This window comes from Saccostrea echinata, unplaced genomic scaffold (genome assembly GCF_033153115.1).
Source record: "Saccostrea echinata isolate AGI-Se365-2 ecotype Australia unplaced genomic scaffold, CSIRO_AGI_Sech_v1 ptg000054l, whole genome shotgun sequence".
NCBI lineage: Eukaryota > Metazoa > Mollusca > Bivalvia > Ostreida > Ostreidae > Saccostrea > Saccostrea echinata.
In genome coordinates, this window is record NW_026889803.1 from 8,971,605 (window position 1) to 9,095,145 (window position 123,541).

The 123,541-nt window shown below is 33.0% G+C and overlaps 2 protein-coding genes, 1 long non-coding RNA gene and 1 pseudogene across 8 annotated transcripts; 3 read left to right on the plus strand and 1 right to left on the minus strand.

Annotated features, from left to right (window-relative positions):
• Window positions 1–10,249: 10,249 nt before the first annotated feature.
• LOC133171754 (b(0,+)-type amino acid transporter 1-like) lies at window positions 10,250–23,733 on the plus strand. 3 transcript variants are annotated; one of them, XM_061306548.1, is made up of 13 exons: window positions 10,250–10,310; window positions 11,836–12,057; window positions 13,233–13,334; window positions 17,830–18,090; window positions 18,206–18,331; window positions 19,040–19,139; window positions 19,241–19,285; window positions 19,837–19,960; window positions 20,280–20,383; window positions 20,618–20,714; window positions 20,976–21,125; window positions 21,616–21,784; window positions 22,152–23,733. In XM_061306548.1, exons 1-13 carry the CDS (start codon window positions 10,280–10,282, stop codon window positions 22,226–22,228), a joined length of 1,608 nt encoding a protein of 535 aa, XP_061162532.1. In that variant the 5' UTR covers window positions 10,250–10,279; the 3' UTR covers window positions 22,229–23,733. The 3 variants fall into 3 exon arrangements, with proteins under 3 accessions (XP_061162532.1, XP_061162531.1, XP_061162533.1); XM_061306547.1 differs by lacking the exon at window positions 10,250–10,310 and adding an exon at window positions 10,684–10,823; XM_061306549.1 differs by lacking the exon at window positions 10,250–10,310 and adding an exon at window positions 11,428–11,615.
• A 9,536-nt stretch (window positions 23,734–33,269) lies between these two features.
• LOC133171476 (thyrotropin-releasing hormone receptor-like) lies at window positions 33,270–71,375 on the plus strand. 4 transcript variants are annotated; one of them, XM_061306228.1, is made up of 4 exons: window positions 33,270–34,288; window positions 67,163–67,388; window positions 68,934–69,120; window positions 70,787–71,375. In XM_061306228.1, exons 1-3 carry the CDS (start codon window positions 33,563–33,565, stop codon window positions 69,095–69,097), a joined length of 1,116 nt encoding a protein of 371 aa, XP_061162212.1. In that variant the 5' UTR covers window positions 33,270–33,562; the 3' UTR covers window positions 69,098–69,120; window positions 70,787–71,375. The 4 variants fall into 4 exon arrangements, with proteins under 4 accessions (XP_061162212.1, XP_061162214.1, XP_061162213.1 ...); XM_061306230.1 differs by lacking the exon at window positions 70,787–71,375 and adding an exon at window positions 67,570–67,618 and having other exon boundaries at window positions 68,934–69,051; XM_061306229.1 differs by lacking the exon at window positions 70,787–71,375 and adding an exon at window positions 67,567–67,618 and having other exon boundaries at window positions 33,271–34,288; window positions 68,934–69,051.
• Window positions 71,376–85,665: 14,290 nt separating this feature from the next.
• LOC133204587 (uncharacterized) lies at window positions 85,666–86,308 on the minus strand (annotated as a pseudogene).
• A 24,925-nt stretch (window positions 86,309–111,233) lies between these two features.
• On the plus strand, window positions 111,234–112,624 carry LOC133171873 (uncharacterized). The gene is made up of 2 exons (XR_009718885.1): window positions 111,234–111,435; window positions 112,206–112,624. It is a non-coding gene; the product is annotated as an uncharacterized LOC133171873 (long non-coding RNA).
• Window positions 112,625–123,541: the final 10,917 nt, after the last annotated feature.

Sequence of the window (123,541 nt, forward strand, 5' to 3'; positions counted from 1 at the left end):
TCATATTACTTGTATGTAAAGGAAATTTTTCACCTGAAGCAGCTGCAGGCAGATACATCTTAATTAATTAATTCAAGCCAGATATCCGGTTAGACTTGCCAAACCTATCGTAATGTTTTCCAAAGAACCAGGAGGAAATTAAATCCATCCCGAGTCCTAGATTGTGTTTACCAGCTCTTCAATAATTATTTTCTTTGTTCCAATTTCTATTTTGTATAATGTAAATCGGACCAAATTCTATTAACCAGGATTTTTTCAGGATAATCTGGAGATATCTTGTAAAATCTTGAAACACCTGGATAACACTCTGCTTAAGCTAAAAAAAAAGTAAACTTGATGATTGCAAGATGATGCCAGGGGCCCGTTTTACAAAAGAACTTACAACTAAGACCAAAATTTAATTCTGCTGATAACTTTTTGATTGACATTAAATAGAAAATGGTTTCAATATTTTAAAAAGATATGTAGAAAGATACTTTTATGCTAGCAATTTTAAACAGAATAATTAATTTTGCAAAATTTTACAACCAACTGAAGTTTCTGGTCTTAGTTGTAAGTTCTTTTGTAAAAGGGCCCCAGGGTTACTAGAGTTTATGTGCTCTGACAAAGATGAAAATTGTTCAAAACACCTGATTCAAACCAAGTTTTAAAGCAATATGAGCTGCATTTTTGAGAATTTATTTTGCTGTTAAAATGTGCTGTTATGCTAAATCTGTATGTAACATAAACCTCTATGATCAATTAGACTAAAATAAAGCAGAAGAAAGATTTCTGTACAGTGGAATGTATAGTATTATATAAGAAATCAATGTACAGGACAACAATAATGTAATATTGCTTCAATCAAAGCTTAAAATTAGTTCTTCTATCGCAAATACAAACAATAAAAGTTTTTAAACGTTCTTTTTTTTTCAGTCGTTGAAATAGTTAATTACAATATTGCAACAAAAATTTCCATCAAAGTTGCAGCTCATATTGCTAATAAAAATCTCATTTATTTTGCAAATTTTCTAAATATTTCATGTTTGTTGAACATATGCTTTAAAGACAAATGATTAAATTCCATAATAAATTCTTCACATTTTTGCAAGTATTTATACAGAACCTACTCTCAGAAACTTCTGTAAAAGTGAATATTTTCTGAATATATGGTTAGTCAGAATGTGGACTGAAGCATTTTTGAGAGCTAATATGGCGAGAAAGCTGTTGAAACTTGCTGTTTCTTTGCATTTGTTATGCAGGAAAAATGAATTTTTATCCCATCATTAATTTTACTAGCCTTTGCAAGAATTGATGCTGTAGATTCCTAAATTTATTTGAGGAATTTATGTCACATTACCTTGAGAGGAGCACCACTTGCGAATTAAAATTACCAGTATTAAATCACTTGTTTTATTTTTATGCCCTGCCATAAATATGGCATATAGTGTTTGTCATGTCCGTCTTCTGTCCTTCCATCCGTCTGTCCTTCCGTCCTTCTGTCTGTCCTTCCGTCACACTTTGCGTTTAGCTCTGTTCAAAGCTCAGTTTCAAAGAAACTGACCTTGACCTCACTTCTTAAATTAGTGTTTAGCTCAGTTTTAATGAAACCATTCAAGATATTTTAAACAAACTTCTTATGCTGATAGATATTGATGAGAGCTATTCAACTGCATCAATATTTATGACCTTGACCTTTCCTTTGATCTTGACCTCACTTTTCTTAAATTAGTGTTTAGCTCAGTTTTAAAGATGCCATTCAAGATAGTGTTATCAAACTTCATATGCTGATACATACTGACGAGAGCTATTCAACTGCATCAACACTTTTTGAGCTTGACCTTTCCTTTGACCTTGACCTCACTTTTCTTAAATTAGTGTCAAACTTCATATGCTTAAACATACTGATGAGAGCTATTCAACTGCATCAATATTTTTGACCTTGACCTTTCCTTTGACCTTTTTTTTGACCTCATTTTCTTAAATTAGTGTCAAACTTCATATGCTGATACATACTGATGAGAGCTATTCAACTGCATCAATATTTTTTGACCCTAACCTTTCCTTTGACCTTGACCTCACTTTTCTTAAATTAGTGTTTAGCCCAGTTTTAAAGAAACCATTCATAATATTTTTATCAAACTTCATATGCTAATACATGCTGATGTAACCTTTTCAACTGCATCAACATTTTTTGACCTTGACTTTTCCTTTGACCTTAACTTCATTTATTTTAAATTAGTGTTTAGCTCAGTTTTAAATAAACCATTCAAAATATTTTTATCAAACTTAATATGCTGATGCGTATTTATGAGAACTATTCAACTGCCTCAAAAAGGTTTGACCTTGAACTTTTCTGGGACCTTGACGTCACTTTTCTTAAATTTGCATTTTGCTTAATTTTAAAGAAACCATTCAAGATATATTTATGTAAGCTTATGCACTTAATATACATAATTTGGTGAGAATTGATCATCTATATCAAACTTTTTAGATTTCAATTTTAAAGAAACTATTCAAGATATTTTCATCAAATTTCATACACTAATACAAATTTTCATGTTGCATTACTAATATACCCTTGGGGGGGGGATGAAATACATTTAATAAATCTTGATTACAGCCCAATTGTGAGTGATTATATCTTCTTGCAGTTTGATGTCTATAAATCACTTCTCAGTATTATTGTTCTAGAATTGGTTGTGAGCAAATTACATTATAAAAAAAAGATTATCAAAACAATATGTTGAGAGTATAAACAAATTATTTTGTGATATTGGCTTGGTAAGGCTGGTATATTAATGAAATGTTAGGGACAGAACCATGCAGGTTGCATATTTTCTTGTGCTCTTTTATTATAAGCTAGTGAAAGATAACAGTATAAAATGCTTAGATAGTTTCTGAAAAGGATCTTGACTAAAAAGTGAGCTATTTTTAATGAGTGATTCATTTAATTTGGTAAACTATTTAATACATAGGATATTTGAAAAAGATTTCCAAAATATCTGGATACCAAAGTCTGAGACTTGGTCATTACTTGCTTGCTTTCTGTAAACTTTTCCAGATTACTGAGGGTATACTTAAGTAGGGCTGTCATGGTTCCAAAATTTGTTGAGTTGGGTCGGTTCAGTAAAGTTTTAGTTCAGTTTCGTTTTTTTTTTTTTTTTGGCTAATGGGTCTTAACATCCATTTTAAACTTTCTTTATAGCTATGGTAACCTCTTGACATCTATGTTTAAGACTGCTAGTCTGACTATTAGCTACATCATGTCAGACCTTTGATTACTATCCCATCCTTTCGAGACAAGTGTTTTTCATGGGTGAAGTAGATTTTAGTGGCGATGTGAATTTATCATTGCTATTATCCTCATCATTTTGATTTTGTATACAATAGATTCTAATGTATAAACCAGACCCAAACCAAAATCCATGAAAAATGGAATTAAAACCAAAACTGAATAACTTGGGCATCCATTTTCAGTTATTTTGGGGAGCCATATGACAGCTCTATACTTCAGCCTTGTTTATAAAAATACCATTGTGTGTAATGTTAAAAAGGTTTAATGAATCTCCCTTGTTTGTGATAATTAGAAGATACCTGAAGTTACAGCTTGCTGATTGGCGGGAATTCAAAGTAGAGGGTATAATGCATATTCTTGTACTCATGTAATTGCATTGACTACGTGGTGTACCACATGAAATATGGGACAAAGTCAAATATCTTTGGGTAGGGAAAAATTGACATTAGGTTGAGTATTCCAGACATTATGTAACGAGAATTGTCATCTGACAAGTTAAATCACTGATAGCAGAAGAGAAAGACAAGATTATGCTGATATTTTTAGGAGCTTAGGTTTTTTTTTTGTAATTAGCTACAAGTGCACTATACCATTATATTGTATACTTTTAAGTAGATCAAGAACTCTGACTGATGTAACAGATCTATGAAAGTCATCTCCAAGCTGAGGGGGGCTAATCATTGCAGTGCGTATTAATACAGAGATGTCATATTATCAAGATAAAGTCGTATACTCTCTGTTGTTCATGCAAATAACCTGTTGCTGCATAGTATGAATTTAGTTATGAAGCCATACCAACACTAATTTAATTGGCACAAAGCACTATATCCTTGACTCTGGAACATTTGATATATTGTTCAAATGAAAAACTGACCTTTCTATCAAGGGGACATAATTTTATTAAATAAAAAACAACACTAGGCCACATGGCAGATGGTAAATTCTATTTCTCTGTTTACTAAACTTAGAACCTAAGATTGAAGTCCATGTGTTAACATTGGAGTCATTATATATACAGAAAAAATAATTGTGAAAAACACTTTCGTCAAGAACAATGCCTATGATTTTTATCTTATTGATCATGATTAAAGTGAGCAATTCACATTTCTAAAGTCTTAGCTCCATTAATTCATTCTGTGATTTTTTATCTGTCTCATTTAGACTTTTATAAACATGGGTGATTTTTTTATTTTGCTAATACGAACTTATGCTACTGGAACAACTGTAAGCAAACTAAATTTCAATTGATATAGAAAAGCCTTTAATGAGTGGCTATGGGACCAGACTGTGTAAAATATGTAGGGAGAGTATTTTTGAGAAACTCATGACATTCATTTTTGATATTACAATCTTGTTAAGTATGTTTACATGTGAATTTCTAAATTATTTAAGTAACATGATTACCATTTAATCATATGGAATGAAAAGTATGCAAAAATTTCAGAATAAATGCCTATATTACTTTTAATATTGTAGAAGTTAAATTTGTATAATAAGTGCGGAAAAAAAATTGTACACTAGCTTGCATATATATTAGAAATTTTAAAAGGTGTTTTAGTTTTATTTAATTTTTTCTTTTAGATTAAAAATATAGATAAGTTAATCAAGGAAAAAAATCGACCAAATTATAAAATGTGAATCTATCATTAAAGTTGTTTGCAAAATTTTAGAAAACTGCCTTTTCTGTATGCAGGTGTCTATTTATAGAATACACATGCATGTGGTAGAAAGCATGCAGACAGGCAGGTAGACAACATAGTTGAGAACTCCTTGTATTTCCTTCTATGAAGATAAAGATTTTATCAGAGACTACTTAATATTTACAGGTATTTGAAAAAAAACAACATTTTTTCAATGTTTATAATTTTTAATTCCTCACATAGCTATCAGTTAAAAAAATTGAAAATATTCTGGAATAACATGATGTAATACAAGTTTAGTAATGTATATGTTTATAGTGATTGAGAGCTGTCAAAGATTACTGTATTACACCTTTCATGTCACCGTGACTGAGTTGTCATGCTACAGAAATATGGTATGTGGTGTTAAAAGAAAGTGTAAGATAAATTTGTAAGCCAAAATACAAACATAAAAAAAGAGAGAAAGGGAATCCGTCTAAATTAAGGAATATATTTAATTTTCATTTAGAAATCTCGTCTACTGCCTTGAGGTAAAAAAAAAAAAATATAAAATGTATGTATGCTTGTAAAGACTGCACTAACAATTGACACAACTGCTCCCAGCGTCTTCCGATCTTTCAGAGCCAATCAACACATATTTTCAAATAAAAGCAAATAGAAAAATAAACATGATTTTATCCTATGAATTAGAGATTGTAACCCAGGTCAGTGTGAGGTTGTGGCCGGGAATGATTTGTACTTTATGGCAGTATTCCTTGGCAGATTGAATGGGCTCCTCTTTATTTAGCATGATAATGCACATTAAGTTAATTATACTGACAGAGAGGAAGCAATCAAGAGGTCAAGTCATACCTCATCCCAGATGGGGATAGCTTCTTTTTTTTGTGTGAGCTAATCGTCAATACATTCTAATATTTATATGGAGTGAAACTAATTAAGTGTGAGGGAAATTAATAAAATACTTGGTGCACTAAGGTAAACATAATTACACTGAAAGGGAAAATAAATGGTAATGTATAATTGAGTGTTACAATGCTTAACAAACTGTCGCAGAGAATTACATTGAATAACATTACGTATAAATGACAGGTCTAAATCCAGTCTTCACAGTGCAAACATGGGGGTATTGATTAGTTCGGATCTGTCATCAAGGTGATCTCCCATGCAAAGCTGCACGTTCTCTGTGCTGACTCAAATAAGGTGTAACGGTGCAATGTGCATGCACTTATTAACCCAGTATTCTGTCCATTTCATTTTTTTGATTTGCAGATATTTTTTTTATGTAAAATTAAAGGTCTTTCTTTGGTTGTCACTTTCTAGTCATATTAATGATGAACATTCCTATTTTCCCTGATGAGGTGACAGTTCTCCTGTATAGAAAGAAATGTTCCAGAGGTGTATTTTATCTTCAATATTTTTAACAGAATTGATACACAAATTCAAAATTGATAGATTTCTATTTGTGGAAACTGTTTATCCTTCATTAATCAAATACAGTTACTGGTATCTATTTTGGCCATTATAAATGTCATTGATCTCTAATCCATTTCACCTGTGCTGCCTGCGAGTTAGCATGTATGCACAAGAATAAAGAACTTGGATCCTTCCCCAATCTTAAAGGCTATTGACCATTTCTACAATTATTTGTAACAGCAATTTATTTGTTTGCTAGCTAGCCTAGAAGTATTTAATTCGGAATTGGGAGTTCGATCTATATTATATTTAATCTGCTCTAAGCTGTTGGTCCAGTCAAGCTGCATTAGGACTTTGTAGAATCTGTCTTATTGATTGGAGGATTTCTTAGATTTAACACAGAACGTCACCGTGAATTAAGATTCAGTCCTTTTTAAGGTGGTGAACACTATTGTTGTACAGAGGGTTACGCTTTACACATTTGGTAAGTTCAGTTATGTTTGTCATGCTTCCCAAAGTTAATTTAACATGCACCTAACAGGATGAAATCTTTTGCTTTGTGTTAATAGAGATACTAACTATAATATATTGCTTTGCAAAGAAAATAAATAAATCAATGAAAATATTAAGTAATGATAATAATAATGAATATGAGGAACATAGGCTTAATTTTGCTTGTTGTGTCCTAGCTCATTTAAAAAAATTATATAATTTGTAAGTTCATTTTAGATTTTGAGATTTAATTCTTAAAAATTGTACGCATTAGTGTGGGTTTAAATTTGTTTTATTTTGTGATTTTTTTTAATTATATGTTCAAGACACTGTAAATGTACTTTTATATTCATGAATTGTAAAAAGTTGATGGCTATATAGACATATTAGCTGAAAGTGTAAGAAACATAGAAACTATACCCAAACATTATGTTACATGAAGTTTGTTTTGGTCCGATTCTATGTGACCTTGAGTTTTATTTGTTGTCCAGTGTATTTAGCCTAATTCTGGTGCTTATTTTCACATAAAAAGAGACGTATATCAATATTGGCATAACTGGCTTTGTTAATGAAAAAAATGAAATGAATTTAAAGGTTTCAATGGAAGTTAAAAGTCTGTGGTTAATACAGAGATTAAGTGAATAGTGTGTAAGTTATAGTTGGTTCTTTTATTTTGTACACTTTAAGTAATGTGGAAAATGTAAGCAGAAAAATGCTTGCTTAAATTAAAATCCCCCCCCCCCCCCCCCCCAAAAAAAAGAAGAAAAGTTGTAATGGAATTTTTAGATAGTTTTGAGTTTTACAACACACAACAAAATTTTACAGAAAGACTTTATTTGATTTCCATTAATATGTGAATAGCAAGTCTTTTCTTAATAGGTTGATGAGAGTGAAATGTGTGTTAAAAAATGAAATGTGTTATTGGTAAAAATTGAAGTCAGATTTTATCTTGTGGCAATTAAAGTAATGCTTTTAAGAAAATTTGCTGCATGAATTACAAAAGGCCTTTCAAAATCTGCCGGTACCCTGTACTTTTAACCGGCTGAAATCAAGATTGTATTGGCCAAAATACATGTATTCGATTGAGGAAAATTGAATAACATATTTAATTAAAATTGCTTCCACAAGGTACCTCCTACTTTTGTAAAAGTACCACCTGTTTCTAATCTTTTTGAAAGCCTTAGTTACGAAGTATAGTGTTAAACATCAAGAACTTTACATTACAGATTCTGAGTAGCACAGCATACCAATAAATTTAGTTTGGTTTTGAGGAAGTAAATCCCTCTAATAAGGAATGATAACTCCTGAAATAAGCATTCATACTATCTCTGGATCAAGTTGGTAGAGATTTTATATTTTGCTACTCAAAAATTACTTGCAAGAGTACTTCCTGTCATAAAAGGTATTGAATCCTTCCAATATACATGTACCATAAAAATGGGGGGGGGGGGGGGGGGGGCAATGTTTATTAAATAACATAAAATCTCTGAGATTGGATATATTGCAAAGAGTACATGTGTAGATACAAGTTATTTGCACCACTTAGATGTATTAAAAAAAACCCCAGAAGATTTTTAAAGGATCAAGTTAAAAATCCAAACATATGCAAAAGATATGCGGCCATTTTTCAAATGTATGGATCCCTTTCATTTTTATTTTCCATGAAATGATATTAATTGCTAAATTTTTAATTTCAGTAGCTTCAACTAGAAAATGCAACATTATACATTTATTGCCTGATCGTGAGGGAAACATGAAGATTTATTCAGCCAAGAAAAATATTGTTTCCCGAGTGCTTCGCCTGAGGGGAATATGATTTTTCTTGGCTAAATAAATCTTTATGTTTCCTGAACATTTATGCTATAAATTGTTTATTATACCGAAACATGCAAAGCCTTTAAAATATAAACACAAACTTTTAAATTCGGCACTGCTCTTAAATTCACTTTCAGTTTTAAAGTAAGTTATCGAAACATTTTACAGAAGTTCCTTGGACACTTCACATTCTGATTTTTTAAAAATCCATATTGAAAAGAAGACCGCCAATTTTGTAATTACATTCAGCACTACTATTGTAATATTGTAAAAGTAAGGTCTGCTGCTCTCGGGAGTTTATAATGTTCAACGAACAATAAGTATTATGGGAATATGCACGAGGTATCTGAAGAGGTTGAATATGATGAAAACCATGACAGCGACAAGGAAATATGAAGTTTTATTGCCCTTATCATGCGACAAACTAGAACCAATCAGATAGCGTTTTGTGTAGAATAATTATAATAAGGTATAATAATGATTTTTATATATAATAGTAAGAAAAGAATTTTTTGACTCTCCTATAAAATCTGACCATTTATTTATGATCCATTGTGACATATAAAACAGCATGGCTGCTGTAATTTCTAAAACACACTTTATTTAGTAGACTTTTTTATGAGTCAGTTGACTTCATTACTGAAGAATTAACTACAAAGTTGAATTAACCTTGTTTTTGTTCAACATTCTTTCAGTATTTGGATAAGTACATTTTTTGTGTGTACACTGAAGCTATGATAATGCATTGCATTTTTCTGTAAATTTGTGTAAGGCTTACACATATTAGGCAGGATTCTTTCTCAATATCTCTGTATGATCAGAGATGAACTTGCAGTTATCAAAGGCCAAAGTAATTGCTTGTGTTGATAAATTGTAAAAAAAAAAATAGTTGTTTTCATCAACTTGTTTTGCATGAAAGTGGCTTTCTCCAGAAATATCACACATCCCACTGACATTCCTCTGTAATACCCTGCAGAACTTTTTACCAACTTATCACATGAGAATCTTTATCTCCCCCGATGATAGTACTTTTTCCTTCCCCTTAATGCCTGATCATTTGCAGATTCCGTTGTGCATTTGGTAGCATTTTTTCCTGATTTATTATTTGTCTTATCACTACCTACAGGTCCATTACTCTCTTTCAAATAATAAAAATCTTGACAGAAAGCATGCATTACAAAAAACAATGGCTCTTATCAATTTTTCTTGGCAAGGTGGATTAGAGGACACATCTGTTGAGTGGTGTACCTGGGTGAAAATTAAGCAGATTTCTAATCACCTTATTGAACTGGTATTAGTGGTATATATAAAGCTGTACCAGTAAATTGGTAAATTAATAATCAAGGGGTGAGGTTTTAGCCTGGGTTTCACCTTGCAGTTGCTAAGCATAATTTTGAGGAGAGGACTTGCATAGAAATTTTCATTAACACCTGGAGGTTTGAATTGCAATATTTTGAATTTGCAATATTTTTTAACTTGAAATTATTTTCAGTGTTGAATTACTTTTGTATTAAATGCAGAATTAAAGTTAAGATTTGTAGTATATATATATAGTTTACATTTCTTTTTGTAAAAAAGAAATCATGTTAATAATAAAAAAAAATTCTTACAGAAGCTGTGAAAGAAAGTTGCATCTTTGATCATGAAGAAGAACTCGGAAGTGTATAGAAAAGGTACGGTATTTAAATTGTAATAATTTTGTATCGTTTTTCAGTTTGAAAATCACCGTTAATATTTACATTTTCTGCTCAAGTATTCATATAAGACATTTAAATTTGCAAAGACATTTAAAAAATCAGATTATAAAGATAGATAATTGGATAAAAAAAAATTAATGACACATACGCAATGTACAGGTGGAACAGAATTTCTTTTATCACATTGTTTCTGACGTCAAATTGAACTACCATGAGTTTAAAAGACGTGATATATTGGCTCCGTTTGAAAAAGTGTATTGAGTGATTTTTATGCTTTAGCACCAGACCATACATATTAGACTGATCAATAGACAGGTTCATTGTGTATTGCTATGGGGAGAGCTCTGAAGGCAATATACACCAGGTAGAATTTGGCTCTCTCAGCATTTGCATGCCCTTGGTGGTAGTGGCAGCTATAGGTTAAAATCTGAAATTTCATAATGCTTTTGGAGTTTATGAATTTCAAAGGTTTCTCTGGGCTTCAGAAAGGTGAGTTTTTGATGGATTTTAATGTATTTTATGATAAATAATCAATAAATGTTCACAGCCACTATAGATTTCTTGCATTGTTCAGGATGACCTTGGAATGTAAGATTCAAGAACATTTTGAAAATATAAAGCTTTCAAGAAAATTTTGGGGGATGATAACTGTGGATAAAGAAACCATTGTAAAGTGGTTGCTTGGCTCTCATTGTTTGATCAGGTGGTTGACTTTTCTGTCAGAAACAAACAATAGCATCTGTTATAGTTGCTCTGCATCCCCGTGATCAGGAAGGAAGACGTTATTATACGCAATTACTCTCAATACTTCTACTATTCTCCATTCCATCCAAGAGATTCATATCTGTCAATTTTTGCACTCAGGACATTTTATAAATTGTGTAATTTGTAGCTGGGACAAAGATAAAAGTTGTCCATTTGAAAAGAATTGATACATTGACATGTATTTGCAGAAATATTAAGTTTTTTTTATAATTTGGATATTTGGCTGCTGAGAATTGTTTCTCCTTTATGGACAGGTTAATGCACGTTTTACATAGAACTGATTGAATTTTCAAGAGAAGAATTCTATATGTGCTGGGAACACCTATAAATAGCTGCAGCTATTGATATATCCCAGGCACTGTGCTTCAGTGTAGTCGTCAGTCGTGTTCTCCTTTTGTGGTGAAGCTGGCAACAGTGTGTATCGCTTATTTCAAATCAATGAGCTTGGCTTCCCTTCAGTATTAGTTTTACATTGAATTAAGGTACAACCAGGACTGTTTTTCATTCATTAATAATGTGAGTATAAACTTGTGTATCTGTTTAGTTTTCAAGAATTAACTGATTTTTCTTAGCCATAACTTGTCTATTGATTATGGTGTTGTATTCAGGTTCTTTCACAGGGAGTATTCAAAAGATGCCTGTTTTCCAAGAAGAATTGATACATATCCAAAGATATTCTCTTTCCTTTCATGCTGAATGACAAAAGCACTTGGCTGTCTGATTTGATTTATTTCAGTACCATCTTCTGAAGAAATTATGCCTCCGAATCAGAATTTGGAAACCCAAATCAATGGCAATGCTGTGAACGGCAAACTGTATCTCCGTAATGGATCCCTTAACAATAATCCAGAGGGAAAACTGGCTGTTCTAGACAAAAATGGGGAAAAAGATCACTGTAATTTACAGAAGAGGGTGGGGCTGCTATCTGGTGTATGCCTTATAGTGGGAACTATGATAGGTAAGTACTGATATTGTTACTATAGTGATATGGAATGGGTATTAAAGTGTACGTCATGAGATAAACACAGGATTCTATTAAAATGTTTTCCTCTCTGACTCGAGTTTCTATTACTGTTATAATATCCTTTTACTTATTGATATTTATAAAAAATATTTATTCTGAAATAAGTACTGATATTGCTTTACAAATGCTGAATTCCATGATAAATTTGATATCAAAATATTGACAGTATGAAAAATGGAAATTAATGTATGGAAGTTCTGACTTTTTTCACTCTGCAATTAATATTGCAGTAAAATATTTACATATTTAGCAGAGCACATATTTGAAAAGAATGTACAAACAAATTCCTCTTGAATTGCACATATTATAATGCAAACATTGTTTTCATGTAATAATGTTAAAGCCTTTGTCAAAATGTCATTTTTATATTTTTTATACTTGGTCTGTATCAGGCTAGTGATGCAGTGCAATGATTAGTATATGACTTCGTATTTAGCCACAGGTCAAAGCTTCAAGCCAGGCAACAAAGTAGAAATTTTCAGTATTTTTTGGCAATTGTGTGTCATGTTGAACTTAATTCACAAACATATCTTGTTTGTAAGCCATGTTTTGAAAGTCACTTTGACCTTATTTATCTAATCAGTGTGATAAGAAGTAATTTTTACCTGAGTAACAGTTTAAAGCCTTAAAAGCTTAGAATTAGACAATTCCCCCAGTTTAATTACTGTGGGATCACTTATTTTCATGGGGGTTTAATTTTCATTGTTTTCATGATATGAAGAGACCAAAGAATTCTGGTCCCACTGAATGTGAAAAGTGTAATCAAGACATCTCTACACCCCATGAAAATAAGTAATTTTACAGTACTGTAGTCTAGATGAGTTTATTTTCTTGACACCTTATTTTTGTAAGGAAGCTATTTGATATTATATACAAAACAAAATTTTCACAAATTTCAGTCATTTATACATAGATTCTTACATTACAAAAATAAATGAGAATGAAATTAGTCATTCTCATGTAATTACACAAAAATGAAGTTCTCGCAAATAAAAAGTGATTTGACCTTATATGAACTTGCTGCACTAGCTGTCGTGTGCTGACGACCTTACAGTAAATTTCACCTTTGTAATCACTCTTTTCAGTGTAAACTGAACTTTGTATTACAGGATCAGGAATCTTCATATCTCCGAAGGGTGTGTTAGCAGGAACGGGGTCTGTGGGTCTGAGTCTGATTGTGTGGGTTGGATGTGGAATTATCAGTCTTTTTGGTAAGGTCATCTGAAAGGTTAAAGGTCAGAGAAGTTAGGTTACTTTAAACCTTTTTTATATGAATAGGACATTGTAAATTAAAATTATTATATTTGCATAGACACATATATGTATAGCTTATGTATTTCTTGTATATGTATATTTATATGCTATATACTATCAGTTACCCATGTACTTTGCATGCTTTATAGGTAAGTTTATATATACTGGTGTTTGGAAATGATTGGTTTTAACATTGCTCTCAATAAAAATAATCAGGATTTAGAGTGAATCAAAATTCTGGAAAAAATTACATAATCAAGAAATTATATCCAAAATTAAAAAAAAAAAACTTGTTTGTTTGCATGGGGATGTTTTCTTGACTCCCCACCATAAAATGTTTTAAAACATGTTTTCTTGCACACAGGTCAACTAGAACCCCCAGAGGATTGAGCAAGATGAAGGAGCCTCCTTAGAGGAAAGATGTAATACCCCAAGACCTGGTGTACTATAGACGCAATCAGTCTGTTTTTGCTTAAAGTGAAATGAAAACTGATTCAGGGCTGGTATATGTGTATTTCAATATAGGGTATTTATTTGGCCAATGAATTGAAAGTCTAGCACTTTTTTTCTGTATCTAGGATTATCAAATAAAAGGGATGGGTCACTAAAATTGTTTTGTTTAGTTGCATGCATGCTTATGTATTTTAACTCTGCAAACAAAGGGAATGCTTGAAGAAACCATAGTAACAATCCACCTGAATCAGTTATTGGCCCTCGTCATTATTTCTCTTTCCCTTTTTTTCAGGGAAAGGGGCTGTTCCAAAAATTTTAATCAGAAGGAGGGATAAACATGGCTTTTCGAAATATATTTAGAGAAAGGGGAGATCAAATTTCGGAAATTTTGCCCTGGCAACATATTCCTGTCTGTTCCACACGAGGGTGCAACTTTGTGAGCCTTTCCGAGTATAATGAAAATTATTCTCGTTAAGGGGCAATGAACAAGCTTGCATCCTCCTCCAAGATTGCCCCTTGGTCTGTATAACAAGGCTGGTCTCGGGTCCTGACTTAGTTTATCCACTGAGTGGTAGAATGATCAGTTACTGAATGCATGAGACAGAGAAATACCTGGGACATGAGTAACCAGCCTTCAGGTTACTCCAGTCCCAGAAGTCAACACTGTAGTCATTTGCCAGTTTCAGTTTTTATTCATTTTATTTTAGTTTTTTTTTTCAATCAATGCTTAATTTAGTTCCATTTAATATTTTGACCTTTTTCTGAACAGTACTAGTGCTTTATTCTTACAGAAGGTTTTTTTCTGTGAAAGAATCTATAAATTAATCCTAGCTGATAATTGAAATTGTCTTTCCTGATAATATGAAGGGCTTCACTCTGTGCTCTTATTTGTAAAACTTAAGATACTAGGCCTATAGCTCAGGGTAAGAATTATGTAGAATAAAAAGTCCAAGGTTCTTGCTTTGAAAGATTTTTGTTTGCAAGATGAATGCATGCTTTGTAAATGTCAAAATACCCACGCTAATTGTGATGTACCGAATGTTTAATCAAACACTGCCATTCTTTTGTAATCTTGGCCTTTCTTAAAAGATTGAAATCATTGCCATGTCAAGTTAAAAGAGAGTTTTTTTAATTGCAAAGGAAAGATATTAGAATTGTTTATTCTACATTGATTAACCTGGGTTATAGGTCTTGGTGTGAGTATACCTTTAATCATCACCAAAACAATTGTAGAATGTTTTATTTTCTAGCCTCTTATACTCTGCTTTGAGTGTTAATTGTTTTATACTGGTAGAAATTAGTAAGTTTTGTAGCCAAAATATGTAGATATTTCTAAATTTAATTTTTTTTGTACTTATAAAAAATTATTATTCACTATGTACTGTAGGGAAACCTAGTAATTTTATGAAACTGGTACATGACCTTAATTAGCAAGATTGCAGTATATAATCTCTCATCTTCATATCATTGCTTGATGCACCTTATCATTCTTAAGCCAACCATTACTATACATTTTATCTGTTGTGATGCAATTTCTTTCAATGACTTAATCATTTGTGGTTTTTAAAATCTTTGATTATCTAACAATAAAAGGTATTAGTAGCAAGAATTAGGCCATTAAATAACTAGTTTTTATAATAGATTTTGGCTATACGTAATCACATTATGTAATAATATAGACTTTTTAAAAAGTTATTTCAATGCATTCAAAATTTGGATGACTTTGATTGTGTAGATATTGATTTTTCTTGATTGTGTGCATGGTAGTTGGAAAACCCACTGATTTCTTTTGCTTCTAAATCTATTATTTTTAATACCGATGTTGACAGAAATGTTTGCTTATTACATGTACTGAATTATTAACAGCATTTTTGTATTTTATCGATAAATTGCCTGACCAATTGGATTCACCAAATTTACCGCATGCAACATAAATTTGATACTCGAACGAGTACTGAAATGCTATCCTTTAAAGACGCATCAAACACTGGAACGCTATCATTCGTGTCATGCAACTATATTCAACTATTTGTACAAAAGCGATGAATTTCGAAACATGGAAACTGATCATTCTGTCACCTTAGTGCATCATCGGATAATCACTTTCATAGCATGTAAATATTTGATGATGATTCAAATTTGATTTACTCTGGTAATGTAATCCATGAAAGGGAAGGTGGATGCGATAATCACAAATACCTCATTAGTTTGAAAAAAGGGGGATGGGTGGGTTGGTGTTAAAATGGGAGATTGACTTGAAAACTGTGTGTATGAGTGTGATTTTCTGATGGTACACATCCCCAAGTGCTAGCAGGTGCTGACTTGCCCTCCTGTGTGCATGGAGAGACATTGCAGCATTGTGCTGATGTAGGCGATACAGTTTAGTGCCAGTTAGCCCTCCATTGGTCTGATTTGGAGAGACCATCTGGCACATTTCCAAAAGTTTTGCCCAAACTGAGGCTGATGATGTCACAAACACCAAAATGTTCTTTGTTATTTGCAGACATAAAGTACATGTTTGAATTAAGATTATTTTTTTGAACATCTAAAGTGTTTCCTCCTGCATCATGCTCATTTTCATTGTTCATTCATCAGCTTCAGTCTTGATACCATCCACATAGGTTAGGAGTATAGGTGCCATTTTGCCCTCCCGGACATCTTGGAGAGACAAAAATGTCACCTCAAACTATTCACCCTTTGGTCTTTTTCCTTTTATCCTTTAAAACATCTTTGGGTGTAAGGATAAGTAGGCCAGTTAATCCTCCACAAAAAACTTTCTGGAACAGTTCCTTTTAAAGCTGCAGATGATGAGGAAAGCAGACGCTAAGCCATGAAGCAATACCAACGTCAAATGTTTTATTGAGAAATATGAAATGTCTTCAATTATGTTCCAGGGAGGGCTGTTTCCAGAAAGGCCTTTACGGAGAGACGTCCATGGCACATTAGTTTAAAATTCTATAGAGAGACCATATAGATCCTCCCGGACATCTTGGAGTGACGCATATGGTTTCATATGTTAACTCTCCTGTAAAACATCCACAGATTTGATAATTTTTTTGTACTTACTAAACTTGAAAATCAGAGGAATTTATATTTAAAAAAAAAAAATTTGGCATTCAAAAGAATTTCTTGTAATATTTGGAAAAGCAAATATTTTATTATTTAGACTAAAATCTTGTCCGAGACAAAACAAAAATGCCTCTTGAATCTTGTATATGTCATAAAAGTTAAACATATATATTTAAAAAGAAAAAAAAAAATTGAACAAAATGCAAGGATTTTGCAGGAAGTGAGTTAACTTGTTAGGGCTTGCTTGTCATTTAGTCCTCCACACAACAATATGCTAGCATATTGGAGAGACTCAGATGACAAGCTTTGTTTCGGCAGTAGGTGAGCTTTGATCATGTGCCAGGATGCCCTCCGCATGGACTTTGGTTATGGAACAGCCCTAATACTCCCACTGTGCTAATATCACTCAGTCTCAAGCATTCTGTTTCCAATATGTCACATTTTGTTCTGTTTCACAGCTTATTTTGTTTAGTCTAATTCACAAAAGATAATTGAAGCACTTTCATCATTCCCATTTTTAACACAGTCAGATAATGACTTACTGGGTATTACACATGTACTTTGATATACACATGATACATAGTAGTTTTGTTTAGAAAATATTCTGTTTAGCCTTTCATTCTAATGAGCTAATCAAAGACTATCAAATACATTGCATTTACTTGTCATAAAACTACACATATATCTATAAGAAACATGTAGATATATTAAATCTACATTTATTTATCTCAGATATTCAAAATTTCATTCTTGCACTCAGTCTAACTGGAGGCCTTGGTTTGATTTTCTAAAACAACTGGTGTAAGGGGAAAAAAACACACACACCTTCGCATACTCACAGGTGAAAACAGATTTATACATATACAAAAATATATGAACCAAAAAACAATTGTTCCAAGTAATCATCTGGCCACATATTTTATCTTTCAGGTGCTCTCTCCTATGCTGAACTTGGAACGTTAATAACCAAATCAGGAGCAGAATATGCTTATCTACACGAGGCATTTGGACCCTTCCATAAGACCCTGGGACCCGTTCCAGCTTTCCTCTTTGCCTGGACATCAGTCCTGATTCTGAAGCCTGCACTGTTTGGGGTGGTGTCTATGAGTTTTGCTCTGTACACCACAGAACCATTCTTTGAGTGCGGGCCACCAGATGTCCTTGTCAAAATAGTCGCCATTGTGTGTCTCTGTACGTCATCAAAACAATACATAGAAAAATCATTTCCTCATAGATTAAGATGAAATTATTGGTTGTGCATTGATGCCAGAAAATTTTATGTAAATCTAAATTATTTTTTATACAGTTTTTGTATCAGCTGTCAATTGCTATAGTGTAAAGCTGGCAACGAAAGTTCAGAATGTTTTCACAGTGGCCAAGTTGGTTGCTATAGCTGTCATCACCATAGGAGGATTTGTTTACATGGGGAAAGGTAAAATTAAATTTTGGTACGCTACTGAAAAAAAAAATGCAACTAACTTTATCACATTTTCAACAGTGAATTCATGAAAAAGTGAAATTTTTTCACAGTGTATACTGGAGCAGATCAAAGATCTAATTTTGACTAGATTGCAGTGTGTAAAAATATCAAAATAATACTTTCTACTGTATGAAACAATATAAAGGTAATATTTTCTCACAGTGTCAAAAAAAAATCAAAATTGTTGCAAAACTTTTTCTTTTCCTTCATGAAGAGTATTGTGGAAAAATACTCCCTAGCTTATCTTAAGGTAGCTAGAGCAAATAAACCATCCTGACTGAGACTAAAACTGCTGTTTTCAATAAACTGCTGTTAGAATCCATGTTTAGCAATTGCTTAGCTATGATGTCTAACAACCACTCAACTATGAGCCTACAACACTTTCAAAAAGACAGAGGCAAAGAGAAAATCAAAGAAAATGTAATATACAGAAAATTCAAGTTTTGTACTTCAATATGGGATTTATTTCACTCATGAGAAAGGATTTTTTTTTTCATGTTTTCACTCATGCTCAGCACTCCTGAAAAAAAAAAATTCCCTCCCACTCATGAAATAAATTCCATTTCCAACTACAAAATGTTGAATATCCTTTATTTACCAATAATAGGTTTTGTTTTTTTTTTATCGTATTTACTCAGATGTTTCATGCATTTCTTCCAGGTGAAGTAGAAGAAATTAACACCGGCTTTGAGGATACTGTCCAGTCTCCTTCTCTAATAGCTCTAGCCTTTTATGATGGACTATGGGCTTATGATGGCTGGTAAATGTATAGATTTATGAATTTGACATTTTTTAGAAATAAAAAGAGAGTCTAGAATTCTTTACAGCAGGTGTTTTTATATACATTTTTCTTTACTTCAGGAACAATTTGAATTACATCACTGAAGAAATAAGAAACCCCACAAGGTAATGTACAAAAAAAAAAATAGTGCAAGAAAGACAACTCTTGTAATAATTTTAGTTGAAAATGTATTGAGCTTAACAAATGTAGACTACATCAAGATGCTTATATTTGTGTACTTTTTCCTGATTCACTGAACAAGTTGGCTCAGGAACTGAAAAAAAAATCAAAAGGAGAATAAGAATCTGGACCTTTTATTTGGCTATAATATTAGTGATTTCAGGAATCTGCCCCTCAGCCATTATGATTGGTATTTTATTTGGCTGTAATGTACGTATTGTTTATGATTTCAAGAACCTCCTCCTAGCTATTTTGACTGTTGGCCATTATGATTTGTATTTTAAGTGATTATAATGTGTGTGATTTCAGGAACCTGCCCTTGGTCATTATGATTTATATTTGTTTGTGATTACAGGAACCTGCCCTTGGCCATTATGATTGGTATTTTATTTGACTGTAATGTATTGTTTATGATTTCAGGAACCTCCTTCTAGCTATTTTGACTGTTGGCCATTATGATTTGTATTTTAAGTGGCTATAATGTTTGTGATTACAGGAACCTGCCCTTGGCCATTATGATTGGGATTCCTCTGGTTACTTTATGCTACCTCCTCACTAACCTTTCCTACTACACTGTAATGACCAGGGCAGAACTGCTCCGCTCCACTGCTGTCGCTGCTGTAAGTTAACACCTGGCCCAGACCTATCTTCTCAGTTGCCTATGAATTGGTGAAACAAAATTCATTGTGGTATTAAAAAGTATTTGATATCATTAGATAATTTTCGTCAGTAAAATATTTTCGATTTAACTGCTCTACAATTAACCTTGACCCTTCATCTCACTGTCTGGAAAAATTATGAATTTTTTTTTTAGAAAATTTTCTTTTAATACAGATATTAAAAAGCATTCAAATTACTTTCATAGTTGATTGAGAAGACTGTAACTTACATAAAAGAAAACTTTTATATACATACATAAAGTTTTTTGTTATTTTGCAGACCTGGGGAGATAGAGTCCTGGGTGGTGCTGCAGTTCTTATACCTATATTTGTGGCCATGTCCACATTTGGTGCTGCCAATGGCTCCTGCTTTACGGGTGGAAGGTAATATAATTTGGAAAGATTGTAATCAAAGACAGACATGTAATTTATTCTTTAAAGTGTGTTAATTTGTTAAGAATTTAATGCCTCAAAAAGTATGATTGGTTTAAATTTTTAGGACTTTAAATTTTTTCATTCATGCAGATTGAAGATTCTACTGACATTTTCTTATTTTGAATCATTCAGTTTCTACCAAGTTGAATGAGATGATATTTTTGTTTTGGTTTTGCTTTGTAGACTGACATTTGTAGCTGCTAGGGAGGGACATCTACCAAAGGTCCTGTCCTATGTCCATATAAAGAAATTCACTCCTTTACCCTCTCTCATGGTTTCTGTAAGATTTTTTTTTTTTTAGTATTTTAAAAAATGAAATTAAATAATGAAATGTGCAAATTAATTTTTTTTTTGAAAAACAAACATTTACATATGTATCTCCACAAAAAAAACCCCAAGAAAACAAACAAAACAAAAAACTTCTAAACATTTTCATTGTAGATTAATTAACACATGGTAATATGAAAACTTAAAAGTTCTATATTTGGTGTAGACTAATTGGTGTTTTTCCCCTGGTATGGATGATTCTGTATAATTGCAGACTTTCCTGGCAGCTGTTATGGTGCTGATGGGAGACATTTTTGCCCTTATTGATTTCTTCAGCTTCACAGCCTGGTTGTTTTATGGCAGTACAATGGCAGCATTACTGGTGTTGAGATACACCAAGAGGAATGCAAAAAGACCTTACAAGGTAGACGGAAATACTGGGAACTATAGGCTATAGTTATGTATGATTCCAGTATGCAGGGCCTGAAAAAGTTAAAAATTTTTTACACAGTTGTATGTTAAATCACATGATAGCATGTAATCATTTCATTTATTAATGTTGTTTTGGAACGCTTGTTGAAAAGAGACTTATTTTGATAAATGATAACTGAAGATTTATATAAAGGCATGAGGAGTACTACACAGTAACACTGTATATTGGATTATTGTTATAAATCACTAGTTCATTTAGAAATTAAGTGATATGCCCAGTTTGTGACAGAACCATTGCTTCAGTATATGATTTAGGCGCTAAAATGATGCACTTGTTTAGGATGACAAACATTTGTGTTTAAGAGACAATGCATGGCAAATATAGAAACAATGCATGGCAAATATATGCTGTATTTAATTATACTGAATACTCAGCTCCACCCCTATCATATGACACTGTTAACAGTTTTGTGATTTTGCAGGTGCCCATTATTTTGCCAATCACAGTACTCTGTGTGTCTGTGTATCTTGTGATAGCCCCCATTGTCAACGATCCTAGGATTGAGTTCCTGTATGCTTTCATCTTTGTCATTAGCGGTTTGATCTTCTATGTTCCATTTGTGGTGATGAAGAAGTCACTTCCTTACACAGGTAAGCTTTTGATTTTCATGAAATCCTTCCTAAAATAATGGTCTTTTATTGCTAAATTATCAGAGGGGGTCTTTCTTTGCAATGTGTCTTGGCTATTTCCTTAGCATTAATCTAATATATTGAAGTGCAATTAAGTAATGATGATTTTCCAAAAGAAGTCTGAATTACGATTGAAATGCAAACAATTTCAGCATACCACACATAAAAATTGACTGAAATTAATTGCCTCTTAAATTGACAGTTTTAATAGAACAAGTCATTAAACCCAGTAAGAGTTATCTTTCTTATCAGATGGTCAATGAACCTTAAGATTTTTATGTAAAACCAACATAATAAATTAATTCAAAAATGTATTTCACTTTTACAGAGACTGTGACTAAATTCATTCAGCTGATTTTGTGGTGTGCCCCTAGCCGATATGAATCTGAACTTGTTGGAGACTGATGAACGCCATTAATGCATTTAGATACTATTTAACAAAATTCTAGCTGTGATATTGTGTTATATATAAGACATTTATATTTACTTCATATGCATTAATCATGTTATAAGTTCACAAAGCAGCATTCAAAGAAAATATATTTATTTTAATGTTAAAAAAATCTTGTTAGTGAATATAATATTTTTTTTTTCTTATTTATTTGTGAACATGAGGGGTGAAAAAATAATTTCCATTATTGAATGTAGCTAAATATTTATTTATGTTAGACCTTTCATGTACTGTTATGATTCTTATAGTTAATAATATTGCAAATAGAATTCATGTAGATGTATATAAAACTAGACTGCTATGGCTTACTTCAAACCATGAATGTTGGAATGACATAGGTTATTTTGGTTTTTATGTAGTTAGTTTTCATTCTTTGGTAATTTTTACATTCCAGGGAAAAAAAATACCCAGAAACTTAACCTGCATTTAGGATTCTTTCATTCTTCTCATATACATATATAATTTTTGGATTATTTGTTTGTTTGTTTGTTTTGATATTTTGTCCTCCATTTTTTCAGTTCTTCAAGGTGTTCATGTATTACTAGGTGTGCCAAATATTACAGCCTTTTGTAATTCAGCATTGCAGATTGTTCAAATTCTTGTTACTCCTGATAGAAGCATTTTTTAACAATACTGTGTTGCAGAATGGTGTAAATATTATATACTATGTATATATGTATAAATCAAGCCGGCTTTCTGAAATCAATAAGCACAGAGTGGTTTTTGTTTGTATTTTACATCTGTTTTTTTGCTTGGCTTTGAAATGTCTGTATTTTAAAGTATCAGTGCATTTATGTTTCTCTCTTTCTGAACCCACCAAGAAGTATGTTAATTCTTATGTTGTTGAAGTTTCCGTTGATGTGGTGACTGAAGATTAAGCAATATTTCCCAGTCTCCTGTTTAACATTGTTTGTGTACTTTCCCATTTGTCTTATGATTACAATTCCCAAACCATGAGATTCTTAATTACACACCATTTATGTGATATGTCATTGGTCATGTACAGTGTCCTTGATTATATTTACATATTGTTTAACAATGTATTTATGTATATATGTAAAATACCTATATATTGGGAATTATCCCACAAGAAACAGCATTCAGGGTTTTATAAGTATTAATTATTTATATATCATTGTAAAGTCTATGAAATGACATTAAAATTGAACACAGGCCAATTCCTAAGTAGAATTTATTATATTTATGGAATATTATTTTTATTTATAATGTTCATTCATAACCAGGGCAGGGTGTCAAATGTAGTGAAAATGGACATAGTTGCTTGCTTTTGTTACAAGGATCCTGGGACGAGTTGTGACAGTATTTCATGGTCATTATAAGCATTATTTGTTGGTGAGCGTTTTGTGTTCTGATTGATTGTTGGCTTATATGGTAACATATTTATGCAAAAAAAGTGTAAATACACGGATCTCAATAAATCATACTGCAGACCTATGAATTCATCTCCTCTGTTTTTGCTATAGCCAGTTGATTATTTCATTTTAGAATTAAGGAAGCTCTAAACTCAGCTCATTGAAGAGTTCTACTTCCATGGTATTTTTGTGCACTTAAAGAGATATTTGACCATTGATGTAAAATGGCATAAACGGACATCCAACAGTAAATGACACAATATGAGATAAAGAATTCGTAAAACATTATATAAGACCAAGATAAAGTAATTAAAACATAACTGGCACATATTTTCCCCATTTGAGTAAACAACAGTGGTTCCTGTTCACTAATACTAGAACTTCAATGTCTGAACATTTTCCCTGGAGAAATATAGCAGGCACCCTATCTTCAAAATGAACTAGATAAACTTGGTATGTACACCTTTTAGATGATGCAATTTTCTCAAATCCAAAAATATTTTTCATTAGTGTGTAGAGCTTCCTTAATGTGTGATTAGACTCTGATTAAGGGGACTTTTTTCTGAATTGTTTGGAGGGTTGCATGGGGACACCTCCCTCCCTCCCCCCTTTTTTTTTTTTTACCTCACCCCACTTCTCCATTGTTCCCCTCATCTCTTCCCCTTTCCCCCCAACTACCGTTTGACTCCCACCTCCCATTTCCTTTCCATGAATTCTTTATCAATGTCTATTGCTGTCTAAATATAGACATACATGTACTTCTCAAACTGTCAGACTTCTGACATTTAAACAAGCAGAATTTATACAGAGTTCTTTTAAGTAATTCCACGATGAATACTTGATCATTGTAAACATACTGTCGATGTCCAACATTTAAGTTTAATTTAAGGACTTGAGAAAAAATCGGAATTTTACTGACTCCTTTCGGGGGGTTTGGTGTTAAATTGTAAAGATTTTTATACAAATATATTTTACATTTTCATTTCTCCCTGTTATAGATCTTACACAAGCGTAACGTGGCACGAATACGCCACTATATAAGATCTATATTAATGCAATCATTCACATTTATTTCATGTATATTTTCATTTTAAAGATTTTTTGAATAAAAAACGATGATTCACAATACATGTCACAGTGACACTACAGAAGATCCAAAAACTTTTTGGGATCAATCATCTCACAAACTGCCCCGGTTAAGAAAAAGAAACTTGCTTACCAGAAATTCTTAGCTCATGCACATTACAAAAAAAAAAAAAAAAAAAAAAAAAAAAAAAGAATCAATTATAATTTTTCTATATCTTTTTTTCACAGTAATATTGTACAATGTAGAAGTTTGGGCTATAAGGACCGTGGGTATCGGCCTGGGAAGCTCAGTGGTAGAGCACATAACTCGTAATACAGGGGTCCCTGGTTCGATTCCCGGTCCAGTCTTATATTTTCTTTATGCATTCCTCTTTTCCTACTACACTTCTGTCGATATTCGCGTTTCTCATTTAATTCTCTTACTTCATTCTATTCAATTTAACAATCTCCAATGTCATTGAAAGGTTGTTCAGTGTTGCTCTCAAAAAAAAAAAAATCCTATTGCGGGGTGGGGGTGGGGAGGGTAGGTTCCAGCTTCTTTCTTTCAGTACCAAATTTTATTCATACACTACTACAATATTAATGCCCTTATTTGACTATACTGCAAAAAAAGTTCAACATTTTCACATCTACTGTTAATTACACTGATTGTTTAAATTATTTGATATCGATATCCAGGAGTAAGCGGAACAAAATGTTAACTTTTTTTATTGTCTCTCTGGTACAAGTCATTCACACAATAGATATAATTGTTATCTGTAAATACAATCACTTTTTTTTTGGACTCCCACTTAAAGAAGATGAGCGAACAAGGCGAGCAAAATGTGCGACAAATATGAAAGTGAAAAATCAAATCTCAACTATGACAATTTTTTCTTTGATATTTCATTTAACATTAACGTATGCTTTATGTAAAATTTCCACAAATCGCACTGAACTATGGCGTGTAAAACGTTGCATTATTACATGTATACTTTTTTGTTATTCCTATTCAAAATTTTGTTATTCTTTTTCTAAAGCATATCATTCCTATTCCATAAAATGTGATTCCTATTCGATAATTAAGTTAATTGTTATTCGTATGCGAAAACAATGTGATTCCCATTGGATAATTTATCATTCCTATTCGATGATTTGTTATTCCAGTTCGGAAACATGTGATTCCTATTCGATAATTTTGTCATTCATTTTCGATAATTTTGTCATTCTTATTTGATAATTAAATGATTTATATTCGATAAAGTGTTATTCCTATTGATAAACATATCATTTATATTCGAAAACATGCAATTCCTTTTCGATAATCTTAACAAGATTCGAATAGGAATGATCTATTTTCGAATAGGAATAACAAGGTTATTGCATGTAAATCACAAAATTATCGAATAAAAATGTCAAAATTATCGAATAGGAATAACATTTTTTCGAATAGGAATGATATGTTTTAAAATAAGAATAATAAATTCTTAGAATAAGAATAGCAAAAAAGTATAATAATGCAACGTTTTACACGCCATACGCAACAACCTCACAAATATATCGCCCATGAATTAACTTACATATACACCAAAGAGAGCAACAATGGTCAGTCCTTCATACTAAAACAAAATTTTTCCATTGGGTCTTCTCTCCACTTTTTTAAAAAAAGATTATATTCAAAGTATGCGTACAAATATACATTCTTCGGTTAACAAAAAAAAAAAAAAAAAAAAAAAAAAAAAAAAAAAAATGGAAGCAAAGACCCACAATACCAGTACCTTAAGAATACACTTTCATGACACAATATTCGTATCTTTCCGAGAAAATTTTTGAAGTCCATTTACTGTAGTCAGGGTCATATCACAAACATGACTTACGTGCCGATTTTTTTTTATGGTTAGTGTGTTAGTATCGAAGGAAACATTGATACTCAGGAATTTTATTGCTTAAGTTCGAATTCCAAGAATATCACATATATTTTTTTAAAGTCATAGAATGTTTTTTGCCGAAAGAACTGTCCGCAGAAAAGTTTGGTTTCTTTTCTTTCAATGATAAGAACTTTACTCTAAATACTAAATTCACAAATTGAATATGACTTTTATAAATTTAAAGCTATAGGCATTTTGCACGCCTTGTTCGCCCACCTCCTTAAAAACTGTGTGTATTTACCAAAAACTCAATTAATAAATAAAGTGTAACTAAAATATACCTTGATAATATCGCGAAAGAATTTGTTGACATCAGATAGCGAGAACATAATTTCACTAGCGGAATGTTCATCAAGAGTATTAAGGTATTTCATAAAAAGTAAGTAATTATATTTGTCAGGTGATGCTTGTTGCAAAATAACGCGATAATAATTTTCTTGTGTGTTTAGGAATCTACAGTGTAGATGCAGAATTATTCCTTTCGGTTTCGGCCAATCGCAGTTGAATCCATATGAAGCATCCAGCAAATTCATCCGCACATTACGCGTAACTTTGTTTGATATAAGGTTCCTGCAATTCTTTCATACCATTTAATGTGTTCAAATCACTAAAAAGTTTATATTTTCAAAATATTGCCTTTGTAATATATATGTATCATACTTACAAAACCAATTTTTTTCTAAATGTGCACGTGGTTACAACGTGTGCTCTAGAGTCGCGGAGCCTTACGCCGTGGGCTCGAATCGAATCCAGTCCTTTGGATGAGATCGTTTAAACAGAGGTCCCGTGTAGCAGTAGGTGCTGGCACGAAAAAGATCTCTCACTGCTCAGAGGCCGTAAGTACCAAGTATAGGTCTATATTTGATGCCCTCCACCGGCAAGTGGTGGCGTCTCAATATGAGTGAAAAATTATCGAAAGGGACGTTTTAACAACAAAAAACAATCTAAATGTGCACAGGAATTTATTCATTGATTGGTTCCTGACATTGGGTAACTTTATAGAAAAATGACCACACTGTGTCATTTTTTGATACCAAAAAAAAAAAAAAACCAAAACAAAACAAAACAAAAAAAAAACGGCATGGTTTTAGTAGGAAAATTCTTGTCATGCAAATACATAGGTGTTAAATCACGCAGCCTTATGGTATGAAGTGTTCATTTTTAAAAGTTTAAAAGTTTAAATGACAAAATTAAAAGGTTATACTGTACTTTACATTAATAATACAATATGTTTTATACCCATTAAAGGAAAACCTAACGAGGCTTAATGATGTTCTATCACTATTAGAGCTAGTCCGAAATATCTGACGTTTTCCTGGCTTTTTATGCCCCCGTATCGAAGAATCGGAGGCATATAGTTTTTGCCCTGTCCGTCCGTCTGTCTGTATGTCTGTTTATCTGTTTGTCCTCAAAAACTTTAACATTGTCCATAACTTTTGATTGGTTAAAGCTATGGCTTTCATATTTCACATGTGTATTCCTTGTGACAAGACCTTTCTTTGGGTCCACCATATTTGACCTTTTGACCTTGACCTTGGAGTTTGACCTAGTTTTACAAAATTTTACCCAACTTTAACCTTGGCCATAACTTTTGAACAGTTGAAGCTAGGGCTTTCATACTTCACATGTGTAATCCTTGTGACAAGACCTTCCTTTGGATACCATCAACTTTGACCCTTTGACCTTGGAGTTTGACCTACTTTTGAAAAACTTTAACATTGGTCATAACTTTTAAACGGTTGGTGCTAAGGCTTTCATACTTGACATATGTAATCCTTGTGACAAGACCTTCCTTTGGATACCAACAACTTTGACCCTTTGACCTTGACCTTGGAGATTGACCTACTTTTGGAAAACTTTAACCTTGGCCATAACTTTTGAACAATTGATGCTAGGGCTTTCATACTTCACATATGTAATCCTTGTGACAAGTCCTTCCTTTGGATACCAACAACTTTGACCTTGACCTTGGAGTTTGACCTCCTTTTGAAAAAACTTTAACCTTGGCCATAACTTGTGAACCGTTGGAGCTAGGGCTTTCATACTTCACATATGTAATCTTTGTGACAAGACCTTCCTTTGGATACCAACAACTTTGACCTTTTGACCTTGACCTTGGAGGTTGACCTACTTTTGGAAATCTTTAACCTTGGCCATAACTTGTGAACCATTGGTGCTAAGGATTTCATACTTCACATATGTAATCCTTGTGACAAGACCTTCCTTTGGATATCAACAATTGTAATCCATTGACCTTGGAGTTTGACCTACTTTTGGAAAACTTAAACCTTGGTCATAACTTTTGAACGATTGGTGCTTCAGCTTTCATATTTCACCAGTATAATTCTTAGGCACCATTATTTTTTACCATTTGACCTTTGACCTTGATGTTTGACTTACTTTTGAAAAACTTTAACCTTTTCCATATCTATTCAATGGTTGCTGCTAGGGCTATCATATTTCACAGGTTTATTCCTCGAGATAAGACCTTACTTCGGGTACCAACATATTTGATTTGCATTTGAGAAAGTTTAACCTTTGCTATAAGTTGCCATACGGGGGCATCAGTGTTTCACAAACACATCTTGTTTTTTTATGATTTTGATATTTTACGTGACAGGGAAACGTCAGAACCGGCGCCATTACGAAAACAGGAAATTTCGCCTTCTCGATACTTGCAAATCGAATTAAATGCCGAACTCACAATTTATTGATAGCACAATGCTTCTAGTACTCACCAATATCGATGAAAAGAAAACATCACTCCATATTTCGATACAGGACTTGCAAGATTTTAAAATGCGCGGAATGGAAACAAATCTCGACAGTCAGATAAAATGTTTTCATCGGATTGTATATTTTATAGACGAATCATAAAAACAATGTTGGTGAGTACTAAAAGTATTGTACTATTGATAAGTTGTGAGTTTGACGTTTAATTCGGTTCGAAAGTATCGAAAATCAGCTCGAGAATGCCGCCTTAGGTTGGAAGCGGCGAATTCCCGTTTTCTTAATGGCACCGGTTCTGACGTTTTCCTGGCATATAAAATATCAAAATCATGAAAAAAGCCTGAAAAAAGGTGAGATATTTCGGGCTATATTAGAGCAAGAATACATCACATTTTTTGACTGATTTGTTTTATCATATTTAATAAAATAAGTTTTCACAGTTGTAATTATATAAAAAAAATCAAGATCATTTTCTTAGCTGCATTGTGTAAGAAAGAGAAATATAAATACTAGTAAACAAAAATGTATAGCTTCCATAATTATAATCTCTTTGATTTTACTCTGGGAAAATAATGTGCAACAAATAAAAAATAGTCTTTTTTTCTTTAGAAGTTATAAGAAAGGTTAACGCTTTGGAACCCTACCCAAATAAATTTGCGTGAAAAAAATGGAAGACTGATAAGAAAATTCGATCTTGTAAATATCTTTGATTTTCTATGAATAAAGTCTCAAACTTCTTCTCATAAAAATATATAGGGAAGATTATATTTTGTGAAAAAATAACACTGAACTAAATCAATATGCCTTTGACCTTCGATGTCAGGGGCACAAAAAGTGATTAGCTCAAAATCTTTACCAATGTCTTTTGTTGTTTGTTAGTGTCAACAAAGTCTTTAACAAGATGAGGCTTTTTACATAAAAAGATTTGATTGCTTAAAAAAGAGGTGTTTGGTATACCAAGAATTGACATAAGTTTATACACGGTAGTATCGTCTTTCCCTTTTCTAGTAAATCATTTTCCTATCACCTAAAATCCTCTTATAAGGATTTTATTTACAGCATTGTAATGCAGATTGTATAATTTTTTAAATTCATTACGATTTACAAATTTTATTTCTATAATGTTACATGGCTTGAGGAGGGCGGTATGCGGGACAGAGGCAATCTTGTAACAATTTTTAAGCACACATTTTGCATGGCTCTCATTCTCTCTCTCTTTTTTTGAATTGCTCTACTACTTAATGGAATGATTGTAATTCATTACGTTTTACAAATTTTATTTCTATAATGTTACATGGCTTGAGAAGGGCGATATGCGCGACAGAGGCAATCTTGTAACAATTTTTAAGCACACATTTTGCATGGCTCTCATTCTCTCTCTCTCTCTCTCTCTCTCTCTTTTGAATTGCTCTATTGCTTAATGGAATGATTTTAATTTTCCCAGAAGCATGGCTAAGGCCTGTAAAAAGGTGAACATTTACTCAAATTACACTGATGGCACCAACGGTAAATCATTTAATACTATCCATTCAAAAACGTTACATGTAAGTGTAAATGTATGGTTAGTAGAGTGGAACTATGCAACATGTAAAGGTTACATGTAGGTTTTATTAACAGTACGCATTTGGATAAAGCACCAACATTCATATGCCATGAGAAAATATGACATGCCGGGCAATGCGTAGAGCAACGAGGGAGTCATGATGCAAATGCATTTTTGGCTAACATTCAACGCAACGACATGATATCTGAACAGGACAAAAATTATTAAAAAATGTAAAATTTAAGTAAACTGAATGCATGCAAGGGAAAGGGATAGTGAATGTCAAACCCTTTTACATACATGGTCAAATTAAGAATATTTAAAAGACCTCCTCTCAGCATGTGGATAATTTAGATACTTTTCATAACGGTACAACAAATAATATCTAACTGGGATTTCAAGCTGACATATCATCTTCATTGTATGTTAGTAAACATATTTGTTATACCTTTAAAAATGTGTTCCTATATAAATCAATACTAATAAGGGTCCAACATTTCCAACGTTTTACTGAGCGGGCATAAAAAAATCGATGTTTAACCGCGGAGTGAGATATTGGACCTGCCGATGAGTTATTGGACCGCTATGACGTTTTTTACGTCACACTGTAGGCGGGATTAGCTATATCTTAATAATTGTCGCAAACATGAAAGCCAACGCAAGATATCTCGAAATGAAAAGTATAAAGTATAACCAAAAAAAAAAAAATTACTCAAAAGTCGGCAACATCATGACCGAATTAATATTTCCCGTAACCAGGGACTTATTAAACAATTGTTATACCTTTGAAAATTGATAATTTTTTTCCTGTATAAATATAATTCTTTAAAAAGTCTAACATTTCGGGGTTTTTTTCTGTGAGGGCAAAAAAATCGATTTTGGACCGCTGAGTGAGATATTAGGCCTGTCGATGAGATATCGGGCCGTTTTGACGTTTTTTACATCGCAATGTTAGCTGGATCAGATCGCAAACATGAAAGTCACCGCAAGATATGTCAAAATAAAAAAGTAATAGGTAAACATCTATTGAATGTGTTCTCGGGAAAAATGCGCTTTGTCGACCTCTTTCTGTCCACCTGTCTCCCTCTCCCGTCTCTCTCCAACCTCAATTTCTCTCTCTCAACCTCTATCTCTCTCTCCAACTATTCTATCTCCGCCCTCTCTCTCTCCACCCTCTCTCTCTCTCTCTCTTTAGTTTTTTCTTGTCCTTTTACCTCTTGCCTTGTGAAAAACACTATATATAACCATGATATATAGATGTTTTATAGTTTATTTACAATAAAAAATAATGGGGAAAATACTTATTCTAAAATAAAGAAAAAATTCTTATCGTTATTTTAAAAGAAATTATAAGATGTTTATTCTTGATCTTTTTACTTTAAAATAGATTAAGCAGAATTGTTTATTTATGCAAAAAATGAAAGTAATTTAGAATTATAAGGGCGATAACTTCACACAACAGAAAATACAACAAATGTAGTACTGCTTCCCAGTTCACAATTAGATTATTGCGAGGTTTGTTTGTGTATTAAATAAAGAAGAATTTTATATGTTTGAAGAACAATACTTTATACAATTATTGACTGGGTTCGAGGGCAACATGCGTTTTGTCGGACCCAAGAACCAAACTGTTTGCCTGAGGCCGTTAGGCTTTCATGTTTGGGATAATTATTAAGATATAGCTGATCCCGCCTACAGTGTGACGTAAAAAACGTCATAGCGGTCCAATATCTCATCGGCAGGTCCAATGTCTAACTTAGCGGTCAACATCGATTTTTTGGACCACTCAGTAAAGCATTGGAAATGTTAGACTTTTTAAGTATAGATTTATATAAGAAACATTTTTTACAGGTATAACAACTGCCTTTCATTTCCGTTTAAAGGAATACTTGGTATGGCTTGTCTCCGTGTAATCGACAAAAATAAATCCAAGTATAGTATGCGACTGGCATTAGTTAATATGAACTTTTTCGAACCTCAATTCTTCAATATAATGTATTTGTTTTCGTTCAACGACAAGATCACTTCATCATAATGAACGTTTTTGTGTCTGATTGCTTGTTTGTTTTAAAAATATGACATAATATTGACAGCACAATGCATCACTGCAGTTCTAAGCAATCAGCGCTCGATAAAAGTAACATTCTTTGTTCTTTCATAATTTTGAAGGACAAGAAAAGCTATCGGTATTCTTGTCATACGACATTTATCATACACCGTGGCCTTGTTCAGGCGCTTATAGATGATGTTTTTGAGAGAAACTGCTTTGCATATTTAAAATCCTGCATTTTATCACAATTAAAAGAATCTAGAAAGGTGACTTGTGTTATTAGGAGAGCTCAGCGTTGTTCGGTACTCATGTTTATTGGTTAAAGCTTAGCGTGGGACTTTAGCGAAGGAGACTGAAATAAAGATTCTCTGTGATAGAGTTCAAATTATCTTATAATTAGATAATTGTTTGCGGTTAGAAGGGAACGGCAACTGTTTATAAGGCTTAGGAAAATACCACGACTCCCCCTGGGAAATATGTATGTAAATTCACGACTTTAGGTGATCTATAGTTGTAGTACTGTGACATCACTGGAACCCCTCTTTCGTCTGTGATTGCTTAAATATTGTATTGTATAATTTCAGAAATATTTCTGTCGGATGGGTGTTACATATGAAAATGTCACATTGGATACTAAACCTGAACCATCCTTGGAGTATACGGTAGTAGCCGTGGCTCTGCCCCTACTTATATTCATTATCGGGCTTGCAGGTAATATACTGGTCATCATTGTAATTGTTAAAAGGAGGAGCCTCCAAACCCCCACTAATTGTTACCTCCTAAGTCTGTGTTTCGCCGACTGTATCCTCCTGCTCTCTTCGAACCTTCCAACCATTCCCGAACCCCTTCTTCCGGCAGAAGATTGGCCTTATGGATCCTTCATGTGCACGTTGTGTGTTTTTCTCGGCTATCTGGGGGCAAATGTTTCCTCGCTCTCCATAGGCGCCTTTACGGTGGAAAGATACATAGGGATATGTCATTCCTTGAAAGCTCAAACAATCTGCACGGTCAGCCGTGCGCGAAGGATACTTCTAGTGTTGTGGACCATTGCTGTGTTATATTGTTCTCCATGGCTTGCCTTGGCCAAAGTTGTTCCTACTTATCGGAACAGCACATTGGTCTACAGTTGTACCTATACATTAAAACGATACTACTATGGGATTTACTATGTTTTTGATTTCCTTGTATTCTATGTGGTGCCTCTTGGTCTATCCTCTGTGCTTTACTTTTTCATGATTAGATTGCTATTAAAGGATGGGGCTCCGAGGACAACCCAAGATCGATTCTTACGGCATAGAAGTAGAGGGGTGGTGGCCCGAATGCAGGTAAGGTTCCTTCTTTTAAACTCTCGTATATGGACATTACAGGAAATATTAGATCGCTTTAGATACTAGTTTTCAGAACGCTATTGTATTTTCTCGAAACGTTTATTGACAGAAACTCAGGGGGAAAAGATAATTAAAAAAAAAAAATCAAAAATTCGATTTTTACCAAGAGAGGCTGTTAACACATACAATATGACACTAACTGCATTTTGTGGATAGCAGAGCATCTTCCCCAAAAAGAATGGATAGCTGACAAACAATGAGATGCAAACATGAAGTTCCTTTGAATCACTTTTCTTAAGCAAAAGAGTTACTGATCAGTTATATACTGCAATGCTCAACCGCAGTGCCAGAAATCATTGTGGAAAAAGCATAATTGGTGGTTAGCTCTACACGAAGTTTAGGAGAATCACTGTTAACTTTCGATCAGAAATCTACCTTAATTTGTTAAGGTATTATATAAACAAATACAGATTCAGCAGTCTTCTACATGTAAAATTAATGGAGTATAGCGTATAAATCGACATTCATTCCTTCCCTTACAGAAATTGATTAACATTTTTATGTAGGATTTCTTTTAATTAATTTCTCATTTATCTATTTCCTTTTGAGGTTTCGTTAATACAAGATCCTCCGCTTAGTTTCCTGTAAAGCTGTAAATCAGAATGCAAAGGCTTCACTACTTTTGCATCAGAATATAAAAAAACCCTCAATCTAATCAGATCTGATGCTACCAAACATTATTATAAGATAAATCAACCTTTGTTTTAAAGTTAAAGTTGCCGAACTTATGAAATATTGCAACCCCATAATGACATACTTTGAGGTGATATACAATTTTCTTAATTAAAAAGGGGGGGGGGGAGCAAACGGTTAATTCAATGAATACATTGGAACCAAGAAGATGGAAAATATACAGATCTGATAACAACGAATATTAAACTGTTTGGGAAACTGCAGCCAGTATTACATTTCAATTATTCATTGACATCCCCCACACCTATTGGTCGATACCCCTGGAACACCTACGTCAGACAATATATCAAGCGCTGCGCTTCGTCTGTCTGATGAGTTTTGTCGCCGTCATTATCGTATTTCTTGTCTTCTTTCCTCATGCAGAGAGTCAGAAAATAGACACATGGTACACGGTGGCAATGAATGTTTTACAGATTATACCTTCAGTTTTTGGCAGTTTGCTTGTGATTCTGAATAGATTGCAATCCTTTGACATCATGCTGTCATTTTCGCCACTCCAGTCTTTCTTTTGCAGAATTTACTATAAAACCGTCCACTGTCCAGTGGTATTTTATTTTTGAAATTTAATATTTGGGTTACATGCACACAGTTAAAATTCAAAGACAATAACAAAACAAAATGTTTTACCAGATACATGTACATAATATTTAATGCAATAATTTGCATTTATATTAAATTATGATTGAATACTAAGTTATGTTCACCTGCACGAGACCAAAATTCATTCAAAAACTCCTACATGAATACAAGAAAACGACGACTGTTTATCAATTAACAATAGTTACTACCATTCATATATCGACTCGATATATCCCAGAGAACTTGAAATAAAAGACACAACATAGTCTGCCACATCTGTTTCATATTTGGATGTTTTACTGACTATAGACGATAAGGGCCAACTAACAACTAAATTGTATGACAAACGAGATGACTTCAGCTTTTAATTTCCAGCGTCAACTTTAATAATTTATGTAGTAATATACCTCTATCAACTGCATATGGTGTTTACGTCTACCACCTTATTCGATACTGAAGAGTATGCTCTGAGCAAGATCAATTTTTAAATCGAGGGAGGCTACTGATAGCTAAGTTTATGTTACAGGGATTTTAACAACCTCGTTTTAAGTCAGTATGTCATAAATTCTATGCTTGGTCATTTTAATGACCTTGTTAGTAAATATTACCTATCATTGGGTCATATATTAGCTGACGTGTTTCATACCATTTGTTAGGCCTTTGTTTATAAATACAAAATCTGACTACGGAATATTCCTTCTACCTGATTAATACATAGAGCTCACGGCGGATGTGACCGGTCGATAGAGGATGCTTTCTCCTCCTAGGTACCTGATCCCACGTCTGGAATATCGGGGGGTCCGTGTTTTATGCCCTGTTCACAGATTTGTATTATTTGTAATTTTTTAAGGTCGATCACTGTCTTTATTCATTTAAACAATCAAGGAAGATGGCAAGGTTCTCTTAAGGATTTTGTATCTTTTAATCATTGAAGTATATAATAAGAACAATTATTGCTGTTTTTAAAGTCAATAAGGCGATTAAGTTTCCCCTGAATTACAATATTCACCGAGCCAGAAAGGCAAAGTGGATATCATGGCATTGACCTAAAAAACAGCAATAAGTGTATAACACTGAATATCTATAAATAAAATATTTCAAGAGGTCTCAGGGTATTAACATGACATAGTGCAAGATTAGTCTAAATACGGAACATATTTTTGTGTCAACCCCTCCCTCCCCAATCCTGTTTGAAGTCATCATTTCGCATGTTTTATGGTCGATACAATGACCTTGTCAGCACATACAACCTATCATTGCGTCAAATGCTGACTGACGTTTTTCATACTAATTGTTAGGTAATTATTTATACACTGAACTGTCTACGAATTTTCCCCGTTTTTTCCGATCGGTGTGACCGGTCGGCAGGGGATGCTCACTCCTCCATGGCACCTGATCCCACCTCTAAACTTTGAGGTCCGTGTTGCTCTGCTCCAAATTTATATCGTTTCATTGGACTTTCGAGATTGAATACTTTTCGTTATCTTCATATTTCATACACTGTAATCAGTCTTAAATGATGGATACATAGGTTGGACAATAATTAATAGCAGAAAAACTGTATATCCCCTTCCTTTTAGGTGATAATCAGTTAGTTCACTGATATACTGAGGTGATTTGTAATTACTTTGGAATTTTGAAATTTATTAGAAATATTTAGTCTTTCTAAAGAATTTGAAAGTTTAAACATTATCAACATTTTAAAAAAAATATATTAGAAATTATATAGTTTCGACAAAGTGAAGAATAGTAAAGAAAACCTTTTTTTGGGGGGAGTACAGAAATCATAATGTTTGGTCAACGTATGAATATTAGAAAATTTCCCATCTTAGTTTACTCCAGTTGAACCTCATAGAACGTCGATTCAGTAGCATTCCTTAGAATACTTCGATTCCTTGCTAAAATAGCTAGCGATAAAAGTACTGTGATATTAGTGATTAACCCATCAAAAATATTATCATTTATCAACAAATGTCTTATCCAATTACCGTAAATAGTTCTATTTCCCCAAAAAGGTATTTCAAGAATTGAATTATTGTTATAAGAATTTAACTTTATTGCTTCATGTCTTTCCCCTCATGCATCGATATTTTAAGTTCTCTGGCCATTTTAAGAAACTTCAATCATTCAATTTTATTTAAATGACGCCTAGACTGCAAAACTGTTCATTAGATACTTCATGGCCATTTCAAATAGGAATACAATGTAGATTCAGGCAATCTTTTCCACTATCTTTTTTTTCCTGGTAATTTTTTTCTGATGCCCACAGTGCATAATGTATACAGGCAGGTGTCTCTAAATCTAATTTTCGTTCTTCACTTCAAACTACTTGTAGTTTTGTTTTTCTTTTCGTTTCTATAATTGATATTCCTTTCACCAAACTCAGCAGTCATACTTGAAGCAAACGAAGATTTTAATCATCATCTGGAACCTCATCTAATATTGGTAAATAAAAGTCGAGTAGATATAAGCTATTTTACAGCATTCTGTAATATTTTTCGATATAGACATGTCTCATTTAATGACTTGAAGAATATTATTTTTCTACAAGATACTGCTTTAAGGAATTATAACGGAAGAAAAAGCTATTGAACCATGAGATAAAATATGAGTACATAATATTTGTATGTTATTCGCCTTAATCATGTTGAAATATATTTTAGCTAGTCCATCATTGGAATCTTAACAATATTTCATTTAGATTGAAAATGTTGGCGTGTTTTTTATGGATAAGTTTGAAATATTGTTCGATGATAATAAAGAAATTATATCCATCTGTTGATGTTGATGTAAAATGCAGATAATTTTCGAGGTTGTAGGTCGATCGAAGTATTAGTACTTTCTGCAGCACCTTATAACCTTGTAAATTGTTGATTTACTTTCCCTACGTAAGCTTTGAAAAAATAAGTTATCTGCAGAGGAAGACTAATTATCCCGTGATTCAGGAACAGCAAGGGATTTAGATTCACAACAGATATTATCATTGGTATATCACGCAAATAGTTCAATATCCCATTTACACGCCGGAGAGACGATGCAAATATAAATGCCAAAAACTCTTCCGTATTGAAGAATGACAAATACATTTTTCCAAAAAAAACATTCCATTTCATTAAATCTCGAAGATGCTTTTACATTTGCTAAGTAACCATACCTGTACAAATACAAATTTTAAACATACAAAAGTTGACTATATAATCGGGTCTATCATGGGAAATACATAGATGCAATTCATGCAGAAATTTTATGACACCGTGAGTTCACGATTCCAGTAATTCATGATAAGTTCTGACGGAAGTGCTGTTTTAGTACTCTAACTATTTACAAAGGTGCCTTTTGACTAAACAAGGAACCATTTCCTTTCAGCAGTTGAATTATCATAAGGTCAACATTTCTTTAGCCTCTACAATTCTAGTGGAATGAGAAACAGTCTCTGAGATACCGATACATTTAAAATGAATTACATCATTTCATGCATTTAATTATTCTGTTTTCCTTTCATCCCATTAGCTTTTTAAGTGTTAAGACCTCTTAATTTGCATTCCTAACATCTTATCCAATTTGCATTGGCCTTTCGGTGTTTTCGACAACTTCATTTTCATGCTAATATTTTAATATTCAATTTGCATGCCAATTTGCCATTCTTACGTCTTGTACAGCCTTTCAGTGTTTCAGATAACTTCATTTTCATGCTAGAGATTTAATATTAAATTTGCATGCCATTGGGCCTTTCAGTATTTAAGACTTAAAAAGAATCTGATTTTCTAGTGCCTTGATTGTAATGTCTTTCAATGCTTCGGAAAACTTGATTTTCATGCTGATTTTCTCAAGTCTACTACGGCTCTTTGCTTGAGAAATCCTGATCGTCATGATTCCTTTCAAGTCCTTTTTCTTACTTTTCCGTCTTTGATATTTTATTTTATTTTATTTTTTTTTTTTTTAGAAATTTAATACTTGGACTACATGCAGTGTTAAAATTCAAAATCTATGACAAAACGGCACTGTTTATATGTACAGTGTCCCAACAGTTACATGTACCAAACTTTTGATGGAATATATTGCATTATTATATGATTAATAATTCCAAGATATCTGATTGATCGAGATTCAACATTGTAGAAATCATACTAAGTAATGTACTCCTGCATGAGACCTTCTAGGTGGACCCTGCATGAGACCTTCTAGGTGGACATAATATTTATTTTTTTTCTACTTTTGGACCAAACTTCTAAATTGATACAGCTAGTTATTTAATGTTATGTTCATCTACATGAGTCCTTGCAAGTGAACATAACATTTAATTTCTTCTTCATTGGACCAAAAATAGGTAAGAAATTCTAAATAGATACAATTAGTTATGAAAAGTTATGTTCACGTGCACGAGACCTTTCAGGTAAATATAACTTTTATATTTTCTACAATTGACCAAAAATAGATAACGAAATTCCAAATTGATACAACTAGTTATGAAAAGTTATCTTCACCAGTACGAGACCTTCCAGATGAAAATAACATTTATTAATAAAACAATTCAGGAGAAGTCTTCGGCCATGGATTGCACAGTTTAATTTAATTGTTATTTTTACTCAAATTATGGATCATATATTTGGTGTCAACCCCTCCCTTCTTCAGCCTTAAAATCATTTCAAGTTATTGACAAACAAGTTGATGAAACAAGAATTTCAGCAGTCTCGTTTAAAATCGTCATTTCGTAAGTTCTATGGTCGATACAATGACCTTGTAAGCAAATACAATTTATCATTAAGTCACATGCTGACTAGCGTTTTTCATTCTAATTGTTAGGTTATTATTTACACACTGAATTGTCGACGGATTTTCTCGTTATTTCCCGATCATGACAAGGAGCACACGGCGGGTGTGACCGGTCGGCAGAGGATGCTCAATTCTCCATGGCACCTGATCCCACCTCTGATGTTTTAGAGGTCCGTGTTTGTTCTGCTCCAAAATTTGTATTGTTTAATGGACTTCTGAGCTTGAATGCTGTTCGTTATCTCCATATATTTCATTCAATTCATAACTACAAAGCTTGGACAAAATTAGTGATAGAAAAAATTGTAGAAGAAAAAAATCAATCCTAATTGATGGGTACATGACTTGGACAATAATTAATTACAGAAATACACACTATCCCCTTCCCTTTGGGTGATTTATAATCATCTAGTATACTGATATACTGAAGTAATTTATAATTACGTTGGTTTACTCTTCGGAAAAGAAACCCTATCAGAGAGCACAAACACACGAAGATAAAAATATATGTGTGTCCCCTTGCATCCTTCAACTGGAAAAAATCTATATATTTATCTAGGGAATATTATGTGCTTTGAACAGATTATAAAGGAAATCATGTGCTATAAAGAAAGAGGACGTAATCTTAATCTTCCAGAAAGTCCCAAAAAATCTTCCCTATTTTAAAATGTTCTCTTAAATACAAAAATGAAAGTTGTACTAATTGTTTAACTGTAAGAAAAAATGCACATTGAGAAAGTATCTGTACTGAGAGTCATGCTTGTGTCGAAAACATTGAAATTACACTTCAACTATTTCAAAAGTCCAGTTTAAATGCTTTTAGGGAAAATGCTTATTAAAAAAAATACAGTATATTCAATACACTTCCACCTATAGTATTACTAAATATAATAAGATATTCTCAATTTAAAACATCAAATGATACAGGTAAACGAGAGATTATAGGAAGTGATGCTTACTCTCTCTAGAAGCATTTGAAAGATTAAAAAAAAAAACAATATTTAAAAAAAACCCGGACATTACATAGTTGTGACAAAGTGAAAAATAGAAAGGGAAACATTTATGTAAAGAAGTCAGTAATAGATCCACTTATGAATATTAAAAAATATGCTAATTTTGTTTACTCCTGGGGAAATTCATAGAACGTCGACTCAGCAGCAGACCTTAGGATTTTTCGATATCTAAAGTCAGCTAGCGATAAAAGTGCTATGATAGTGTTAAACCCATCAGAAATATGATTATCTATTTTCAACAGTTATTTTCTTTCGGAATAACTGTTGTAAATCAGTTCTATTTACGAAACAAAGTGTTCCAAGAAATGAATAAATTGTAATCAGAATTTAAATTCATTGCTTCGTGTCTCCCCTACGCAGTTGATATAGACCGGCCAAGGTAGCCTAGTGGTAGGGTGTTCGCTTCATGATTGAGCAATTCTCATTCGCCGCGCTGCGTCAAACCTAAGACGTAAACATAGGTAGTGACTGTTCTTTCGCCAAGCACCCGACATAAGAAGTGAGAGTTACGAGTCTTTCAGATGAAATCTTAAAAACTGGGGTCCCATGTCACGGTAGGCGTTGGCACGATAAACAACTCCAACTGCTCGTTGGCTCTGAGTGCCGAGTGAAGGTCTAAATTTGAAGCCCTTCACGGGTATATGGTGACGTCTCCATATGAGTAAAAAGTTCTCGAATGGGACATTAAACAACATACAATCAATCAACATTGATAAATATCACAGGTCGAGTAAATGTAAGCTATTTTATACTTAGGAATATTCTGTAACAATTTACATTGTTTCTTAATTCCTTTCCGTCTACTAGCTGAAATAAACTTCAGTGTGAGCCAATGGAGGCGAATATAACAAAGGTATGGGGAAGGGATTGAAATAGGATATTTTTCGGAGGATGGATTAATATAGGACATAGGACACCCATATTTTGACCTTCACAGTGTCACAGACGTATTGCTTGTCACTAACTCATTAACGCAAAACATAATCTTGTATAAGATTGATAGTCTCCTAGTCATTACATGAGAAAACTTGTACAAACCGACTATTATTGGAATTTCAAGAATTTTTCATTCGGATTGAACATGTTAGCGTGTCTTTATGGGCAAGTTTGATATATTGTTTGATAAAAAATGAAATCATATCCATTTATTAGTGCAGAGAGCAGATAATTTTAAAGGCTGGAGATCGAGCAGTGCATTAGTCCATTTCTGATCATGGATAAGTTGATGCTCCTAATAGATACATATCTGAACATTAAAAATATTTTTCATGTCTAGGAAAAAAAATTGCTGTCAATGTTTTATATGAGTATAGTTTTATGGTTAAAGCCTTATACAATGTTGTTTAAATTTCCTTTCCCGACATAAGCTTCTCTAAAAATAAGTTAACTTATGTGGAGATTAGAGCAGAGAAAGTCTAATAATCCTGTGATTCAGGAACTGGTATATCACGCAAACGGTTCAATATCCCATTTACTTGCCCAGGAGAGGATACAAGTAATAAATGAAACCTCTTTTGTACTGAAGAATGACTATTAAGTGAGGTTTTTAATGGTTCAAAAAAGTCATTCCATATTATGTTTGTTCTTGAACATACACATGATAAGTATCCACAGACTGATTGTGTGTAACCATTCTGAGTGTATAATCAGGTACTCTCATAGGAAATACATCAATGCAATTCGGATTTCTTTTTGCATTTTGTGTTCATGATAGTAATTGTTGGAAAGGATGACAAAGTACAGTTAAATAACTAACCTTCTGAATAACGATATAATCTATTTATCACAGATGCACCTTGTGCAAATAAATGTACACGACAATCTATTTTTTTTCCTGTACATTCCTTCTAGATCTTGCAGCTTAGGAATGACAAAAAGTAAATATGTATTACAATATTCAAAAAGCAGTCGATATTTTCCTTGGACATTTTGATTTCTATAGCATTTTGCGGAAAGAGTTTTCTTTCTTCTCCAAAGTAATGCAACTAATTCTGACACAGCAAAAACGCCAAAAACTAAGTAAAGAACAATAATATACAGCTTTTTACTGGTTTTGAGAATAAGAGCAAATTTATTTTCCTCCAAGTCAGCAACAATTTCATATAGTTCTCTGGAAGGTGCCAATCTGTCATATAGTTCTGCTGAACAGCCAAGCTACGAGGGCTGTTCGGAAATTATTGAGACATTCTGGTTATTCTTCTTTCTAATGAACACCTTTTGATGAAAATTGGCATATACAATTGACAGACACCAAAAATTAATGAAAGCCAGAAATATATTACAAATATTTAATTTCCTCTTTTCAGTGGCATATTAATATGTCAATGGTAGGGCTAACCGGCGCAGTCACGAAATCAGATATTGAAAATGTGTGTTGTTGTTAACCCGATGTAATAGTATCGATTTTGCACCGCGGATCAACGTTATTTAGTCCGTAATAATTGATGGTCGTCTGGAGCTTTTGGTTTTACTTTGGTTGAATTATTTGTTTAGAAAAAATATACCAATGGAGAGCTATGAGATAGAATGGCTTTGATCTTTTCTCATGTTAAAACGATCGGGAAGCGTTAAATACTCTTTCTCTATCATCACACATAACATTTTAGAAATCAAATTCTCTCTTTTCTTAAACGCTTCCCGATCGTTTTAACATGAAAAAAGATCTAAGGCTGGCATGACGTTAAAATGCCGTAGCGATGCTACTCCAGGTCAATATTTAGACATATACAAGTATATAATTTCACCAGGACTTATCTAATTACCCTATTAATCTGAAATTTTGCACATTTGTTTTATTTGATTTTGATAAAATGTTGACGAATTTTCATGAATTTATCTCTTTCCTTTGTGGGGTAAAAGTAAATGTCTCAATAATTTCCAAACAGCCCTCGTATCACATAGTTTTCCAGAAGTGCCAAGCTTTCACATAGTTCCTCCTGGAGTTCTATATATCACATAGTTCTCCTGATTTGCCAATCTATCACATGGTTCTCGTAAATTGTCATTCTATCACCTAGACCTTCTGAAGCGCCTGTCTATCTGTATTTTTCGAAAGTGCTATTCATTCTCAAAGCTGTTCGGAAGTGCCATTCTCTCTCATAGTTTTCACGAAGTACCATTACATCTCACTGTTTGAATAGGGACCTTAAAAATTGTTTGTTTAAAATCTACGTTGAGAAAAAATAAATGGAATATTTTTGCAGGAGCCTTAGAACATAAATCTAGTTCTCCTAATGATTTATAAATTCTATAGTTGTTAACATTTGGATGAGGTGTAAAGAAAGAGCTTATAAACAATGCTGAATATTATGATAAACCATTCTTTTTCACTTTGTCTTTAAAGCCATACCAATTGCAATTTCTCCAAGGCAGGTTGTGCTAAGATGACAATGCTTACATTTTATTTAACAGATAGGTTATCTGCACAGTGTCTGGGGAAAATCTCAAAAGGCGTCATTTGCACCTTTATATAACTACATATACCATTTCGTTCACAAAATTTTGAGATCTTCTCCCACATTAATCTGAAGGAAGTAATATTGCCATTAACGTCCTCGCTGCTTTTGATTTAATAATCTTCGTGATGTCTTCGTGATAAACCGTTTTTCGAAAATGACAATTAGTTCTTTTTCAATAATTTGGTATTGATATTTAATAGGAACACTTCTTCTAACCTTTATTAGGAACTTATTTTTGTGTTGTCTGCAAAGCATGGCGACACTTAGGTGTCACTTTACCCAGCGTCTGTCCCTCCGTCACACCTTATATCTTGAAAACTGTAAGAGGTATGGATTTAATATTTATGCCCCGGGATCGAAAGATCCCGGGGGTATATTGTTTTTGTCCTGTCTGTCTGTTTGTCTGTTTGTTTTTCTGTTTGTCTGTCTGTCTGTTGTCAACTTTAACCTTGCCCATAACTTTTGATCGGTTGGAGCTATGACTTTCATATTTCACATGTGTATTCCTTGTGACAAGACCTTTCTTTGGGTACCATCATATTTGACCTTTTGACCTAGACCTTGGAGTTTGACCCACTTTTGCAAAATTTTATGAGACTTTAACCTTGGCCATGACTTCTGAACAGTTGGAGCTTGGGATTTCAAAGTTCACACGTGTATTCTTTGTGACAAGGCCTTCTTTTGGATACCATCCACTTTGACCTTTTGACCTTGACCTTGGAGTTTGACCTACTTTTGAAAAACTTTAACCTTGGCCATAACTTTTGAACAGTTGGTGCTTAGGGTTTCAAACTTCACATGTGTATTCCTTGTGACAAGACCTTCCTCTGGATATCAACCACTTTGACCCTTTTGACCTTGACCTAGGAGTTTGACCTACTTTTGAAAAACTTTAACCTTGGCCATAACTTTTGATCGGTTGGAGCTATGACTTTCATATTTCACATGTGTATTCCTTGTGACAAGACCTTTCTTTGGGTACCATCATATTTGACCTTTTGACCTTGACCTAGGAGTTTGACCTACTTTTGAAAAACTTTAACCTTAGCCATAACTTTTGAATGGTTGATGCTAGGGCTTTCATACTTCACATATGTAATTCTTGTGACAAGACCTTCCTTTGGATACCAACCACTTTGACCCTTTGACCTTGACCTAGGAGTTTGACCTACTTTTGAAAAACTTTAACCTTGGCCATAACTTTTGAATGGTTGATGCTAGGGCTTTTATACTTCACATATGTAATCCTTGTGACGAGATCTTCCTTTGGATACCAACCACTTTGACCTTGACCTTGACGTTTGACTTTTATTTAAAAAACTTTAACCTTCACCATAACTTTTGAACAGTTGTATCTAGGTCTTTCAAATTTCACAGGTGTTTTCCTGGAGACAAGATCTTTCTTTGGGTATCAACATTTTTTATCTTTTGGCCTGGATTTTGACTTGCATTTGAGAAACTTTAACCTTCGACATAAGCTACCATACGGGGGCATAGTGTTTCACAAACACATCTTGTTTGGTCATGTATTGCTTGGCACTGCTTTTGTAAAATACCATGGTTTTTAACCTTTTGACTTACTTTTGAAAATAGTTCATAATAACGATATACAGCATATGTTTGGACATTTGAGAGGCAAGTCTGTGCTATTTAGCACGTGCGCTGTTTGTCATAAAACAATATAAAAAATACCAGAGTTGCAGTACTAGTCCGCTTGACCTTTGACTTAATTTTTAAAAATACTCTGAAAGGTTAATATATTTTATGTCTTTTGAATTTTTGGATGCAGTGCTTCGATAATTAGCATATACACTAAATGATTATAAGCTTTTTAAATTTGATATACAGTTACCACACAAAGTTTAAATACAATGAAAATACATCGGGATCGGTATATCGAAATGGATCGTACTTCAGTTTGTCAATTTCCACTCGGCACACCTCGGCCGATTCCTACCTCATGACGTTTGCCGAATGTGTCAATTTCAGTAAAGACAGCCCGAAAGCTCTTTCTAGTTACGAATCTGAGGGATCGTTGGATTAAACATATATGATTAAAATAAAGAAATAGTTATTTCTCATCATTCATTTTACCTTCGAGGATTGATGAATCAAATTTCTATTTGATTAACACACTTTATGATAAATGCTTTTCTTTTGAAGTCCTATTTTTCATTGCATATAAATGCATGAACTATAATACTGGTATGCAAATAAATATTTATAACTGACCACTTTTAGATTCATTTATATCTTTAATGATGCTATATAGCAGGTGACACACGAGTTCCTTCGAACACTCTTTATAATTTCAACTGTTACCCTCAAAAACGTGCACTATTTATTTTATTATACTGAATGTCTTATTGATTTCATATGTCATACAAAAAATTCGGAGATCGTCGTTAAGTTCACGCTTAGAAAGCTTTCACACTCCCCACTTCTATTTTTTTCAATAAGAAAGCTTCGGAAAAGATTTACCAACCTCTTCATTGTTTGTTTGCTACTCAAAAATTCCTTTATCATCTAAAGTTTGCACTCGCAAGGATGTTTCATCTGTCGTTGTTGTTTTCAAGTAAGCTACACCGGACGCAAGCTTTTATTGACGTCGTTTATTCGGCTTCTTTCAAACGCACAACCGACGTTTTGAGAATTCTACGGTGAACCGTACGCGCATCATTTGAACGCATGTGACATTTTCGTAATGTTACCCGTTGTCAAGTGTGTTGCTAATGCTGAGGGTAACATTACGGATTGTTAAATGTGTCTAATCCAATCAGATTTTAGTATTTAACATGAAAGTATAATAATATATATTATTGGTCATGTTTTCATAGTAGCGTAAAACTTGATTTAGGCTGTGTATATATTGTGACAAAATGATGTATGATTATTCTTTTACATGGTACAACACATTTGAATTTGGATAAAATTACTTTTACAATGACTGAAGAACATATCGTTAATGAAAATCTGTTCCAGTCCTTCCCGATAAAGTGGATCCAAAAGCATACTTCTGGCCCATAAAGTGGTCATTCTATCATCCTGTATGATTGACTTAATTGCACTAAAGAGACACGCAGCCTTTTTACTTCACAAAGATAACTAATGAATTTTCAGCTATTGCTTATTTTCTTCTGATTATTTGGGTGGTGTCTATTGGAAAAGTAGGAAACAATTTTCTACAATTCTGGTAAAAGTGCTGTATCAAATTGTATATATCCATACATAATTACTTTTCAACAAATGTTGTCCATTTAAAATGCAATATTTTTGACGTTCATTCCCTGTACAAGTTGTAGTGCCGATCGAGTAACAAGCACATCACATTAGAATAAAGACTATAATGATTATAACGAGACGCAAAACCAATTACTTAAACGATAAAATATGTTAAATGAGCTTGTCTCTATTGATTCATTAAATCTTCTGAAGTCTCCTTAATATACTTCAGAAAAATGAAAAAAAAATGCTTTACATGCATATGGCAACCGAGTAGACTTCAGCATGAGAAGTAAAGTAGAGTGGAATGTTTGAGAAAATGGGAGATTACATAAGTATCTTTGAAAGATCGAGTGTTAAAAATTGTGAATATAAGCATCAAAGACAATGTACTTTCTAATGTAATATACATAGAATCATTCTTTTTAAAGGGAAACTGTCAGCAAATTCTTTTTTCGCTAAATTATAGACATTCTGGAATCATTTCATACACAGGTAACAAGTGTAATAAAAACTGCAAATAAAATATGTGAAGATAACAAACAGTGATGAACAAAAAAACCAACCAACAAACAAAAAAAACTAACAAACAATACCAATTTATGAACAGGGCATGAAACATGGACCCCTGGAAACTCCAAAGGTGGTAAAAACCTTATTTCATGACATTCCTCTTAGAAAGAAATTGGGATTGACCACAAGATTCTTATTGTTATGGTTAAAGGATCAAAATAAATATGGTGACTTTATTTGATCACTTGACTTTGATTTTAATACATTATTTGCCTCTCAAAACGCTGACAGTAATATGATGTTTTTGTGTATTCAAAAGTGTTTATTGCTTTTCTAAGTTTCTTATGGTGACTTTATTTGATCACTTGACTTTGATTTTAATACATTATTTGCCTCTCAAAACGCTGACAGTAATATGATGTTTTTGTGTATTCAAAAGTGTTTATTGCTTTTCTAATTTTCTTATTTGCTTATTTAAAGACCCTGAGTGAATATAATTAACTTTTGGTAAACAACGTACCGGTCATGGTAGCCTGGTGGAAGGGCGTTCGCTTCGTGATCGGGAGGCCCGGGATCGATTCTTTTTCGCCGCGCCGCGTCTAACCTTAGACATAAACATAGGTAGTGACTGTTCCTTCGAAGCCCCCGGCGTAAATTGGCATGATAAAGAAGCCTCACTGCTCGTGCAGTGGCTCTGAGTGCCGATTATAGGTCTAAATTTGAAGCCCTTCACCGGTATTTGGTGATGTCTCTATATGAGTGAAAAAACTCAAATGGGACGAAAAAACAACATACAATCAATCAATATTCTTACGTGGAATATGATGATTGACAATTTTCTTTTGTTTTCATCTTATTAGACTGAGATGGAGCTACGAAGATATAACTCAACAATTCTGAAATATAACTGATTTTGATTTTCTGATAACCTTCTTAATAACAGAGAATCATTGTTTTTTTTTTTATATTTAAAGTAAGGTTCGATATAATCAATTTTGCATGATATACACGTCAGTGCCATACAACGAGCACTCCGTTCAATATGATTACCTGAAATGAAGGTCTGATTATATTCATCCTCGAGTTCTTGTGCAATTATTTTTTGCTCTCGAACAAAATATCATTTGATTGTTTTTAGGTGCTTTAAAACTTAACGGATAATTAAGTGCTCAATGCACATTACACTTTTTCCCCTTAACGCACCCAAATGAATCAAAAAAGTAATTTAAATTTTCAATGAAACACACACTGATTTTTCAAGTGTCAGATCTCTGTCTAAATGCGTACATGTACATTAAATAGGGTGTAATAGAAGATTTCTCAGTTGGTATCCGAAGTAACCTTAAGCTTTTTATTGCAATTAATAAGACAAGAAAGTGCAATGGAACCTTCTTCATGTTTTATTACTTTAAAAGCATTTATTTATGGGCCGTCAGATTATGATGCCATCTTCATCAGATACCTGTCCAGCATTATGATGTGGCATACCTGTAGCAAGTTCTTCTATTGTGAGAGAGGAAACCAATGAAAATTTTTTTGAGATTCTCTATAAATTATCAGTACTTCTAATGAAAATCAAGAAGCATTAAAAAGAACCTAAACACCTCTAGAATGTAAATATATGGAATAATTTCCAGTTTATGAATATTATTGGTGCATAATTTCATGAGGCGCTAGCGCAATTTAGGAAATATGCCTACATTACATGTCTGTTTAATTTGATTTACACCAATAACACTCACAAAAGTAAAATAAAAACATTTCTTAAATATTGGTTAAATCATTAAATGCTTTCCTATCCGTTCATTTATTTTGTACGGGTGAAAAAAAAGTTGTTCTCTTTAACCCTTCTAAATAAGACAAGTCATTTGAAGTCAATACCCACTGTATATTCTCCCTCTTCAGGGTTAGTTGAAATAACCTTACTTTCCCGAGGTCCAATCTTCCTCTGAATACACGGTTATGATATATCGGTAAGACGTGATAGAATGTATGACGTTAGATTACAAGACATTTTTCGGAGAATGGGCTTGTAATCTCCTTTTAGAGTGTAAGATTAATTGATATTCGTTCCCGTGAATTTCGACGAAAGTCGATTATCACGCAACAATAATTATTATACGCTTATTTTAGAGTTGTTCAGCATTTATTAAGTTAAACTAGACATATACGTGTATTAATAGCGCGACAAACGGGTTAGCTAAAATAAAAAAATAATATAGAAGTATTTATGAAAAGAGATAATGAACCATCAAACTGTTATAACATATTATTGACTTCCTAAATAAAATTTCAAGAAGCACAGTGTTATTTTCTCTAAATCTGTTACAGTTTTATAACGCAGAACTGTAGCTCTCTATGGTAAAAAATTGTGAACGACATGATCCATCCATTCTAACAACCCTCGATTTACGACAAATTTTTGTTGCAAACTTCGAATATTATTATTCGGCATTATATGCAGAAGCTTGAGATAAAAAAAAATTGCCGAAACATTTTTTTTCAATATGCGGATCTAAACTCTCAGGCATTCTCTCTAAATTTTATTTCCCAGAGAGCTAAAGTTCGCAACTAGAAGTTTCAAAGATAAACCTAAAGTTCATTTTAAACTTCAAGTTCTGCACTTAACTAACAGATTTTGTTTCCACGTGTGCAGATATATATTACATGTACAAAGTATTTGATAAGAACAGAATGGCTGCCGTCTATAAGGATGCGCAATTTTCTCGATTTTGATTAATTGTTTTGTGGACAATTTCAAAAACTGAATCCTGCATATTAAAAGATGAAAACAGACTCATATTCTGTAAAGCTACTTTCTTTCAGGGCCCTTCAACCTCTCGCATTTTTTCAGTCCATTTTATCTTTTAAGTTGCCTGTGCGATTAAAAATGCTTTCTATTCTTTCGAATAAAGATTATTTTACAGGTCTCCACAGAAAAGACATTTAACTATTTTTTCCTCATATACAGTGGCATTCGTGAGAAATTCATATACAATGTATTTCAAATTTAATGAGCATATCAACATTAGGAAGCTGGAAAAAGGATGCATTTTTTGTACTAAACTTTTAACGCATGTGTTTTATTTGAAAGAGCAGGAAATTTGAATTTTTCTACTGATTTACAGAAAAGTGAATCATCTTTAATTTTAGCAAGGATGTAAAAATATGGAAAAAATATGAATATAGTTTTCAAAAATTCAAAGTAAATCTTCTGCATGGTTAAAAGAAAGAAGACATTTGTGTTTAGCATGACGTTTAAGTCCTAATGCTTTACCTAATTAGATATGCTAATATCATTAAATTTTTTTGCTTTTGCATGTATATGAACAAGTAAAACTGTTTTGAAAATTGATTACTCCGATTGAGAATTAATTCTATAATTACATTGCCAGTTTGGTTAAATGACAGGAAATAATTAACCTTTATGACAAATGAATAAGCACAGTTGCATGCTGTTTACAATTCTCTTGACGTTTCAGCAGAAAGATCTAATGAGGATTCCACTCAAGTATAGACTGAATGGTTTTTTTTCTGAAGTTAGACATGTAATAGGACTTGCATGACAATTCTTCTGAGAAACTAGCGACAAAACAAAAGACACAAGTATTATCGCGGATAGAACTTTTTCTCAATTCCTCATTCTGCATTCCTAGCTGTCATTTTCAATGATTTACATATGGATCTGACTGTTGCCTCATATTTGTGCCACATTCACTAAAAATAAATATTTAACACAATTGTTCCAATGTAGATTGTGCTAAAGATGTCACTCAATGCTTACATTTTAATTAAATTATTAATTAATAGTTAATTTATCTAGCGTATGGGAAAAGTCCCAGGAGACATCATTTGAACTTTTATGTAACAACGTACATGTTATACCAAGTTTTGAACTGCAAGACTCCCACATTCTTTTAAAGGAAGTATTCAATTTGCCAATAACGTTCTCAGAACACTTTACTTTTAAATTGTGATTTACAATTGATTTGATAATGCTCGTTAGTTCCCTGTCCAAACCGACATTTAAATCCTGTTTTACTTCTTTACAAACACTACACACGCATCTAGTGGAATGTACTTTCAACCATTATTAGATTATTTTATTGTTGGTCATGTTCTTAAAGTGAGATACTTTCATTTACAGAGGATTATAATGCACAAAATGTGTTCCTAGTCTATTTTCCGGGGAAAAGTTTTCTATATGTAAAATCATGTATAGTACATAAATAATTTGTTTTAAATGAACTATTACAATTAATGGAAAAAAAAACATAATGGTGTTTTAATAATTATAAACCTTTCCTACCGTTTATCAAATAAATAGGTCATAGCCCAGAAAGTCGCCTTACTATGACACTGATTGACTAAAGTGAACTTAGGAATATTTAGGACATGAAGTCTCCAAACCTTACAAAGACAACGAACAGCTCTTCAATTTTGCTTATTTTTTTCTTCTGATTTTTAGTTTAGGATCTGTCGGAAATTATAAAGGGTGAGGAAAACGAACAGCGGTCGATCTCGTAAAAACAATACAAAACATTACAAACATGTGAACAGGGCATAAACGCGGACTTCTAGAAATTCAAGAGGTGGGATCAGGTGCCTAGGAGAAGTAAGCATCCCCTGTTGAACGATCACACCTGCCTTGAGACCTATGTATTAATTAAGTAGACGGAACATTCCGTAGTCAAATTAAGTAGAAAAACAAAGGCCTAACAATTGGTATGAAACAAGTCAGCCATAAGGGCCATAGAATTTACGAAATGCTGACTTTAAACGAGGTTGTTGAAATCTCTGTAAAATCAACTTATGTGTGAGTAGCCTGCCTCGGTTTAAGAATTGATCATACTCAGAGCATGCTCTTGAGAAGCAAATAAGTTGGGAGACATAAACACCAAATGCATAAATAAGGAAAGTTGACGATGGAAAAGCTTAAGTCATCTCGTTTGACATTCAATTTAGTTGTAAGTTGGTCTTTGTCGTCTATAGTCAGTAAAACATCCAAATATGAAACAGATGTGACAGACTCTGTGGTGTCTTTTATTTCAGGTTCACTGGGATATATCGAGTCGACATATGAATGGAAATAACTATTGCTAATTGATAAAACATCGTCGATATATCTGAATGTCGAGTTGAAGGCCAAGACAATTGTTTTCTTCTTCTCATGTAGAAGTTTTTGAGTAAATTCTGCTTCATAGGAATATAAAAACTAGTCGGCTAATAAAGGAGCACAGTTAGTGCCCAATGGAATTCCAATATTTTGTTGGAAGACTTGATCAACGAGGAACTCCATCATCCTTTTAATATCAACTTTAGAGTACTTGTGTGTAACATCAGAGTGATTTTTGACGAAGTAATTTTGTTGATGACCTATCACAAGATGTAAAAATTTCCGAGTTCCGTTTTTATTGAAGAAGCAGTTGTCTATGATATCAAAAAGCCTAGTTTTTAATTTATGGTGAGGAATAGTTGTAAAAAGATTAGAAAATGAGGAATCGATTTCCTCTGCTTCTCAACTTCTGATTTCTGTGTTCATCGTTAAAGTCATCTGTTTCTTCACAGCGATCTTTGTATATCTGTGAAATTTGTGTTAAGTATAACCATATGTTATTACTTTGCACAGATGCTGTCTATTTAAAAAATCGCAAATTTTTTGACGTTCATTTCATTCACAAGATTCAATGCCAGATACACGTGCGTCTGACGTCAGAATAAAAACAAATTATTTTACATGAACGCAAAAGCAATGACTTCAAATAGCGAAAACGTACGTTAATATACTGGTTTTCATTGATATTTGAATAAAACATTCTTCAGCGTACTTTAACATTCTGAGAAAAAATACATGAAAAGGTTTTATATGGTTAGTTTTATGTGGTTAGCATTGCGAGTAAAATACCTCTTGTTTCTTCAATCTTAGAAACTAACGAGAGCGGAATGCTTCAGAGAATGTGAGGTTACAAAAGTCCTTTTGTAGTTTTGAGTGGTAAAATAAGCATTACATGTCTCTCCCGTTTTATATATCGAATTATGCACTTAAGATGCAGATTGTCGGCAGTTTCTTTTTAAATATACGTGTAGGCATTCTGGAATCAATTTATACAATTACATTGTTTCCTACATAATTCAATTCAGTAAATATTTTCGTTTTAAAATCCTTACATCATGATCTTCTCAAAATATAGTCACCATTGAAAATTTTATTGTCATGAAGAAAAGGACTTCTGATAAATTTGGTGGCATCTTTTGATTTCTAGATTTATTTTAATACAGTATATAAGCCCCCGCCCCCCCCCCCCCCCCCCCCCACCGTAGAAAAAGGAATATTTTATTGAAGAAAAAACTCATAGGCATAAGTTTTCTGCATGTGCACCCTATAAAAAATAACCCCCGTTGAAAAATGATCCCTATCCCAACAGAGTGAAACAAATTTTTTTTAAAAAAAAAGAGGTGATTGGTGCCAAGGTTTAATTTGTTTTTCTAGAGTTTTTCTGACGAACACGCAATTAAAACGTAATGAAACAAGCATTCATATATTTCTATCTATATATTAGACCTACTTTCTTCTCAGCACACAATAAAAATCTCTACGTCACAGTGACTATTGGTTACAACTGCCTGTTGTCTTAATCTCCCTTCATCATCTGTTTCATATTTTTGGATATTTTTACTGACCATAGACGTTTATGATCAACTAACAACTAAACTATATGACAAAAGGGATGGCTTAGGCTTTCCAATCGTCAACTTCTCCTTCTTTATGAAACAATGTTTCACTATCAGCTGCATATGGTGTTTATGTCTCCCAACGTATTCGGCACGCCAGAGCATTCTCTGAGTACGAACGACTTTTAAATAGAAACAAGTTACTGTCAAGTAAATTGATGTTACAGGGAATTTTTAAAAGCCTTGACGAAAGTCAGCATTTCAAAAAATTCTTGGTCTGTGCACTGGGGGGGGGGGGGGGGCGAGATATGGATATCTGATCAAGTTTTTTTTTATTGATTCCATTCCTTTGCAGACTCTGGGGTTTTGTGGAAATTTTACTCGCAGTATAAATTGTTTGCAATAACACTGGACTAGTAATAAATGTTTGTTCGTTCTGTCGGTGTCGGTTGTAATGAAAATTTACTTAAAGTCTTCAAACATATCGTAATTCTTCTTATTCAAATAGTATTCAGCTGGTTTTAAGACTTACTTTTGCCCTTATACATGTAGCGCTTTAGTTTTGCTATATGTCCGGAAATTACATGTATGAAACTGTTAATGCCATTGACTTAAAATCCTTGCACTCAAACGCAACTTAATAGACATTTCTCTCAATCTCTCAAAAACAATTCTCTCTCTCTGGAAAATATAATGCACCCTCCTTTACCGCTAACTTTTGTACCTCGGGAAATATGGTGTTATAACGGGGTGGCATTAAAACGGGGAAATGTAATTAGGCACTTGAAAGCAGAAGAAATTGGCGCTCATTGCTATTAAATTAATATTTTGGTAGATTTAATTTTTAAAACATTTACATATTGTTGATTGTTTTTATGGTTTTATATTATTGTTTAATAATAACAAAACGTCAGTGTTATTTTCCGAAGGAAAGGCCTTAGATTCCAAATATCGCATCACAATCGAATCAAAATCTTATGTAAAACACCTCCCTTATTCAACACTTGTAAAAATGGACTAAAATATGGCTATGTTCGCAAAGTATTCAGTTTATCACACCTAGGAAACGTAGAATGATCCCCGGTCATAACTCAGCTGGGTTATCCAGCAACAAAATGTGCCTACCCTCACTGCACATATTGTCGCCATACAAGTAGGGTTAATTAAGGAACGGTTTTTATGCCCCCTTAATCGCATATTGTTTTTAGTCTGCCCGACTTTCTCTGTTTGTCCGCAAAAACTTTAACCCTGTCCATAACTTTTGATTGGTTGGAGCATGGGCTTTCATATTTCACATGTGTATTCGTTGTGACAAGACCAATTCTAATGCTACTGTTACCTCTTCTGTTTTCTGATTGGTCGATATTTTTAATTGTAAAGAGCAGATACGGTTGTATTTTTTTTGTTTGCTACGCTCTTACCACCTGTCGTTATAAAACATTTTTGTTAATTTGTATTAAAATTTCATTCATTTCTTAAAATTTTAGGTATGGCTTTCACAGAACTCTTTTTTTGTGTCAAGATAGTGATTTGATCGATCCACGAAAGCTCTTTGGCGTTGGGGGTGGGCGTCAAAGATTTACATGAAAATTGCATTAAAATGAAAATGACTTACTTCCTAAATTCCATTGAAGGTGTTTAATGTTAGGTTAGCGGTTGGTAAAACAAAGTTTAAAACCCTCTTTTAACTTGATTTAATCACCTCAAATGAAATGATATAGCAAGTTATTCCGCAATTTCCGATGTTATTCCTCAATCAATATACTGGTTAAATGATAAATTTAATTCAGTTTCCTACCTTTTCATTTCTTTTGTACGGATGAATAGGGTAATTCTCTTCAGCTTATCTGAATGAGACAAGCCGTTTGAAGCCAATCTCTTCCGTAAATGGGCTGGTCGAAATAGATTTATTATTCCTTAGTCAACGTTCCTTTGAATACGACTAGTATTTATAATAAGGGTAAGGCATTTACGATAAGGACGTATTTTATTGGTAAAATGTGTAAAAATAGAATGTTTAATGCTTATTAGACATTTCATTATCTGGGACATGATTCTTTATAGTTCTTTTTCAACAGTATCAAAATGATCGATATTTTGTTACTTTCTTCGTGAACTCCACAAAGATATGATCATCATACAGCACTTATAATATATTTTGGGGGCATTTAAATTGCTTTTTAAGTTTCTGGCGGCCGCCAGATAAAATATTTTTCTACCTGGCACTTACCGGCTTCCGTATGAAGGGTATTCGCTTGCGAAGAAACGTTGGTAATCAGTACTAATCTTGTTATAATTGTTACTTTTACTTAATGTTCATGAACACATAAATGCTGACTCTCTTTGAGAATCAATTCCATAATAAAAAATCCAAGTTTTAAGAATCAATTCTATAATCAAAAACCCAGTTTTGTTTTTCAAAGTGACAGAAACCCTATCTGATAAATAATTGAACACTGTTGCACGCTGTTTACTCATCTCCTGAATTCTGAGCATGAAGATCGTAAAAATTCTTTCAAGGACACTAACGATGAAACCAAATGGAATTCATCAACAGAACATTTTCTTCATTCTTATCATTCCCTGTGATTTACATTTAGATTTGACTTCTAGCAATTCTTATTGCACATACAGTATTTTAGATTTTTTTTATCCACTTACAATGAGACTAATGATCTTTGTTATTTTTATGTTGTAAAAAGTAAAGTAAGTTGGATTAATTGTTCGGAGACTGAAAACCCCACTTTTTAAGACGTTTTAGCAATTCATACATGTATACAATCATTCCCTTTCTTTATTAGTATCACTTAATATTGTTCTTACTTGAAACGTTGTACCTTTATTGTGAAAATCCGTACAAGTTACAATTTCAAGCATTTTAGTTTCGTAATATAGCATCGTACATGGATAAAGGCTTTACAAAGGTGCTGCATAGTCTGTCCCTCCCTACACCGTTGTCCGATCATTATTACACTAAAGCGTCCTATCACTAATCAAACTCCCAGTGCCTTAATAGCTTATCATTATCATCCTTGTTATCCCCTTTAAGATCCGCACCATTTCCTAGTACCCTTGTCACTTATCAAAATCAAGCTTTCTAGTTCCTAAATCACTCATACTATACTAACAATTTTCCAAAAGTTTCAACTTAGGACTTGGATCTACATTACAGTACATTATAAGTGTAATATCCAAACTACTCTAGTGTCAGGAAACATTCTTATATTTACCCTGGAAAAAATCAGAACAAATTGCTATTTTTGTGTTAAATCTTCAAAACTCCGACTCTAATCCAGTCTGTTTAGTGATGGTACTTGTTCCATGCGATGTAAGATATTATGCTTCAGGTGTACAAGACAGGATTACTTGTTTATTTATATGGACAGATAAATTATGATTGTTGCTCCAAGTTTGAAAAGCTTTTGGCAAATGTTTGCAAAAATCAGAACTAGTACATTAAAATTGTACACTGCAGTGTCTTAAACAATGAAGAACTCTTTCATCTGTACTAAGAAATAGATTATTAACTTGATGAGACTCTTTTTCATATATAGTGCAGTGTATTGTATTGTATGAGCGCTACAATGCTTTTGATTGAACCACAAATGAATGTGCTGGGAGAAGATTTGTTCGTAAACGGACGCTTAACACGCAAAGTAGTTATTGGTTTACATGTTTGTATGTAATCATTTTGATTGTACAATCGACTGCTGTTAATGGAAATCCATGGAAACAATGCGGAAATTTTATGACATTATTATCATTATGTCAATTTTTTTTTACAAGAATGCCGAAATGCAGTTATATCATTCTCTCTCTGTCTCATGGATTGGATAAATCAAAGTTGCTGAGTAACTTTTCAGTTTTATGTAGAATATGTCTGGGATTAGTCTCGTTTAATGAAAATAAATGATTAAACATGTATAAAACCTTTTTTTTTTTTGGTGCCTGTCGATGAATGTCTCATGAAATAAAGCGAAATAACAATATCACAATCACTCCCCCTCCCTCCCTCCCTCTCTCTTTATCTCTTCAATTCCTTGAACCTTTGTTATAGTTTGGTCTTTTTTACATTTAATTCGTAAAAAAATACTAAAGACATAATTTTTGTATGTCATTTTAAATGGAATATTAACTTTAAAACAACCATAATCAATTTTCAAATTCTGATACACCAGCACTTTTTAGCAGTTAGCTAATTACGAGGGGAAAAACGAAATTTGATTGGTCTTTTCGCTACGGATGGAGTTTTGTCAGCATTTCCAATTATTCAGGAGATACAAATACGTGTTGTTTTTTTGAATACCTCAGTTATAACAATCACAGGTTGAAGATTTTTTTCTTTGAAATATTATGCAATCGCATGATTGCAAGACACAAGAGGTGGTGATACGAATCTAGAGAACTAAATTTTTGTCTGGATTGATGGCGTAATAAATTATCATGGAATCACTCCGTATAAAAATTACAGCAGTACTACATGTAGTTATTATCATTCACAATCTTTCAATCAGAAAGAAAAGATTTACAAAAAAATCCCTCTTTACTCGAAAACTACAGAACAGAGGCATCATGATTTACAAAAATTTTAGAAATTTCGAGAAAAATTGTAAAATTGTAGTATTTTCCTTAGTTCCGAAGAAGTACATTTAAATGACTACTTCTAAAAAGATTTTTTAAAAATGATTTAAAATAGTTTTATTAAATTTCTGGTTCGGCACAAAAGTTAAGAAACATTTAACTTAGTGTACCTAAGACGTTATTTTTCTTTAGTTAAATTGTTGAAAATTTAGGAAAATTCGTATATTGATTTTTGACAATATTTTTTAAAGACATTTTCTAAAATGCTTTTAAATGGAAAAACCAACAATATATAGAATAGTTTTGCCCAACGGAGGCTTTCCATCCTCCGAAAAAGGGGGCAATTGTTCAAGCTAGAAAATCCTATTTCGTGAGAAGGGGGGGGGGTGTTAATTGCTCAGACTCTATCTTTGAAATAATTTTTTTTTGAATACATTAACCTATGTGGCAACGCACTTTTTTTCAAAGTGCGTTAAATTTGGGACAAAATCAACGCACTTTGAAAAAATTCTTCAAAGTGCGTTAAGGTATGTCACTCGTCAGCCTTTTAGAAAATTTCCTTCAGAACCTCTTACTTAAAAACTATTTATTACAATTCAATCTTTATAACAAATTTAAATTAAACAATGTAAAATGTTCAACATTCAATTAAAAAACTGCTCAAAAATTCACAGAGAAGCAAGATTTATTAGGGACTATTTCTTGTGGCGGAAGGATATTTAGCAGAAAATTCTGCAAATCTACACATTTATTAAATTTAGTATCTTGGAACTTTAGCCTCACATACTTTTACTCAGAGAATATTTTCCGTTATGATAAGCCTGGAATATTAAATATAGGTCTCAATTTATATTTTTATAACAAAATTTACACCTTCGCTCAAACATTGCCAAGAAATGAAGATATATTAAGGAAGTCGAGATAAAATTTACACATTTTTTTGCCTGAAAATCGCATATTTTGACCAATATTTCAAAATTTACATCACTGACCCCAACTTTTTCTTTCATTATTTTAAACTACTCGATACTTTTGACCGATCAGCACTTAAGTCGTAAAAAGTTTGATACAAGAAAATATTCCATTGCCTATTTAGATTTTCAATACCCCAAATATGAGACTTTTTTAGTGCAAAAAGGTCACAGAATAATTTACGAGCATTAATTTGCATGATTTGTTCAATGATAAATATTATTCAAACTATTTTACGTAAAATAAGATTATGTTTATTGCCATGGTTACATCTTATAAAATATGATAACAGTTAAAGTGATTAACCAAAGAGTCACAATTTAAGTGCAAAAAGGTCAACTTAATTGTACCGCAGCTAAACAAAAATTCAAGATTTAAGAAATAGACAGCATTATTCTGTTATATTTCTTTCGAGAACTGATGAATTGAACTACCCTCACCGAGAACGAGGAGAAGACAGGTAGAAGGTCCCTCAGCCCAGCTCTTTATCTTTCCTACCCAAAATATGTATTTACATAACGTAGTATGACATTGGTATACTTTCTCTCAATAAATTTGAGTTATCGTAAAATAGATGAAAAAAAAAATTGAGATAAGCTTTCCTGAAAAAATAATAATGTGCCCATTATATTAAAGAAGAGAGGTTCAGGGATCATATCGGTGATCTAAGCAACAATAGCCAACTGACTATACTTTGGCCAAAGTAGCTTTACAAAATCAACTTGTATAAAATGCATAAATTTTTTTTCATACCTTTAAAACTAATCAAAGAACTGTAAAAAAAGAAAAAAGAAAAAAAAAGATAATCATATTGTGCGGGAATAAACACTTTTTTCATCTTCTAAATGCTTATCAAATAACTATATAAAAAAAAAACCATTATATTCTGCGGGAAAATGATTTTCAATGGAAAAATCATAATTGCCCCTTTTTCCCCTTATAAAAAAATGTGATGCTTTAAGTTTAAGGAGAGTGCTTACATAGGCTATGCCTGATGTCCAATCCATTTATGTGATTTGACTTTACATTATAAAATATTGATTAAATCAAATTAAGTCATAAATCGACCCCTACATCTACAGAACTTATTATAGACTGGAAATAAATAAAAAGAAACGAAATCGTGCTACTAATCAATCATTCCTCCATTATTACTAAAAGACTCTTTTCCCTTTTATTACTTTTATGAGAACCTTTGGGAACTAGACAACTCCTAAAAATCTTTAAAACGTCTATATCTCAGATCCTGAAGTGACGTCATCACCGAAAAGTTATCCAAACAGGTTCAAATAATTATTTATCATACCTAAAATTCGCAAGAATTTTGACCAAGCCGTGTACATTTTTTTTCAAAGTGCATTAATATGGTCGATATTAACGTACTTTGAAAATAAATATTTTTATTTCAAAGTGGGTTGACTTGGTCCCAAATTTAACGCACTTTGAAAATTTTTTTCAAAGTGCGTTGTAACAAACCTAGGAATTAACAAATATGCAACAAAAAAGGTGGACCGCCTTTCAATGAATATTTTCATGCTAATTTAACGGTAGAAATTATGTTTAGAGAAAGTGGAGGGACAGACCCCCCCCCCCCCGAATACACGCATTCATTTATAAAAACCTTTACTTTTGAAACGTTCAATACTATCATCAGTTTATCAAAAAGGTTAAATTAAATTCAATGTTTAAGACGTTTTATTTTTTGAGACGATTGTAACAACTTCAATCTTTCATTTCTGACACGGGTTTTGCATTCTGCAATTAGGAAAATTTCAAGAAAGGTATGTGGAGCAAATTAAAATAACTTGTCAACTTATGAAGTGCAACCCCCACAAAATGCACACAGTTATGTCACATGAAATTCTCCTGACATGAAATAGGCTATTTGTAACATTGGAGAATGAAAGCTAAAAAAAATAATATGTGTATATCAGCTTCCATGAGAACTCTATACATTGTCTCTTGTACATGTAGTTTACTTTGATGAACTTTTATACTTTTATATCTATCAACAACTTTTGATGAACGTTTCCAATGAACATGATATAAAAAATGTCTTACTTCAAGTTTTACTTGCTGCTTGTCTAATGACCTTGATTAATTTCCCTTCATCCAGTAAAAGTTAGAAATGTTATATGAATCACAAGCAGCATTATTGACAGTCAATTATCTGTGCATACCCATTTATGTCAGGAGGAAGTGCAACATTTGATTTTTTGCTACTCAAATGGAAAATCTTTTATCAGTTTGTGATTTCGTTGCTTTCTATTTTGGAAAATAAAGACAAAATTTACCAAATAAATCTATCAATTACAGGATCTGTCTGTGTTTCAGATCTATATTTCTATGGTCAGATGTGCAACACATTATTTTCAAGATCCAAGTTCAATGATGGAATGATCATGACTTCTATTCATACTAATAAGTATTCTTTGATCAATAAGATCAATAAGGATCTATTTGAATAATTTAATACTAAATTATTGAAATTATTAGTATTGAAATATGTCTCTTTTTCGATTTCATCAATCCAGGTGTGTGTTTACCCTTTTTATATTCATATGAAGCAGAATTTATTCATAATCTTGTACACGAGAGGAAGAAAACACTTCCTGTAGCCTTCAACTCGACATTAAGATATATGGACGACGCATTATCAATTAACAATAGTTACTTCCATTCATATTCCATTCGACTTGATATATCCCAGGGAACTTGTAATAAAAGATACCACAGAGTCTGACACATCTGTTTCATATTTGGATATTTTACTAGAAAAAGACTTAATGGTAACGTAACAACAAAACTTTATGAAAAACGTGATGACTTCAACTTTTCTATCGTCATCTCCCCTTAATTATGTAGCAATATATCCTTATAATCTGCATATAGAGTTTATGTCTCCAAGTTGATTCGATACATAAGGGCGTGCTCTACGAACGAACAATTTCTAAAAGAGGCAAGCAATGGACAAACAAGTTGATGAAGCAAGGATAGCAACAGTCTCATTTCAGGTCAACATTTCGCAAAAACTATGGTCGATACAGTGTCCTTGTCAGCAAATAGTCTAAGATTAAGTGGAATGCTGACTGACTTTTTTATACTAATTGTTAGGCTATCATTTACACACTGATATGTCTACAGATTTTCCGTATGCCTGATCATGACAAAGAGCATAAGATGGGTGTGACCGGTCCACATGGGATGCTTACTCCTTTATGGAACCTGATCCCACCTCTTATGCTTTAAGCGATCCATGTTTGCTCTCCTCCCGATTTGCATTGTTTCAATGTAACTATTCGGTATCGCCATATTTCATTTCTTCAATTTTTTTTTAAAAAAATTAAAAAAAAACACTGATTTTTTTTTTTAAATAAAATTTAAGTAATTCCACCATAACATCACTGAAACAACTGAACACGTTCAAGTGTAATTTATGCTTCACAATTCCACTTAAAAGACTCATATGTCCTAGGTCAAATGTTCTTGGTACCGTTCACGGTAGCTCAGTCGGTATATCGCTCGCTCCGTGATCGGGAGGTCGTGAGTTCGAATCTCGGCGCGACTGACCTAAGTCGATAAAAAATGGGTTGCAACTGTTCCTTCGCCATACGCTCGGCACTTTGAAGTGAAAGTTGCGGGTCCTTTGGATGAGACCTTAAAAACCGAGGCCTCGTGTCACGGCAGGCGTTGGCACGATAAAGATCCCTCACTGCTCAATGGCCCTGAGTGCCGAGTAAAGCTTAAAGTTTGAAGCCCTTCACCGGTATATGGTGACGTCTCTATATGAGTGAAAAATTTTCGAATGGGACGTTAAACAACATACAATCAATCAATCAGTCAATCAATCAATCAAATGTTCTTGGAGTGCGACAAAACTGTTAGAATTATCCCTTATCAAATATGAATAAATATAAAGAAAAAATTGTTGAGTAGAATGTTTCTTATTGACCTCTATGGCTTACAGTGTTTGTCACATGAAGCAAAATGTCCTATAAAATATACTTATATGCTTCTAAATATAGTTTTAGTTTATTTTATTTTGTGACATAAGTAGGGAATAATTCAAGATACAAAGCAATTTTAAACAAGTTTATGCACTTTAACCATGAAGCATTGGGTCTATAAATATTGCGCATTTTCGTTACAACTTGATGTTGAAAAAACTTTATAAATGTATGTGTTCTATGGGTTTAATTTTACATTTTACTACAGTCATGAGTGCAAAACTGTTTTATAATTATCAATGAACTTCATGCATCTCTAGTTACTAAAAATAAAAAAAAATAAATTACAGAAAATGTTTGATACTAATTGTAGTTGAAATCATTATGTTTATCAAGTTATAGACATTTTTGGACATTTTACAGTCCATTTACAGAATAGTTTTTTATCACAGAAACATTTATTTTTACATAAATATTCCATAAGCAAATACATGTACGTATTTTTGACCTTGCTGCAAAAAACGATGGCCAGTCAGTGAACCGCATTTATGTAATTACATAATCTATAATTAAATAGCACAAGAGTAAAATGGTTTGTGCATCTAGTAAGATATTTTGAACTTTAGGTATTCTTTTATTCTCAGAAAAGGGACACATTACTAATTGTAGCATTAGTTCAGTCTTCTCATTATTGGAGTACGTAACAAGTGAGTTCATTAAATTGTAATCCTAATTGCAGAACAAAATCGTGTGACAGTGATGAATTAAAACAACAATGATCAATTCATTATCTGCTTGCTGCATCTTTCCTATTCTTGTCTGATTGTAAAACCTTCCCACTGCGGAAAACATGTCATTAAAAGACTAATAGACGAAACCACGCAATCCTCCACAGATTTCATAATGACAAGCTTGTTTTTCAGTGTAGTGTAGAATCTACCTTTAATCTAAAGTTCATACTTTAATTTTTCATTGCTGCATAATCAATAAAAAACCCGAGTCACTTTTGAATCGGTCACTTTAATCTCATAAAACTTAAAGAGGTATAGTTTAAGATGTTGAATTTAGTATGTTCTCTAATGTCTGCCTCAATGAACTAACCAAAAATTAACACTGAAAACCTTTGACATTAACAGTTTTAAAGTATTGTATTTTTTATGTAACACTCGTCATCTTGGATTTATGAGGACATCTTTTCACATTAGATCTTTTAAAAAATCAATATTTTCACTCTTCCTATAGGTTTCGGATTAGGTGTAGCTTCGAATACCTTAAAAGATTTTACATACGTTACCAAGATTTTAAGCATGTAACTATTTTTTAAAAGTAATTTGCTTTACTTTAAATAAATTTCTATACTAAGAAATACTGTAACTAATTTGTTTTCATTGTTTGACGAAATGAACTTGTTGGTGATTGCAACTGACCTTTATCGATTCAGAAAAGACAGAAGAGTATAATTGGCCCTGGTATTAAAAATTCTCTACAGACAATTATGTAAAACTTAAACAAGTTTCAAATTGGAATCCTGAATTATAAAAGTGAGCATGAAAAAATATATACCCTTTTATATCGCTGCTGCCGTCACAGTTGCTCAGTCGATAGAGCGCTCGCTCCGTGATCGGAAGGTCGTGTGTTCGAATCACTGCCGCGACTGTTCAAAGTCGATAAAAAAAAAAAATAGGTAGCAACTGTTCCTTCGCCAAGCGCTCGGCATTTTGAAGTGAAAGTTGTGGGTCCTTCAGATGAGACCTTAAAAACCGAGGCCCCGTCACGCGAGGCGTTGGAACGATAAAGAACCCTCACTGGTGAATGACTCTGAGTGCCGAGTAAAGGTCTAAATTTGAAGCCCTTCATCGGTATATGGTGACGTCTCTATATGAGTGAAAAATTCTCGAACGGGACGTGAAACAACATACAATCAATCAATCAATATATCGTTGCTCTAACAAGCCCCTATCTTTACTCCTCACAAAAATATTCACTGCTATGAAGGAGAAAACTCAGAAGTACTGTACTACAACATATTCAGAAAGTGGTGTAAATCCAAATGTTCGATTCTCAAAAACTTCTTTTATAGAATTTTAAAATCACAAAATTTTTTCTCAAGTCAGTAACATCAACATGTATGATTTTTCAACACTTTATATGCTTACTATACACTTTATAAATCATTCCTCACAATAAATTAAAGTTTAGGCTTTTTGATATCAAAGACGACTGGTTCTTCGATAAAAATGAAATTCGGAAATTTTCTTTCTTGTGATTGGTCATCTACCAAATTTATTTTGTAAAAAATCATGCTGATTCTACAAACATGTACTCTGAGGTTGATATTGAAAAAATGCTGGAGCTCCTCAATGACAATATTTATGTGATACTTTCTTGCAGGTTGTGCGCATGCTTGTTGTGGTCATGGTGCTGTTCGGAACTCTATGGCTTCCATATCGGATTGTTGTTATCTACAATTCCTTCCAAGAAAATCTGCAGTTTAAGGATTCCTGGTTCTGGCTTTTCAGTAGAACAATGGTTTTCGTCAACAGCGCTATTAATCCTATCATTTACAATATGCTATCTGTCAAATTTCGGCAAGCATTTCGGAATATTATCTGCAAAGGTTAGACACCTACAGTGTTATCAACATCTTGACTTGGTTCATGACGTTTCAATGTTGTATTTTTATTTTTAAAATGTATTTTATGTTCTAGTATCATGTATTTTGGATACTTTATGGAATGGCAATGCTCCCTATTCCTCAATTACTATTAACTATTTTATTCCATTTCGATTTTCAGCAGAGACTCTTACAAAACATGATGCGTCTACTTCTTTGGATATCAAATCAAGGTACCTTTAAGTGAACTGTACTGTAAAACGTTTTTTTTTTGTATGCAAAAAAGTGAATTTCGTTTTCCTTACGGTTTATTTTTTTCCAAATCACACCAATGAAATTCATTGAATTTCTTGACAATATCTCGAATTCATTATTATCATAGATAGTATGGAATTAATAAGTAAAAGTAACTACAATCTCAAGTTTTAAACTCCAAACAAGGGATCCAGAGTTATTACTCTAACACGAATTCGATAATCTCATTAATGAGGCCCTTGACCTTTGACGTATAATCTAGAATCAAGATAATGACAAACCTTTAGGTCGTGAGCAATGTGAGTTAAAATTTCAACTGGGAACTCTAAGCATTTTAAGCATTTTGACAAAACTGCAATTTACAACATAGATTTCTAGCATAGTTGTTAAATTTCACTAAAAGAAACATTTCTGACAAGACTGTTTGGAACAGCTTTGCTTCTTTTTGTGTTTCTATCGTCTTTTTTTCATAGTTTTTTTTAATTAAAATTAAGTATTTTAAATGTAGCTCCCTGTTAGCAAATGAACTGCATGTATCAACGTAACTTAATGTCGTATATGCATGTTGTAGAGAATGTATCATCGCTTCCCTCTTATGTGGGATATAAAGTGGCAAATACAGAGAAAATCGACTCTGATACCCGATATTATTTTGAATAGATTCTTAAAGATACTATTCATTCCAAACAAAATACAGTTGCTTACTGGTAAAACAAGTGAAACAATTTCGACTGATAAAAAATGAATTAACACTTCTGCAATATCTCATGAGCATAGAACAAAAATTGCCTACTTACTTTCAACAAGTGTTTAGATTACAAAGTTAATTAACACTTGATATTTTATGCTGGTGTTCATTACATACTTATCTTGGACCTCAGTTGTATTTTAAATTAAAGAGGGAAAGGCATTTAAATTCATTCAGGAAGATTTAAAAAAAAAAAAACGAGTGTGCAAAATATGATAAAATGTTCGTTGATATGATTCATTCTTCGTCAAAAATTGTAAGGGCACAGGTGCTATAACTCTTGGATTTATGTTTTTTATGAACTTATGAGTGTGAAATTGCTATTTAGATTTGTTTTTGCTCTCTTTGCAAACAGTTTTAGGTCGCAAAAAAATTACCTCGCATTAAATTGTCATTGTCGTTGTTACCGGAAAGATAACATGGACAACGCTATTAAAATTATTTCAAGTTTGTAAATTTTAAAATTCCCCAATGTTAATGGCCATATTATTTTAATTTGTTTTAAAGATGAGATAACTTCGTATAGCATAATTTTGCTTTTACAGACAAGGAGAGAGGGACGTTTAATCAAGGTTTGGACACTTCTCTCCGCCTATCGCACATGTCCAGGAAATCCTCACGGTACTCCTTCACTGCTGAAATGTTGATGAATGGTCGTATTGTTCAAGAAGAAAGGCTAGTTCCATGGACCAGAAGTTTCACTCAATGAAAAGACGAGGGAAATATTCAGCAGTAATGAAATTGTATTTCAAATTTTAATCTATGTTCACGTGTGACATTTTGAATTTGTATTTTAGATAAATGATAATGATGTTTTAAGATAGATGAAAGCAATGATCTACAATGATATTAGGTAAAAATTCCTGACATTCACAAATTTAAGGAATCGTCTTGTAAAAATGCCTTGCCCAGTTTTGATGGGGTGTTTTTCAGAACGAAAATACTTTAGTTTTCCTATAAAATAATGTAAGATTGGATATATTCGCATATTTACATGAATATATACCTTTGTCTTGATTACCTCTTCTTCTTCTGATGGAATATATAAGATTATTAACTTAAATAGACCAAAGAGCAGTAACTTCTGCAAACTCGTCTTTTTATGAGTAAAACAATTTTATATCGGATATTTAGTCGTATGAGCTGATTTCAATGTATAAGGATCAGAACTGGAATATATATGCAACCATCTGCATTGTTCTGAAACATTCAGCGTATAGAAATGGTGCGGTCATACTTCATAAAGATAGTTCTATTCTTGATACTGTTTTGTTACCATCATCTTAACTTGAAAGGGATATCAATGACGTTAACCAGTTTAAGTTGAATGTAAAATTCATAAGTTTGCTAAAAAATAAATTAGTTAAGTTTAGTATTAAAATTTGAATATAAAAGAAAATCACTACATATCTTACAAAGATTTTTCCAAATAAATGTTGCAATTGTTTGACTTGCTGTGATTTTATTAAGCCTAACCCCCTCTCTGATCAGTCATTCATGACATGTATACGCAGTAAAGGGTACTATTTTATGCAGATTGCTGTAAAGTACCATTCCTTAAATCAAAAATTGTTGCAAATGGACAAATTGACCATTTAATAAACCATCAACAATACGAAAAATTGATTTGATACGCAAGAACAATTTAAAAAAAACGAGGCAGGTTATTAACAAATAAGTTGATGGTACACAATTTCGTTTTAAGTCAATATTTCTACGAGGACTGCTCAATAAATTATGTCCTGAACTCTATGACATACAACATAGAAATCATATGACACTGACCTTGGCTTTCTCTCAGGATTGAATCTTTATTTAATAAACTGATAACAGTTTATGTGACCACGTTTCATTATATAGTTTAATTATGAGAAGCTGGAAAACAAGGGCTATTCGAGACACTGCATTAAAAATGATTCGTAAAGAATCAGTAATCAAGACTAAAGTTAAAAGCTTTATTAAAGCTGCTGTAAAACTCGATAAGAATCCCAAAGAAATATTCACTGAAATATGTGATATTTACAGCAACAAATGTTTGTCGCATAGATACATGAGAAGGTGGATTTCAATAATCAAAAATGATAAAATACAGGCATCAAAGATGATTACCGTCCATGGCGACCAGGATTAACAACTGATATAATGTTTGTCAAAATTCAACAAATTATCACTGATGATATTTGATTGACTTTAACACGCATAGCAAATTTAGTAGGCATATTTTTTGGGGTAGTTCACACTGTTTTAAATAAGCATTTGACACTGAAAAAGCTTAGTACTCAATGGTTACCCTATGTTTTGAGAAATGAGTGAAAACGGCAGTGTGTAAGAATATTCAAACATTTTTTTTTAAAAATCAAAAATTGTAGTTATCCACGTTTGTCTGAAATTCTAACAGGTAATGAAAACTGAATCCATCGCTTTGAACCCCGAAGAAAAATTTACAGTAAGATGCACTTGGCCAAAAGAGCAACGGTCTTGAAGAGCAAAGAATTGCCAGAGCACAAGGAAAGTTTTATATGCCATTTTCTTCAATAGTAGTGGTCTTGTTGTTCAGATTCTCATTCGGGAAGGCCGTGCATTTTCTGGATGAGTCTAGAAAGCACATTTGTTACACAAAATTTAAAAAGATTAATTTATGAGAGGAAGGAATCAGAATCAGGAATCTGCTACATTAATTTTCTTCACGACAACGCTCCAACCCACACGTCATGAATAGTAAAGGAGTTTTTTGGATAAACAGAAAGTTAATGTTTTCTCACACCAACAATATTCGCCAGATCTTTCACCCTTCGACTTGTATCTTTTTTCAAACTTGAAAAAAAAAACCTTTCAGAAAGAAGAAACAAGTCCAGGAAATCATAGGATCTGCCATATTTCAGTATACGAAGGGCATACTCAATATGTGTTTAAAAAAACAATTAGAAATTTGATAAAAATGTTACAGACATGTGTTTCAATTAAAAGAGAGTATTTAAGGGGTATCATTAAAGACAAAATCATTGAAAAGTGTTTTTGTTTCTTTCCAAACACCGAGGACATAATTTATTGTTTGTTTGTTGTTGTTTAACGTTGTTTTTCACTCATATGGAGATGCCACCACTTGCCGGTGGAGGGCTACAAATTTTGACCTATACTTGGCACTTAGGGCCATTGAGCAGTGAGGGGCCATTTTCGTGCCAGCATCTACTGCAATACGGGATCTCGGTTTATACAGTCTCATCCGAAGGACCGGTCTCCACGTCACGCAGTGGGACTCGAACCCGCGACGTAAGGATCAACTCCCTACTCCGCAACTCTATTGCAGACGCTCTGACCACTGCGCCACGCGGGCGATCATAATTTATTAAACAGCCCTCGTAAATGAATTCTAGGTCGATACAATGACCTTGCTTGCAAATACAATCTGTCGTAATTCGGGTGTTGACTAACTTCTTTCATACAATTTGTTAGACTACAATTTTCAAACTATTTTGTCTACGGATTTTCCGTTTACCCAATCACGACAAAGAGCAAATGGCGGATGTGACATGTCGACAGGGGATGCTTACTCCTTCTTGGAACCTGATCCCACCTCTGATGCTTTTAGAGGTCCGTATTTGCTCTGCTCCAAATTGGTATTGTTCCATGGACTGTCCAGATTGTTTACTGTTCGTTATCTTCACATTTCATGCAGTAGAAGATGATAATATAATATAATATAATATAATATAATATAATATAATATAATATAATATAATATAATATAATATAATATAAAATTATATTATATTATATGATTTAAATGGAATTTGAAGCATTCTTTTCTTTCTTTAGAAATGTCTTTTGGTTAAATTGGAATGCATATGCATATCCGGCATCATTCTTCGTTAAATATCACTCTGGGATACTTACTTTCACAATAACAACTTTTTGTCCAATCATCGTTGAGAGTTAATTAAAAAAATATAATAACATTCCAAATTAAGGCAATGTCTGTTTATGCAGAAATACTACTTAACTTCAAGTTAGTATTATAAAACTGAAGGGAAGAAAGCAAAATCAAAAAAGAAAAATCATCGCAAAAGCTATCAAATCTTTATCCTCACTATCAGATTCCAACATTGAAACTCATTTAAATAAAAAGATAGTTACATGTAGAAAAAGAACGGAAACGAAAGCGAAAGTGAAAGAATCAGCAGAACATCAAGAAGCGGAAAAGAACGGAAGAAGAGCGATAGCATTCACCATTGTAACACTTTTGATTGCAATCAGTTTCGTCACGATGACATTGTTCCAAATAATTCAAGCCACACTGAGAAACCTAGTTCCAAAACAGAAAATTTCCAAGTCAGAGGACATGATTAAAAAATACCTTCCAGATATTATTACCTTTAACGGCATTCTGCTTTGTGTACTTTTTTAACTGATATACAATTCAATCAAGAACTTAAGAAACTATGAGGCCGAAAGAGGTAGGCAACTATTCATTTTTGCTAACTTCTTAGCGTTTGTATAATGATATGTGCATGAATACATTTTCTGAGCCTAAATATTGTTATGTTTATGTTTTAATAGTTGTAACACAGCTTGTGAATGAGGTATACATTTATTTTAGTTTTACTTTGTTGTTGTTTTTGTTTGTTTGTTTTTTTTTTTTTTTTGGGGGGGGGGGGGGTAAATAAGGCAATGATGGAATTCGTTTAGGGTGTTTTACTTTTTTCTCGTAATGGAAAAGGTTCTTATGTTGATCATTGTTTCCTTTGGAAAGAAAAAAAAAAAATCTATTCTAAATGTTTTCCCCTTGAAATTTATTTTTGTTAGCATATTGTATAACTCATATAAAAGGAATATATATATATATAGAATTATAGCGATATAATTATTATAATATCTAAAATTAAAAAATACCTAACAGGGCTCTAATTGGTCACTAATTTAGTCGCCATGGCACCAAAAAAATATAATTGGCGCCTAAAATTTTTCTACAAGTTGCCAAATTGGCGACCATTTTAAATTTACTTGGTGTTCGTCAAATTACTGAACTATAAACATTTTTAATATTTTCTTTATAAAAGCAGAAAAGAAGTTTAAAAGTTAGAAATGGCCATGTCTCTTTATATTGACTAATATTAGTTTTTAAACTGGTGCCTAAAAATATTACCTGGCGACTAAAAATTTGCATTGGCGACTAAATATTTTTGATTAGGAGCCAGTTGGCGCCTACATTTTAGAAGTCACGTAAACGCCTGCCTCAGGAGACATCTAGTAAAAATGCACGTGCAGTTTCGATGTGTTTACAGAAAGGATACCAATACGACTTGAGACTTGCTATAAAACAATGCAATATGTATTCGCATATCTGTTTTTCAGTTACAACCATTAAACTTATTTTTACGAGTAAAACAGTATTGGAAATTGAGAATAAAAATCATTCATGTCAAGGTTACATGTATCATTTGAAGAGTTACACATCATGTTTAATATGCTTCCAAGTTATTCAAGTGTTATATCAATTTTATGTTAGGCAATTGAGGAATCATAAAACATTTTGTAAAATTGTTTCTTGAAAAAATATAGTTCATGATTTAATTCTGGTTTGAAAGTATTATACACATGTGTCCTCTATATCTGATCTCAAATTGTGCGACGACCCTACTGCTAAGGGTCATGACTTGAGCAAACGAGTTTGTTCTACATGAGGATGCTTTCACTGTTTCATCTTTTCCGGCCCAGTGGTTCTTGATTTTTTTTTAACATATACCCACTAATTTTTCCCTATTTCTTAAATACACCCCCAAAGAGAGGTTGTTTTTTCATTTGAGCAAAATTGAACCCCCTTTAATTCGGGGATGCTTTGTAGCAAGTGTAGTTAAAATTGGCCAATCACGTGTCTCTGGAATATAAAAAGTTTACAGACGACAACACGACAGACAGGCGCCAGACACCCTTTGATAAAAAAAAACTTGTTTGAGCCTTTGGATCAGTTAGACTTATGATGGTGCTTTAGAAAGAATTATTAGGAAGTATGTTTCAAGTGAATGACCCTTTCTATAACTGTTTAATGGTCCAATATTGTGAAATAAGCGACATTATCACAAACCTCATTTAAAACGTTGTCTTTAGGAGAGGAAGTCCTGGCTTTAAATTGGGTATCAAGATGATTATGTATTTCTTATGTTTATTTTGATAGTTCTTTCATGAATGGAAAAGATTCTTTCCATCTTAGCTGAATTTAATTGACCAAAAGGCATTAAAGAGGGATAACTCTCACAATATCATTTTCATCAGAGTCGCTAAATAGGACCTTAGTCTAACTTTATGCAACTATTGCATGGTTAAATGTATTAATGAGTTTCCTTGCCTCTAATGATGAAAAAAGAATCCCTGACAAGGAAAAATCCATAATTTTTTTTTTACTTTTATACAACAATTAGCCCTTGTATATGTAGAAAAAAATCGGACTAAATTCAGTGACTTTCCTGTGACTGTACAAGTTTGATTCACAATCTATCCAACAGGGGCTGTTTCATAAAATGTACTGTTCAGGAAAAAAATAGTGGTTTGATGCATCACCACTAGTCTTATCAGCAATCACAGACGTATAGAAATGATAATGAACTGATGTGATTTAAAAAACAATTTTTTGACATAATGATGTTCTGTATTATTTTATCTAAAATAAATTCAATTTTCCTTTTTTTGAGAGAATTTGAATTAATTAACACAAGGGAAGAGTATGTACAATTTTCTAATGATATTTTGCAAAGCTTTTGCTCAACATCGTAATTTTTTTTCCTTAAAATTTCGACATTATGATGTTTAGTCGAAGATAGTGACACTTCAACAGAACGGCCTTACTTGTTGTTCAAACACAGACTATGATTTCGAGTGCAACACTTTCTTGAATATTAGTTTTTTGAAGAACCAGATACAAATTCCAAAATGAAAATCAGAAAATGTCCTCTTCGTATATGGTGTATAAGTATATCCCCCTCCATCAATTAACGCAACCAAGATCATGATATGTTCATAGCAGAAATACCATTGAGAGATGTTGCAAACGCATTTCAATGCCACCAAAGCACTATTATGTGTCCCAGACGAAGATAGTGTATAGATCTGATCATCGCTGGCCGGATGTTCCAAAGGTCACACCAATCCAACGAGATCGATGCATCCAATCGCAGCATCTACGTGACAGGTTCAAAACTGCTGTACACGTATTAACAACTAGAGAAACCCCCTAGAAGACACTAGCCGTAGAACAAGTCTATGATACCGAACCGATGTCGTCTGCGTGATATAGTCTATGTGAAAAGTTATAATTCTTACGCCATCACCAACAATGCTTACCATTGGCTTAGACGTCACAGAACAAAATTATCAGAAACGAGCAACCGCTTTCGTTTAGTTATGCTTTAATATTTCTCTTATTATTTTTACAATAAAATGCTTTGAACAAATTCGATATATTATATTTTTACTAAGGTTTGTTTCAGAATTACATTTTTTTCTCGCATAATCACCAGTGTAAGATTGACTTGTCCGGTGTGAGACAGCAGTGTGAGATTTTTCTGTCTTTCACTGTGTATTACTACACCGCGAACGATAACGTGAACATTCCGTCTTTATATAAAGAAATTGTAACAATGTTAAAAAATATTACATATTACATATACTTAAAATGTTGTCATTTAACTTATTAAGATAAACTTATTTTCATTCAAAATATTGTCGTATTTTCACTTTTTAAATGGCACTATTTTTAGATCGTGGAAGGATTCTTCTTGAATGAAAATGTGTACGCTATCCGATAGATAAGTTTTTTTATTCCCAGTTTTTATCTATCTAATTAATTTACATGGACTGAAATTCATTTTATCAGTTTACACTTTGTGTAAACCATTTTCAGGTACGCTCTCTCCGATGATGTATTTAGATTTTTAATTAGAAGGAAAATTTAAAGAATATATTTTTAGTCCTATCATGGCAACGTCATTGACAGGCCGTTATTTTGGATAAAATAATGCGAGAAAAATAATCATTCATTACATACTCGTGTGGGAATAGTGAAATTCCACCTCGGGGCCAAGATTCACGGTCTAGGACTCGGCAAAGCCTCGTCCTAGACCGTGAATCTTGTCCCCTTGGTGGAATTTCACTATCCCACACTCGTAGTAATGAATGATTCTATTAGTCCCAAATACAAGTTAATGACGACACAGCACGTAAAGTTTCCAATCCAATAAAAAAAAGTGAGATTTTCCTCGACGAATAAAAAGACGAGAATTTACCCCGAAGATTAAAAAGCGGTGAATTTACGTCGACGAAACTAAATAAAACAGATAACATTGACGTCTCGATTCCACTTTAGATCTCTGTGATCAGAAATTTGTGCAGGTAAGGTATTTGTTTGCTATTTTAATTTGATATTAATTTACATACTCAGTACTTGCATGTATTCTTTACAGAATTAATTTTTTTTAAACCATTAAACTTGTTAAATGTTATTTTTGTGGTTTTTTTATCCATGGTCTAATCATTTAAAAGTTGTTTTAGATTTGTTATTGTTAATAATATTTTATCCATAAGCCATTTGAAACATGTCACGCAACAATTTTTTAATATACTTCCATACCACCTTAAATTATCTGAATATATATATATATATATATATATATATATATATATATATATATATATATATATATATATATATATATATATATATATATATATATATATATATTCTCTAATGTCTTGTTATTTTGCTGATGTCGTTGAATTTCACTGAAATTGAACATATTGGGAAGTTTTGCTGATTTATGTTTTCTTTCTTACTTTCTTATTTTCTTCTTTCCAAACTACAAAACAGTTTATTTGTAAAAAATAAAAATAATTTATCATGACTTAAGAGAAATTGAAATTATTCGTTTCATAACATTCCAGGATTTCACAATGTTCTTCCGCATTATTTTGATAATCGCGTTGATATTTCTTGTCGATGGTTGTGGCGTATATTGTCCAGAGGACGGGTGTGGCTGTCGATGCTTTGAAATCTACGACGACTGCAAAGGTGCATGCAAAACTTTAAGTGAATCAGATTTTCTCCAACGTTTGTATTGTCCAGCCTGTGATGAAAGTCTCTCCACTTGTTTGCAAAACTGTGAAAAAATATGAATTTACAAGCCATGGATATAATATAAAAACGAATAGCATTGGACATCTTTCACAAGGAATATTAACTTCTTACATGTATCAATTCTCATTTATAATAATGAGGTTAATGATACAAATTTTTGAAGTTGAAGCTTTCTTGCAAATTTCATTAAATTTTCCTAAACTAGATTCATGCTTTTCATATCTCATGATTTTATTTTAAATTTGGAATAAAATATACTCTGCAAATGGTTTGTGTTTACTTATTCTATATTAATAAAAAGAATTGAAAATTCTTATTATGGTTAAACTATGTAGGTAAATTTTCTAAGTGAATTTGTTTGGCGTTTGTTTATTGAGTGGGGTTTTCTTTGCGTTATCAAATACATTTTACCTGATAATTTTATGTCGTCTTTTTACTATGTCATACAAGGAAACTACCAACATAGGTGCTATCAACCACATGCGCTTATCCTGATATTTTTGAAAGGGGGCGGGTTTTACGGGGCTGAACCAATTATTATACTGAAATTTGTAAACATAAAAACATGAAAAAAAATTATTGTCACGCTTTTTGACCTAGTTCCATCTTTATCGTAGTTAAAGCACACTCATCAATCTTGTGATGTTGGTCGTTCGAAAATTTGCAAAACAGATTTCAGAATTTCAAGTAGCCTGACATTTATCAAACTTTTTGTGTAAAAACCAAAATGAAAAATGAAAAAAAAAATCCACATACAATCAAATATATTCTTATTCTTTATAATTAATTTTGTAAAAAATGCAATCAGTGACTTGATCGCAAACTGATAAAACCTTTAAAAGTTCAGAATATTTGTCCGTTGAAAGTAAGTTTTGAAGAGAAAAAAATGCAGAGAGTGATGAGATCCTTCCTGAAAGCTTTTCATAAAACTTTCAGTTACAAATAAAAAGAGTGGTCCAGTTTCAGAAACACGCCTATCATTTTTTGTTTCTGAACAGCTATTTTTAAGATCATTTCTTACTGTGAACACCTTTGTTTTGTTTTATTGCAGTGTAAAAGAAATATAATATATAGGTACCAGAAAATATTATTTACATATTAAATATAATTTTTTTCGCATCATTTTCACCAGCAACATTTGATTGTTTATGTAATTTTAAAAGCTTTTTTTCTTTTTCGTTTTGGTTTTTACACACAGTTTGATAAATGTGAGGATAATTGAAATTCTGAAATCCGTTTTACGAATATTACGAACGACCAATATTACAAGATTGATGAGTATATTTAATGACGATAAAGATAAAGCTACATGGGCTAAAAAAAAAATCGTGAATAGCAATAAATAAAGGAATCAATATAAATAAAATTAGCATGGAGCACGGAATATGATTATCATTTTTAAAAGAAAAGCTTTTTTATGTTTATAAATTCAATACTGATTCGATCGACCCTATCAACACCCCCTTATTACTTTCAAAAATTTCGCAATGAGCGCTTGTGGTTAAAAAAAGCTCATGTTGGTTGTTTCCTTGCCTTATATAGTAAAAAAGACGAAATAAAATGATCAGGTATAATGTATTTGCAAACACTAGAAAAATAGAGGTTAAACGTACGTTAAAACAAAATGCATTCATAAAATTTTTTGTGGAGCTGTAAAATGTTAAGGTGTAAAGAGAAACATTTTCAAAATTAAGTAGATCAATGTAACACAAAAATTATCTTTTCCCACTTGTTGGACAGCTTAGTTAGACAATGAATGATATTCAAATGTAGTCAATGTGTAATAACATAGCACAGGAATGAAAGAAAAATAACTCCCAGTGAAATCTAAAAATATCTTAATTTTTCAATAAAATTACACAAGCAGGTCTGCATGCAAGCTCAGGTTCCCAACATTTTCACTACATGTATTTACTCGATATACAACACTGTCATGCTGCAGTTAATGTTTAACAGAAGGAGCAATCAACACGTACGTATATTGTATATAGTTAGTACATATTGTGTATGTACGATGTTAAAATGCCATTTTAACTACATGGTTAACGCCCGTCTTTTTATTTTTCAAATGTTTTGAATGGACACAAGTTATATTAATAGAAGAGTACAAATTCTCGCGCGCGCGTGTGTGTGTATGTGTTCAATTCTTTCTTTTATTAATAAAACAAAGAAAATAAAGAAAAGCAGATAATCATACAATAAAATATTCAGGAAAAGCACTAGTCTTTGGTCCATAGTGAGTCACTGTAGCACTTGTAAGAGCACTAGTCTATAGTCCATAGTAAGTCACTATAAACTGTAACACATGTAGGAGTTCTAAAGTACTAGCATCTTATTGAACTGTTAGATGTCGATCACACGGAGCATATGCACTACAAATCAGACTGAGGAAATGTCCCGTGGGGAACTGTCTAGTGTGGTACTGGTCCCAGGCCTCCTCTAGTTTCTTCTGGGTAAACTGTTGACGAACTCTTCACATCCCTGAAAAGGTTGTCACACGCTTTGCCTCCTGCAGAAGAAGAGATGCACGTCTGCAGAAAGAGCATTGGCCCTGTTATGCGAACCTGTTAAGTAAATATAAAATATTTTTATTAAAGACGTTTTCAAAATAAACAAATGAAATAGAATAAATAAATAAATAAAAAAAAAATATATATTAATTTTTCAATTGCAATTATTTATTAAATGTCGTTTTTCTTCGACAAAGAATTTTGTATTTATTTCAGGACACAATATTTATATTATTTTATAATAAATCATAAAACGTTATTAATATTATTAAACAGGTAACAACATTGTCTTTGTTTGTAAGGCTCATTATTTAAATTGTATTTTAGAGGAACTTGGATTTAATTCTGCAAGTGGTAATCCAACTTGCATTCAGAGTTCCCTTTCTAAGGAGAAACTTCTTCAAAATCGTATGTCAGTTTAAGATGTTTTTAATATTCCCAGCAATCAAATTGAATTTGAATAACCATACCTATACTCGATTCCTAAACTTCATAAAAATCCTTACTAGGATACAAGCGGGTCCAGCAAATGATCTACCGAGCCACTTTCTTTACTCCTCATCAAATTATTAACAGCAATGAAGGAGAAACTTAGGAGTACTGTACAACAACATATTCAAGAGGCGGTGTTAATCAGATATGGATACTAAAAACTCCAAGGAACTTTAAGAAAATTTAAAATCACAAAATTTTACCTAGTAAACTTCAGAAGCAACATAACGTACGACTTTTCAACACTTTAAAAAACCATTCCCACGGCGAATCGAAGTCTAGGCTTTTTGACGTCATTGACAGCTGCTTTTTCAATAAAAATGTAACTAGTAAATTAACAGACCCTGTCAATGGCCATCTGCAAAATTATTGTGTTAAAAACAGTCTGATTGTACACACAAGTACTCCAAAGTTTATGTTAAAAAGATGATTGAGCTTCTGATTGAAAGTATCTATGTAAATTTTGGCGATCAAAGTTTTCCAACAATCCGTTGGAATTCCCATGGGTTCTAATTTCAATTTCTAAAACGGGGCTAGGCGTCTCCATATGAGTGAAAAATTCTCCAGAGGGACGTTAAACCAAAAAAAAAAAAAACAAACAAACAAACAAAAAAAAAAACACAAACAAACAAAAACAAAAAGGGGCTAGCTACAATGTATTTGCAATATTATACAATTACATGTATTGCTGGTTTTTGAGATCAATACGGTGATTTAGACACCTGAGGAGTACAATATTCACCCAGCCCGAAGGGTGAGGTGAATATTGTACTTCGAAGGTGGCTAAATCATCGTATTGACCAAAAAAAAAACAAAAAAAACAAAAAAACAAAAAAAACAAAAAAAAACAAAAAAAAACAAAAACAAAACAAAACCCAGCAATGATTGTTTTATTATATGATTCATTGATTAAATGACACACACTCATAAAGCAATCCTTGCCATCTTACTTGTTCACATCTACTGAAGTACTAGCCGAACATAATGAGAGAGACGGGGTTAAAAAACAACCAGTTGTATTTATTTTGGAATTTTTAATTCTAGTTTAGGTGCAATGTAGAAAAAATAAATGTCAGGCACATATATAGGATTGATTTTGAAAAAAGGGGGCATTAAAAGGAAAAGAATGACAACCTACCTGAAAACAAATCTTTGACTACCCCCCCCCCCCCAAAAAAAAAAAAAAAATTAGGAAAAGAATTCTCCCAACTCAAAATTGGTGGGATGTAAAGGTCCATAAACGAGGTGAGGGGGGCTTTCATTGAAATTTTTTATCCTTAAAATTTAAATTAAAACTTCACTTTCTCAAAAGGTGGGGAGAGGAGCAGGCCTCCTGCAACCCCCCCACCCCCACTCCTCATCCAAGAATCTATGTGCCTTAATGTTATGTTTATATGAGTGGAAGTCAGGTGCAAGTGAAATAACTATCCAAAACTATTTGCATCAATTTGGAATTTCCCTATCTATTTTGGTCCAATTTAGAATAATTCCTTGTAATGACCTTGAAGGTCATGTGCAGGTCAATATAATGTAGTATTTTTCTAACATTGTTGGATCTCAGCCAATCAGAGAGATGGGAATTATTCAATCATATAATATGATGGATGATACAAGAATATCAACAGTCTCCTTTAAAGTCAATATTTCGCAAATTCTATGGTAATTACAATAACCTTGTTAATAGCAAATACAGTCTATCGTTAAGTCAAATGATGACTGACGTTTTTCATACAAATTGTTAAGACATTATTTTCAAACTGAATTGTCTATGAATTTTTTCTGTTAACCCTATCAAGACAAGGAGCACACTGCGGGTGTGATCAGTCGACAATGGATGCTTACTCCTCCATGGCTCCTGATCCCACTCTGATGTTTTTAGAGGTCCGTGTTTGTTCTGCATCCAATTGTTATTGTTTCAATATACTTTCGAGCTTGATTACTAATCGTCATCAACATATTTTACCTGTATTGGGAAAGGACACTTACCAGCAAACCATAAATAAGAAAGCACCAAAATACATGTATTAGTGTCACAACGTCTTATTAAAGGGAAGAGGGAAATATATTTGGTACTTGGAAATTCAGGTCAACAATGCACAACGATTTCAAGTGACATTATGCTAAATCACTCGGAACTTCGATAACAACTTGTTTCATTCAGGTTTTAGCCATTTTCGCAGGCTCTCCTCAAACCCTGATTTTTGAAGTTTCACCAACACAGGGATAGTTCAATGCATGGCTGTGCTATGTCTAGCTATGGGACCAAAGTCTCAGCCATATATGTAATATGGCTGCATTTTCTACTTGTTCTATAATGAGTAGTATCATACATTGTGTTGGCGACGCTTTCCCTTCTACATTTGTCAAAGCAGAATGTCGATATAATAAGGACAATGCTTTTCCCTTAAGTTTGTTGCCTATACTAAAAAGGCAATGCCTCAAAGATTTTTGAATTTGCTTATGCTAAAGGCAATGCTTTTTCTCTAAGATTTTTGCTAAGGCCATGACATTGTCTTAAAAAATATTTGCACATTGCTTATGCATGCATTTTGATCATTTGACTCTTCAGTGCACTTACATTTAGCAATACTTTTGCTATCGACGTTCATGTGTATGTGCAGGTAAATTAATTTTCTATGACATAGGTACCATGTTGATAACTATTTAACTATTTTCCTCTACCTCCCCAAATTTCAAATTATTTTAATCCAGGACGGGTGATGCTCTCACCGCTGGCAGATCACAATCTTAATTTGTAATTTTTAACACATGCTCTACTGGTGCTGCTGTACAGTCTCATGGCGGCTATTGGCTAACTAGTACGTTCATCGAATTCTTATACATATACATTTACTTACTGCAAAAATCTTGACTAGAAACTAAAAAAAATATTAATAAATAGAAAATTATACAACGCTTCAATTAGTTAATTCAATTTATTTTGCAATAGTTCTAGTTGGCCCTTGTTTCCGAAGAATTATTTCCAATTCAACTTCATTCATCCACCAAACATGTTGGCATACAACCATATTACTTAAAATGGGGAAAACAGTGTGTTTCAAATAATTATCTTAATACATGCATGTAGTGTACTCATTTGTGAACTCAAACTTTATTTTAATAACTTCAATTTAAGGTATAATTTATTCATTTATTATACATTTCAAATTTCAATAACCTTCCGGCAAAGAGTGCATCAACAGGATTCCAAATTTCTAAAATTGAATATTAAAGCTTGAAATTTATTCCTCAGAACCATACGAAATTATTGACTCACTATGATTGGAAAGCTAAATAATGTTTCATTGCATAAACAGTTTTATTGAATGGTCAGCTATCTGTTCAGCTGCATATTTCAGGTAATCATGTTCGCCATGAGTGGTTTTGCGCCAAGGGTTTAGCCCCGTTTTGATAAGGTAACATATGGTAGTTTAATACATGGTGATAACAAAAATAATAGTATTTACTAATCTTCTTAAAGCTTTTTACATGTGAATCCAGTAACTCCATTAAGTCACTGGGACTTCAAATTTGGCTTACTTATTACAAATATTCTATTTATCCTTATAAGTAACACAGTGCATAGACTTTTTGCAATCGGAATTTATTAAAATGACCTAATAACCGAGATTTCATTATAAGCGAGTTTTTTTATAAGCCAGTTTTACTGTAAGCCAAACCAAATGTAATTCAGTTCATTTTTAAAGCATAATTTGAAGAAATCAATTGCGGATATTGGAGAAAAACCAAATGACTTTCTTTTCCCATATACATGTACAACTTAACAGTATACATTTTTGACCGTTTTGTTTCGTGCATATTTTTGTACATCCAATTTTATCAATTGATGCACTTTTCATTTGAAAACTGTGTCATTAATTGTGAATGTTATGAAAGACAGTATAACTGTATACTTGGATTCTTAAGGGGGTAATATTTGCGACTTATATGTAAAAAAGCATTTGCGAGGGGGGTAATTTTTGCAGATTTAAAAGAATTTATTTAATGTGTTGATTTTTGTAAATATGATACCTTTTTAAAACTGTACATAGGCCTCGTGATAAATTTTGCAAATCGTCAATATATATAGTATTATAAGCAGCATTTCATTTACCTGTCATATTTCAAATAAAGAATAAAACCAGCGATATTACATGGTAATCACAAAAAGAATACTCTTTTATATTTGGAAAGATATATCTAACAGCTGTTAACGACAATAATGTCAATATCAGTCCGACGGACACTACCGTATGTCGTTATGTTATTTTCTTCAGTTACTAACTTAAAAATATGAAATAAATATATTAAGTGATTTAATTGTTAGATTAATTCATATAAATGAAATTCACCGTTTTTCGATTTTCCCAGATAACCCTAACTTAGAAGTACACTGCTGCGCAAATAGTATGATATTGCTTAGTACATAATGTTTCAGATTTTCTTGTCACAATCTAAAGACATTTTGCATTATGTTCGCAACCTTTTTTTTCTGCGTTCAGCAAAACTTAGAATCATGATCATATTCTTATGAAGCAATTCTTTCCCAAAAATTTCTACATGAGAAGAAAATTCTTGCTGTTGCTTTTAATTCAACATTTCGATAAATCAACGACTTAAAAAAAAATGTTATTTTTAACTCAAACTTCAACTCGATATATCCCGGTTATTTCGTGACATTGGACTTGGACAACAACAGAAACAAACTTGATCAGATTCACCCTTTAATGGGTTAAAGATGTATGTAAATACAGTCAATAAAAACAAGTCTTTGTATGTTTTGGCGTGCTTGTCATGGCCATTTAATAATAAATTGGATATAACACAATGTATGCGCCGATGGTGATAATATGGCAGCATAGGTAAATGAATATAGATAATAAGCAAGAGAATACCATCTTGATCCAAGGAGCCTGGAAAAAACAGTACCCCCGGAGACAGCGTTCTATGCAAAATTATGCCAAATGGGTCAAGGGACAGAGTCACATGACCCATCCGCCACAAACTAAAATTGGGGTGGCAATTTTGCAGCCCAAAGTAACAAATAAAGCACAAATTGTGCACAAATTAGGTACAAATTGCACCAAATAACTAAATATTTGCACCCCAAGATTGAAATTTTGAATTGAAAACAAATTACATCAAAATGATAATGGTGCAACTCGCACACAATTGGCTCATGACAAGCATTAAGGAAATGTTGACGAAACAAAATTACAAGAAATAAAATGATCCAGAGCATTTTTCAAGTATTGATGAAAATACTGTTCCCCAAGTCTGACAAATGAACTCCATCTTTTCTGAACAACTCCTTGTGTTGAGCCCTAATATCTGGGTAACTGATTGAACCACTGCGACCCTGAAACTTATTTACCACAAATGTAGTACATGCACTATTAATCCTACGTCTACACTTTTGTCCTTCTGTGTTTGCAAGGCAATTTATCCAATTATTTCGAGGCAAAATATGTGACCATATAATACAAGTTTGTTGGAGTAAATGTGCAAGATTTGCCAAAGTTGCCTTGAAAAATTTTTGAAGGCCCCTTAACGTATTGTGAGCCTGGCCAATATTGTTGCCCCCACAATGAATAATAATAATCTTTGGTGCCTTGTTACGAGCTAACAAAAACTCAGTTGTGGGATATAACTGCTCCCAAACCATACCACGTATTCCATGCCACAATATGTTGGAAGATTCTTGCCCAAGGTGCTCTTGATTCGAATTCTTTGCATATATGTGAGCCCAATGAATAATTGACGACCCTATGATCCAAATGGAATCTAAACATAAAATTTTTTAAATTGATGAGCAAGTTAACACCAAAATTTTGAATTGCAATTTTACTTTTGTTTCAATAAACAATATTTGAACAAAATGTAAATTTATAACGACAATGGTCTTATGTAAGATTTGTAAGCTGCCGACTGCCACCTTCCCATCTGCTTAATATGTTCCTCTGAAAACCCTTTTGTATACAAGTGGGTTGCACCCCCAATGCGAAATGAGTGTGTCTTAAATTCAGTTGACTGAATATTCAAGAACTGCAAAGCTTTATTTAACATGGAAGAAAACTGGTATTGGGTTAAGGGTTTGGAGTTTAAATGTGAAAAGTAAGACACCCTTTTTATCTCGGTGCTTAATGCAGCAAAATTCTGCAACGATTGAAACAATAATAATGTATCATTTGATTTTTTCACATGCACAAATGCTCCCGAACCAGTTTGGTCAGTTTTGGATGATTTAATAAAAACTTGAATAGTATCACTAAAGACAGTAATATGCTTGATACCCAAAGCCACCACTTCACTCACCCTTAGCAATGCAAAGAAAGCTAATGTAAAAGCAGACTGAAATAGAGCCGCTTCAAAATCAGAAAAACACACATGGGGCAAAACACTGACAATGTTATTCAACATAGGTAATGTAATGGGTTTTCTTATATCCTGAGACACATTACACCCTTGTAACCAGCCAGTAACTTCTTGATAATAAATGAATCGACTGGATTCTGCCAGCCATGCAAATTATTGACAAAACTGATTCCTGATAAATAGCATTTAACAGTAGAGAAAGCCATATCACTCTCCGACAGATAAGCTATAAAATTAATAACGTGATCAACAGGAGGGGGCCAAATCTGCTGAAATGATAACTGTTGCCTTAAATTGAAAAAACTTTGCAATCCTTGACGGTACACGCTAGCTGTATTTTGAGATACACTGGCCTGAAGAAGACTGGCTACAGTTCCTGAATAGCTCTCCAAAACTGAATAGGTACCATGGAAGGAAGGGGATCTGCCCAAGGTGCCAATTGACGAAACCTGGTCCACTGAAACGACAAATAGCATCTGCAATTTCATTTTTTATACCTTGTATATGTTGAGCTTTTATTTGTACATTAAACCTAAGAGTCTGCAGAACTAACATCCGGACCAATGCCATAATTCTTTTGTTTTTAGATGATTTGCAATTGATGATGTAGACCAAGGATAAATTAACAATATGAAGAAGGAGTTTTTTTATTCCTTAAACTTTCAGCCCAGATCATAACCCCTAATACAATAGGTACAAGTTCTAAGAAGGTGATATCCCTGTACAATTCCTCTGGCCAACCAACAGGCCAATACAGGCAACACCAATGTTTACCAAACACTACATCACAACCATGAGAACTTGAACTATCTGAATAAAAATGGAGTGCATCATCTTCCTGCCATACAAGACTAGGAAATTGTGTCCTACCATTGAAATCGCTAAGGAATTGAACCCACATTAATAAGTCTAACTTAATTTCTGTTGTTACTCTTACATAATGAAATGATTTTTTAACTCCTGCCATTGAGCCATAAATCCTTGTACAAAATGCCCTTCCTGCTGGCAATGCTTTAACCACAAATGCAAGCGCTCCTGCCAATGACAGCATTTCTTTCAAAGTAATCTTTTTTGAATTGAGTACTACTTCTATTTTTGCTAATAACTCCCTAACTTTATCACCTGGAACAAAAATAGTTCGGGAAATAGTATCAATGCCTAAACCTAAGAAACTCAAACAAGTAGAAGGTCCCTCTGTTTTCTCAAAAGGTAAAGGAATGCCCAATTCTAAACATATCCCTTCAAACTGTCCCATTAAATCCAGACATTGAGATGAATTGGCCCTACCTACAAACAAAAAATCATCCAAATAGTGAACAATACTTTCTAATTTAGATCTCTGAGATAATTCCCAGTGAAGGAATGTAGAAAACTTCTCAAATAAAGAGCATGACAATGAACAACCCATAGGTAAGCATTTGTCAATGTAATATGCAACAGAGTGTTTAAAGTCTAATAAACAACAATCCTGTGGGCAAACTGGTAACAAACGAAATGCACTGGAAATGTCCATTTTTGCTAATAGAGCACCCTCACCCTTACTTGCAATTAAAGAAACAGCATCATCAAAAGTGGAATAACTGACTGAACATATATTAGGGTCTATATAATCATTAACACTGTCACCTGTAGGATATGACAAATTAGTGATCATTCGCCAACCACCTTGTTTTTTGGGGACTAAACCTATTGGGTTGCAACGCAAATTGGATATTGGGGGATATAAAAATGGACCCATTATTCTCCCTAACATAACTTCCTTATCAATTTTTTCCTGCATTTGAAAACTGTACTGAATTGCTGATTTCATATTCCTAAATTCCATCCTCCTCCTAGGACCATCAAAATGCAAGGAAAAACCAAACTTGAAACCCAAGGATAAACAATGAGCATCCTGAACATTTGGGTACGTAGACAGCAATTGATCTAGATTTTTGGAATTAATAGGTGAATGACCCAGTTCCCATAAATGCTGACAATTATGAGGCAGAATTGGTCTGTGGCAGGCCCTTTGAATATTGTGACTGCTGGTTCCTGGAATGAAGACGCGAACGATTATTTAAATTGGTTTGTGATGTAGACTGTTCTGATACAGTAGCTGTATTAGCCCTGAAACATTTAACTAAAGGATGGTAGGAATTACATTTAAGACAACTATGTAAATAATTGCAATTAGACTTGTTGCAAATACCCTGATAATTATAATTGTAACATTTGTTGCGGGGCTGCACTGCCTGCTGACGCGATAAAGGGCTAGTAATAGTAGGAGTAGTGGAAGATTGCATATAAATCATCCACAGCTCTGCATCAACAGAGGCCCAACTCAAAGAGGTGTTGTACGATTTTTTGAGCCTAAACTGAATATCATAATCTAACCAATTGCCTTTGATTTTTTCTGCTCCCCTCTTTATCAATGCCATATATCTAAACAATGAAATTGCTTGAGACGGATGTTTGACCAAATAAACTGATGCAAAAACTGCAAAAGCGTCTAGCCATTGGGACAGGTTTGAAATTTTTTGCTCCTTTTGCTTAGGCTTGACCTTAAATACTCCATCTTCAAACACAACCTGATTTTGCTGCGTTGAAGTTGGGTCATGAAAAAGAAGGGTACCAAAATTTATGAATTGATTATTGTAAATTTTTTCTTTTACGTTTTGGGGCAAATGCGCTGCCAGGGGTGATACTGAGCTGATAAATGGATTTGGCAGAGTATCCAGAGGGTCAACTTGAACTGTACCTTGATTATTTTGAGCAGAAACAGCAGGTTGCAGGGGAACTAATGATGCTGCAGTGGATGCAGTCTGACTCTGAGTCACAATCGGCGTCTGCTCCACGATGGCGACATCATGTTCAGCACGAGGTGGCGGATGAGTTGCTTCGGATACACGCTGTTTTTTTTGGCCTGGATGCAGAATTTGTTGTCACTTTTCTGGAATAAGGACTCCTTGCCTTCGAGGCTCTTGATGCACGTAGCATACTTAAATGTATTCGACGATAAATCACCAGATGATGATAGATTAATTCTTTAAAAAAAATTTTGCGTCTGCTTCATTCAAATTACGGAATGAAAAGGAATATTCTAGAAGACATGCGCATTCAACAAGAACCAGGAATTTTTAAGCACCGAGCCCGATGAATTAACAACCTAATAAGAATAAAAGTTATCGGTCTTTGGATATGATATAATTAAGCTGCACGAAATAACCAGGTTTATCCATATTGGATAAACCCCATTAAATGGCGATAAAAGAAACCACAGAGTCAGCTGCCACAGCTGTTTCATACGTAGATATTTTACTGACTATAGATGACATCTGAACTATACGACAATCGGGATGACTTGTACAGAGTTTAGCTTTTCATCGTCAACTTTTCCATTTATGAGGTTATGCATTATTTCACTATTACCTACTAGCTTAAAACGATATTGTTTAAAGCTTTGAAGATCACCTTATTTATTAGTAGCCTGTCTTGATTTAAATTTATCGTACTCAGAATATCCCTTTGCGTGCCGAATCAGTTAGAAGATATATAAGTACCATATGTCAACATTTTGCAAATTCTTTGGTCCTTAAGATGACTGTTTGCATATACGACCTATCGTTGGGTTGCATTAATTATGACTGATATATTTTCAACAATTTGTTACGTCTTTGTTTTTATACTAATTTTTTTTACTACGAAAAAGCCCTTTTACAAGATCAATATTAATTCATTAAGGGCTCACGACGAGTGTGACAGGGGAAACTTGCTTCTCCTAGTCACCTGATTCTATCTGATGTTTCCAGGTTTTTTAGCCCAGTATTCTATATTGGATTTAAGAGATTGATCACTGTTCGTTATTATATCCCTCGCTGGGGGTATATAGTGATGGGAGTGTCCTCTTACACAACTTTGAGCAATTTAATGAAACTTTTACAAAATCTTGATAACATAGCGGCATTGTGCATCTCCTATTTTACGTTTCAATCAGATAGTATTTATTTACATATTTAGAGTTTCTCATAGGACCATTCTTTGTTTAGAGAATGCTAAAACATTCTCTTTGTCGAGGTGCGTTAATAAAAATATATATGACATTTATTAGACCAGTCTAAGAATATAGTGATGTTGTTTGGGATAACTGTAATGAAAAGGAATCATCTTTATTGGAAGAAATTCAAATTACTGCTGCAAGAATTATTACAGGAATGAGAGTGAATTCATCAAGAACACTTTTATATGATGAACTGGGGTGGGATACATTATCTGTCATAAGGAAAGTACGTAAATTAATATTATTTTACAAGATAGTGTATGGAATACCACCACAATACCTTCAAGATCTCGTAAGACCTTGTATTCCACCCCATATTCAGTAAGAAACAACGATGGTCTTACTTTTCTTATCCCTCAAGCTAGAGCCACATCATATATGAATAGTTTTCTCCCTTCTACAATTGAATTATGGAATAATTTACCATATCATATTTGAAATCTACCAACTCTACCTTCTTTCACTAATGCCATTAAAAAGGTTTATTACAGAACTCCCAATAAGCGTTTTAATTATGGTAATTCTCGTAGTCAAAATATTATTCACTGTCAGTTAAGAAATAATGCTAGTAGTTTAAATGCTGATTTACAGAAGGATTTTATAAGTCAAAGTTCCAAATGTGAAAACTGGTTTTCATTCTGAAAATGCATATCATTTTTTCCTTGAGTGTCCATGTTATATCGAGCAAAGAAATTTTCTTTTTAATTGTATATCTAGTATAGACCTGCAACATCCTGTATCTCTAAATCTTTTGTTATTTAGTAATAGTAATATTCCTTATGCAAAAAATGTTAAATTGTTTGATTGTGTTCACGACTATATTTTACATACTAAGAGACTTCATAGATGATGTGTAATTAGGCAATTTTTATGTTTGTTTTTTTTTTTTTCTTAATCAAATACACATTCATTGTATTTTATATAATTTGCTGTATTTCACACTTATCAATTTTTTTCTTCATTCTCTCATAAAACGGGTATTCAATTACAACTCCTCCCCCCACCTTTATTCTGATTAATTTCCAATCAATTTTGTGTTACTTTACTATATCTCATTGATGATATAAACCTATAACTAAATGTAGTATTATGTACATTTTGAATGAACCTTGTACATGTGGGGAGCGCTTATATAAGCTTAGTCTGCTGCTCAATCTATATATGTTTCAGTACATAATAAAATATGTTCAAATCAAATCACTTACATTCTTTCTTTCATATTGGGTGTACCCATCTCTAATCCGCATAACCTCCTATACTGCTGATTAAAAATGAATGAGACTTTCACAAAATCTTTATTACATAAGCCATTTTTACATCTTTTTGCATCTTTTATTTTACTTAATGATCTGACAGATATTTGGGTTTTCCTAAAGCAAAACATGGACTTTGTCATAATACTCATATGGGAACCTGGGGTTTCACTTTGTGAGTTCAGTGCTCACAATACCTCTACTATTAATTTTCAATATCTACATTTTTTTGGTTCGTTTTCCCCGAACAGTAGAAAAGATTATGATGCCATGTATCCATTTCCTTGAAAGGAATTGGGTCTTAAAACAAAATTTTATTTTCCTACATTCTTAGCGAAACTGAAGATGAAGTAGGTTTGTTTTATAATGTCTGATACCAATCCTGTTGCAGATGTTCAGTAAGGGTCATAGAATTTCCGTCAGTAAGAAACGAGATCGGTTAGTGAAACTCATCTCTGTAAGTTTAAGGTTGAATCCCGGTATCGTTCTAAAACACCAGTCACAGATGGACAGTAAATGTCAGTTGTTCTGGTTAAAATAATCACGAAAATCTCAGATACTAAGAGAATGTTCCACAATAGAAACACAATACAATTGGATTACAGCTGCTAATTTTCTAATTCATTTTACAGTGTTCTGTTCAATGGTTTACTTATCAGTGACACAGTATCAGTTAGAACAACGACAATATCACTCTCTCTCTTATCCACTGAATCTAGCAGTTGAGTGGTGTTTAGGATCAAGTAAAGAAAAGTATTTTACATTTGGTTTCGACATTTGTTGTATAATTTGATTATAGAATTTATTCATTTGTTGTTGTTTTTTTTTAATTGTCTCTTGTTTACCACATTTTTTTCCTGAAGTACTCCTTGTTTAGATAAAATTCGTGCTAAAAATAATCGGAATAATTATAGCATGTTTAAAATCGTTTTAACACTTTTCTACGCACAGTATTTTCATAATTATAAACATTATAAACATGATTGAGAAATTAATAAATTGTTTTTAATATCACTTTGAAAACACTTTATATTTTTCTGCTAATTCAAACCCTAGGTGAAAAAGGTTTTTAAATCACACGATAAATTATCTTTTACAAGGCTCACATCTAAAGCGTGAAATCAAAACAAGTGTACCCTTGTGAATACCGTGCAAATTTAGCTTCGTAGAAATTAAAAATAATTACGGTAAATCGTCTGCACAACTTAGTAAGACTTTTATACAGTTTATTTTATATATCATTTATATGGTCTTCATTTTCTGAAATTTAGCCAATAATTAGAACGAAGAAGTGATATTTTTAATGAATTTACCTTTGACATCATTTTCAAGGAAACATTACGCATTAAAGATGTAATATACATGTAATACTTTCATCTTAATCAAAAATAACATGACACCCATAGAGGGTTGTACGACTCCGATACTACTCAATATTGACAATGCTATAACACAATGAAATATGAAGATAACGAACAGTATTCAATCTCGAAAGTCCAATGAAACGATACAGAATTGGAGCAGATCAAACACTAATCTCAAAATTTAGAGGTGGGATCAGGTGCCATGGAGGAGTGAGCATCCCTGCCGTCCGTTCACACCCGCCGTGTGTTCCTTGTCATGATCGAACCCCCCTCCCTCCCAAAAAAAAAAGGGAAAATCCGTAGACAGATCAGTGAATAAATAAGGCCTAATAATTAGTATTAAATACGTCAGTCAGCATTTAACTCAATGATAGTTTGTATGTGCTGATAAGGTCATTGTATCGACCATAAATAAAATGAAAGATAAAAAAAACCCCATCCGTTTGAAACAATGAAATATCAAAAAAAAATTTGCTTTATGGTAAAGCTCACTCTAAAAACAAAATATGGAGGATTGTTATGTAACGACATCAACACGATAACGGAACACTTCCAATGGTGATCGCGTATTGCAAATCAAAAAAATTCAAAACAAAAAAAATCTAAATAAATGTTAAGTATTTTTTTATGTCTATTTTACTACTTTATAAAACAAAATAACGACCAACAAAAGTTACACTTTCATTATATGGAAACTTTTTGAAATGTTCCATCCATCAATATAGAATTTGTATTCATCACAAATGACTCTTTTTAAATAATTGACGTGTCCGATGTTCGGTGTTGTTTGTTGATATTACATTTAAGGAGTGACTATTTACGGTGCAATTTTATCATTATCGTACTAAAAAGACACTCATCATTCTTAAAATTCGGTCGCCCATAAATATACACATCTAGAATTTCTGATTACTTACATTAATTATTTTTTCTTCATAAAAACAATAAAAAAAATCATCCCAGACGACAAAAAGTGGTCGGCGAATAAATGTGGAAAAAGTCACGTTTAATTAATACATCCAACAAATTTTCTTTTTTATTACAAAACAAATACGATTATACAAAAGTGAATATGTTAATCATATACAGAGTGTACAGTCAATTTATCATTTAACGTTAGAAAATGCTAACATTACCAAATTAACTTTAAAAAAGTATGAAGTTAAATTTAAAAAAACAACTATTTCAAATTCGTATTATATAATATGTGACGTAATGATCTCTTAAATTGTTTCAAAAGTATAAATCAGATTAATCTGCCATGAAAAACGGGAGTTCTCTTGATTACTCAGCGAATACTTGGATAGATTAACAGAAGTATGTCCCTTTTCTATAGTTATTCCCATAGGTAATAATGCGTAGAATTTTTACCATATATATTTAGTACATTTTAGATGATCTACTTTATCACAAAATAATATTGTGGAATTAGTTTGACGTTTGACCTACAATTTCGTTAAACTGAGTTGTCTAAGAATATAATTTTTAAGAAAGCTTATTTCAAAAAGGATAATAAAAAATTCCATCAATGTCGTTTAAAGGTAGAATTTTGCAAATTCGAAGTTCGATATAATGACCTTGATTGCATATTTATATACAACCTATCTTGTTCTAGGAGTAGTCGTATTTTGACAGATATGTTTCATACCAATTGTTAGTCCAGTTGTTAGTACTAGTTTTGAGGAGTACGGATCGCTCCGTTTACTTGATCAACAAGGAGACCTCAAGGTGGCTGTGCCCAGTTAGTTGACAGAGAATGCTTTCTCCTGCTAGGCACCTGACCAAACCTGTTTTTTCAAGAGGTCCTTGTTTTTTTAATACTTGTTCTCTACACATTTCGTGTTGTTTGCAAGATTTATGAGATTGGTCACCGTTATTTTTGCCTTTTTCATTTTGTGAAAAAATAAGGCGAAGCAGGACACATGTCACGTGACTCAAATGACTTCGTCATAGTCTCTGTCAATGTAGATAGCAAACGTTGTAAAAATCGTCAAAAGTTGGGTATTTTTGTGCAACATAATATATTAAAAAAATATATACATAAAAAATTAAAAAAATTAACGAACTAATTGATTCAGTAGTATGTTTCCTTACATTACCCATCTAACAAGCCATTGACGTCCCATTCGATCTTTTTGTGCAGCAAGATCAAGTACACGTTGAGAACACGGTCTATTTTTTAGTGCATGTAAAATAAATCTTGCTAGCTTCAGTTTATGACAAGAAAAATTGATGCAAAGCATCAAGTCGATGTAAACAAAAATAAGCATTTAAAAAAAGTACTTTCACATGTAAGCGTTTAAGAAAAGCGTAGGATATTTCAGACTGTCTTCATTTCAAATAATAATAATAATAATAATAATAAAAATAGATAAAAGTTAGATAAATAGAAATGACACGCGCATTTGTAAATCAAATTAATTAATCGAAATGAAAATCAGTGATAGTATTTTTATATCAAGCTGATACCCTGGATCCTTATCAAGTGATGATGCCGATGGTTTCTGCAGACTATGCTTCATGAGGTGATGATGAACAACACGGCAACACATTAAATGCAAAATGTTGCAAAAGTTATCGTTGTGTCATTTGCATCTGTAGCATATTCAGAACAAGTTTTTACTAGTTTTACCAACTTTTCAATTTTCATTCATCACTTTTCACACTGTTGTATTAGTATCCTGGAAATCTAACAATTTGCGTGTATATCTTGCACACTCCGATGTTGGGGAATATTTATTAGAAAGTCATGAATTAATAATTATCTGATAAGAAAATGAAAATAAAATTGACAAATACGAGCAATTAAGACATAGTTTAAAGCAAATTTTTAAAATATTTACTGATAATTTTTATATACACGTTATTATTTACTAACTATACCTTGAACTATAAAAACTAACGACCCATTTCTCCATGTACACTTTCTACAACAAACCGCTACAAAACAGGTCGCCATCAGTGCATAGTGAGCGTTTATTCCATTTTACTTGTTACGTTTTAGTGTGGTATAGTTGTTTTTCTCGTACTTAGAAAATGTAAACCTGAAGCGTTTTTATCAAGCCTTTTCAACGATGTTGGTGCAAATACTACAGTTAATTTCTAAAATTAAGGATTTCATCTCAATGTTTAAATTCTAAAATATTAATTGACATATTTTATTGTTGTTAAAGTTTTCTCGAAAAATCATAGTTCATCCAATGCATATAAACATTCAGTAGGGGTATAACAATGCATCGACACATTGTGATACAGAGGGGTTAGATACGATGCATCGATACATAAAATGAAGAATAACTTTTTTCGATATTTTCAGGAAGTATACAATTTCAAATTACAATATTTGCGTAAACAACAATGGTACAACTCATTTAAAACCGAAAGAAAATTAAATTTCTTCCTTTATAGAAATTAAATAGAAAAACTTAAAAGAGTAATGTTTAAATCTTGGTTTAAAAAAAAGATTCAGGAAGGAATCACCTTAACATCACTTTATTTATTATAGTAGCCTGTCTTGATTTAAAGCAAGGAATGCTGAAATCTACATCTTCCTTTCTTAAAAACAAAAAAAAAAAAATAATAATTAGAGGGAAACCTGTAAATTTAAAACTTGATAGTCGGCCGCGTGGCGAGTGGTTAGAGTGTCTGCTCTAGAGTCGCGGAGTAAGGAGTTGATCCTTACGTCGCAGGTTCGAATCTCACTGTGGGACGTGTAGCTCTTCGGATGAGACCGTATAAACCGAGATCCAGTGTCGCAGCCGTCAAAATTTGCAGCTTTCCACCGGCAAGTGGTGGCGTCTCCATATGAGTGAAAAATTGTCGAGAGGGACATTAAACTAAAAAAAAAACTTGATTTATCATGATATATTGCGATATTTTCCTGAAATATCGTGATCATCACGGTGATGCATCGTGATACTATTTCCCTCACGATCGATACACAGCCTTAACATTCAGTGTAATTTTCTTTATGAAATCCATTGAAAATAACAACATTCAATCATCCATAACACAAAAAAAACCTTGTCACAGTGCGGTAGAATACACGATAGGAACTACATTCACTTCCAATACACTATGGACATAAAAAATGAATATCTTTTTGGCTCAATTTAATTGAAAACAATTACTCTATTAAAGAGCAAGGTTCATCTAGGACCTCTTTTGTCCTGCGAATTTCTGAAAAATCAATACTGCTAAGTGTTAGCTGTCAATGAATCAAATTTCAGTTGGATCCTTGGTGGCTACATATCTATAAAAATGACATAAAGGAAATAATTTCGTAGTTCCTTTTGAATTAAGTTACCTTCAAATCAGAAAATGTATTATTTAAATTACCAAATTTTGTACTAATCTGGTAGATTTTAAGCTGAATGTTATATATTTCTAAGGTTTAAAAGGAAAGGAATATTGATGCCATGGTAACCATAAAAGGAAATTGTTCAATTTTCTTGAATTCATAGCAGTGTTAAACTCTTTGTGGAAGATTCCAGTATCTTGTCAGAGAGCGAATAGTGGTCAGAATTGAAAGTCAGGATATTTGTTTATATGTATCAAGTTTAAAAGATTTGTATGAAAGATCTATACTTATAAATTAATAAATTTTGCAAATAAACTCCGAAACTCCTGCACTAGAGTTCTTACTTACTCTTCTAAGAATACACAAGATACAAAATGATGTCCGTAAACTATATTTAGATTTCACTTGCATTGTAAGTATCGTACATTAAATTAAAAGTCTACTTTTATTTTCTATAAACAGCTATGAAATAGCAAAAGCGTGAGTGCGGTGGCGTTTCCGGTTGGCGGATCTAAGCAACTGGCAATTTTTAATGAAACTGACAACATGCAATCGTTTATTTATTTCATTAAACGTCATTACTGAATTATTCAATCAAAACTTGATTTAAATGATATAAAAGAAATAAGTTGTGATAACCGATTAAAAAGGAAAATGTGGAAATTATTTCCGTCATTCACCGATCGTAATATTGACGGAAGCTTCTAGAACATCATATAGCATCGAGCCAAAGACTATTACTTTTATTTAGTAGGTTATTTAGTAGGTTTTCCTGATAAATTTATCGGTAAAATTTGTATATATTCCTTACTGAGAGCATCGTGGCAACGAACCCTAAGTACAAATTGTACTTTGTAATAAACTTGCTTACACGAAAAGAGAAAATTAATGAATAATGCTGTAAAATTTTGTGCTTTAATCAATACATTTCAGTTTTTTTTCCTGAATATAGTCTTTTGTATCTAATACTCGGCCTATTCCAGTGGCGGATCCAGGAATCTTGAAAGGGGGGGCAGTTTGGGGTAGGGGCCCAAGCACACACCCCCAAAAAATGATTTATTAAATTTATGTATATTTTGGACACAAAACGGGAGGGGGCTGCCCCCTCTAAATCCGCCATTGTACTCATAGGGCGTTATATAAAAGCTAAATTTTACACAGGTACTTGGGTCTTGGATTATAAATATGTATGTAGCTTATTGATATGTAAAAAAAAGAGGAAAGGTACAGTTTTTACATATCAATAAGGTACATACATATTTATAAACCATGACCCAAGTCCTTGACGGAAATGAAATAAGAGCATCTGAAGTACAATATCCATAACACAGAACATGTATATACAATATCCATAACATAGTATATAACAGGTTTCACAATAAACGTCAATTAATGAAATTGTTATTTAAGTTTTACAAAGGTGGGGGTGGAGACGTACTTCTACTTCATGCTGGATTTTGAACTAAGTATTTCTTCCTGCTATAAGCCTGTAGGCTGTCAGTAAAAACTATGTATATTATGTATATGTATATATGTATACACAATATATATATTATTGGATTTTTTCCGTCGGTAGTGGTATAAATTCATTTACCCGCGCTTGCGCGGGATTTCATCTAGTAACTTTATACATTGACACAATCTATGTAGTCTTTGGAGTCCAAATCGTCGAACAATCTGTTGGAATTCCATCAATATTCATGAAAAGACAAGATTTTTTTTATTGCAGATCTTGGTTAATTGTTTTGTTATAACAACGATTTATTTAGTAAAATTTCACATGCGTCTCAAATCAATATTAATTTTTTTTCTTCACATAACCTTTGTAAAGCATGAATAGCTTTAATTTATCAAAAACTTCTCCATGAGAAGAACACTCTTTCTGTCGCCTTAACTAATTATTTAGATATATTAACGAGGTTTTATCTATTAACAATAATTACTTTTATTCATATGTGGACTTGATACATCCCAGCGAACTCGAAGTAAAAGACGTTATAGAGTCTGCTACATCTATGTTTTACTGACCATGGACGATAATAGCTAACTAATAACTAAACTGTATGACAAACGGAATGACTTCAGCTTTTCCATCGTCAACTTCCCTTTTTTATATAGCAATATACCGGCACCACCTGCATATGGTGTTTACGGCTCCCGACTGATTCGATACACAAGAGCATGCTCTAAATACGATCAATTTTTTAAACCGATGCATGCTACTGACAAATAAGTGGATATTTAAAAACAACTTATCGCAAAGTTAAAATGACCTTATTTGTAAATACAACCTATTTTTGGGTGGTATTTTTTCTGATATGCTTCATATTATATGTTAAGTCATTGCTTTTAGTCTAAAATTGTTTATGGAGGACTCCGTCTACCAATCAATACCTAGGTCTCACGGCTGGTATGACAGATCAACAGGAGATGCTTTCTCCTCCTTAGCACCTGGTCTCACATCTGGTGTTTCCAGGGGTTTGTGTTTTTGTCCTCTTCACGACTCGTTTTGTTTCCTGGATTTATGAGTGCAGGTAGGTTAAAGCTTCCCTTAGAATATCACAGTGCACGCTCTGCCTTTATCTCCCTGAACTACCAATATATGACGTTATAATAAAAAAATGACGCCAAGCTTGAGCTGTGATGACGGGGAGAGTGTCATAACCTTATACCTTATTTAAACTGTATGTAAATGTCAGAGCGCTATTAAATATTTTGAATGCATTTTATAACTTCTAAAAGTCTCAACATAGCTGTAAGATTGATCACTGTTCGTTATCTTCACCTTTAACATAAAATAACTATAGATAATGGCTCTTAATATGCCAGTTTTAAATATTAATTTTTATTCTATATAGATGGATAGGTTTTGCATATTATAACAGAAAACTTGTATGGTTCATTTTTTTGAACTCAAGAAGACAATAATTGATAATCAGAATTACTATGCATGAGGACACCAGTGTGGCGCAGTGGTTAGAGCGTTTGCTCTAGGATCGTGGAATAAGTAGTTGCATTATGATGCGGGACGTGGAGACCGGCCTTCGGATGAGACCGTATAAACCGAGGTCGCGTACGCGTTTCGCAGTAAGTGCTGGCACTAAAAAGATCCATTACTGCTCAAAGTGCCGAATACAGGTCTAAATTTGCACCCTTCCACCGGTAAGTGGTGGCATCGCAATATATGAGTGAAAAATTCTAGAAGGGACAAACAAACAAACAATCGATGGATGATAAGGCAAATAAGCAGGTAAGTTCTATTTATAAGTAATTCTTAGATAACAATAACTTATTGTTTTTTTTATAATCTGAACATTTTGTCATAAACTTAGTCATTTAAATTTTGATTGCGAAACGTAATAAAGAATGTGCATCCAGACTTACTGAATTTTCACCTGTTTCAATTATTATGTAGTTGATTAAATATTACATGTAACTACCCTTAAGCTACATAGTTGTTAGTATGATTAATAACAATTTTCAAAGTTTGAATAATCAGGTGAATATATCGACAAGCCTTAAGCTACACATCTGTAAGTATGAGTAATGACAATTTTTTAAACAAAATACCCTGATCATTGTACTCAATTTTGTAACATTACTTTAGGAAAGAAATCTATATTTTTTAAAATAAAAATTCCTGTATATTTTAAGGGCTGTGTGTGGTGAGGAAAGAGTGTCACGATGCATTGCGATATTTCAGAAAATTATCTCAACATATTATAATTTATCAGATTCTGACATTGAACGGTTTCTCCCATCTTCACATTGTCAAGGTTTTATGATATCGTTCTTCTTAACAAACCCTTGACAAAAGTTGCTACTTAAGAGTTGGGCTGGGAAGCTATGCTTTCATTTGTTCCCGGTCTAGGACTGGGAGCCAATCAGAAAAAACAAAGCCTATATTTAGTAGGTTAAGTTTTGCAAACCAATTTGTCCTATCTTTAAAATGGAAAGTGTCAATATTGTTATCTCCCCAATTCATTCGATACTCAAGAGCATGCTCTGAGTACGATCAAATTTTAAACCGAGGCATTCTACTGAAACTTAAGATAAATTGATGTTACAGGGATTTCAAAAACTTTTAAAAAGTTTTAGTCAGCATCTCGTAAATTCTGTGGTCATATTATAATTACCTTTTTAACAAACGTAAGCAATCATTAGCTCTTATTTTGGCTGACGTGTTTCATACCAATTGTTAGGCCTTTTATTTTATACCAAATTTGACTACGGCATATTTCATCTAACTGATCAATATCTAGGGTTCACGGTGGGTGTGACCGGTCAATAGGGGATGCTTACTCCTCCAAGGTACCTGATCCTACCTCCGGAATTCCCGGGGGTCGGTGTTTTATGTCCTGCTTACAGATTTTTATTGTTTATAGAATATTTTAGATCGATCACAGTTCGCTGTTTTCAACGTTTTCATATATGACTAGTTACCAAAACAATTAATAAATAAAAAATAAAATGAAATAAAAAATCGAAGATCGGATTTTGGAAGATCTTTCTTCTTACCATCAAAAAAGTTGTGTTATGGCTTTCAGCCACTTGAAAGCGACTGATTTGAATGTTTGGTTTATAATTAACCATTACATCACGCATAACCACATGCCTGATTTTTAAATAACGACTTTTGTCACGAGTTTGTGAAGAGGAACGATATCACAAAACTTTGACATTGTGAAGATGGGTTTTTCCTAAGTTATTTTCTTTAATTTATGGAAAGAAATGTGGATTTCAGCAAATCTGAATTGATATTAGTCCTTAGTACTTTCAAAAACCAACATTAAAACAACGTTGTTTTTTTTTTTTTTTTTTTTTGAAATTTGAAAACCCATTATTTAGTTGACAGTAAGCAAAGGATAAATGGTCACAGTTTGCGGAGTGCTAGGTAAAATGCACAAATATGTTTTTCGTTTTGTTTTGTTTCCTTATTTAAGAAATAAACTGATCTGTTTATTAAAATAAAGTTTTGAAAAACAGATTGTCAATTACTCCCTCTTATTTACTTCTATATCTGTAAACGAAATGCACTGTACTTTTTTTTTAAATTTGCTTTTTTTTTTTTTTTTTTATTATTTTTATTATTTTTTTATTTTTTAGAGGCGATGTACCTGTGTTGGAATTTCATTTCTAAAACGAACTTCTCTGTCTACCTATAATTGATGTTGCTGGAATATCATTCATAATACATATTGATGTTTGCACTCCGTCAGCAGATACTGACATTCTCATATACAGAAAGGTTTAATCGTTGTAATTATCATAAGATCACGTGGTTCTTATTAAAAATCTTACGAAATTTTCACCTTAGGTCAAAGAATGTACAGACCATATGAAAATATATTCATGCGATATCTTCGGTTTAAATAAACACAAATGACATGCATGTACAACTTCCTTTGCATATTTTCAAGGTTTTCATTATCCTAGATGATTCGCGCTCACTCGTCAGAAGCTTCAGAAAGTCGTAGGTTTAAACATAAGTCCATGGAAAAGAAGAAGCGACTGTCTCTCCGCCTAGCACTTTCCACTATTGAAATGAAAGTTGAGAAATTTTTGCGAAGCTAAAAAAACTCTAACTGTTCAATGACCATGAGTTTCTGAGTAAACGTCTTAATTTGAAGACCTTCACCGGCATCAGGGAACGTCTCTTTTGAATGGAATTTTTATCAATGACGTAAAACAACAAATAATTAATAACATGTATTCGTTCCGCATTTGTACTTACATGTAAGTGCAGACGATGGTCACGTGATGTTCTCTATCCTATGACAAAGCAGGAGATTTTACCAAGATAGAAAATGTATTTAAGTAAAGGATTACATTGACATCTCGATTTAATTACTTATCCTATTTGTGCAGGAATTCGTTCAGGTAACCTACTTAAATTCCAAATCATATTTTTTTATATTAATTTTATTACTTGCAAATCTTTTTTAAAGAGGTGATTCTTCAAAATATTGGAAACTTCATGAAAAGAATTTTATTTTATAATTTGCTAAATCTTTTTTGATATTGATTTTCATACTCGCAAATCTTCTTGACATGAATTTTATTTTATAATTTTTACACGAGGTTAAATCATTATATGAATTGTCTTTTTTCCCTGTTGAAAGATATAGTTCAGGGCTCTAATTGGTGACTAATTTAGTCGCCATGGCGCCCAAAAAATTTTCATACGTCGCCAATTTGGCGACCATTTTAAATTGACTTGGGGATCGTAGGATTCATAAAATTTTAACATTTTTAACAATTTTTCTGAAAAAGCGAAAAGAAATTTAAAAGAAGAGGAAATTATTTTTAGCAGTGGACATGTGTTTTCTTCGTCATGGGTCCCTATATTGATTACTATTAACTTTCAAAGTTCGCCCATAAAAAAAATTGCTTGGCGACTAAAAATTTACATTGGCGACTTAAGTTTTTTGATAAGGCGCAAGCTGGCGCCTAAATTTTAGAGGCCACATAGAGGCCTGTAGTTAGTATTTTTTTTTCTATTAACACATGCTCCACAAAATGCTTGATGACAATAGTGTTAATAACACTAATACGTTACATACATGTATATATTTTATTGCAATAGTTGCAGCTGTTTATCTCTTGGTAGAAAAGAAAGAAAGACTCTATATTTCATATTTATGTCTGTTTAAATGATCGTATAAAGTAAATTTACGTACGTTAAATATTGTGTCTTTGATCTGTACATTTCTTCCAATTGGAAAAACGGTCCTGACTAGTTTGGCGTAAATCTTTTGATTAAAAGTAATAAGAAATAAAGGAAAAATATTATAAGATTGAATTATTTATTTACAATGAGCAGGTAAATAAAGATAACTGTTTTAATATTTCAGGATTATACAATGATCTTTCGCATTGTATTGGTATTTGCCTTGGTGTCTCTTGTCGATGGTTGCAGTATATTGTTTCAAAGGAACACATGTACGTGTCGATGTGGCGATATGTACGATATCTGCGAAAAGGGCTGCAAAAATATTGGAGGTATATGGGGTACAGTTTGTTCCTCCAACTGTGCTAAACTTCTTTCTAGCTGTTTGAAAAATTGTCCAAAGAATGGTGTTGAAACAACCACGCGAAGAATGGGATAATTGATAAATAGTTTGAAGACGCACATCAACCAGACAGGCCATGACTTCTGAAATATCTATATATTGGATCCGTTTGTATCAACGGTTTATTAAATTTAATGAGTTATTAAGCCTAATGAATCATTAAATTCTGAATTAATGCATTAAATTGTATGTAAACCTTTATTAGAGTCTTATTAGTAAATGAAACATCAAGTATTTAAGAACTCTTTAGGGATTCATAAAATATCGTTTCAAATTGAAGCAACTCTATATAAGATTTAATTCTACATTACTAAATATGATTTGTCTAATTTCGTCTTTTTTTAAAAGTCCCCCCCCCCCCCCCGCGTTCTTTGGGCCTGCTTATACATGTATTTATAACGAACCATTGTCACTGTTTATGTCTGCTGTATTTTTTGCATTAATATTGAGAATGATTGTTAACAGTATTGTTATACTACAGCACATGTTTACGAAGCTATCTTAGTACATGTTTCACACCTCGAACAAACCGTTCACGGTAGCTCAGTCGGTAGAGCGCTCACTCCGTGATCGGGAGGTCGTGAGTTCGAATCTCGGCCGCGACTGACCTAATCGATAAAAAATGGGTAGCAACTGTTCCTTCGCCATGCGCTCGGCACTTTGAAGTGAAAGTTGCGGGTCCTTCGGATGAGACCTTAAATACCGGGTCTGTGTCACGGCAGGCGTTGGCATGATAATGATCCCTCACTGCTCAATGGCCCTGACTGCCTAGTAAAGGTCAAAATTTGAAGCCCTTCACTGGTATATGGTGACGTCTCTTTATGAGTGAAAAAATCTGAATGGGACGTAAAACAACATACAAGCAATCAATCACACCTCGAACAAAAGGTTTTTGCCAATACTAAGTAGCTTGGTACACTCCATGCCCAAGCTTCACGGTTCGGTGACTATGTCATTGTGTGCATAATGTGTAAAAGGTAAAGATAACGAACAGTGACCGAAATATCTCAAAATATCCACAAACAGTACAAATATGTGAAGAGGGCATATAAAACGGACCCCTGGAAATTCTAGAGCTGGGATTAGCTGCCTAGGAGGAGTAAGCATCTCCTGTTGACCGGTCACACCCGCCGTGAGTCCTATGTATTGATCAGGTAGACGGAACTATCTGTAATCAATACAGCACAAAAACAACGGCTTTAAGTGGATCACTGGCGCCAATGTAGCCTTTAAAATCTGGGTTAAATACTTGACTGTATCAAGGATCTTCTTCAACTGTGATTTCATCCCAGGAGAGAGTATCGTCAGAATCAAGGCTGAGTGTATTGTTGGTCTTCTACTGCTCGAAGTACTTATGTAAGCTGAATGGATTAGTGTCCTCCCTGAACTTAAGGAGGAATACACACCTGTAGCCGATTCTGATTTCCTGTCAGATGGGTCTGATTATAATGTCATTTGCCTCCAAAAATGGAATCCCAGCCAAAATAGGAGTCTCCAAGTTGTCAACTACCAGTCCTTCGAATGTTAACCCTTCTCCATCATGATTGAAAGCAAGTTTTGTCTCATCAGAAACACGGAGTGTAGATAATCCAACGGCCTGATGGGAATACGGTGATGAGGGAGTGAAAGGTGCTTGTAAATTGTGGGCAACATCAGAGCGAATCATGTTACCATTGGACTTTTCTCGAAAAGCACTGACTTTTACAGTCGACGGTTTACTTTGACATTTAAACCAGTGTTGTGTACGGAGGTACGGAATTGATAATAGATTAAAATAAACCTTTAAAGTGGTTATAGGTATGATGTTAGGTGGCGCTAACATGATTTACCGGTATACAGTCAACACAATGGATGATGGGGGCAGAGTATCATAACTAAAATACTTTAATTGTGAGGGGCAGTATCTCCTTTCTTTCTCATTTTTCTGAAAGAATCAAATAAGGAATGAAAGCATCCCAGAAGGAAAACTAGGTAGGAGTTGGCCAGGGAGGGGGTTGAGGATAAGTAGTTGCCATTCCCTTCCTAGCAAACTTAATTTGTGCTTTAAAATGACTCACTATTATCTTTTGATTAACTGTTACGTTAAATATTTATATTGCGAAAGAGCTTCCGTATATTGTCCTAGTGTAAAAGTAAGATGTCTATTGTAAAAGTCAGCGATTCTCGCAAAAGTCTAGCTTTACCAATGAAAATGATAATACGAACAGAATGGATTGATAAAAATGCATCGATGCACGGAGACTGATGCATTTGTACCCTGCCATTAAGGCATTCTTACTGGATGAAATGTCATCTTTATTTTTGCAATGGCTATCATCTATACCCATTATCTACCTTGCCTTTGCAAAATACTTTTCTTCACTTTGGGAATAAGAATGAACACTTGCTAAGATAGTGGCTGCATGAACGCCCAGAACCTTAAGCTTTACACAATGTAAAGAATTTCAAAACTTGAGCTGGTGTTTTTTTTTATTGTATAAAAACTGTGTATGCATAACTCTGGCATCCTCTGTGTTTTGTAGTTCCTCCAGCAGTGATTCAAAGGATTAGTTAGAATGAAATTTCACATAGCATATGATATGTAATGGTTTGCTCCATGTTTGTGACGTCACAATGTGAAAATGACGTCAATATGTAGATGACTTGTGACAAAAAATGGTTGACTCAGTCGTACTCGAGCAACGAACGGCTGTAAAGTTTAACGTTTATCTTGGAAATTCTTTTGCAGTAGCATATAATAATTTGTACAAGGTTTATGTCGACAAAAAACTTGCCAGAAGTTCAATCATTCATTGAATTGATTATTATAGCGAAGGAAAGGAGGTGGTTAAAAATGGCGTTTGTTCTGTTGCCCATTGAAAGCAAGCTGGGGAAGAGATGTATCTTTAGTTGAACAATTTTTTATGAAAGATCGCCAAGTTACAGTTAGGAAAATGTTTGAATATCTTAACAATAAAATAATTATTAAATCCCTAAAATATCGTTTACTTTAGACTTCAAACATATCCGATATGATAATAAGAAGGCGCCCATACTTTATCCACATTGGATAAACGACGTTCTTAAGACAGATGACTCGGGTTGTGATGATCACCATGTTCATTCTGGGAAAGGATATCCTTATTCACCTAATCCTATTGCCGAGATTTTGCCATTTCTGACAAATGGACAGTTCTTGTTATAAAAAATAACTGGCATGGCAAGAAATATAAGGCTCGGAAAAAATCCTTTAGCTTTTGTGAACAGAACGCTATGGAGCTTGTCACGTGACCCCTGGATTACGTGATTCGCGCATGGGCAGAACGGTTTAAGGTGTGCATTAAAATTGGAAAGGACTACTTTTAAAAATAATGAACACTTAAACCTAATTTATTTCTTTAATGGAAATAATTCAATTAGTTCGCGAACTTTTTGATCACTCTTCGTTAATACTTAATATGTTAAGGTAAATTTACATGAACTTGTCAGTGCTTAGTATAGTAGTCGGTCGCGTCAGTGTTCCCAAATGATTGCATTTATGGATGCCTCACATGGAATCAACTGTGATCGGCCGAAGAGGACCACAAAGAAGCTAAGATAGTTTTCATCTACCCTTTTTATTATTTACTGTTTGAAGCAATTTAAGGAGGCTGGGGGGTCAACAAATTAACCATCAGATATAACTTGTATTTTTAGACATTGTATCTTAAGCTGTCAACTATCATTTGTCAAACAAAAATTTCATACATTTTAGTTTTAAAATTTGATCATTTTTGTATATCTTTATATGGAGCTCTTCTTCTAAAGGAGATCAATATAGTCTGAAAATGGCCACAATCACCCAGCCCTCTTAATTGCGCAATTGCGCGTTATTTCACACATATCTACAAGGGATCCTTAAGTCAGTTCAAAAAACTTAAAATTTCCATCAGAATTACAACGTATGAAAAGAAAATCATGTGTGAATTACAAAACAAACACAATTTTAAACTTCTTTCAATTTTTTTTGGAAATCGGGGATTCCAAGTTTTATTTATCAAATTTAGTCCTTGACAATTTGATGTGAACGTGATTAAAGTTGCTATTCCATATCAATTTTGCATCTGTTCCAATGATTATGCAGTTAATTAATTTTATCAACAAGCCTTAAGCTACATATTTGTTTATTTGATAGATTACAACTTTTTAACATGAAATACATAACGCACAAACGAGAAACATTTCCCTAATAAAGAAATTTATATTTGCTTATCAAAATTCCTATATCTTTTAAGAGTTTTGTAGCATGAGGCAAAAATATCAAAACGCATCTAGGTATTTCAGAAAAAAATATCATGATCTATCAAGTTTGACACCGGTTTCTCCTTTAATATCTTCTCAATGTTTAGGGGTAAAAATGAAGACTTTAGTATTTTTACCAAATCTGATTCTAATAGCTTTAATATTTTCTAACTCCCATAAAAGTAAACTTTAAAAAAATAATTTAGAAATGATATCAACCTGTTTTGATTTCTGTAAACAAAGAAATAAGGTCATGCGGGTTGCTTTGGAAAATTTGCCAAAGATATTTCGTTTTTACGTTTTATTAATTAAATTCAATTTTAAAAATAAAATTCCTGAAAATAAACTTGATTGCTGAACGGTAATGTACGATATTTGAAAAATCCAACTGTCATTTTCTCCTTCCTATTTCCTTCTATACAGACGAAATATCTTGTATCTTCTTTTGAATTTGTTTAATTTGAAGATTAAGTACCTGATTAAGAATTTCTGTTCTTGACATCAAATTTTATGTCTATCTACTTAATGTTGATTAATTGTTAAACTTGATTCTATCCTTTAAATCAATGCAATAGGTAGAGAGAGAAGGCAGATGTGGTAAAAAAAAATTCTGCAAAAATTTCTGTAAAATTTGCTTCAGTATTTGGGGAATTTAAATGTAAAAAGATTGCAGACAAAATTACAACAGACACCTTACCTGTTAACTTTATCGTTAACTTAAAATATTTTTATATTGTTTTTCCCCCTATATCCACATGCAGTTGATTTCTTCAGGACTTACTTTATAAAATTTGCAGAGAATTTTGAACCTGGTGCATTTTTCTGATATTAAAAGTGTTCGTGTTAATTTACAATCCATCACCAGCTACTGGCATTCATATGTAAAAGTGTGCGATTGTAATTATTACAAAATTATGTAATTCTTTCTTTTAATATGATATTATGACGCATGGCTGAAAAATACATGAAATACATGCAGATATATAAAAGCGATACTTCCAATAGAAGACTGGTTTTAATGAAAACAAATGAAAATGTACGTGCAACTTTTTCATACTTGGGTTAGTCGGTAAAACGCTCGCTCTGTTATCTGAAGATCGTGGGTTCAAGTTCCTCCACGGCAAACCTCGATTGAAAAACAGATAGCAACTGTTCCTCTGCCTAGCAATCTGCACTTGTGGGTTCTCGGATTTGACACTTTAAAAGGCCTCGTGTGAAGGAAAGCAAATACTGCCCTGTTGAGATAAGGTTTAAAGAAGATGGGTGAACAAGGCGGGCGAAGTGCCTATAGTGCGACAAACATGAAGTGAAAAATAAAATCTCAATTATATAAAAATTTTCTTTGATATTTCATCTAACATTAAAGTATATTTTATGTTAAATCTCTACAACTTACAAAAATCTCACAAAGACTGAAATTATTTGCCTACAAAATAGCATACACACACTAAAGAGGACAAAAACGATCATTTTCTCACACTTCAACAAAATTTTTCGATATGAGTGGGTCTTCGCTCCATTTTTTTGAAAGTTGATCCTAAAAGTTTGCATAAAAATATACATTTTTTGGTTTACAAAAAACATGGAGCTAAGACCCACTATACCTCAAAAGTACACTTTTATGACAAAGCATTCACATCTTTCCGAGAAATACTTGAAGTCCATTAAGTCAAGGGTCATATCACAAACATGATTTAAATGCCACTATTCACCAGGAGCTGCGTGGCGTTGTGGTTAGCGTGTTAGTCTCAAAGCAATATTATACTCCGGATTTTTATTGTTAGGGGGGTTCGAATCCCACGAATGCCATTTTATTTTTTTGATAAAAGAATAATTTTTTCCGAGATTTTTTTTTCTCAGAAAAGTTTTGTTGACCATAATTTCATAAATTTCAATAACGATAACTATATTTTAAATACTTAATTCACAAATTGAATACGATTTTTTTAATATCTGAAGCTATAGGCATTCTGCACGCCTTGTTCACCCATCTTCTTTGAATCCCTTTACTAGCATTTAGTGACGTTTCGTATGAATGGAAATTTTTTGCAAAGACGTAAACAACTGTCATTCAATTGCATTTTGTCCCACCTCTGTACATCAGTGAAGGCGACAGACATGTGATGTTTTCTATCCAATGACATAACGGTAACTTAACCAAAATAGGACGTACATAATAAATAAAAGGGATTACATCGATATCTTGATTTAATTGCAGATCCTATTTCAACATAGTTGTGTGCAGGAATTTGTTCAGGTAACCTCCCTAAATTCTAAATGATACATATTTTATAACAATTTTCTACTTACAAATCAATTCTGCATAAATGATTATTTTCTTGAATTTACGTTTTATAATTCTAATAAACGGTATGATCATAAAATAATTTTTTTCTGTTTTTTTTTCAAAATATGCTCCACTACGATATTCCTTTTGATATACGCTTGCTGACAATTGTGTAAATAGTTAACATGTACATGCTTTACAAAAGTCTGAACTATTTTTCGGATGATCAACAAGTAAAAATCAAGACCGCAATAAAAAATGATATTCAACGACACAAAAGAAGAAATTACAGTATCGTTGGAGCATTTGAGTCTTAGCACTACGAAATTCATAATTATTTTTTTTTATTTATATGAGAGATTAACTTTGTTCCTTCTGTCCAAATGTTGATCTATAATATTAGTATTTTTTAATATTTTTATTAACATATCATGATCCAAATAAATTTAAGACAAATCTAAACTGGATGCCTGGATTTTGAATCTATTTTGGTTGTAAATGATGCAAATATGAAATTTCTAAAATACGAAAAAAATGGAAATTTTGTCAATTGTTCAGATTATACTTTTTTGCTGTCACCCTCCTACATTTGTAAATCTAAAGAAAGTTTGAATGAAAAATCACAATTTAGCTGCTACATTTATTTATTTAATAAATAAACATGGCTTAATTGTTATTTTCATGATTTGTGAAGAATGTTTGTATCCTCTGTTCTTAAAATGATTGATTTCATATTTCAGGATTAAACAATGTTCTTACGCATTGCATTGGTGATTGCTTTGGTAGTATCTCTTGCCGATGGTTGCAGCGTACTCTATAATAGAAACGCATGCACGTGTCGATGTGGTGACTTCTACGACACCTGCAAAGGAGGCTGCGACAGAATAAGTGATTCTCTGTGGCGTTTGGTTTGCTCATCGAACTGTTCTAAATCCCTCTCGACGTGCTTGAGATATTGTCCTAAGACTTAAACATGAATTTACAAGTCCTGAAAAGGGTTGAAATGAACTGGGCTATATATATTTCGAGACAAGGAACATCAACTATAAAGTATCATTTATAAATACGAAGTTTTTGATATGTATAATAAAATGAAAGCTTTCTGCAATTGTATTATATTTTACTAAAAATAAGTAATGAAATTAAATACTGTGCATATGATATGTGTTTTTTTTTTCAAATTCTGTACAAGTTAAAGAAATAATTTTATAAATAATGTCCCTGAGTAATTTAGAATTCTAAACTTTGAATAAATCCATTTATGTACAATTTCCAATGCGAATTCCTTTTAATAAAATAACCCATTTATGGAACTTCTCATTCTCTAACATTTCTGTGTACTGCTAAGGACCCAACTCACAGTTATTGTTATACGCAGCATTTCAAGAAACCGCCTTCACTCTCCATTTTAATAAACGACAAAAAACTAAGGTATGTTGCACTTTGCCACTAATGTGACTTTAATTATTGAAAATAATTGTAATTAATTACGTAATAATTGGTAAAGAAATCCATAAAATTATTAATTTGCTACTATTATCTATCTCAAAAAATCACAACAAAATGAAGCCGAATTATGAATATGATTGATAAGTAAACATTGATTACATAATATGTGGCGTAAATGATTACATAATATATAAAAACATTCTTCTTGTGGTCTGAAACCGCCATGTACTTTATTAAATTTATACATTTAAATTTAATCAAGTTCAGACCCCAAGGAAAAGGAAGAAAAAAGGGGCAAAGTGCGAGTATACCTGTCAAAAATAAAAAAAATAATTGTAAAAGGAATAATTTCCTTCCAATCAGCAGAGATAAACATATGCCCTGCTTGTCCTCTTGAAACATTTGTATGATAGTTCCACACATATTTATGAACTGGTAGGAATAAACATATGTCCTACCTTGTAGCAAATGAAACCAAGGGCCCTAAATGTACAACTGGATGAAAAATTCCAAGTCAGAGATAAACAAATGCCCTGCTTGTGATTCAAAAAAGTAAGTCTACTCATGTCAGTTTATTAGTAGGAATACTGCTACCTAAGGAATAACTATGCCACACTTGAACTGTTAATAAAATCCAAATCAGGGATAAACATATGCCCTGGACTGAAGCTGTCACAAAGGTTTATTCAGACACTGATATTGAATTTGGTTATCCAAGGTGTAAAAATTATGTCCGACGACATCATAAACGTGTTCCTGCCTAAGTTGAACGTTTTTCACACTCCTGTATACGCCATGAAGGTTTTCATTTAATATATCTTTATATATTTTAAAACAGTTATTGTTAAAAGTTGTCATAAATGTTGTATGCATCAGTAAAATAGCAGGTAATGTCAGATGAAATGTCCAGGGTTGGTAATTTCCCCTTAACGACAATCAAGCTGGAAAAGGCGGAAGAGGAGGTATCTTTACTGGATGTCTGTCTGCCCAAGTAGCCAGTTCTAGGAATTGCTGTACCTTGGAACGAGAAAGATAGTCACATAGCAAATTTTCTTTGCTTGACAAATGTATTGCTCTAAAATAAATATTAAATTCTAGACAGGTTAACACCAGTTTCCTCAACAAAAACATTATGTGTTTATCCTTAGCTGTTTGCTTATTGATCACATGAACCAATGCTTGATTGTCAGTGTTAAACAAAATACATTTATTAGCAAGGTATTTTGACCATGTTTGAACAGCAAGTACAATAGGATACAATTCCAGAATAGCTATATTCTGGTATCTCCAACTAATATCCCAATTTCCTTGAAACCACTGACTACAAAGAACTGCAGAATATCCAATAGCCCCTGATGCATCCGTATACAACTTTATTTCAGTAGAATTTAACCACCTATCAGGCAAAAACATGGTAGATCCATTGTAATTTGAAAGAAAACTCAGCCAAACATTTAGATCTTCTTTTACTTCCTTTGTCATTCTAATTTTATAGTATTGTTTTTTTAATTCCAATGGTCAAGTCTATCATTCTTCTAAGAAAAGACCTGCACTACATTACATGCAAAAATTTAATAAACCTATCAGTGACTGCAATTCCTTAAGTGTCAATTTTTGTTGTTGTAAAACTGATTCAATTTTCATAACACATTTATCTATCTTATCATCCGGAAGCTTAGATTCCATTTTAACTGAATCCAATTCATATCCCAAGTAAGTTATGATCTGGTTGGAGCCACATGTTTTTTCAAGTGATATTGGGACCCCTATATCTCTCAACATATCCAGGAATGCCTTCAGCTGTTTAACACATTCAGTAGGTGATTCATTAACTATTATAAAATCATCTCAAACATGGGATATGCAAGATATTTTCAGTTTATTCTGAGCTATCCATTGTAATGCTGTTGAAAATCTTTCAAAAATTCTGCAAGAAGAACTAAGACCAAATTGCAAGCAAGATTCCACATTATATTTGTTATTCCACTTGAAACCAAGATACTTAAATTGTGATTGATTTGTTTGTTTATTGTTTAACGTTCCTCTCGAGAATTTTTCACTCATATGGAGTGTGATGAATCATTCTGTATTCCCCAGGTTCTTTCTTTTCAACTAAGCCTAATGGAGAGCATTGTAAATCGGGTATTGGTTAAATTTCAAAAGGTCCTTAAACCCTCCCAGCCAAAATTTCCTTTTGTATCTTACGAGATATAACCTGTGGGTTTTGGAAAGCAGAATTTAAATTCTTTGATTCAATACCGGGGCATTCACCAATAAAACCCAATGGAAAGCCATTATAAAAACCATTTATTAGATATTTGGATTCATCTTCATCATAACCAGCTAACCATTCCGCCAATCTACTTACTTTTACTGGTGTCATCCCTTTGTTTGGAATAGTTGGCAAATTCTTTGTTATTTTTATTTGCTTTTTTGGTTGAATTTTTTGTAGGAAACAAAAGGGCTGCTGTGTTTGTTTTTCACAGTGAATAAATGGGTGGTAGCCAGCACAGTTGTAACACTTATGTTGGAAGCGACAGGATAAACCTGCACGACACTGCTTACCTGCATGATAATGGAAACAAGCCCCTTTCGGGATGAACTCTGACTGTACGTCTTTATTTTCACTACTTACTTTTGTCACTAGATCAGTTTTGAGTCTAGCATTTACATACAATTCCATGTGAACATCCCCTATGCCACCTGTCCTTGTGACACAAGTTGTCTAAATTCTTCATCATAATTTTTCCAATTACCTTTGGCATCAGCAATATCTCTTACTGCCTCTAGATGCTTGGCTAATTTTGACTGCTGTTCAGGATATTTTATACAATAGATTGCTGCATACCTGTTCCAAGCTGTAATCCAGTCATGCATAGAAGAAACATTTCGAGTTGTTTTCGACATCGTTTTCAACCTGGTGAATGGTTCACTTCCCCTGAGTATCACTATTCTCTACTTGCTAAGAGAACTTACCCTTTTTTGTTTTTCCTTTGATAACAGTTTAACAAAATCAATGCACTGATTAGACCAGATTTTGGCCTTGATTTGGTCAGACACAAGAGCTTCTATTGGCACTGCTGTGCTGACAAATCCTGTTTGTCCCTTACCTTTATTTGACTCAGTGCTGACGGGAAATGCACTGTACTGAGAATTCACCGTGACACTGTTATCTGAGATGGGAATCTGTGAAGATGCATGCACGTTACCATTGTCTATACTCCCCTGATTATCCGAAATCGATGATCTAGTGTCAACAACCTCGTTAATAAGTGTTGTTATTGAAGCTGTAACCCTTTCAGTGACAGTTTTGGTGATCGCTTCCACCACATCATCTGGTACCGATATTTGGTCTGCTACCAACCGTCTTTTCTTTCCTTGTCGGGAAGTAGTGGGTGGAACTGTTCGTGCCCTACTTAACTGTCTCTTTGGAGGCATGGTGTATATGCTGAAATTATATACTTCTAATTCTTTAGTGATGCTGTAAAAAGAATTACGTTATGCTAGAGCTAATTTGCTTCACCCGGTCAATAAGAACTAAAAGAGATATGATAAGATCTATCTTTTCCGGATCTGTAATGTAAACTATATATAAATAAAATAAATCCGTAAGTTTCTCATAACCTTGTCTAACACCGTTTTAATAGAATTTCAGGTTAAATTAGTTGCTCAAAAAGGGTACTTTCGCATTCAAATTATTGTTATCATTATTATTATTATTTTTTTTTAATTATTATGTTAAAATTAGCTGAATTATAATGAAATATATGTATAGCTAAATGTAATTTGTATCTCCAGAGTTTTCCTAATAAGACAGTCACCCTCTTAAATAATGTTAAAATTCAAAGAATAAAATCTGGCAATATAATGTTTTATATCTTGTCCTCGGGAAACACCAACAACTTGTGTTGATCCCATTGAGGAAACCCTCGTTAGAGGAGTTTGTAATATTGTCCTCGGGAAACACAAACAACCTGTGTTGATCCCATTGAGGAAAACCTCGATAGAGGAGTTTGTAATATTGTCCTCGGGAAACACAAACAACTTGTGTTGATACCATTGAGGAAAACCTCGATAGAGGAGTTTGTAATATTGTCCTCGGGAAACACATACAACTTGTGTTGATCCCAATGAGGAAAACCTCGATAGAGGAGTTTTAATACAATATTGTCATCGGGAAACACAAACCACTTGTGTTGATCCCAATGAGGAAACCCTCGATAGAGGAGTTTGTAATATTGTCCTCTGTAAACACAAACAGCTTGTGTTGATCCCAATGAGGAAAACCTCGTTAGAGGAGTTTTGAACCATATTGTCCCCAGGAAACACAAACAACTTGTGTTAATCCCAGAGAGGAAAAATAAATAAAAATAAAATAAAATAAATCAATGTATAAATAAATAATAAACATAAATAAATAATTAAATTAAATAAATATTGCAACCAGGTAAGAAGATTATCTTGATTATCAACAATAAGCATAGTTTATATCAATTTCAGGACTGGACCATCATATCAAACTAAATCACATATATTTTTTTTTTTTTTGAAAATTGTATACTTCTAGTACATGCTCCTGCAACCCCCCTTTTTTATTATTATTTAATTTTTACATATTGGTATATACATGTATATAATACACATAATAATAAATCATTATTATTATATCTGCACTATGGATTTAATGATCTATATCAGAAAAAAACTGAAACCTTGTACACTTTAGATAGACTAGGAATGGCTTCAGCTGTCCAAAATGTTTCATCACTTCCGCGGTTACAGCAGTGCGGTCATCTTGATCTACACATGTAGAACAAAGGCTTCTACATGGATTGTCGAAGCGGACGCCGTCTAATAGAAATTTCTTTCTTGCCGAAACTAAATTTTGCTAAGTGTTCATGAAAGCAAAATAAATAAATAAATTATTAATATTATTATAATTATTTTAATTATTTAAGAATGTGTACATCACGGTAACATTTCCTGCAGTCAGCTCTACCATCTCTTATATAATGGCGATCTATTGATCACTCTTTTTTTTTTTAATTCTACAGCATCGAGTTGGTCACGTATGCAAATAGTGTGCAAGATAACAATGGAATTGGATAGCAAATATTAATAACGTAGCAAAATATTACTTACTTAACCTTTAAGAGATTGTTAGTAAAATAAAACAATAAAATTTTATGGGGAGAAAAAAAAATGTGGTACCTTACCGCTTAAGGACATATGCAACGTATATTACCTACTGATAATTTTTCAAGATATTCTTAATTTAAGATTATAGTGCCATCAGATGTTCGTCGACAAAAAATTTGCATGCAATTCCAGGGGTTTTGAAAAGATATCAATTGATGAAAATTCTTGTATTATTTAAAGAAAAATACACAAAAATTTCTAAACATATATTCTAGATGTTTTGTTTATCCAAACTTGTTTTAGAAGAAGTGTACAACAGCATATATAGACATAGAAATGTAGCACACAATTCCTTTAAGTAGTGGAACTCTTCAACTCCAGGGAAAAAGACAATAAAGTTCAGCTATCCAATACACATGTACTTTTCACGGCGTCCTGAAAGAAACTGAAAAGCGACGCTATCTGAACGACCGTGTCCAGATTTTTTCCGCGCACGATTTCCATTGGGCATTTACCGAATGTTTTCATTCAATAATCACTTGCATTTGCCTCTCCTAATTTGGCAACGCCAAAAACTTCCAAAGATAATGCAAGCGCGATAACTCTTTCTATACGCAGTGCATTCCATTGTACATAAAATATTTTAAGTAAAACTTAAAATTCTTTTTTTTTTCCAAAATATTTGCACGGTCGCTTTATACGTACTTTGAATGAGTTACATGTGAAGGGAAATTTCTAGAAATTGGACCAATGAAATATTGAAGGGATACATGTAACGTAATGCATAATGATAGCATCTTTTAGATACTAATTAAAAAAGCAACATACTGTGTATAATAAACATATACTGGGTATATAAAGGTGACTTGAATACAGAGGGTCTAAGGGACTATGCCTATACACAGTCAATCAGACTGGCGCACTTGTACTCTTGGTATTTTAAGACACTTACTCAATATCTTCTTAAAAGTAATAAGAAAAAAAAAAAAAAAAACAAAAAGAAAAAAAAAATATTCATTACAAGAAATTATGCACTTTAAACGAAAATAGGCGTTTATGATATGAATTCAAAAATATCCTAATTCCAGTTTACTGACTTTATTGACATTTGCACATCTTCATTGAACTAGCCTTTGTCATTGTCCATCTTATGAAAATTCTCACATGATTTATGTATTAATTCATATAAAACATTTCTTTCATCCTTAAAACGAATGCGAGAGAATAGAAAATGTTTTTCATCATCTTTTCATCATCAACTGTTTTTTTTTTTTTTGTTCTTACATCTAGTTTTCTCAAGTTTATGGGCGAAAACGTGTTTAACTTCTCCTCACTCAATTTTTTAAAAAGTAATTTATGGTAGTTTTCCTGTCCAAACTTATGTTTAAAATGAACCACTTTTAACGAAAGGTTATAAACGATTAATGTAACTAACATAGACAAAAGTACAAAACCTGGATATAAAATATAAATAAAATGAATCCCCCCCCCCTTCAACATGATATAAAGGGGAATATTTTACATAACATTACTTTGCAGGCATAAACAAGTTTACATTTCATTACTTAAGAAATGTTACACGAAAGGGTATTATGAGCTAAATATTTAATGTTAAAAAGGTTATTGTCAACAATGCTTACAAATATCTAGCTAAAGGCTTGTCGATATAATCAACAGTATCTGCTGTTGGCAGGAGGATAAAACGTACGCTCAACTAGGACCTAAGGTCACCCGCAAATAGTTCGTCATTTTGCGTAGTAATAAAATATATGAGCTCTTCAGGCTTTAAAGGTACAAAAGTAAATTCATCTATATCAGTACGGTGACTGCAGGTCACCATATATTTTAATTGAATTTTATTAGACATAGTTTTAAAAATTTTACTCAAATACAATCATATTAATAACTTAACATCTATCTATCTTCTCATAGAATAGCACAGACGTGAAAGTAATGTTTTTAACCTTTAAACACACGACGTCAAGTTGTTAATAGGTCAGGTCCATAAGAAGCTGTGTGGGTCGGTACCCCCTCGATAATTTCCAGTACATTCTCTTCTATAGAAAACAAAGAAGATTCTTTTCTTGTGCCCCTTCAATAATTTTTCAAGTATCCTAGCCTGGCATTTTACAAATTCGCAGATCTGGTTCATAAATAAATTTTGATTATTTAACAAATTTAACCTTAATTTTAGATTAGGATTTAAATGTTAATAAGGTTAATCTCTTCGCAAATGTTTAACTGCTTAACTTTCTTCAAACAATATTATTATCGGCCGCTGGAGCAGCTGACTATTTGTAGTTTAGTTAGAAATTACACATGGGGAAATGAATCTTTTATTTTATTTTTCTTTATTCGTTTAGTATCATCATCAATCATGATTTAAGAAACTGGACTTAGATAAACTAAAAGACTTTTCAAAAACAAACTAAAGGCAACAAGTATGAAAATAAGCATCTGAACATTTAACCATGTGAAGATAAAAAAATACAAGAACAGTAATCAATTTCAAAATCCATTGAAACAATACAGATTTGGAGCAGAGCACCAGAGGACCTCCTAAAATCATCAGAGGCGGGGCCAGGCGCCAAGGAGGAGCAAACACCCCCGCCGACTGGCCACACCCGCCGTGTGCTCATTTTCATGATCGGGCAAACGGAAAAATTCGTGAACGATTTAGTGTTTAAATAATGGCCTAACAACCAGCGCGGAAAACGTCAGCCAGCATTCGACTTAATGATAGATTGTATTTGCCGACAAGGTCATTGTATCGACCACAAAACTTGCCAAATGATGATCATAAACTAGATTCCCCGTTTCACCAACCTGCCTGTCAATATTCCACCTCGTTTCAGAAATTGGAGTTTTTAATATCTTCAATTTATTTTCAAACAAATTTTACAACTAATATTCAGCTACAAACATATGCTGAACAATGAAAAAAAGGTTCAGATACCAAACAGGAATTAATCTCAAAAATCCTATTAACAAGGAAAATTTGTGAACAGGGCATAAAACAGATCCCTAAATTCAAGATATAAGATCAGGTGAAACAAGGGTGTCCAAAAGAGTAACCAGAACACTTCAATGTGGTGTCCAGATTAGGTGACCTCTGGTTTTTCTAATGAAGTACAATGTAAGGTGATCTCTGGTCTCCGTATTCACATATAACTTTATGTTATCTTTGGTCCCCCTAATGATGAACAATATAAGGTGACCTCTGGTTCCCCTAATGATGTACAATATATGGTGACCTCTGGTCTCACTCTTATTATATACAAAATTAGGTGATCTCTGGTCCCCCTAATGATGTACAATATAAGGTGACCTCTGGTCTCCGTATTCATATATAACTTTATTTGACCCCTGGTCTCCCTTATGATGTACAATATAAGGTGACTTCTGCTCTCCCTAATGATGTACAATATAAGGTGACCTCCAGTCTCCGTATTCATATATAACTTTATTTGACCCCTGGTCTCCCTTATGATGTACAATATAAGGTGACCTCTATTTGTATTCATACACAGCTTTATGTGATCTCTGGTCTCCCTAATAATGTACAATATTAGGCGACCTGTGCTCTCCTCAATGATATACAATATTAGGTGACCTCTAGTCTCCTCAATAATGTACCAATATAAGGTGACCTCTGGTCTCCGTATTCACATACAACTTTATATGATCTTTGGTCTCCCTAATGATGTACAATATAAGGTAATCTCTAGTCTCCGTATTTATGTACAACCTTTGGTCTTATACAGCTTTTTTGCATCATAAGGGCACCAGGAGTCACATAAAGTTGAATATGAAAACGGAGCCAGAGTTTACGCAATATTGTACATCATAAGAGAGCGCAGGGGTCACTTAAAGATATATATGAATGCGGAGACTAGAGGTTATCTTATATTGTGCGTCATTAGGGATATCAGAGGTCACATGAAGTTGAATATTTATACGGAGACTAGAGTTCCCTCTAAATTGTACATCTTTACTGATACTAGAGTTCACATTAAGTTGTATACGGAGACCAGAAGTTGCCTTATATTGCACATTATTAAGGGGAGAAGAGGTCAGCTTATATTGTACATCAATAGGGGGACCAGAGGTCACCATAAATTGTACATCATTAGGGAGACCAGAGGTCACCTTGTATTGTACATCATTAGGGAGACATGAGGTCACTTTTTATTGTTCATCATTAGGGGGACAAGAGGTCACCTTATATTGTATATCATTAGGGAGACCAGATGTCACCTAATATTGTACATCATTAGGGAGACCAAAGGTCACCCTATATTATACATCATTAGGGAGATCAGAGGTCACCATACATTTTACATTATTAGGTAGACCAGAGGTCACCCTTACATGTAATTGTATATCATTAGGGAGATCAGAGGTCACCTTATATTGTACATCATTAGGGGGACCAGAGGTCACCTTATATTGTACATCATTAGGGGGACGGACCAGAGGTCACTTTATATTGTACATACCGTTCACGGTAGCTCAGTCGGTAGAGCGTTTGCTCCGTGATCGGGAGGTCGTGAGTTCGAATTTCTGCCGCGACTGACCTAAATCGAGAAAAAATGGGTAGCAACTGTTCTTCCGCCATGCGCTCGGCACTTTGAAGTGAAAGTTGCAGGTCCATCGGACGAGACCTTAAAAACCGAGGCCCCGAGTCACGGCAGGCGTTATCACGATAAAGATCCCTCACTGCTCAATGGCCCTAAGTGCCAAGTAAAGGTGAAAATTTGAAACCCTTCACCGGTATATGGTGACGTCTCAATATGAGTGAAAATATCTCGAACGGGACGTAAAACAACATACAATCAATCAATCATTTATATTGTACATCATTAGGGGTACCAGAGGTCACCATACATTGTACATCATTAGGGAGACCAGAGGGCACCTTATATTGTACATCATTAGGGGGCCAAGAAGTCACCTTATATTGTACATCATTAGGGGGACTAGAGGTCACCTTATATTGTACATTATTAGGGGGACCAGAGGTCACCTTTATATTGTACATTATTCGGGGGACCAGAGGTCACCTTATAATGTGCATTACTCGGGGGACCAGAGGTCACCTTATATTGTTCATTATTCGGGGGACCAGAGGTCACCTTATATTGTACATTATTAGGGAGAAAAAAAGGTCACCTAATGTTGTAAGGAGACAATAGGTTAAAACAGTTCAAACAGACTCTGATTTTGATAACAAACAAAAACAAAAAGGTACACAATTTCTCCATATTCACTAAATTTATTCCGTCGGAATGGGGGTGTGTGCTTGGACAATTTTCGACTTGTCATAAACATGTATATAAGTCTCAGAAGCGATTCTCAAGGGATCTGTGTTTTCTAAGACTATTTTTGGTAAGTCAAAGTTTGGTTAGTTTTGTTTCTCCATTTGCAGTTCTAGCGGAGGCGTTGATTGGAGTTCAGCAGCTCTCTTCCATTAAATTTTCACTCATCA

What these genes read in the sequence shown, in the direction of transcription:
- LOC133171476 (XM_061306228.1), top strand. Translation starts at nt 33,563, where the DNA reads ATGGGTGTTACATATGAAAATGTCACATTGGATACTAAACCTGAACCA. An exon ending in GGGTGGTGGCCCGAATGCAG is followed by an intron (nt 34,289 to 67,162) that starts GTAAGGTTCCTT and finishes ACTTTCTTGCAG; the next exon opens with GTTGTGCGCATGCTTGTTGT. An exon ending in TCGGAATATTATCTGCAAAG is followed by an intron (nt 67,389 to 68,933) that starts GTTAGACACCTA and finishes TTGCTTTTACAG; the next exon opens with ACAAGGAGAGAGGGACGTTT.
- LOC133171754 (XM_061306547.1), top strand. Translation starts at nt 10,775, where the DNA reads ATGCTTTTGGAGTTTATGAATTTCAAAGGTTTCTCTGGGCTTCAGAAA. An exon ending in TGGAATTATCAGTCTTTTTG is followed by an intron (nt 13,335 to 17,829) that starts GTAAGGTCATCT and finishes TTTATCTTTCAG; the next exon opens with GTGCTCTCTCCTATGCTGAA. An exon ending in ATGCAAAAAGACCTTACAAG is followed by an intron (nt 21,126 to 21,615) that starts GTAGACGGAAAT and finishes GTGATTTTGCAG; the next exon opens with GTGCCCATTATTTTGCCAAT.